Consider the following 144179-nt stretch of genomic DNA (forward strand, 5'->3'; position numbering starts at 1 on the left):
CCTAAAATGAAGAAGCCGCCAAGGGACATACCAAAGCAACAGAAAGAGGCCAAGAGGGGCGCCTGGGTGGCTCAGTTGGTTAAGCGTCTGCTTTCGACTCAGGTCATGATCTCAGGGTCCTGAGATCGAGCCCCGAGTCAGGCTCCCTGCTCAGTGCCTGCCACTCTCGCTGCTTGTGCTCGCTCTATCTCTCAAATAAATAAATAAAATCTTAAAAAAAAAAAAAAGAAAGAAAGGCCAAAGCGGTCTCTCTTGAATGAGAGGTAGGGCACAGAAATGGAAGACAGTCCAGGAAATATAAATACCAATACACAATATGTTTAAGAGACTCCTTTCTCTTATTCTTATCCTTGGTGGGCTGGCTCATTTCATACACCTAACTAGAGGTTTAAAAAAAAAAATGATGTTCCATTGTCTCAGTTTATAATGCTGTAAACCAGCCACAGACTGGTGACCCATGGGCCATAGAAACGTTCTGTTTGGCCTGCATGGTACTTTTTTAACTGGAATTACTTGCCAAAATTTCTAAATTGAAAAATTTTATAAGAAAAAACAAATTCCTGGCTTCTCTTGAAAAATTAGAAAGTCCGGCAACTCTGAACCCATATTCTCATACACCAGCATCCACTGGACCTGAATAGACACTATTGGGTTTTGGGCGAATGTGTCTTTGGTTCTCTCGTTTCCCACCTGGCCCCCTTCATTTATTCATAATATCTTCCTATATTGGATTTTGTGGTCCCTGCTTCTCAAAGGGGAATATTCCTTAATCCTCTGTCCTAATATTTCCAAAGAAGAAAGAACGTCTACCAAGATGCCCACCCTCTTGGGGAGGGTCCCAATGAGATAGTGTCAACCTCTGACCCCATCTTCTCCTTGCTCCTCCCTTGACCGTGAGAGTAACAAATTTTATTGGTGAGATTCTTGAGGATTTGCCTTCCGGGGGAAGGCTCAGTTTGCCTCAAAAGCAAGGAAAGGGGCTTCACCCACTCCCGTTCAATGACTCATAGATCTCTCAGATTCCTTTCTGTTTCCTTGCAGTCAGGATCCCCAGATCAGGCCCCCCTGGTTCTCTCTGGCCCCCTCCTATGAAGACCTTGAGCTGCTAAAGCAGAGAGAAATCATCCACAGAGCACCTGGATGAGAATATTCAGAAGCTGCTTTGCCACACAGAAGTGCTATCCGTGGATGTTGGTTCAAGACCTAATGTTGGGGAAGGTAACGGAAGACACCAATCCAAGCTGTGTTCTCTGGTCTGGTTTTACCATACTTTACCCATGCTTTTGGACTTGATTGGCTTTAGTAATAAGTATGATAGCTCATTTTTCCATCCAGCTCCATGTGCCTGTTCTCCTCTCATTACAACCAGGACAGTATCAGGAGCAGTATTCAGAATCCCTGTCCTCTGATATGCCTCAAAATAGAGACCTTAGTGAGGTTTGAGAGTTTCTCTTTTTTTAAGCTTTATTTATTTCAGAGAGAGAGAGAGCAAGCAGGGGGAGGGGCAGGGGGGGAGAGAGAGAGAGAGAGAATGCTCGAGCAGACTCCCCACTGAGTGCAAAGCCTGAAGTGGGGCTTGATCGCAGGACCCTTGGCCAAATGCCAGTTGCCCAACCGACTGAGCCACCCAGGCGCCCCTTGAGGGCTTCTTAAAGCCACAGATAAATATCACATATCTTCCTAAAACACTCGCTGTACTCAAAGATTTGGGAAGTGCATTTTCAAATTTTTGAGCTCGAAAGGTTTTGTCATAGGCATACCCAAGCATTTTTCCAGGTTGACCAATTTCGTGGAGTTTTTCATATTTGAAATTATGAAGCATAGAACTTTTATGTGCAGGGAAGCAATCAGATAATTAAGTCTTTCAATTATGAGAGTATAATCCAAAGATGCATCGAAGTGATCAGGGTCTACGGGGGAGCAGAGCTTAGGATAATATAAATGGGTTTCAGCATGACTGATGGTGATCCAAAGGTTCTGATGAATGTAAACAAGGATTTCCCTGGGTGATTCTGTGTACCTCTACACACTCAGATTTGCAATGAAGTTTTTATTATATGTACCCATTTTTCCACTATTTAATTAGACAGAAAATCCACAGCTCTCTCACAATTCAGATTCCTGCCACAGATTTGCTTAATGTTTTATTTCCTCAACTTACATCCATTTCCCACAATAGTGAGCTCCTGATAACACATATACATCACAACTTATTTTTTTGCCTGATTGATTTTAGGGTCAATCTTCATGTACCGTTTCTAAAAGCTTTTATTTATTTACTTATTTATTTGAGAGAGAGAGAGAAGGAGAATGGGAGTGGGAGGGGGCAGAGGGAGAGAGAGACAGAGAAAGAATCTGAAGCAGACTCAGCACTGAACACAGAGCCCAACTCAGGGCTTGATCCCTCAACCGTGAGATCATGACCCGAGCTGAAACCGAGAATCAGATGCTTAACTGACTGAGCCGCCCAGGCGCCCCAATCTTCACAAACCTTTTCACAGAATAGTAAATTATAAATTATATTGTCAACTTGGAATATGCCTTAAGATTTTAAAAAACCAGAAGCTTGATGACTAAGCATGAAACCAGTGAAAATAAGCACAACTATGAAGAAAATCTTAAATATAGCTCAGAATCCTTTCTTTCCAAAAGAGATTGAGAGCAAAAACAAGGATAGCCCTCCCAATCAACATTCTTGAACTGTGGTAGGTCACAATTAAGATCTTATATAATACAAATTGAGCCAAATGCTACTTAAAATGAGGGTTTAGGGGCCCTTGATAAAAAAAAATATAATAGTATAAAAACAAATGTTATAGAAAAATTCCTTACAGTTATTTTATAATCAAGAATGAGCTAAATTAACAGTTAATATAATTAACAGCCTATAAGGCAATACCTTTATCATCAGAGAAAGCAAAGACATTTAAAACAGCCACACCATTAGTGGGTTTTTCATTCATCTGTGGGTTAGAGATCTGCTTTCATCCATGAAGGGATGAAAAGGAAGAGCTAGGTTAAACGTCTGCCTTCTGCTCAGTCATGATCCCAGGGTCTCTTGCCCAGCAGGGAAACTGCCTCTTCCTCTGCCCCTACCCCCACTCAAGAGCACTCTCTCTCTCTCTACCTCAAAAAAATAAATAAAATCTTTTTTAAAACATGAGGGTTTTAGATGGAACACTGATGATGCCCAGATTTTGGTCTCTAAATACCATTTCTTGTTAAAAGGAACCTAGGCTTGGGGCGCCTGGGTGGCTCAGTCGGTTAAGCGTCTGCCTTCGGCTCAGGTCATGATCCCAAGGTCCTGGGATCGAGCCCCGCATCGGGCTCCCTGCTCCGCGGGAAGCCTGCTTCTCCCTCTCCCACTCCCCCTACTTGTGTTCCCTCTCTCACTGTGTCTCTCTCTGTCAAATAAATAAATAAAATCTTTAAAAAAAAAATAAAAATAAAAATAAAAAAATAAAAGGAACCTAGGCTTTTTGCAGAAATAGCTGACTTGAGGTCTGTGGCATAAAATGTATAAGATGAGCCTGGAATATTTTATGCCAGAAAGAAAGGAAGCTATCATAATTTAATGGATTCAAGTCAAGAGGATCCAGATGCTAGCCCAGCCCAAAGGGGCTCCTACCAATCCAAGATGCTTTATTTACACAAAAGAATATTATTGTGCCAGTTTATTTCCTCTTAGCTCTACATTCACCCTTCTGTTCTCTGTCTGTGATCTAAGTGGGACTCTGCAAACCAAACTTCACAGATTCCTTTGACAGCTGGCTTCCTTTTAGGTTCTGCTAATAGGAGATATTAGAGGAGGAAGGGATAAGAGGGCTTCTCTCTGGTTTATTTCTATCAGTATCAGGGGTTCCACAGCAGGGGTTGGTCCAATCTCTGGTTTCTGTGAATATTCCCAACATCAGCTCTGAGCTCCCAGGTCCTGGTAATCCCAGCTCTTTTATACTATTATATTTTTCTTTATCAAACATGATACCCTGGGGGGTGGAAATGTTTACATCTGGGTATACAGGGCTTTATTTTGATAATTTCACACCTTGAAGTCATCAGCGATTGTATTGTTCACCAATAAACACTTTGTCTTAAGCAGCTTGCCTTTTGGCTTTCTCATTGTTCAGCAGGATGATGAAAAAAAAAAAGCAACAACATTTTAAATAGTTGTAACACCAGCTTTTAAAGAAAACTAGGAGACACCTTGAAAGCTTATTCGATTACACATCTACTGAGGGAAGGTGTTGGGAAGAGTTTTCAAGCTCAGGACTAAATTGTTATGCTTCTTCTAAAAGATTAAAAAGGCATAAAGATAAGGTAAATTCCACAAAAAATGAATTAATTCCTTGCTCAATGTCAAGGTGGGGCTCCTGGAGTTTTTCTGTTTAGTTGTTTCTTTTCAGGCCTGAACAATTTCAGCAACAACTGCAAGGCCAAACGAAGGGTATCTTCAGCACCTGTGAGAGGTCACCCAATGAAAATGATATTTCAAAGTTAGACGAAGAGGGTTTATCATGAAGATTATGAGTCGTCTTTGACTCTTCGTTCATTTACAAGTTAAAAAAAAAATTACAGCCTCAGTAGTTTTAAAAATCATCAGCTGCTTTCTTTACAGCAAAAGTCCTAAGATGAGAATGTCCTCGGACAGTCCTGTGAGTCAGACCTCTCCACGGGCTATGCGACTTCTCCACTAGAGGATACACTTATCAAAATTGCCACCAGAGCCAGACTGCTCTGCTCCACATCTCTGGCAGCTTCCGTGGCTTGTTGTCTTTGTGGCTAAACTGACATGCTTCACCATCAGCAAATAAACCATTCTTTCTCTGTCCACACATTCTGAACTGTTCCATCAAGACAGAGAAGAGAGAGGTCTGGGTACTGAACATTTCCCCATCTCAGCTGTCTTCAAATCAGCTAACTGAATAAGACACAGTGGTCCATGAGACTCATGAAACCGATCATAAGAACCTTCAGTGTCTTCACATTGTACTTTAAACAAAATTCAGGTCTCTGGCCTTGGCCTGGGAGGCCTTGACAATCTGATCTCCACTGAGTCTCATCTCGCTCTCCATGTTCCAGTCACGCTAGACCCTGTTCCTCGGAAGGATGAGCTTTCTTCCCAACACAGATTCCTGACATATTTCCTTCCCTCTGTTTGGAAATCTCTTCCCCACTTACTTGCAGGCTGGCTCCTTCTTATCCATCAACTTCCTTAAAAAAAAATCCAGGTCCTTGGGAAATAGCCCCTGACCACCCTATCAGAAGTGTCCCATGCCATGTTCTATCACAGCATCACGTACTTCTCCAGGACTCTACTCAAAGTTGGTAATGATCCATTTAAGAAAGTGATTAATGTCCATCTTTCCTGGTAGATGGTTAGCCCCCTAAGGGTAGGAACCATGGCTATCTAGCCTCGGGGTTGGCCAACTTTTTCTGAATAGGACCAAAGAGTAAGTCTTTTAGGCATTGCAAGTCATGGAGTCTTTGTTATAACTACTCAACTCCACTGTCGTGGTGTGAAAGGAGTCACACACAATTCATAAATTAATGAGTGTGGCTACATTCTAATAAAGCTTATTTACATGATCAGTGGGACACAGTTGGCCCATTGGCCATAGTTTTCTGACCCCTAATTTAGCCCATTATTATAGCCTCAGTGCCTAACACACTTATCATGTAGCAAGTGAACCAAATATTCATTCGATGAATGGACAAATTATGAACAGATGACCCCATAGACAGTTTAGGCCAATGTTTGGATAAGCTTGGGCTTCAGAGTTGGAATTTTTCTCCATATTGGATTCCAAATCCTTCCTCTAGTCAATTTCCTTCCTTTCTCTCTAACATTTCCCAACCTGACTTTCATTACTGTTTGACAAGTCACTCTCCCTCCTTGAGCTTCACTAAATCTAATCTCAGAACTATTCTTTGGCTGTTCAGTAATGTCTATGATTCATCTTTCATTGACTTGGACCGAACATGAACATTTTACTCTGATCACTTCCACTCCTCTGTACTCAGCAGTAAGAGCTGCATAACACATTTCCAGTGAAAAGAGAGAAAATAAGAAAAGGTTGTGAATTCTGCCTATGAAAACTGGTACATCCTTTTTGGATGGCAATTGACCAGTATCTACTAAAAGTGTAAATATGCCTCCCTTTCAACCTAGCCATTCTGTAAAAGTGTAAATATGCCTCTCTTTCAACCTAGCCATTCTGTGAAAGTGTAAATATGCCTCCCTTTCAACCTAGCCATTCTTGGACTTTCCCCATAACTCCCTTGTAGCTGGATCATCATTCTAGGATCTGATGTAAAGAGAGAGGGTAGGCTTCCTCTGGGATGGGTCAACTACCCACACAGACTACCAGTGATACCCCCTTATTCTTACCCCCAGTCAACTTCACTTCCTCCAAGCCAGGCTTATATAGAACTCTTGTTAAGAATGACAGCAGTGCTTTGTGGTGGGCACCTCCTGACATGGCTCCAATGGTCCCTACCTCTGAGATCCCACCTCCTAATATTCATGCCCTCCTGCAATCCCCTCAGCTCTCTTCAAATCAGCTAATTAAATAAGGTAGAGTTGTCTTTGAGATTCATAAAACTAATCATAAGAATATTTTTATCGATAATATATATTAATACTTAATTATTTGATGATAATATATATTTAAAATATTAATATTTATTATTTGGTCCTATGCAGAAAAGGTTTACCAGCCCCTAGGCTAGACAGTCACACTTCCTACTCTCATTTGAGTGTAGACCAGATCTAGTGACTTGTTTTAGCAAACAGAATACGGCAAAGGTGATGGGATGTCACTTCCAAGGTCCAGTAACAAAAGACTGACTTCTATCTTGCCAGCACTGTCTGGCTCTTTTCATGCACTCTGTTAAGGCCAAGTGGCATGTTACAAGCTTCCCTATGGAAAGACTCATCTAGCAAGGAACTGAGGGTGGTTTCTGGCAAATAGCCAGCAAAGAACTGAGGACTTCAGTCCAAGAGCATACAAGGAACTCAATCCTGCCAACAACCACGTGAGTGCATGAGTGATTTCAGAAGTAGATCTTCTGGCAGTTGAGCCCCAAGATAACCACAGCCCCGGCTGACACCTACAGCCTTCTCAGAGACCCAGAACCAAAGGATTCTGCCAAGCACACCCAGATTCCTGACCTATAGAAATGGTTATGTCATAAATGTTTTGCTGGTTTTTAAAAATTCTTTCCCAAACTCTTTATTTGCATTCTGCTTTGACACCAATGCAATATTCCTCTGATCATCTATCCATCATTTATCCATTCGTTCATTCAAACAGGTTTATTGGACCCATAAAAATACAAAGCACAATAACCACTGTATCTCTCTCAGATGTGTACATTTGCTCTGATGTCCTTTTTTTCTCTGATCTAAGCTCTTTCCTCTTATACTTGCACATCAGGCTAGATGTTTGCTGTTTTGAACCACTATGTTTGGGGCAGTTTGTTACATAGCACTAGATAACTAATACGTCCTCTCTATTGAGATGTCTATTGAGATGTCAGCCACGCATACGTGTCTACATCTTGCTGCCATCCACATGCATTGGAAGGAAGTAGAACTGACTTTTCTTCCTACCAACATCCAAGGAATTCTCTAGTCTGTGCATGGGGAGACTCACTCTCTCTTTCATAGCTAAGACACCTTCTCTACATCTATGAATCTCCTTCTCTTTGCTGTGTGCCTCCTCCATAGCACCTCTATGTTCCCTGAGGGTAAGACATTTATTAACAGAAGCCAAGGAAGACTTGCTGGTGACTTCCATTTTGTGCCCTGCCAACATCCATCTCACGATGCAATGGAGTACAGGGCTGCTTACCTACCTTCATTGGATAGAGGCAACTTAATATGCTTAATGTCATCTAAAGGTAGTGACACTTTTTTGTCTTCGATTTCTATTGTTATTGTAACATTGGTTTTCTAGCAAGCAAATAATCCACTCATAGTCATGTTCATCACTCTGGAGGTCAGCATTTCATACAATGTTCTTTTCACAATTTACATCTTATTATGCATCAGGGGAAGAGGAGTACAATATTAGATTTGCAAGATCCTCTTCAAAAAAGTTTCTGTGCTCAAATAAGTTTGGAAGACACTGTGTCCCATATGTCCCTCTTGGAGATGCATTGTGTTGATAAGGAGATTTAAGACTCTTACAAGTCTTCTGATAAAGAAACCAGTTTGTTTAGCCTAAAATTTTTAAATTTCATTTAAACACAGCACCTTCTCTTTGCTTTATACCTATTAACCTTCTGTGAAAAGCACTTTTAGCAACAAAACCAAAAGCCAGGTTCCCAAACCTGCCATACTGTGTCACCATTCAATGCCTTTTTTTACCATGTTCCCTGAGCCTGAAATATCCTCCTACTACTTAACTCTAGGCTGCAAATTAAAAGTTTCTCCATGGCGTCAACCACACCCCCAAGAGAGTTAGGATAGCCCTCCTGAAGGCCATCTTGGGGGTTCCATGGCTGCATTTCTCATACTTTATGAAGGCATATGTTAGCATGCCTGCCTCACTTCATGGCATCAGGCTGCAAGGAGCTGAACTATGTGTTTCTCTAGATCCCAGCATCTAGCACAGTCTGGCCACAATGCTGAGAACTTTCCTCATCTCATTTGGCCCCACAGCCAGACTATGATCATCTCCACCCAAAGTGAGAAAGCTGAGGCCAGTGAAGTGGCAGAGCTCAGACTTGAAACCAGTCTAGGGATAATCAGTACACCACAGTGTATTCAGTGAGGTCTTGCGACAAAACCAAAGAACTATGACTTAAAACCAAAGGGGCAGCCCTAAGAGGAGAAATGCCATAGGCTTTGACATTAGAACAGAGAGCTATCCCTTTGGGGACTGAGTTTGGAAATAGAATATTAACTTCTGAGAGTTTATGGCTGCTTTCTAGAATTTTCCACCTCAGAGTTAATCCCAAACAGAAAAGGAACCAGCATCATCGGTTCTGAATGTGCCCCCATGTGTCTCCCAGAGCGGCCACGGTCACGGACCACAAAGCAAATCCTTCTAATGCAATGTGACTCAGGGCTGAGGGATTTGTCCGTCAGCATCAGTCCCTCATTGTCCCTCTCTGCCTCCCTTGTTAAAGCCATTTGACAGCCATATCAGCTGAGACCGTCTCTTTCTCTTTGAATTTGTCTCCTTCATGCTTCACATTCCCCCACCATGCCCCCATTGGCTGTCCATTCTGTTTGGCCCATCACCCTTGCTTTCAAATGGGTTTCTCGTGTTTGTCTTATCTGAGCTTCTCATTACTTGAATCTCTCTTACTTGCATTTAAGAGTTCATCATATTTCCCATTTGGCCACCTTCCTGGCCATTATACATCTTCCTCCAGCAAACACACAGCAGTACTCATAGCCTTCCCCACTCCTGGTCTCTCTCCCTTCATGGCTGTCTTGTTCCTCATACAGGTCATTGACTTCCTATCTTTTTAGAAAGGCACAATTTTTCTTCTTGTTTTACTTGGGATTTTTGTCCCCTCTCCCAAGAAACAGTCTCTTTGTCCATAGTGGGATCACCTGCCCCCAAGCCCAGTGGGAAATGTGCTTCCAAGAGAGAAAGGAGAAGCACCCAAGATCTCCTTCACCAAAAGCTCTCAATCCTTCTACCTGGTCAGCCTCCTATAGAGCATGCTAGGAGGCCTATGGCTGGAGGCATGAGGAATATAGAGCTAGGGCCTCACAGAAGTAAGAGAAAAGAAGGAAGGCACTTTCCCTCCCACAACTAAGAGGAAAGCTCTGTTCCTGGGAGGCCAGAATGTGCTGGGGTAGAAAGCAACGTTCTCTCCTCTCCCTGAGGTGGCACCAATCTCTTACCCTAGGGCTGATGATCTCTTCTCATGAGAGCAGCCTCAAATTATGGACTGAGTCTCTGTGCTAGGATCTCAGCATTCTGGTTGGAATGCTGGCTTCACCAACGACAGCTTCTTAATCTGGCTGAGCTCCAGGAACTTCCCATGTAAAGAAGGAATAATGATCAATTATTGGAGGAACTGAAATCATTGCTATAAAGCAGAGTGCCTGGAAAATCTAGATATAATTACATGAAAAATCAGTTGGCTTTGCCAGGAATGTGGCAAAAAAAAAAAAAGGAGAGAGAGAAAAGAAAAAAAAAAGCTGTCTGTCATCAACATAGCAGTACTGATAATTAATAGCATCTACGGAGTGTGTACTCAATGTTACTGCTCTGAGCACTTCACATGGGATAACACAACCCTACAGGGTAGATACTTTCTCTTTTTTTAAGATTTATTTATTTATTTTAGAGAGAGAGTGAGAGAGCATGCATTGGGGGAGGGCAGAGGGAGAGAATCTTCAAGCAGACTCTGCACTGAGTGCAGAGTTTGATGCAGGGCTTGATCCCATGACCCATGAGATCACCACCTGAGCCAAAACCAAGAGTCGGACACTCAACCAACTGAGCCACTCAGGTGCCCCTGTAGGTACTTTCTAGTCTCCATTTTGTAGAGGAGGAAACGAAGGCAGAGTTAAGTACAGTAACTTGCCCCAGGTTACCCAGCCCCCAGCCGGTGTGTGGCTGCATCAGGAGGCAAGAAGACTATCTGATTCAAAAGCCACCACATTCACTGACTCTGCTCTTGTGCCCTCATCCGGTGTCCAGCCAGAGGTGGCTCTAGATTTGGCAAGGTCCAGGGAATCACTGGCAAGCTGCCACTTCTGTCTTTTCACACTTGACTCAAATGTTCTGCCATTGTCAGAACATTTCTCCCTATCACAGGTGTGCTGGCAACAATTATAAGTCTATTATTAAATTCTTATTAACTCATTATGGAATTTTTTTTAAACTGCATTGCTTGAATTAACCACATCAACCATTTCTCCTTTTTTAGTCTCTGAGTTCCTTTTGATGGCTGAAATAATAAGTCATGTGATCGGGACAATAAATACTACTACTTATTGGCTAGAATTTCTCCCGGTCTGATGGATCAGTATCATTCAGCCATGCCTGGTCTTCAGCTCATGCAGTTAAGTCATGCTACTCATGTTTTAAGCTTTTAGACAGATTCTACTGGTGTTATTTGTTCTCAGTAAATATGTTTCAGTATCCAAATTTATAAGTCCTATAGATAAAGTTCTCCAGAATAGAGCTCCTCCCCCATATTAATCATGATTCTTTGGTTGCAAGTGACATAAACTCAACTAGAACTAACTAGGCCAAAAGCAGAGGAGGGAAGACTGACCATACCAAATGTTGGTGAAAATGTGGAACAACTGGAACCTCTGTTAAATGTCAGGAAAGTGGTTTAGCGTTCTCTTACAAAGTTAAACATACACTTACCAGACAAGCCAGTCTTTCCATGTCTAGGTATGTATCCACCCAAGAGAAATGAAATCATATGTCCATACAAAGCCTTGCACCCAAATATTCATAGCATGATCATTCATAATGATCAAAAACTGGAAGAAAAAATGCCTATCAGTAGTTAAATGGATAAAGAATAGAATATCTACTCAGCAAGGAAAAAAAAGAATGAACTATTTATTGATCCACACAATGTGAAAGAATCTCAAAATAACTATGCTGAGTGAAAGAAGCCAGACCAAAAAACAGAGTACATATTGTATGATTTCATTTACATAAAATTCTAGAAAAGAAGAACTAATCTATAATGACAGCAAATTGGTGGCTGCCTGGGGTTGTGGAGGTAGAGGGAAGGATTACAAAGAATCTTGAGGAAACTTTGGGGTGTGGTGGATACATTCATTATTTGATTGTGGTGATGGCTTAATGGGTGTGTGTGTGTGTGTGTGTGTGTGTGTATCCTAGGAAAGTACATATTAGATATACAGGTTATTAGGTGTATTAGATGTACCATTCTCTATAATACTGACTATTGAATTTATCAAATACTTGAACTAATCTAAGTTTAAAATTAGTAGTCATGCCATGTTCTACACCACTTTGGTAATATTTTTATTTTAAATAGATGTCACTGGGCGCCTGGGTGGCTCAGTTGGTTAGGCGACTGCCTTCGGCTCAGGTCATGATCCTGGAGTCCCGGGATCGAGTCCCACATCGGGCTCCCTGCTCGGCGGGGAGCCTGCTTCTCCCTCTGACCCTCCCCCATCTTGTGCTCTCTCTGTCTCATTCTCTCTCTCAAATAAATAAATAAAGTCTTTAAAAAAAATAAAATAAAATAAAAATAAACAGATGTCACTATATATTATACACTCATTCATCAAATAGTACCCTTTAAATATGTACAGGTTATTAGATGTTCATTAAAGCAAGGGCAAAAACACAGGTGGGAGGCATGGGTATTGAATCACAGAAACATATGCTCTAAGTCAAAGAGCAGATAAAATCAGTCTTAAAAAATCCCAAGATTCTAAAACCAACATGATACTTTATGTTCCTCAACGCTCATCTCATGCCTGGGTGTCCCTAAGTGGTGGCCTCACTCTGGCTTACAGTACATGTGGGAGATTTGCTCTGGAATAACCTCTTAGGAGCTCAGTTATCAAAAAAGAAAGAGTCTTGTCTGTCCAAGCTCCAATTTGAAAAAATCAAAAGAATAATTCTGAGTGGTCAGCTCCTGTCATGTGCTCTTCCCACAGACCAATCACTGGGGCCTGGGCAAAAGAGAGATATGACTGGCCTAGTTTGGGACATCACTCACTCTGAGGTCAGCAGTTGGCACTCCTTCCATCAAGGATCAAGCCCAAATATAACCACAAAAGGGAATCGTTATGAGCCAAGAAGATACTCCAATATTTGTCTATTCTATCCTCATTAAAAGGTCCAAAATGTACATATTTAAATTCATGCAATTTTTTATTGTTTCTTTATGCAAACTTATATGAATGAAGCAGAAACGTCTTCTCTTACAACTATGGAGTGGTCCAAATTTTTCTGTTAGCCTGGGAGGGTGTTTTTATGTTATCACTTAAGAATGATCTGGAGACGCTCTTTCCTATGTAAGGCCTAAGTCAAAGATGAAATATCAACAGCACATGAGTCTTCATTCCCTCCTTTGTAAGCCCAAGGTAGACATCAATCACTCCTTCCCATTGAACCTGGACATAGTCTCAGAGTCATCCCCAAGGAAGTCCTTCAGACATCCCTCACTAATAAAACCAGGTGCCATCTTTTTCATAAGTAGCCTCTCAGTTTGCTTTCTGGTAGAGCTGCCTTGGATTCCATTCCACTTCAGAGAACCTTCCTCCTTCCTCAAGATCCCTTCCCATTTCTTGCATACCCATGGTCATTCTTCAATCCCCTGCCTCCTCAAGGATCCCAACGTATGGTCCGTCCCAGACATCACCATTTACTGCTGTGTGACTTAGAACAAATTACACAAACTCTCTGTGCCACTGTCTCCTTATCTGTAAACTGGATATAGTCAAAGTACCTACCCCACAGAGTTGATGTGATGATTAAATAAGATATATATGTAAAGTAGTCTGTATAACATCTGACACACAGCGAATGTTCCATAAATATTAAATGCTATTCTTAAGCAGGATTGCTCCTAGCCTTCCCTTTTGCCCCAATCAGAATTAACTATCCTGGGGCGCCTGGGTGGCTCAGTTGGTTAAGCGACTGCCTTCGGCTCGGGTCATGATCCTGGAGTCCCTGGATCGAGTCCCGCATCGGGCTCCCTGCTCGGCAGGGAGCCTGCTTCTGCCTCTGACCCTCCCCCCTCTCATGTGCTCTCTCTTTCTCATTCTCTCTGTCTCAAATAAATAAATAAAATCTTTATTAAAAAAAAAAAGAATTAACTATCCTGTGTACTGTTCTCTATACTACTGACTACTGAATTTAGCAAATAGTTGAACTAATCTAAATTTAAAAATAGAATGACTATTCCATGTTCTGCACCCCTTGGTAATATTTCCATCTTAAATAGATCTTGGACATCTTCGCTTATAAAGAGTCACTAGGATGGGCATGGTGGGTATCCACAGAGGGGGTCATGTTTGTGAAAATAAAAGACTTTAGGTAGCCCAAAACCACACAGATAGTCATCTACTCCACCTACTTCCAAGACGAGTTTTATTGGCAATGATTATATTCATTTTCTATGGCTGGGTAATAAATTACCACAAATGTAGCAGCTAAAAGACACATTTATTATCTCTCAGTTTCTGCAGGTCAGTCATTCAAGCACAGCTTCAGCGGCTCTTCTGCGGCAGGTCTTACAGGTGGCAATCGCTGTGTCGGCGGGGGGCTGCCATCTCACCTTGAAGGCTCACTGGAGAAGGATTCATTTCCAAGCTCGTTTTGGTTGTTGGCAGAATTCCTTTCCTCGTGGCTGTATGACAAAGAGCCCTGGTGTCTTACTGGCCAGAAGCTGGGGGCCGCCCTCAGATCCTAGAGCCTGTCACAGTTCCCTACACCATGGCCCTCTCCTAGACATGGCTGTTTGCTTCTTCAGGAACAAGAGGAGAGTCTCTCTCTCTCTAGTCTGTTAAAATGGAGAATTAGGTAATGAAATATAATCATGTGAGTGACATGCCATCGCTTCTGCCATATTCCATTGGTTGGAAGCAAATGACAGGCCCCAAGTGGTCTCAAGGGGACAGGATTGCACCGAAGTGTAACACCAGGGGATAGAGGCCATGGGAGCCGTCTCAGACATCTGCCTCATGCGGCAAAGAATGGAAATGAAGAGGAAGGGAAGAACTCAAGCCTTCCATATTTTCTCTCTTACCCCATCCAGCTCTCCTTCCATTTTCCTCCCCTTCTCTACTCTACTCCAGTGTAATAACTCTACTAATTTTCTGTCTGCTTTGAGACTTATTTTAAAGGGCATGTGCTAGTTCTCCTTGGGATCCATAGGTTACTTTTCTATGTAAGAGGGGTGCATTCATTCCCTATGGCTGCCGTCCCCAAAAACTACCACAAATTGGGGAGCTTCAAATAACCCACACTTATCCTCTGACAGTTTGAAGTTCAGGAGCCCTAGTGCAGTTTCACTGGAATGAAATCAAAGTATGGACAAGGCCGTGCTCCCTCCAGAGGCTTTATGAAGTGAAGAATCCGTTGACTTGCTCTTTCCAGCTTCTAGAGCTGCATTCCTTGGTTCGTGGCCCCTTCTTTCACCTTCAAAGCCAGCAGCTTGGCATCTTCAAATCTCTCAGCTGAGGCTGTCGTATCACCTTCTCTGTAGTAAAATCTTCCTCCCTGCTGCCTCCTCTTGTAAAGACACTTGTGATTGCCTCGAGAGCACAAGTAGGTAATTCAGGATGCTTCCTATTTCCAGATTCTTAATCACTTCTGCAAAATCTCTTCTGCCATATAAGGTAACAGTCTCAAGTTCCAGGGATGAGGACCTGGATATCTCTGGGGGCCATTATTCATCCTCCCACAGAGGGATTTAGGAACTTTTCTCTGAACCTCTGGGGAAGGAAGACTAGCTATAATTCAGAATTGTATTGATTTGCTATAAAACAACTGTCCTGTGCAGGGGAGAAAAACCTGATATTTCATCACGCCCAATTTGAAAGCTCTGTTGGCCCAATTCCCATAGAATAGATAGATCCGTGCTTTGAGAGCTCCACAGAACACCAGAGATCGAATCAGAAAATGCCAGAGCTGAAAGAACCCTTAGAGCTCATGTAGCCCCACCCTTCCACCTTAGACATGAGGAAATGGAGGCTCTAAGCAAAAAAGCAGCAGTTCACGTATGGTCAAATGTTTGGTTTGGGGAGGATCTGGGAAAAGAAACTAATCCCAGAGTCTTTCCATGATACCAAACTGCCTCTCTATTAGAATTTTCGGGAGGTGGTTAAGGTGTCTCCACCCACGCAACTATAAATTCCACTGAACTCCACGAGGGCATAAACAAGGTTTATGTTATAGGTTTATGTTACGCTGCTAAGTTACAACCATCTTTGTCTATAAAGGTTCAGAGCACATATTGTAGACTTTGTGGGCCACACAGTCTCTTATCACACTACTGAACTCTGCTGCTATCACACAGAAGCCGTCACTGTGAGACATATTTAATATGTAAATACATGGGAATGGCAGTGGTCCAATAAATCTTTATCGACAAGAATAAGCAGTGGGCCACTTCAGTCTGTGGGCCATAGTTTTGCTGACCGCTCGGCCCAGATAACAGCCAACATTAGTAAAGGGTCACTAAGGTCTAAGAACTTGACATGTATTACCTCATTTAATCCTCACAACCACCTAATAATTGGTATTATTATTAGGTATTATTATCCCATTTTATGGATGAGGAAGCTGAGCCTCAAAGAAGCGGTAACTTGCCAAAGGACGTTGTATCACAGGTGACAAAACTAGGATGAGAGTCCAGACCCCCTCAATTCAGGTTCTCTGTTACCTCTAGGCTGGTGGTCCTCAATCCTGGCTGCAATGAGAATGACTGGTAGAGCCTGTAAAGAATATCGATGACAGTACCCTACCTCAGACGATTGAAGTCAGATTCTTGGCAGGGAAGCGGGGGGCAGTAGGGGTGCCCCAGGCATCAGTATGTTTTTTAATCACCCCTGCAATTCTAAAGTGTTGCCAGAGTTGAAGACCACTGCTCTGAGCTACAATGTTTGATACTGGGTCTAACACAGAAATGAGAAAAAGGGTGAGATGGACGATGACAGGAGAGAAGAAAGGAAGAGGAAACAAGGTCAAGACAACAGTGATGTACAAGAACATCCCCCTTTAAAAAAAAAAAAAATCAATGTACAGGGGCACCTGGGTGGCTCAGTTAATTAAGCCTCTGACTCTTGATTTCCGCTGGGGTTGTGATCTCAAGGTCACGAGATGGAGCCCCACGACAGGCTCTGTGCTCAGCACAGAGTCTGCTTGGGATTCTCTCTCTCCCTCTCTCTCTCTCTCTGCCCTTTCCCCCCTTCACACTCACTCGCTTGCTCACTCTCTCTCAAATAAAGAAAATCTTTAAAAAATAATAATAAAAATAAATAAAAAATTAAAAAATCCATGTACAAAAGCTGCAAAATTTACACAATTGATAAAATGGAGAAGAGCAATTTGCATTACAAAAGGAATTTCCATTTGTGTGTGAGGATTCACTGCAGGTCTCTTGTAACAGAGATTTCCCTTCCAATGATCAAGGGCATACGGAGACACCATAAACTGCCTTGAGAGAGTCTGCGAGGTGGGGGCAAAGGTTTTAAGCATTAAAATGTTTGGTACCGCTGCTAGTTGATGATTAGCAGAAATTAAAATCAAGAACATCTCAAATTAGATCGTGGAAATGAGAAAGAGTGTCTTAATCGCCTAGATTGGGGGCGTGTCTCTCCTCAATGTTGTTAGCTGCACCTGTCTGCTCATGACTGTTTTGGTTTTTTTTTTGAAGATTTATTTATTTTGAGAGAGAGAGCGCGTGAGCACGTGGCAGGGGAGGGGCAGAGGGAAAGAGAGAATCTCAAGCACACTCCCCCCTGAGTGTGGAGCTGAACATGGGGCTCGATCTCACAACCCTGAGATCACCACCTGAGCTGAAATCAAGAGACCCACGTTTAACCTACTGCGCCACCTAGGCACCCCTGTCTGTTCATGAGAAATCAGCACTGAGTACAGGGAGACTGGAATTAACCACTGTACACCTACCTTCAGGCCTTACATCCCCGCCCTTCACACAAAGAAGACATTTTCCCTCAAACACCCCAAGAATGGGAAGAATTGTTTCCTGGTCCATCCTGGTTCTTGGTGGGGAATGGAGTGAGGGTAGAAAATAGGAATATACTGCTGTTTCCAATCAGTGAACCTATGTAGATTTAGTAGATCTCCTGTCAAGGATGAATTAATGCATTAGGCCCTTAAAATTCTTGTCATTTTGTTGAGGCTCTTACGACTTCTGATTTCACATTTAAGCAGGACGCAGGGAGAAAGAGGCTAATCTAAAGCCAGGAAGAGCCAGAGACAAAGAAATACTCGTGTCCTTCTTAGGATTGCAAGAATTGGCAAATGAAAGCACAGGACACCCAGTATAATTTTAATTTCAGATAAACAATGAGTAATTCTTAGTATAAGTATGTTCCAAATAGTACATGAGACAGACTTATATTTTAAAAATTATTCATTGATTGTTTATCTACAATTCAAATTTAACTGGGCATCTTGAACCTTATCTGGCTTCCCATATCTTCATCCTTCTCCAGGTCACACCTAATTAATTCCTTGGTCCCAGAATAAAGGCACATTTTGAGTTTGTGTTCATTTGATTGCAGTGACTACGCCACTGTAGAGAAAATCAATTGTGGCTTCATTAGCACCATGTCATGTCAAGAAAAAAATGTCGTCTTCCCTAAAATCCCATGTGTTAAAGACAACAGTAGCCAATGTTTGAGGTGCTTCCTTTGTGGCAGCAAACAAGGGGCAGAAGCAGGGTATGAACTTCAATAGCCCCTGTGTAAATGCAGGGAAAAATTATCTCTATAGGGTGGTCATAGACAGTTCTAGAACCTTCTAACACAACTTGCTCTCTTCTGTACATCTTATGATTGCATGCCCCACACCATCAAACGCAGATAGTCCATTGGGCCAAATCCCTGTCAGCACAACCTCCTCAGGGCAGATGAGTGCAGGGAAAAGGGGCCTTCTCAGACAGACATTTCCTTCCTTGTCTTCAGGAGAGGTTAGCCTGGTGCAGTGTTGCAGCCGGGTTCCTCTCCAGGACTCTGAAAGTGGGAGGGGAGGAGGTCCCTGCGATGCGGCACAGCTCACATGCATCTCAAATGTGCTCCAGTCTCCCAGCCGCTATATGGGGCTAATGGTATGGGGGATTCAGGGGTCAGAACATGCATGGTGCTTAGACGAGTGGCCAGTACCCAGGAGGTGCTCAATAAATGTCCTTCTGTAAGCAGGTCATCAGGGCTGGGAAGCTTGGACAGCTGGGCCTGCACTTCCTCTCCCATGATGCTGCCATCTTGAAGGCCCCATGCCAAGTGGTGCCATCTCTCCAAAGATTTTAGCGGAGGGACTAGACTCCCCATTTACTCTCTGCCCAGGGTAAGAAGAAAGCCTGTCTGTAACTCTGCCCTGCTCCAGGATCCTTGCTGAGGCTTCTACGACTCACTTTAGAGACAAACAGAGGTCAATGGACCCTGGCTAAAAATCTCAACTTTGCATAGCAGAAAATCTAAAGGGGAAAAATGCACACTTTTCTCCACAGTGCATGAGTTGTACACTACCTCATCTTGCTAAAAACAAAGAGCTACTTTCTGGAAAGGGATCATTTCTCTTATTGTGAATGCAAAATATTTCTTGTGACGGATGTTTATCCTCTGGAGCAGTCCAGCATTCAAACCATCCCTCCCATTTCATTCATTCATTCATTCATTCATTCATCTTACATTTATTAAGTGGCTATCGTATGTCAGGCACTATTCCAGGAACTGTAGATTTAGCAATGAACAAAGGAGACCGAAATCCCTGCTCTCGAGGAGCTCGGACTCTAGCCCTAGATTCTAGTAGGAGCTCAGATTCTAGCAGACAATAAACACTCTATAAGTAAATTGTATGTTGGATGGTACAAAAGCTATGGAAGAAAATTAAGGGGGAGAGGGGGAGGGAGTGCTGGGAGGAAGGAGAAGAGGTGAGTAACAGAAAAGGTTGTCCTTTCAGAGACTCCCCTACAGAGGTGAAAGGGATGGTGTACTTGTTCCTGATACACTACCCAGCTGGGTAGCCGGCATGATGAAGCTCAGCTGGTAGGTGCCCCCTCCGGAACATGACTCTGACCAGAGGGTGCAAAGCCATCGATCTTCAGAGACACTCATGTAGCTGAGGCCGGTTTTGTAGTGCTGTTACAGAATGACGTAACCAGGGGCAACCACATCAGCGGGGACACCCCAGGCTGGCTGGTCCTGAGGCCAAGCCTTGTTTCCTTGCTTCCAATTTATCTTTCAAAACACAGATCCATTTCTACTTAATTTCACTAGCATCCATTCTCTTGTTTTATTTGCAACCAGAAACTCAGACCAGTGCACTTCTGCCCCAGGAAAAATAAAATCACGTAGATGCTACTCACTGGGGTTGTCGGGAGAGCTCAATGCTCACACCTCCAGATCTATGATAAAACAGTCCAGGGAAACATTATCAATCCACCTATGTTTTCTTTTTCCTCCAGGACACCTCCAGGGAGGTGACACAGATAATGAAAAAATTGTCATCAATTGTTATTTGTTGTGGGCAAGGAAGGGGTCGAAGGGAGGAAGAAAAAGTAAATCCATACAGAACTGTTTGCACACAAATGCTAGAAGCCAGGCAGATAACCAGCAGACCTGCTTGGGTATTTGAAGTTCCCTGTCCCTCAGTAATGGATTATCTTATATAGGCTGATGATGTAATGGCTTCATGGGTTTGTTTTGTTTTGTTTTGTTTTTCTCTCTCTCTCCCTGAAAAACCAAGATATTCCCTTCTGCCAAATACACAAAGAAAGCAGGACACCAAAATGGGACGTATGCAGTGGGGACGAGAGATAATTTCTTTCCCATCATGGGACCTCTCAGCAGGTAAATATTGATTACATTTTCCTGGTGCCTCAAGCCATTATTTCTGATACCACTGCCTGCTGCCAGATATGAATTTCCCCCTCCTCGTCACCATGGGAATATCAGAGAGAGCGAGGAGGAAATTTTCTCTAAAGAAACCTGGCAGAAAGGCGCCTTCTAATTATGAGCATTTAATTCACATCCCCAGCACTACGTCCTTGGGAAACGACAGCAAGTGTCCAGCCGGAGGGTAATTCTTCACCTGACGCCACCTGCGGTTCAGGAAAACAGAACACCATCCCTGACCCAGAAGGCAGGAAGGAAGCCAGAATCCGGCTGATTGTTGGAAAGCACGCCAGAATCCTGGTGCTGTTGGTTATCATATGAATTATTGATGCTGCCATGGGGATCCACAGGGTAGCAGAGGTGACGGAGGCGAGGAGATGGCAGGCAGGGGCTAGCGATTAAACCCTCAGCCCCACGCGTGGTATGGGCACTGTGGCCGGCATGCTGGTGAGTACCACCATCAAATCCTGCCTCGAGCAGAAATACATCACAGGCGAAGCTTATGCACCCTGCCCACGGAGGCCCTGCCCGGACCCCGGCTCTGTGGTTGTGAGTGGGAGCAGGAAATGGATGGTGAGAGCCTTAGCCCCAAGTTCATCACAAAAACCTCCAATGGCAGAGCCTCAGTGGCTGCTAAGCTCCAAAAGCAGCAGTAAAACTGTGCAGGAATCTGATGGAAGGAGCCAGGAGCACCCCTGCCTTAGGCTGGGTGCCCCCCCACCCCCCACCTTCGCCACCGCCAAGCAGATTCCAAGACAGGAGTTAAGTGTAAGTTCTTTATCTGGGAAGTGGTCTCAGTAAACCCTCTCGGGGGGGGGGGGGGGGGGAAGACCCTCTTAAGATTAAAACCAAAACCCTGTATGTGGTCCACAAGGCCTCATATGGTCCCTTTCTCCTTCCACCCACGTGTCCTCCCCCACTGCTCACTTCTCAAACCTCCTCTCCCCCTGAGAGGGTCGATTTTATGGGTCAACTTGAGTGGGCCACAATATGCCCAGATATTTGGTCAAATAGTATTCTGGGTGTGTCTGTGAGAGTGTTTTTTGAATGAGATTAATATATGAATTTGTAGACTGAGTCCCGCAAATCGCTCTCCCTACTGTGGGCGGGCCTCATCTAATCACTTGAAGACCTGAATAGAATAAAAAGGCTGACCTGCCCCTGAGTAAGGAGGAACTCCTCCTGCCTGGCTTACTCGGGCTAGGACATAAGTTTAGTTTCCTACCTCTGAACCTGGACTGAAACTGGCTCTCCTGGGTCTCCAGCTTATTGACTGCCATCTTGGGACTGGCAAGTCTCTATAACTGCATGAGCCAATTCCTTATAATCAGTCTCTCTAGACAGATTCATATAGATACAGGTAGACATAGATAGACTCGTGGTTCTGTTTCTCTGGAGAACCTTGAATAATATACCCCTTCTCATTCTTTGTACTCACTTGGCTTCTTTGAAGGTCTCTTACTCTCTTTCGCCAAGTGCTCTTTGCTCAGGTGGGTTCCACAGCCAGCAATGTCTACCACCATTACCACCATCCCTCACCCTTGCCTTATTAACTTATATCCATCCTAGAGTTCTTAGTGCAAACACTACAAAAAGGCCTTACTGGATGGTACAGTCCTGGGGCTCAGACTGCAATCTTTCTTGTATGCACCAGTACCATCTTCTCAGAGGACAGAGTAGTGAACATATCAGAAGCCTAAAAAGAGGGTCATCCTCTGACCCAATGATCAACCACTAAGAATCTGTCCTAAGCAAATGCTTCAGATTAACACAAAAAGATCAAGGGCATTTATTTCATAATGGTTATACAGGAAGGATGGAGAGAGGGAGGAAGGAAAAAAGGGGGAGGGAGAGAAGGAGATCTGCAAAGTCAAACAGACCAGCAAAGAAAAGAAACAAATTAAATATCCAACACTAGGTGACTGGCTAAATACGTTGTATACAGCCATCCAGTGGAATATTATTTGGCCATGAAAAATGGTGGTACATAGGTATAATTATTGACATGCAAATGGGTTCACGATACAACACTAATCTGAAAAACAAGACACAGAATAATATGTTTAGTAGGTAGGTTCCATGGGATCTCAACTATAGTGTGTGTGTGTGTGTATGCGTGTGCATGCCCGCACATATGTGTATGTGCAAAACAGAGGGGGTGGGGATGTGTCTGCACACAGCACCAGAATGTTTGGAAATACATAAAATGAGTTTCCTCCCCAACTTCCTCTTCCTTCTTTGCTTCTGTGTGTATCATCTGAGGTTTCTTTTTGTTTTTTAAGATTTATTTATTTATTTGAGGGGAGTGGTGGGGAAGGGCAGAGGGAGAGGGAGAGAGTCCCAAGCAGACTCTGTGCTAATAGAAGTGGGGCTCGATCTCACGACCCTGAGGTCACAACCTGAGCCAAAATCAAGAGTGGGACCTTAACCAACTGCGCCACCCAGGTGCCCCTCATCTGAGGTTTCTTTATCAAAGAATAAAAGGGGGCGCCTGGGTGGCTCAGCTGGTTAAGCGACTGCCCTCGGCTCAGGTCATGATCCTGGAGTCCCGGGATCGAGTCCCGCGTCGGGCTCCCTGCTCGGCGGGGAGTCTGCTTCTCCCTCTGACCCTCCTCCCTCTCATGCTCTCTGTCTCTCATTCTCTCTCTCTCAAATAAATAAATAAAATCTTTAAAAAAAAAAAAAGAATAAAAGGGCTCAATCCTCGGGTGGAAATCCCTTCGACTTTCCAAACAACTTGCCCTTTTAATACTCTGCATTTTTTCCCTTCATTGAGGAAAAGAAAATTCCATCAGTGGGACTGATCGCAGGGAAGCAGAGCTACGGAGTCAGGGAAAACTTGGTGACAAGTTGTCCCTCTTCCACTTTTCTTTCTCTCTTATCTTTTTTGCCTGGATGATGCCCCTCCCATTCTCCTTTCCTCTCCCCACACACAATTCCACAAATTCCAAGTTCCAATGAAATCAGATCAGAAGGGAAATACAGAAAGTCAAACCCCAAAGCTAAGAGGTCCTCCATCCTTTGCGCTCACTGATACCCCTTCAGGGTTACAACTGAGGTGCCTTAGCCCTGTTTTATTTGCTCCCTGGTCGAAGCTGTCCTGAGGAATTAAGAGTCTCTGGAAACAGGGCCCAGAATGCGCAAAACCAGAAGGAGATAAGCATATGTTTGTGTGAGCTGAAAAATTGTCCTATATGGAACAGAGTCAAAATAAATCAATAAAAGTAGTTTCAGACATGCAGTGCCGAGAGAAACTGTTAATTACTGGTATTACCATTGATATCTATTCATTTGAGACTTTTGTTCAGCAAAGGCAATTGCCTGGCCCTGTTATATAACCAAAATCAAGAGAATTTACAAAGGAAAAAAAAAAAAAAAAAACCTTCTCAGCTCAAACTCAGACAAAAGGATTGAAGGAAAATGAGACAAGTGATCATTTCTGGGGATTTCCAGAGACAAATCAGCTCAGAGAAGAATATAAACCTGCCCAGCTTCATCCCAATATCAGCCATCCTCACATGCTTACATTCTCCGCATATAAATTTCAAGTTTGAAAGAGCCCAGATAGACTCCTTTCTTAAGAGACGTCTCCATAATCAAAAGGTTTCCTCCGTATCAAAAGGGATTTCTGTTCTTAGATGAGTCCTTTGAAATTATATATAATAAAACCTCAGAGCTTAATGGTTAAGAGTGAAGACTCTGGGGGCGCCTAGGTGGCTCAGTCGTTAAGCGTCTGCCTTCGGCTCAGGTCATGATCCCAGGGTCCTGGGATCAAGCCCTGCATCGGGCTCCCTGCTCCGCAGGAAGCCTGCTTCTCCTCCCACTCCCCCTGCTTGTGTTCCTTCTCTCTCTCTCTGTCAAATAAATAAAATCTTTAAAAAATAAAAAAAAAGAGTGAAGACTCTGTAGTCCCAAAGACCTGGGTTCAAGATCTATTTCTGTCCCATCAGAGCTCAAGGACACTGGTCAGTTAGTGAAGGTTTCTGGGCATCTTTCCTCATATATAAAATGAACGGGATAGTAATCCCTACCTCACAGAGATATGTAAAGCAGAACCTGTGGGAGGCGCTCGCTGTCAGTACCGAAGCAGGAAGACAAACACTGTGAGTACTTCAAACAGCAGGATTTCATTGCAGGGAATTGGCTCTACAGACAGCAAAGGACCAAGATGCCAAACGAGACATTGAGGCAATCCTACCTTAATGTAATACCTTGAAAGGCCTAGATTGATGCAGAAAAAAAAAAAATACGTGATGAAAAAAATCAGTTTTTAAAATAAAGACAGGATCCGGCCCCACATATATGTAACTCAGCCTCACTGGTTTCATCCTAGCCCTGGTCTCCTGCCAGAGAGGAGTAGACAGCAAGAATCTACTACAACACCTAGGACAAGGGACAAAGGGACAACGGGGGTTACTGGAGCCCAGAGCAAAAGCTGGGCCTGTCCCACGGGATCTGAGCCACAGAGGAGACATGGCCACCGCAGAGCTGCCAGAGGAGATAAAGAGACGATGAAATACCAAGGCTTGTCCTTTCCTCCCTCCCACCATCCAGTCTCCTGCTGGCGACCCCATTGGCCAAACTCAGCATAACTTGCTCATTTGGAGCCCTGAAGGACCACCGTCTGCAGGGGGAGAGCAAGGCATGCATCCAGAGCCAGATCAGCACGGAGTGGCCCAGGTGCTTCACTCAGTTCCTCTCCCTGCACTACCACCCCCCCACCCCCTCCCCCACCGACAAGAGCTCAGAAATGTGAGGATCGGGATACTGAGCCTGGTTTCCAAAGGAAAATGGGCTTCTGTATTTGAGACAGCCACCATGATGATGACGGATGGTGGTGCCTGGCAATGGATTCTGAAGAGAAGAAGGTTCTGTCCCATCTGTGTCATCTCCCATGTCGTCCCCACAGAATGCGGGGCAGGGGTTCCAGCATGCACATCGCCATGCATAACGGGGAGTGACAAGGACAAGAACTCAGGACCACTCCCACCCCGTCAGGGTTCATGAAGTTACCAAATCAGAATTGCCCAAAACTGAGCCCCTTCTAGAACAACAGGATATCAGAGAGACATGTGCATGAAGAGAGGTTGTTCCGGCACCATGAAGACCCCACAGACGCTGTTCTCAGGAGGCAGGTGGTACAGGGCAAGAGGTGCGAAGGAAAGCAAACTGCCCACCTCCAGCAGAATTTCCCATTTGGCAATTGTCATAGGATCGGGGAACCAGCTGACATAAAAGGGCAAGGCAAGGAAAAAAGTAAAATTGGAAATGGGTGTAACTTGGGGGTGCTGGCCAGGAACATGGGGCGAGAGGTCAGAGGGGCTGAAACCCTACTTCTGCCTTAAGCTGGAACATGCAACCTTGGGCACGTTGCTGAACCGCCCCTCAGCCTCCTGTTATCGGTAGAATGAGGATGACCACAGAGCCTGGCTCAGAGGGCTATTGCGTGGGCTGAACAAAATTATGTTGGGGAAGAACTTAGAGATCCTGGCTCGAAGGAAATGCTTGATAACTGGGAGTTGACACTATCTTTATTATCATTATTATTATAGTTGAAGATGACAATGGAAGTTTCCACTGCGGGAGGTATTACCATAATTTAGTGACCTCTGGGATTTGCAGGATAGTATATTCAATGATTTTTGAATCATTGTATATTCAAAGTGGGTCAAGTTCAGCAGTATCGAGGGTTTCACAGACAGGAAGAATCTAAGGAAGGATTTCTGTTTCCCTCAGGTAGCACCACCCTGACATGGACAGATGGTACGGTGTAGATTTGGACATAGACTTGGATGTACATGCAAATACAGATGCAGGTGTAGGTGCGGATATAAATGTAGCTGTAGGTCTAGGTACATATACATACAGCTCTACCTTATGTTAAGTGCACACTTTAAAACTTTAAAGATTCACACTAAGTGCTGAACAAAACTAGATATAAAAGGCAATTTTATATAACTCTGGCACACAGTTATGACCAATTTTTCCCCTCAAATTAAGCATTCATTGAGTAAACATGACATGTGGAAGGCACAGTAGCAGGCTCCACAGGGGAGGGATATAAATAAGAGCAAGACACGATCTCGGCCACCAGCAGACCTCACATCCCATAGGGGAAACAGACATTTACAAAAATAAAAATATTACTCCCTAAGGCAGGGAATGACTAAGTTTAACTTTGAAGTCTTTCTGGAAAAAGAGCATCTGAGCTGCGTCTCGTTCAACGGGCTCACGAGGAGGGAATGATGGAGGGTGGGATGCAATGAGCATCTTGCCTTTCTTTTTGTGGGGAGAGTGGGGCTGTGTGACCCTGGAAATAATTTCCTTCCCCGTGTTTTAAGAGTTTAATCAGAGTCTTTTTTTCCTCAGCAGGAGGTGGGTTCATCCAAATTTGTCACTAAATATTTTCGAGGTTCATCCACGGTGCGGCACGCATCAGTACTTCATTCTTTTATGGGTGAATAACATTTCATCATATGGATAGATCACATTTTCCTTATCCTTTCCTCAGTTGATGGACATCTGAGTTGTTTTCCCCCCTGGGCTATTGCAAATAGTGCTGCTATGAACGTTCATGCGTAAGTTTTTGTTTGAATACCTGTTTAATTCTCTTTGGTATACACCTGGGAGTGGAACGGATGGGTCATGTAACAATTCTTTTTTTTTTTTAATGTTTTATTTATTTATTCATGAGAGTCAGAGAGAGAGAGAGAGAGGCAGAGGCAGAGGAAGAAGCAGGCTCCCCGCCCAGCAGGGCGCCCGATGCGGGACTCGATCCCAGGACCCTGGGATCATGACCTGAGCCGAAGGCAGACGCTTAACCATCTGAGCCACCCAGGCGCCCCCATGTAGCAATTCTATGTGTAACTTTTTGAAGAACTATCTAATGCATTCCTAGCAACCATCAGAGAAATAGAGTTTTTCCTTTCGGAAAGATCCAGGAACGTACTGGGCTCTCTAGTCTCACTGGCCCATTTTAGGTCACATGTCCATCCCTGCACCGATCGTCGTGGGCAAGAAATGGAATCCCATGACTGATGAAGGAGTGTCTACCTCTACAGCAAGGAAAGCTCTCGACCCAAACCACATGAACCAAAAAGGGGGAACAGGTAATTTCTTTTAAGGAAAATCAAAGTGATATTAACAGGAGGAAAAAGATACTGGAAGACAATAGCAAGACGTGTCCATCTCACCCAGGAAGCAAGGACATAACTGCTTAAATCGTAATGTGGGAAAACGTGATGAACATTTGTTCAGCACTTCATATATGTCAGGCACCTTTCTAAGGGCTTTGCAGAGAGGATTAGTGATTCGTGTCCCTATTGAACAGATAAGAAAAACTAGGCTCAGAGAGGTTAAGTAACTTGCCCAAGTTCACACTGCTAGAAAGTGGGCTGAGTTGGGATGTGAACCCAGATCTCCCCAATGCTAAAGCTCCTATGCTTTCCTCTATACCACTCTGTCGCTTTATTGAGTAGAAGGCAGCAGGCAGCAGGCATGGGAATAATCGGGATGACTACTTGGCCAGGGGCGAATATCTTAATACTCGCCAATCTAGGTACCAATGTCTGTATATTCACATGCACAGATACACTCACACGCTTCCCAGTGACCCAGATTGAATGGACAGAACCGTCTGTTTCCCAGCACACATCACATAAAACCAAAGAAAAACATATGCTCCCCTTTCCTCATTACCTGCATCCCTCACCAGCCAAGGGATCCCTAAAAATGGTCAGAACCCCAGAATTCCACTTGGGAACCCTCTCTACCACACAACGGAGTTCATGGTCTCTTCAAAGAATGGGCGAATTAAATGTCATCACCCAGGGGCGCCTGGGTGGCTCAGTTGGTTAGGCGACTGCCTTCGGCTCAGGTCATGATCCTGGAGTCCCGGGATCGAGTCCCGCATCGGGCTCCCTGCTCGGCGGGGAGTCTGCTTCTCCCTCTGACCCTCCCCCCTCTCATGTGCTCTCTCTCTCATTCTCTCTCTGTCAAATAAATAAAATAAAATCTTTATAAAAAAAATAATAAAAAATAAATGTCATCACCCAGGCTTGCCAGATCCATCAGAAGTGGGGCTTTGGTTGTTCAACTTGATTCCTTCTCTTGAAAATCAAATCATTCATTCCCTAAAGCATTTAATTTGATCCAACCCCCAAAGGTGGTTTTTCCAGAAATGGCAGGGATCTGCTGATCTTTCCATACTCTGGGTGAAATCTCAGTCCTGTTAACATGGTACCTTGTCTCCCTCCTCTGTCTGAGCTGGGAACAAGAAGAAACCTTTACAATGATAGCCTTATAATAGGATTGTATTTTTTCTGCACATTACACCTCAAGGGATCATTGTCATTTGTTTCCAACCAATGACAATCCAGCTTCCCTGGACCCCCTAGTTGCTTGGGGAGAAATGTTACTGCACAGCTCATCTCCAGTGATGCTTTATAACTGTAGCAGAAATCCAATGTTAATAGAGCTGTCTGGCTAAAGAGGTGCATGAGCCCTTGTGTATCCAGATCAGCGCCCCAATGGCCTGAAAGCCATATCTGATGTTTCTCCATTTTGATCACATTTTGCATATATACATAAAAATAGGAATCAAATTTGATCACACACAAAGATGAGACACGGTCTCCAGGAAACAAAAAAAGACCCAGCCTGTTTATTCTGTTATTCTAGGTAATTTATTGCTCCCTACCCTCTGCAATTTTCTATGTGTTCTTTACTTTTTCATGAAATACCCCTTCTTATCTCCACTTATCCAAATACATTCTTTAATTGCCTTTTGAGACCACTCCAGCTTACAATGATTTTTCATCCTCCAGTGGCATTTGACTGTACCTTCCATTTGGCAATTAATCATTAGCATCCTTGTGAAACTGCCTGCATCCTTCAACTGAACTGTTTTAACTGTTCACATTGTCAAGACCATGGCCCTAGGTTTTTGTTCTGGTTTGGTTTGGCTTTAACTTTAGAAGCTTTTGTTAATTTGTCAGGTAGTTAACATACAATATTATATTAATTTCAGGTGTACGATATAGTGATTGAACATTTATATACAGTTTAAAGTGATCACCACAGTAAATCCAGCTACCATCTGTCACCATACAGAATTGTTACCTAGTATTAACGATATTCCCTATGCTGGAAAATGTATCCCCATTATCTACCATCATAGTGATTTTAAAACTGGAAGTTGGTATCTTTTCTTTCCCCCTGGCCCTAGTTTTAACCTTACCTGAATTCGAAGACAATGGGTTAAGAGAGTGGAGAACTCTACCTTCTAACCCTGCCACCCTCTCCAATCACCACTCATCCCCGACCACCATGTTGGATGTTCTAGATCTCTGTGGAAGCTCCAAACAATTGGTCACCCCAACCACAGACATCAAGAGCTCCTGACGGTACTGAAAATGATTCCATGAATTCTGAGGAGCTGAGCCAAGCGGGAAAGGAAGGAAGGTCAATTAATGATAAAGAGAGTGAACAGAGGACATGAACCTTCTGTAAGGATAACAGGTCTACCTGACTTAGTCAAACCATAAGAACAACTGTCTGGGTAGCTCTCCATTGTTCTGAAAGTTCTGCGGCCACGGGCACCTTACCACCTATCATTGCCTTGACCCCCAAACTCCCTAACTGCAGCTGCCATTGATTCTATTCACATGGCCTGACCCCTTACTTAGCCTGACTTCAACTGAAATGTCTTCTGAACAATCTGTGTCCCAGATCGGCAGTCTTCGGAAGTAATGGTGGTTCAAAGAATGGACTCTGGAGTCAGACTCTTTGAGTTTGAAGCTCACCGTAGGAAGGAAGCTACTTAACATCATCTGTCAATTTGGAATAGCGGTACTATGTACTTCATGGGGTTGTTTTGAGAGAATTAAATGAGAAAGTCTATATAAAGAGTTTAGCAGAGATCCTGACACATAGTAAGTTCTCTGTGAATTTAGCCTTTTATTATGATGGTTAGGTCTCAGATCCTTAACTGTACATAAAGTATTGAAGGAACAGAATGGGGTCTTTTCCTTCATGATATCCTCTAGTGGTTATAGAGGAATAGGATGGGCAGAAGCTTTGGAGTCATTCAGACGGAGGCCAGACCCAGGCTCCACAACAGACAAGCTGCATGATATTAAGTTACTTACTTACCCCTTTGCAGCCTCCTTTCCCTAATTTATACAGTGGAGTAAGTAATATCTATTTTTCTGAGTTGTAAGTATTCTAGAGGATATATAGAGATAGCTGGACTAAAATAGGATACAATAAGCAGTGATCCATTTGCACCTACAGATTTGAAAGAGTTGCAAGGACATTTTATTATTTCTGCTCATCTTTCACCAATGGTCTACAAGAGCCAGGAGTGTATATTAAGGACAAACAGAAAAGGGTTGGTGCTTTATCCTACAGAGACCCATCTCTCTGAAAGGGCTCTACGACTCCTTTGTGTGGTGGTATAATTACTTAAGGTTCTTTTTTTGTTGTTTTTAATGATTTTTTTTATTTTTAAGGAATCTCTACACCCAATGTGTGACTCAAACTTAGAACCCTGAGAGCAAGATCACGTGCTCTACCCACTGGGCCAGCCAGGCACCCCACAATTATTTAAGATTCTCAAGGCCTTATGAGAGATGATGGACTCTGAATAACAAACTGAGGGTTCTAGAGGGGAGGGGGGTGGGAGGATGGGTTGGCCTGGTGGTGGGTATTGAGGAGGGCACGTTCTGCATGGAGCACTGGGTGTTATGCACAAACGATGAATCATGGAACACTTCATCTAGAACTAATGATGTAATGTATGGGGATTATCATAAGAATAAAAAAAAAAAGATTCTCAAGGCCTTGGTCATCAACTTGATTACTATTTTTTTTATTTCATATAAAGGAATTTCATATAGAGAACATTCTCAAGTTATCTCTGCATCACTAATCTGGCTGTGTAACGTAGGTAACATAGGTCAAAAGGGGACTCAAGAAAGACTACACATGATTCTACCTGGGAAAAAAAAAAAATTCCCCTGCTAATGGTGGATCAGGTGCTGTGGCTATAGCCAATGGGCAGCATATTGAGTCTAAGCACTCGACTTCAATACATGGTTTTGGAGAAAAATCTCAAGATTGTCAAAAATACACTTAGAGATTCCATTTCCAGATACAACACCTGGAGTCAGCCCCATGCAGATAAACCCTTCCCGAGGTACCTTCTCTAGCAGACCGTCTTCCGGAGGCTGGAGCAGTAACTGTCCATTGCTCTTTATGGTCCCAGCTGTGTGCTAATTAGAACCTGATGGAAAATGGTAAGAAAAATTAGGACAAAATGTCATCTCTCCTTGCTAGACTGCAGGCCAAGTGCAGAAGCTTCTGATTCAGGCCACAGTGTCATTTTCCTATATAGGGCATACCCCTCCATTTATCAACCTTGATCTAAAGAATGAACTTCAGACATGATTTCAAAGAGGGAAGGCCTCAGACAGAGTTCCTGCTGGTCATTCTGGCCCCCTGAAAAATCAATCTTTCCTCTGGTCTGTGGGAAGCATGGTACTATTGTCTGCTCAGCTCCCAGAGTCCTTGCCCCCTGCATAAGGAGGACTTGCAAACCTAAGCTTTCAAATGCCTAAGATACCAGGGAGTTAAGAGTGACCATTTTGGGAGGTTGTCCCTCAAAATATCTTGCGCTGCTTTCAGCACTCTGAGAGTAGCTGAAAAGCCCCCAAAACATTCTCAGAAGGCAATACTAGGCATATAATCCCCTACCAATATGTCACCAAATACCAACCGTTCTTTCTAAATTGCCTCATCTGGGGAGAGAAGCAGAAACTAACGGAATTGGAAGGGAGTAGAATCACAGGGTTAGGAGCTGGGTTCATGTCTCACCATCACAGCCTGGCTACTCCAGAGCCCAGCCTCCTCTCTGGTAAAGTGAGAATAATAATAATAATATCACCAATCTTACAGAGTTGGGATGGTTATTAAACTGTACAATCTATATAAGGTGCTTAGCCCAGAGCCAGTAAACAGTAAGTATTCAATAAATTGTTCATAGAAACATGTCTAAGTGTGTGATTTCATTGAATATCACAACCCTATGAAGTGGGTAAGGCAACCCTCTTCCACGAGGTCACCAAGAAAACTGAGACTCACAAAAAGGAATTCGCTTTGGACGCGACAGCTAGGAACTGGCAAAACCATGATTCAGACCCAGACAACCTTAGCTAATTTAATAAACTGTTAAAGCAGGAGACCCAAGCCTTTTGGAATCCCTGGCCTCAGTGACATAGAGCTCAGCACTCACCAAGGGAGAGAGCCGCACCAATAAGCCAAGGGAAGAGCCACTCCAACCTCCAAGCTGCAAAAAGGAAATGATTATTAAACATTTATAAAATCACACCCCGTACAATGAAATCACCTTTAGGGCACAAGGCAAAATTCAACCCATTCAACAAAAATGCATCCAGGTTCCTAAAATTGCAAATGGAAAAGTGTCTATTTTCATAAAATCAAGAGGCTAGGGGGACAGGGTTTGATGGACAGCCAGCTTCATGCCCCCTTCACGGCACAGCTCTGAAAAAGAAGGGGGCACGGGGAAGGGAACTGTCGCTGATCAGGCACTTACTAAGTGTCACACCTCGTGTCAAGTGTTTTATGGGTCTTATCATTTCATCCACCAAATAATGCTAAGACATAAGGATTATTAGTCCCATTTCGCTGGTGTGTAAACTGAGGGTCTGAGAGATTAAGTGACTTGCCCAAGGTCACACACGAGAAACACCAGCATTAACAACCACATTTGTCTCAACTCAGCCTCAGGGTAGAGACACCATTTCACATAGTGCACGATGGGACTGGTGTCCCCAGAGACATCCCAAAAGCTCCTTCCGGTATACCCTGCTGGACTTTCCCAGAGCCAGCATTCCTTAAGAAAAACTAAATTAGGGGCACCCGGGTGGCGCAGTCGGTTAAGCATCTGCCTCCTGATTTCGGCTCAGGTCGTGATCTCCACACTGAGTATGGAGTCTGCTGGGGTTTCTCTCTCCCTCTCCCTCTGCCCCTCCCTGCCTCATTCTCTCTCTCTCTCAAATAAATAAAGTTTAAAAAATGAAATTAATTAATCAATGGCCATGGTGCTGTCCCTAAGACGTGGGTGGCTGAGAAGTCCCAGAAATAGAAAGAAACCCTTTCCTAGAAACACTGCCTTCACTCCACGTCCCCTGACTCTACTTAATGACTCTGGATAAAGTAAAAGCTTCTTTTTTATCCTTATTAAGCAATATACTCTTCCCTGTAACTCCTAGTCCTCACCCTCTCTGAGCTGTGCCTGCATGTTAATTCTCTTTTCCCTGTGATCTCTATGCCCTAACAACACGCTCAACATGAGGTTTAATTATTGAAAGGGAGTGCGTTCTGTAAAAAAAAAAAAAAAAAGAAAAGAAATGTATACCTGAGAACCTGCCAAGGCAAAGGACAGGCAGATACCACCTAATAGGACAATACCCTCGGCCAGAGTGATGGCATTATGGCAAAATTGCAGTTAAACAAAAGATACCATGCCAGGGAAGATTTATCAGCACTTTTTGAAAAAACCTGATTTCCAGTGGCTTATTAAGTTAGCTCTGAAAATTCCTTCTCTGGGTTAAAACCTGGCTTGCAAAATACTGTTTGGAAATTACGAACCCTTTAAGGGCATTAATGAATCCGTCCTGGCATTTGCAAAGCTAAAAATCCTTTCCATTTTTAATTAAAGCATACTTTTCATCAAATACTGATATGACCTCTTTTTTACTAGGAATTTGCAAAAACACTTTTAGAACAAAAAGCTATTAAATTATCAATCATGTAGAGTTTCACTTCCACTCAGAATGTAGAGAGCTGGAAGGAGCGATATTCCCAACTCAATGACAAAAAAAAATGGCAGACAAACTTTGAAATCTTAACTTTCACTAAACACATCTCAACATCCCAGGAAACAGGGAGACCCAGTGGCCTGAGAGACAATGAAGGACAGGCTCCTCCCTGGATCGTCTGGGTCAGAGCTTGGCATGAGGAGACAGCAGGCCCCATCCATGCTGGTAAGAAGAATTCAGCTAAAATTTGGAACAAAGTGCCAAAGGCCAAGTGTGTGCTGACGTGAGCTTATTGAGCCCCCAAGAGTCACAGACAGGGAAGCTTACACCATTCATAGGCTCTCCTCTGCAGACCTCCAGGGGATGCTTGGAACAAAGATCAGAAGCCGGGTACAATACTAGAAAGAGCCATCCTTGGTGGTTCAGTCCTAGAGCTCGGCTGGGGTAAACAAAGAAGGCTTCATCCAGATCCTTCTCCCCAACAGCACTAAAACCTCAAGAGGATGGAGCAGGGCAGAGAACCCAGGGCACAGATGGAAACCCTCTGCAGGAGGGGAAGGGCAGGAAACAGTTGCATAACAATGCAGGGATCAGTTTACCAATAAGACACAACCCTCCTACCTGTCAATATACATAAGGAAAGAGTTTCAAAATATCTGAAGGGAAGACGGATAAAAGTGAAATAGATGAATGCACAGGACAGGGGGAGACTAACACTCTGCTCGGTGCTCCTTGCTAGGACAGGTAGGAAGAAACCAAGTAGGGATATGAGCCTCGAACAATGTTATCAACCAACCTGACCTAGCTGATATGGATAACACACCACCCCACAAGAGAATATGGATTTTTCTAGTACACACGGAACAGTCCCCAAGGTAGATCATATTCCCCTACATCTAGATCTATGCAGACTCTTCCAGGAAATAGGAAAGGAGGAAAGACTTTTCAGTTCATTCTTTAGGCAAGCATTATATCAACACCAAAGCAGGCAAAAACAAATTACCAAGAAGAAGAAGGAAGAAGGAGGAGGGAGGAGGGAGGAAGGAGGAGGGGGGAAGGAGGAAGGAGGAAGGAGGAAGGAGGAAGAAGGAAGAAGGAAGAAGGAGAAGGAAGAAGAAGGAAGAAGAAGAAGAAGAAGAAGAGGAAGAAGAAGAAGAAGAAACAAAAGGAAATCAAAAGTTTGCTGTCCAATAGAACTTCTTGCTATAGTGGAAATATCTGCACTGTCCAATGTGGCTCTCGAGCCCTTGAAATATGACTACCATAAGTGAGGAAAGCAATTTTTAATTTTATGCAATAATTTAATCTGTTTGTATTTAAATTTATATAGCACATGAGGCTAGGAATTACTGTATTGTCTAGTGCAGCTATGGACTGATGTTCCCAATGAACATGGATGCAAATATCCTCAAAAACATTAGCAAATGAGATCTAGCAATGACAAAACATCATGACTGAATCAGGTTTATCCTGAGAACACAAAGTTGGTTCAGCCTTCAAAAATCAATCTATGTGTTAGATTGATCCATGTGATCCGATCAACAGACTCAGGAAACACAGTCCAAAACTTCAGTGTCTAAGCATGATAAGATCTCTCCACTAGACAGGAATTAAAGGTAATTCCCTCAGGGGCGCCTGGATGGTGCCGTCAGTTAAGTGCCCGACTCTTGATTTCGACTCAGGTCATGATCTCAGGGTCCTGAGTTCGAGCCCCGCATCCTGCTCTACACTGGGCATGGAGCCTGCCTGCAATAGAGAGGGAGGCAAACCCTAAGAGACTTAAATATAGGGAAACACACTGAGGGTTGCTGGAGGGGAGGTGGATGGGGAGATGGGGTAACTGGGTGATGCGCATTAAGGAGGGCACTTGATGTAATGAGCCCTGGGTGTCGTATGCAACCGATGAATCACTAAATTCTAAATTCTACCCCTGAAACTAATATTATACTGCATGTGACACTATATGTGAACTAACTCGAATTTCAATAAAATCTTTGAAAGAGAGAAAAAAAAGACTCTCTCTGCTCTCCTTCTCCCCCCTTCCCACCTTGCATGCACAGGTGCACACTCTAATAAAAATTAATTAATTAATTTAATTAAATAAAGAAACTACCCTAGAGGTAACATCATGCTCAGCGGCGAAAGTCTCAAGTCTGAGCACTCTCCTCCTAGAGCCGGGAACAAGACAAGGGTATCAATCCTCGTTAACACTGTACTAGAGGTCCTGGCCACAGCAGTTATAGGAGGTAGTATTGACGAAAGGGTAGATGCATTGATCAATGAAGCAGAAAATAGAGTTCAGAGAGAGATCCACACACATACAGTCCATTGATTTTTCATGAAGGTGTAAAAGGCAGTGTGAGCCACAGAACAGGTTACATGGTTGTTTTGTGCTTATCTGCTATAAATGTTTGTTTAATAAGTATCTCCATGTATGGCAGTGGGGGGGGACAATAAAGCAATCGTGTAGATGGCACATAAATACCTGGTGAATCCACCTCTCCCTTCTCATGGACAATTTCTGGAACTGAAACCACTACTTTGATTGGTAACAGAAGAATAAAACGCGACGTGCAAGAAGGAAATACTACCTCTCTCTTATCCGCCCCACCCTTCTTCACAGTAGATAAAGTCCAAATGACCCTCTTTCTCTCCTACTCCCTCCTCAGGGTGCCAAAAACCTCTGAATCAAAACTCCAAACTCAGTCTTCTGGCTCAAGTTCTACAAGCCAGATAGAACCTTGATCTCATCTCTCCCCAAAAATGATTTCTTTCTGGACATTGCCTTTGTCTTCTGCTTAGAGATCTGTCCTTTATTTTTTATGCAAAAAGGACTTTGGTATCTTCTCTTGTTGACTGGTTTCTTTCCAGAGGCTCCAAACTCAGACTAGCATATAACACAAAAAGGGTTGCAGCTCTTAAATTGAGTTTCCCAGACGCAGGGCTCATGTGTAAGGGATCCCTTAAAGGAATGCCCAAGAAAAACCAGTAAGAGGGGAGGCAGGACAGGGTAGGAGAGTTTTGATCAAGCAAGCCTGCAAACCCAGGCAGAACCCCACCAACGGGCCTTTGGTCTGATGCCACAGGGGGACTCAGAAGTGTAAGTCACACCTGAGTTGTCCCAAGGAATGGCAGGTGAAGTGGGCCTTCCAGTCTTTGGTTATTTAAGGCTGCCCTGTGGGGACATACATTCCCAGGTACTTGCCTTTTCAGGCTCCTTACCCAAGAGCATGGGTCTCTTCAAGAGAGAGCCACAAGCATGAGCTGCTGGAAGTGGAAACAGACCACAGCCAGGGGTCACACAAAAATGGGATCCGAGTGGATCTGGGTAGAGCACCAAAGGCATTCCTCACCCCCATTTATTGAGCACCTACTTTGAACCAAGTGTCCTGCTAGGCTTTTTACCACCCTGAAAGATCTGTATTATTATCCCTAAATTTTTATTTAACACTGACATCAACTCTATGAGGTAGCTGTTACGAATTCCATTTTAAAGATTAGAACACTAAGGGGGTGCCTGGGTGGCTCAGTCTGTTAAGCGTCTGCCTTCGGCTCAGGTCGTGATCCCAGGGTCCTTGGATCGATCCCCACATCGGGCTCCCTGCTCCAAGGGAGGCCTGCTTCTCCCTCACCCACTCCCCCTGCTTGTGCTCTCTCACTGTGTCTCTCTCTGTCAGATAAATAAATAAAATCTTTAGAAAAAAGAAAAGATTAGAACACTAAGGCTCAGAGAGGCTAAGTAATTTCCTCAAGATCACACAGCTACAAAGTGGCAGCCGTGGGACTGAAAGCAGGATTTCTGTCTAGATTCTGCCAAGCTGGTTGCTGTTTTCCTCCACCTACGTGTCTCTCTTCCTCTTCTCTGGCCCTTTTCCCTGTTAGGTACTGAGGTTCTTCCTACAACCGACGCCAATGGCCATAATTCCACCAGCATTTTCCTCTGGGTTCCGGCCACTGTCACTGTCTACACTCTGGGTCCCTATCAAAACTCACCTGCCTGGGGTCCAAGCCTGGTTCTGCCAGTGTTCTGCTCTCTGCTGCTTTTCCAGTTGGTAAAGATTCTATTGATAGAATTCCAGCCAGGGATCCGTGGCTGGGAATGGGAGCATAGAACTTTCTCTTCCTTCAAATGAATGAATTCCTATCTGGTCTCAAGAACCCAAATTGGAACCTCAGTGGAGTCCGGGGATACAAGGACCCTGATCTGAGCATAAACAACAGACCAGGCAGTGGAAGACAGCACCCACTAAAAAGAGCTTTTAGGGAACATCCAGGCGCGCTCTCTGCAACCCAGGGCCTCAGGCTTTCCCGCTCTCAGACCTCTGCGGCCACAGCTGACCTGACAGCTTCTAAGCTCTCCTTTTGAGCCCCCTCACCTCCCCTCTGCATCACAAACACTAAGTAGTGAACTGAGCGGATCAAATCAATAGGCGGTTTTCATTGCCCCCAAGGGGTGAGCAGTGAGTATCTTTGCCTAGGCATGGGCCCAGGGTACCTGCCGGGTTCAAAACCTCCCGAGCTCTCCAGAGAGGAAAATCAGAAACTGGCTCTCAGCACGGCGGGCAGAGCAAGAGCGAAGAGAGAGGCCCCTCCAGAGGGGCAGGTGTCGAGGTTAAGATGCAAAGGGACTTACGCCGGAGGCTTGTTCCGGGCGCCACAGGACAAGCAAATCTCCGCTCCCCACGCACTCCCAGCTGGGTCCTTGCAAGTGGCCTCCACCGTTCGAAAGCTTGTACATTTCAAGGACGGGGCGGGGTGAGAAGCCTCGGGGTGCCCCCGCCAGCCCAAGGGTCAACCGGAGGTCACGTCCTCTCCATGACTTCCTCCGATGGAATCATCAGGAATGAAGGCGCTACCCAATAAAACTAGTTGAGATGAGGTCATTGGGGTGTGTCCTAATCCGAGGTAACTAGGGGCCTTCCGACTGGAGGGCTACCTGGAGAGCGGCTACAAAACAGCATCTGGTGAGACTGGAAAAGTTGTAAGAAAACAGTCTGAGGATATCTAAGCGAATATCAAAAGTAGCTAGCAGCCACTGAGCACCTACTGTGTGCCATGTGTTTTACATCATTTGCGTTAAGATATCCTGATCAAATGGCTATCTGGGAATTCACACTTGCCAGATGAGGAAAGCAAGGCTCAGAGAGGTTGAGTAACTTGCCCAAGGGCACACAGCCTACAGAAATTGTAGACAGAAGTTGACTTCCTTCTGTCAGGCTCCAAAGCCACACCTGATTTAATTTTTATTATAAAGTTATGGTCAGAAAGAACAGTACAGTGGTTAAGCACCCAGCCTCTGAAGTCAAACTGTCTCCAAACCCCAGACATGCCAATTACTGGCTGTGCAACCAGTTGGCCGGGGCTGCCATAACTAAGGACCACAGCCTGGGCAGATTAAACAACAGAAATTTATCCCCTCGCTCCAAAACCAAACCACACTGGCTACTTCGGCGGGGGGGGGGGGGGGGGCGCGTAAGAGAAATCTGTTCCATGGGTCTTGCCTCGTTTCTAGTGATTTCCCAGCAATCTTTGGCATTCCTTGGCTTACTGAGGCATCACCCCAATCACTGCCTTCATGTTCACGTGTTCTCCCTGGGTGCATCTCTGGGTCCAAATTTCCCCCATTTGAATAAGGACACCGGCTGTATTAGATCAGGACCCATCCTAATGACCTCATCTTAACTAACTACACCTGCAAGAACACTGCGTCCAAATAGTCACATTCAGAGGTACTGGGTGTTAGGACTTTAGTGTGTGAATTTGGGGCAGGTGGGGACACAATTCAACCCATAACAGCAATCACTGGCAATTACTTTTTCTCTCTGGGCTCTCATCTGTCCAAGTGACTATTTCGAGTTAGGAGGACTAGAACAGTTAACACATACAAAGCATCTAGAACAGGGGATCAGCAAGCTAGTAAAGGGCCACATACAGCCCACCACCTGTTTTGTGCAGCCAGCAAGCTCAGAACGATTTCTGTATTTTTAAAGAGTTGGGGGGAGGGGGGAATCAAAAGGAGAATATTTCATGACCCACGAAAAATGAAATCCCAACTTCAGTGTCCATAACGTTTTATGGGAACTCAGCCATGCCCATTCATTTACTTACTGTGGGTGGTTATTTTTACAGGACAGGAGAACTGAGTAGTTGCAGTTCCTACAGGGACCATATGGGCCACAGAGCCTAAAATATCTATGGTCTGACCCAGCGCAGAAAACATTTACCAACTACTAACCTACGAGGTTACCTAGGATATACTAAGACCTACATGAATACTGCTACGTTTTCCCCCTTCTCTTTCATCGTGATACCAGTCATCTGCCCCTGCAATTATTCTCTTTGTAGCAGGGAGAATTTTCAACTCACGTGAAGGGGGATGTCCCCATCCACAGCCCGCCCTGCATGCCTGGGGACCCCCCCATCCTCCCCGAGACTTCTCCTCAATTGGCTGAGCAGCTCTGTGGTGTTGATGAGCTGTTCTCCAAGCTGTGAGTCAAGCCCCAGCCACTAAGCTTGCTTCTCTCCTGCCTGTCTCAGCAATTCTGTTTACCCCACTGCACAAACTCCCCACAGCTCTGAGGGCTCTAAAGGTGAGTGCTTGCAGACCTTACATTATTTACATCTGAGAAACTCAAGAGCTTTTTTCCTCCCTCCCTTCCAATCACATCATGTCAAGCCCTTGGCATCTCCAACACAAAGCTCTCCCCGCCCACTTGTCAGAAGCACCTGCCTCCTTCCCACAAACCGTGGAAAATCTGCATCTTTAAAAAAGACCTGAGTGCACTTTGTCCCCCTATTTTCCACAGGCCAAAAAAAGAAGCAAAGCCTCGTTTTTAGTTGGATGGCTTGTGGGGGACACCCAGGAGGAGGGGGGCAGAGGAGGGAAGAAGTGGACGAGGCAGCTGAGCGCAGGAGTGTTTGCAGGACAGGTGAAGGGAGTATATTCCATGCTGAGTCAGCAAAACTGGCAAGCATGCAGTTCAAATGGGGAGAGAAAAACACATTTTCTCACAGCAATCGGAAAGAGTGGCGGGTTTAATGGCCAAAGAGACTACAACTGTTTTGGCTCAACATGTTCATGGCTTTGTACTGGATGGCATTTTGTGTTCTCTCTCAATTTCTTTTTTTCTTTCAAAAAATTGCAGGATTTAGGAATAAAACCAAGTTATAGGCAGATTAAAGTCTTTGACTCTTAATTAAAGGTTTTCATTCAGCCATTCACATCCAGCCTCAGAGTGGTTCATGCAGACATTCCAGTTGCCGTTGAGGAGAAATGAGATATTCTAAAAATAAGTTCTTTCGCCTGCACAGTCCCTCTGAGGTCAGACCATTGTCCCCAGGGAGGACACAGCTGTTACTGTTGTTATGTCAATCAGGCTAGACTCAGACCCAGACCCGGATAGGGACACCTCTCTTCTGGAAACTTGTGGGGGAGAAAACTCTCCTCAGAGAAGTCTCCAGTATTGTCCCCAAGGGACCCCATGTTCTAGAAGAGTCCCTGTCTCCCTGCAAGCTCTCTTTCCCCCCAGTGCTGATCACCCTGCAAAACAGTTTTCCTCATCTCACTCAGTGGCAACTCCAGCTTCAGTTGCTGAGGCCAAAAACCTTGGCGTTCCCCGCACCCCACCCCACCCCGACATCTCTCTACATCTCATACCCCACATGCAGTCTGTTGACTAATCCTCTCCAGGACCGGGTACATCATCTGCAGGGCCCAAGGCAAAATGAAAATGCAGGGCCCCTGTCCGAAGGGTATTAAGAATTTCAAGATGGAGGGCGCCTGGGTGGCTCAGTTGGTTAAGCGACTGCCTTCGGCTCAGGTCATGATCCTGGAGTCCCGGGATCGAGTCCCGCATCGGGCTCCCTGCTCGGCAGGGAGTCTGCTTCTCCCTCTGACCCTCCTCCCTCTCATGCTCTGTCTCTCATTCTCTCTCTCTCAAATAAATAAATAAATAAATCTTTAAAAAAAAAAAAGAATTTCAAGATGGAGACAGGGCATGAAACCAAGTCTGTGGTCCTTCAGAGCAAGGGAGATTGTGTGACATTGCAGGTCACATGCCCGTGAAGCCAACCCTGGTTCTACCTGCAAAAACTCATCTAAAATCTGACCGTTTGAGGGGGGCGGAACAAGATGGCAGAGGAGTAGGAGACCTGGATTTCATCTGGTCTCAGGAATTCAGCTGGATAGGGATCAAACCATTCTGAACACCTACAAACTCAACAGGAGATCAAAGAAAAGAAGAGCAACAACTCTCTGAACAGAACAGCGACCACTTTCTGGAAGGTAGGACGTGCGGAGAAGTGAATCCGAGGCGATATTCGGGAGGATAGACGGCGGGGGAGGGGCCTCCGTCGGCCGCTTCTGGCAAGTGATGGAGCCGCGGAGCACAAAATCGGAACTTTTAAAAGTCTGCTCCGCCGAGGGACGTCACTCTGGTGGCTAAGCGGGGGGTGGAACCCTCCGGGACAGTGTGGTCTCAGGACCCTCAGGGTCACAGAAAGACCAGGGGTGCCTGAGTGTGGCAGAGCTCCCGGGTATCGGAGCAGGGAAGGCGACTGCAGAGGCGGAGCCCAGGCGCGGGCTCTCAGCTCGCGGTTCCCATAAACCGTGATCCACGGCACAGTCGGGCCACTGCTCCTCCAGCAGGAACCCAACAAGCCGCAGATCCGGGGAGACTCACCTTCCTCCCCTGGGAGGAGCAGCGCGGGAGCGAACCGCAGAGATCTACTGGGTTTGGAGACTCCACCCGGGGTCGGGTGCCAGAGATAGAAACGCGCGGTCGCAGGCCGGGTGAGCACGGAGTGAGGCCGGAGACCGGGGAGACGGGAGTGACTGACTGCTTTTCTCTGGGGGCTCACTGAGGAGCGGGGCCCCAAGTTCTCGGCTCCTCCGGGGCGGAGATTGGGAGGCCGCCACTTTCACTCTCCGCCTCCAAAGCTGTACGGAAAGCTCGCAGGGAACAAAAGCCCCGGAGAGCAAACCCGAGCAGATTACTTAGTCCGGACCGGGCAAGGGTGGGGCAATTCCGCCTCCGGCAGAGACATTTGGAAACCACGGCAACAGGCCCCTCCCCCAGAAGATCAGCGAGAAAAGCCAGCCAAGACCAAGTTTACCGATCAATGAGAACGGCAGAACTCCAGCGCTAGGGGACTACTGCACATAGAATTCAAGGCTTTTTTACCATGATTCTTTAGTCTTTCAAAGTTAATTTTTTTTTAACTTTTTTTTTTAATTTTTCTTTTTCCCTTTTTCAACCAACATCTTATCAATCCCTTTTTTAAAAAACATTTTTATTTTTCATTTTTAGAGTCATATTCTATCCCTTCATAATAGTTACCCATATTTTTGGCTTATATATATAAGTTGTTCTCTCTTTAAAATTTTGAGATAGTTTCTTCTAACAGATCAAAATATACCCTAAATCTCTAGTGTATAGTTTTGTTCTACTCTCCTGCCTGATCACATTCTCTCCCTTTTTTTTCTTTCTTTTTTTTAAATCCTCTTTTCTTTTTTCAAACAACTTCTTATCAATTCCTTTTATAAAATTTTTTATAATTTTCATCTTTACAGTCATATTCCATCCCTTCATCATATCAACCCTTATTTTTGTACATATATAAGTTTTTATTTCTTTAAAATTTTGGGAGACACTATCTTCTAACAAATGAAAATACACCCAAAATCTAATGTGTGGCACTGATCTATGCACCAGCCTGATCATATTTGATCATATTCTGGGTTTTTTTTGTTTTGTTCTGTTTTTTTTTTTTATCTTTTTCTTTTTCTTTTTTTTTTTTTTTTTTTGCCTTTTCTTTTCTCTTTCCCTTTCTTTTTCCCCCAGCTTCAGGTCTTTTCTGATTTGTTTAGAGTATATTTTCTGGGGACGTGGTTACCCTGCTAGCATTTTGTTCTCTCATTAATCTATTCTCCTCTGGACAAAATGACAAGATGGAAAAAATCACCTCAACAAAAAGAACAAGAGGTAGTATGGACTGCAAGGGACCTATTCAATATGGACATTAGTATGATGTCGGATCTAGAGTTCAGAATCATCACTTTAAAGATACTAGCTGGGCTTGAAAAAAGCATGGAAGTTATTAGAGAAATGCTTTCTGGAGAAATAAAAGAACTAAAATCTAACCAAGTTGAAATCAAAAAGGCTATTAATGAGATGCAATCAAAAATGGGGGTGCTAACTGCTAGGATAAATGAGGCAGAAGAGAGAATGAGTGATATACAAGACCAAATGATGGAAAATAAAGAAGCTGAGAAAAAGAGAGATAAACAACTACTGGATCACGAGGGCAGAATTCGAGAGATAAGCGATACCATAAGACAAAACAACATTAGAATAATTGGGATCCCAGAAGAAGAAGAAAGAGAGAGAGGGGCAGAAGGTATATTGGAGCAAATTATAGCAGAGAACTTCCCTAATCTGGGGAAGGAAACAGGCATCAAAATCCAGGAGGCACAGAGAACGCCTCTCAAAATCAATAAAAATAGGTCAACACCCCAACATCTAATAGTAAAACTTACAAGTCTCAGAGACAAAGAGAAAACCCTGAAAGCAGCTCGGGAGAAGAGATATGTAACCTACAATGGTAGAAACATTAGATTGGCAACAGACCTATCCACAGAGACCTGGCAGGACAGAAAGGACTGGCATGATATATTCAGAGCACTAAACAAGAAAAATATGCAGCCAAGAATACTATATCCAGCTAGGCTGTCACTGAAAATAGAAGGACAGATAAAAAGCTTCCAGGACAAACAAAAACTAAAGGAATTTGCAAACACAAAACCAGCCCTACAAGAAATATTGAAAGGGGTCCTCTAAGCAAAGAGAGAGCCTAAAAGCAACATAGACCAGAAAGGAACACAGACAATATACAGTAACAGTCACCTTACAGGCAATACAAAGGCACTAAATTCCTATCTTTCAATAGTTACCCTGAATGTAAATGGGCTAAATGCCCCAATCAAAAGACACAGGGTATCAGATTGGATAAAAAAAACAAGACCCATCGATATTCTGTCTGGAAGAGACTCATTTTAGACCCAAAGACACCCCCAGATTGAAAGTGAGGGGGTGGAAAACCATTTACCATGCTAATGGACACCAAAAGAAAGCTGGTGTAGCAATCCTTAAATCAGACAAATTAGATTTTAAACCAAAGACTGTAATAAGACATGAGGAAGGACACTATATCATACGTAAAGGGTCTATCCAACAAGAAGATCTAACAATTGTAAGTATCTATGCCCCTAACATGGGAGCAGCCAATTATATAAGGCAATTAATAACAAAAGCAAAGAAACACATCAACAACAATACAATAATAGTGGGGGACTTTAACACCCCCCTCACTGAAACGGACAGATCATCTAAGCAAAAGATCAACAAGGAAATAAAGACTTTAAATGACACACTAGACGAAATGGACTTCACAGACATATTCAGAACATTCCATCCCAAAGCAATGGAATACACATTCTTCTCTAGTGCCCATGGAACATTCTCCAAAATCGATCACATCCTAGGTCATAAATCAGGTCTCAACTGGTACCAAAAGATTGGGATCATTCCCTGCCTATTTTCAGACCACAATGCTTTGAAACTAGAACTCAATCACAAGAGGAAAGTTGGAAAGAACTCAAATACATAGAGGCTAAAGAGCATCCTACTAAAGAATGAATGGGTCAACCAGGAAATTAAAGAAGAATTTTAAAAATTCATGGAAACCAATGAAAATGAAAACACATAATCTTTCAAAATTCAAAATCTTTGGGATGCAGCAAAAGCAGTCCTAAGAGGCAAGTATATAGCAATACAAGCCTTTCTCAAGAAACAAGAAAGGTCTCAAGTACAAAACCTAACCCTACACCTAAAGGAGCTGGAGAAAGAACAGCAAATAAAGCCTAAACCCAGCAGGAGAAGAGAAAGAATAAAGATCAGCGCAGAAATCAATGAAATAGAAACCAAAAGAACAGTAGAACAGATCAATGAAACTAGGAGCTGGTTCTTTGAAAGAATTAACAAGATTGATAAACCCCTGGCCAGACTTATCAAAAAGAGAAATGACCCAAATCAACAAAATCATGAATGAAAGAGGAGAGATCACAACCAACACCAAAGAAATACAAACAATTATAAGAACATATTATGAGCAACTCTATGCCAGCAAATTAGATAACCTGGAAGAAATGGATGCATTCCTAGAGATGTATCAACTACCAAAACTGAACCAGGAAGAAATAGAAAACCTGAACAGACCTATAACCACTAAGGAAATTGAAGCAGTCATCAAAAATCTCCCAAAAAACAAAAGCCCAGGGCCAGATGGCTTCCCAGGGGAATTCTACCAAACATTTCAAGAAGAATTAATACCTATTCTTCTGAAGCTGTTCCAAAAAATAGAAATGGAAGGAAAACTTCCAAACTCATTTTATTTGATCCCAAAACCAGACAAAGACCCCATCGAAAAGGAGAATTACAGACCAATATACTTGATGAACATGGATGCAAAAATTCTCACCAAAATACTAGCCAATAGGATCCAACAGTACATTAAAAGGATTATTTACCAAGACCAAGTGGGATTTATCCCTGGGCTGCAAGGTTGGTTCAACATCCGCAAAACAATCAACGTGATACAATACATTAATAAGAGAAAGGACAAGAATCATATGATCCTCTCAATAGATGCAGAAAAAGCATTTGACAAAGTACAGCATCCTTTCTTGATCAAAACTCTTCAGAGTAGAGGGATAGAGGGTTCATACCTCAATATCATAAAAGCCATCTATGAAAAACCCACAGTGAATATCATTCTCAATGGGGAAAAACTGAGAGCTTTCCCCCTAAGGTCAGGAATGCGGCAGGGATGTCCACTATCACCACTGCTCTTCAACATAGTACTAGAAGTCCTAGCCACAGCAATCAGACAGCAAAAAGAAATAAAAGGCAGCCAAATTGGTAAAGAAGAAGTCAAACTCTCACTCTTTGCAGATGATATGATACTTTATGTGGAAAACCCAAAAGATTCCACCCCAAAACTGCTAGAACTCATAGAGGAATTCAGTAAAGTGGCAGGATATAAAATCAATGCACAGAAATCAGTGGCATTCCTATACACCAACAATAAGACAGAAGAAAGAGAAATTAAGGAGTCGATCCCATTTACAATTGCACCCAAAACCATAAGATACCTAGGAATAAATCTAACCAAAGAGGCAAAGGATCTGTACTCAGAAAACTATAAAATACTCATGAAAGAAATTGAGGAAGACACAAAGAAATGGAAAAACGTTCCATGCTCATGGTTTGGAAGAACAAATATTGTGAAGATGTCAATGCTACCTAGAGCAGTCTACACGTGCAATGCAATCCCCATCAAAATACCATCCACTTTTTTCAAAGAAATGGAACAAATAATCCTAAAATTTGTATGGAACCAGAAAAGACCCCGAATGCCAGAGGAATGTTGAAAAAGAAAAGAAAAGCTGGCGGCATCACAATTCCGGACTTCCAGCTCTATTACAAAGCTGTCATCATCAAGACAGTATGGTACTGGCACAAAAACAGACACATAGATCAATGGAACAGAACAGAGAGCCCAGAAATGGACCCTCAACTCTATGGTCAACTCATCTTCGACAAAGCAGGAAAGAATGTCCAATGGAAAAAAGACAGTCTCTTCAACAAATGGTGTTGAGAAAATTGGACAGCCAGATGCAGAAGAATGAAACTGGACCATTTCCTTACACCACACACAAAAATAGACTCCAAATGGTTGAAAGACCTCAATGTGAGACAGGAATCCATCAAAATCCTAGAGGAGAACACAGGCAGCAACCTCTTCGACCTCAGCCGCAGCAACTTCTTCCTAGAAACATCGCCAAAAGCAAGGGAAGCAAGGGCAAAAATGAACTATTGGGACTTCATCAAGATAAAAAGCTTTTGCAGAGCAAAAGAAACAGTCAACAAAAACAAAAGACAACTGACAGAATGGGAGAAGATATTTGCAAATGACATATCAGATAAAGGGCTAGTATCCAAAATCTATAAAGAACTCATCAGGTGGGCACCTGGGTGGCTCAGATGGTTAAGCGTCTGCCTTCGGCTCAGGTCATGATCCCGGAATCCTGGGATCGAGTCCCGCATCGGGCTCCCCGCTCTGCGGGAAGTCTGCTTCTCCCTCTGCCTCTCTCTCTCTCTCTCTCTCTCATGAATAAGTAAATAAAATCTTTAAAAAAAAAAAAAACTCATCAGGGGTGCCTGGGTGGCTCAGTCATTGGGCGTCTGCCTTCACCTCAGGTCATGATCCCAGGATCCTGGGATCGAGCCCCACATCGGGCTCCCTGCTCCGCGGGAAGCCTGCTTCTCCCTCTCCCACTCCCCCTGCTTGTGTTCCCTCTCTCGCTGTCTCTCTCTCTCTCAAATAAATAAATAAAATCTTAAAAAAAAAAAAAAAAAGAACTCATCAAACTCAACACCCAAAGAACAAAGAATCCAATCAAGAAATGGGCAGAAGACATGAACAGACATTTTTCCAAAGAAGACATCCAAATGGTCAACAGACACATGAAAAAGTGCTCAACATCGCTTGGCATCAGGGAAATCCAAATCAAAACCTCAGTGAGATACCACCTCACACCAGTCAGAATGGCTAAAATTAACAAGTCAGGAAACGACAGATGTTGGTGGGGATGCAGAGAAAGGGGAACCCTCCTACATTGTTGGTGGGAATGCAAGCTGGTGCAACCACTCTGGAAAACAGTATGGAGGTTCCTCAAAAAGTTGAAAATAGAGCTACCGTATGATCCAGCAATTGCACTACTGGGCATTTACCCCAAAGATACAAATGTAGGGATCCGAAGGGGTACATGCACCCCGATGTTTATAGCAGCAATGTCCACAATAGCCAAACTGTGGATAGAGCCAAGATGTCCACTGACAGATGAATGGATAAAGAAGATGTGGTATATATATACAATGGAATATTATGCAGCTATCAAAAGGAATGAGATCTTGCCATTTGCAACATGGATGGAACTGGAGGGTGTTATGCTGAGCGAAATAAGGCAATCAGAGAAAGACACGTATCATATGACCTCACTGATATGAGGAATTCTTAATCTCAGGAAACAAACTGAGGTTGTTGGAATGGGGGGTGGGGTGGGAGGGATGGGGTGGCTGGGTGATAGACATTGGGGAGGGTATGTGCTATGGTGAATGCTGTGAATTGTGCAAGATTGTTGAATCTCAGATCTGTATGTCTGAAACAAATAATGCAATATATGTTAAGGAAAAAAAAAGAAGAAGAAGATAGCAGGAGGGGAAGAATGAAGGGGGGGAAATCGGAGGGGTAGACGAACCATGAGAGACGATGGACTCTGAAAAACAAACAGGGTTCTGGAGGGGAGGGGGGTGAGAAGATGGGTTAGCCTGGTGGTGGGTATTGAGGAGGGCACACTCTGCATGGAGCACTGGGTGTTGTGCACAAACAATGAATCATGGAACACTTCATCTAAAACTAATGATGTAATGTATGGGGATTAATATAAGAATAAAAAATTTTAAAAAATAAAATCTGACCATTTGTCACCATCTCCATGGCTAACCGACCTTGAGTCCACTGTCCCCTTGTGTCCATTTACAGCACAGTCGCCAAAGCAAGTGGGATGACATCCCTCCTCTGTCTAAAACCCCCCTCTAGCTTTTCATTTCACCCCCTGTAAAAATCTAAGTCTTTACAATGGCTGACGGGTTCTGTTCACATCCCCCAGGGCCTGTCCATGCTCACCTCTGACTGTGCGTTGCTCTTTTTCCTCCAGCCATAGAGCATTCCCGAACGTTCTCACACAAGCTAAGCCTGTTCCATCCTTGTGGCATTTTGCCTTGCCCTTCCTGCTGCCTAGAACCTCTTTCACTACTTGTGCACACTACATATGCTCTCCCTTGCATCTTGTAAGTCTTATTTATTCAACAAATACATACTGAACAACGAGGTTGTGCCAATCACTGTCCTAGACACAGATGGTTGGGCTTAGCATTTCTCTGCTCATTACTTAGGTGGAGCATCTCTTCACCAGTTTCTTTCTTTTTTTTTTTTTTTATTCTTCTGTTAATCCCCATACATTACATCATTAGTTCTAGATGAAGTGTTCCATGATTCATTGTTTGTGCATAACACCCAGTGCTCCATGCAGAGTGTGCCCTCCTCAATACCCACCACCAGGCTAACCCATCCTCCCACCCCCCTCCCCTCTAGAACCCTCAGTTTGTTTTTCAGAGTCCATCGTCTCTCATGGTTCGTCTACCCCTCCGATTTCCCCCGCTTCATTCTTCCCCTCCCGCTACCTTCTTCTTCTTCTTCTTTTTTTTTTTTCTTAACATATATTGCATTATTTGTTTCAGAGGTACAGATCTGAGATTCAACAGTCTTGCACAATTCACAGGGCTTACCAGAGCTCTTCACCAGTTTCTGATTCAAAGTCTATGCCAGGTATATTTGACTGGCAGGGTCATCTGATGGGTCACTGCCAGCGAGACTAGGAAAGTAGGTGCCCACCATTTTCCAGCTTCTATGCTTGGAAGCAGACTATCTCTCATCGTATGGAAGATTCCTCCAAACATAAAGACCTCAGATTCTGAGCAGCCAAAAAGTATGGCAAATATTGACTACACTTACAAAATGTGGTCAGTTAGAAAGCATAGCACGTCTAACTAAGCTGGAGAGGGTTTTAGACACAGAACATCTAGGAAGTTTGATGCCCCCATTTTACAGATGAGGGGATGGAGGTCCTGAAAAGTGAAAGGAATTGCCTAGGGTGACATAAGAAGTAAGTGACAAAAGCAAGACTTCTCCTCTTGGTTCTAGACTCCCCTTGATGAGGAAGGGGGTTCATAATCTCTCTAGCAGCAAGGGTCCCTTTGACAATTTGGTGAAGACTCTAGACTCTTTCTCAGGGTAATAATTTTTAAATGAAGAAAAGAGGATACATTGGAGATACAAAGGAGAGTAATCATATTGAAATGTATTATGGAAATATTAAAACAAACTGGTGATATAGCAATATGTATGCAGAACACGTTACTCTTTACTACCACATTAAGAAAAACAAAAAAACCTAGAAGTGGGTCTAACAACTAGTGTAATTTCAAAAGAAGTGATGAGCCTGAAGGATATTTGTAGATTCTGTAACAATTAAAATGAGATATGAAAATAGCTATGATTTCCAACGGTGACAAAGTCACAGGAATTGTGATTTCTCCTGTGGTTTGTTGCCTACATTTGTAATCAAAGAACTGCTGAAAATCAGATGTCAGCGAAAAACAAATGTTCGATCCAAGTTGAGTAATCCTTTACATTCTGTCTAGAGGACCACAGGGACTGGGGTTGTCATACATGGCTAAGAACTCCTGAAGGGTATGATGAATATATTCCAACCTTCCTAGCCCTTTGGTTACAGAATGGAAAAGCAGGAGGTGCTACAAAGTGACAAGTGAAATAGGTTGAAATTGATCACGAATGGGGAGTTTCCAAACAAGACCTTTCTTATAGGTATTGTGGGTATGTGGGTGTGTGTGTTCATGCACACATACGTGAGTGTGTGTTTACCCATTATAGGACAGTCCTATACTCACAGACATGGAAAGATGGCATGATAAATTGTTAAATGGGAAAAGCACGTTATAGAATAACCTAACAACATAGCAAACATTTACTGAGCACCTTAGTAAGTTAAGCACTTTACCATCTATCATCTCAATGAATCGGCTCACCAACACTTTTTTTTTTTTAAAGATTTTATTTATTTATTTGAGACAGAGAGAATGAGAGACAGAGAGCACATGAGAGGGGGGAGGGTCAGAGGGAGAAACAGACTCCCCGCCGAGCAGGGAGCCAGATGCGGGACTCGATCCAGGGACTCCAGGATCATGACCTGAGCCGAAGGCAGTCACTCAACCAACTGAGCCACCCAGGCGCCCTCACCAACACTTTAACATAGCTATTTTTATCACTTCATTTTAGAGTTGAGTGAAACAAAACCTGGAGAGAGGAAGAAACTTGCCCAGTGTCACAGAGCTGCTAAGTGACGGAGCTGGTGTTCAGATCCAGAGCCGGGGCTCCTATCTGCTCTGAGGATCCAATGTTGCAGGTATGCACATGCATAGAGAAAGCTGGGGACTTATATGTGCAAAACACCTACCTGCCTTTACCTCTGATGACAGTGACTGGGGACAGAACAGAGATGAAAGAGACTTTCTCCTTCTTTTCAAAAATCCAAAGAGGTTGAAGTCATTTAAAAATGAATGAGCAGGGCGCCTGGGTGGCTCAGTCGTTAAGCATCTGCCTTCGGCTCAGGTCATGATCCCAGGGTCCTGGGATCGAGTCCCACATCCGGCTCCCTGCTCGGCGGGAAGCCTGCTTCTCCCTCTCCCACTCCCCCTGCTTGTGTTCCTGCTCTCGCTATCTCTCTCTCTGTCAAATAAATAAATAAAATCTTTAAAAATATTAAAAAAAATTAAAAAAAAAAAAAAAAAAAAAAAGAATGAGCAGAGCTCCACATACCGACCTGGTGAATCTCACAAGAAGTGTGGAGCAAAAAAACAATATGCTCAGTATGCTAAGGTGTGAAAATATGGAAAACCAAACAATGTATCACTAGGTAGCAAAAATATAACAAAATGCATGGAGTTAATAAACACCAAGCTTGGAGGAGGAGAGATGGATCAGGAAAAGGAACACATGGGGCTTCAATCACATTGATCATGTTTCATTCCTTACGCTGTGTGGTGGGCACCGGCTGTCCCTATATTATTATAGACAGCACTATCTTTGAACTATTTCATAATAATTTTCATCAAAAGAGGAATGACTAACAAGAAATGGCTCCACGTGATCCTTCACCTTTAACTTTGACATTGTTCGAATTTTCACAACGTTGTTTTTGAAATTTGAAAAAGAAGAAGATGGGAGAGGGAGAGGGCGAGACAGTGGGTGCGTTTGGGAAGGAGGGAGGGAGTAGTTCTAGGAAAGGGGCACAAGGGGGCTTCTGGGTACCAGAATTGTTCTATTTCACTCACCTGGGTAATGGTTTCCCTGTTTGCTGGGTGGTATTTCACGAAGCTGAACATGTATGTTTAAGTTCACTTTGCTGCATATGCATTATACATCACAATACAAATGTATTAAAATCTCTATGAATAAACAAAAAGCAAGAGGGACATCTAAGTCATGGTAACAAAGAATTCCACCCTCTTGCTTTGCGGCTGGTACCCTGCCATCCCTACTCCTATGGGTCACTCAGCATGTAACCCCTCCGTAGCCTGCAGGCACCAGGAGAAACCAGAGGTGCTAGAGTTCAAGGCCTTTGAAAGCAGACTCCTGAGCACACCCCAGCCCCCAGCCCCCTCGGTGAAGCGGCTTTTGTCAAATAGCTGTCTGCCTCACAGGAGCCCAGAAAAACACTGCCATATGGCAAGGCTCTTAAGTGGGGGAGCCTACAGCACTGGGATAGCAAATGAGATTCCAAGTGCCACTTAAGATTGGATTCGTGTTTGATGTGGGGTTCTTTTTTGGGTTTTTTGGAAAACACGGGAAGGTTTGCTTCCTGTTTCCTTCAGCGACACATCGGCCAGCCTCCCCCCGGGAATGACCAGGACTCCTGAAGATGGCAGGTGGATGCTCTGCTCTCACAAGTGGAAAAAGAAAGCGATCGCTCAAGTGGAGAGGGGGAACCGAGAGATCTGTGTGAGTTTCCTGGGATGCTGTAGGCACCTGTCACAAATTTAGTGGCCTCGATGACACAAATTTATGATCTTCCAGGTCGGGAGGTCAGAAGTCCGGAATGTGTCTCAGTGGGCTAAAAACAAGGTGTCAGCAAGGTTCTCTTCTGTTCCGGGGGCTCTGGAGGAAAATCCATTTTCTTGCCTTTGCCAGCTTTGAGAGGCTTCCTGCCTTCCTTGGCTCATGTCACTCATCCATCTTCAAAGCCAGGAATGGCCGGTCAGGTATTTTTCATTATGCTGTCTCTCTTACCGAATTTCTGCCTCCCTCTTCCACACTTAAGGGTCCTTATGGTTATATCGGGTTCACTTGCATGATCCAGGATTATCCATCTCCCTGTTTTAAGGTCAGTTGATTAGCCCCCTTAATTGCCACCTGCCACATGACACAACCTCATCGCAGGTTCTGGTGACGGGGACATGGACATCTTTGGAGGCCATTATAGTGCCATCCGCCCTCACCACTGATTCATTTCTCTGTTGTCTGCCGCCCCATTGTTCTCTGGGAGGGCAAGAAGCTTTGTCCCTCTCACGGCTGCTTCCCCAGTCTCTAGAGTAGTGTGGGGCTCAAAGAACCTGATGCTGTTGAACTTGATCTTCTGCATATTCACTACAGGGTCTGAGAACAATTAAGCTCAAGAAATCCCTTTCATATAATGTCAACGTGCTTGTATTCCCATGCATGTGTACTTAGCATCACCAGAAGCCAGAAGAACAAAGAAAAACAGGAGGGGAGACAGAAAGCTCATGCAGGAAACTACAGATGACCTCCCACGATCAACTTCTGAATTCGTTTAGTGCTTCTGGTAGCATTGGCCAGGGACGGACACGGTGCCACACAGAACAAAGGGGATTTAAATGACTCTGAAGAAGTATGGAGTGCAGATATTAAATAATTAGATAAGTTTAGACCATAGGTCCCATAGGGTCTCTTTCCCAGTGTTTTCCTTTAGGTCCCTAAGATGCTAGTCATTTTATGCGGATGCAAAAGAAGCATTAAAACACAGATTCACAAAATAGGAAACTCATCTCCCATTCAATTCTCCACAGTCCTTCTGATTATGTAAAAATGACATCTCAGGTTGGTGTTGCTCTGTGTATAAGCCCTGCTGAACACCTGCTAATCTCCTTTTTCCCATAAAGAGAGCAGGCCTCTGGCAAGAACCTTGGGCAGGCTTCATCCTGATGTGACCAAATAGTGCAGGCAGCTCCGAATGACTAGTTTGGGGAGCCCTGGGGCCAGCTCCCTCTTCTTTTTCTCGTTTTACTGAGATACAGCTGACCTGTAGCCCTGTGGAAGTATGAGGTGGACATCACCGTGATTTGACTTACATAGACGGTGAAGTGATGACCACAAGAAGTGTAGTTAGCAACCATTGTCTCACATAGATACAAAAAAAAAAAAAAGAAGAAGAAATTTTTCCCTGTGTTCACTGCAACATTGTTCAGAGTAGCCGTGACATCAAAATACCCTAAGTGGGGGCGCCTGGGTGGCTCAGTCATTAAGCATCTGCCTTCAGCTCGGGTCCTGATCCCAGCGTCCTGAGATCGAGCCCCGCATTGGGCTCCTTACTCAGAGGGGGTCTGCTTCTCCCTCTCCTTCTGCCACTCTGCCTATTTGTGCTCTCTCTCTCTCTCTCTCAAATAAATAAATAAAATCTTAAAAAAAAAACCCAACAACCTAAGTGTCTGTCAACAGATGAAAGGATACAGAAGCTGTGGTATACACTCACAATGGGATACTATTCAGCCATTAAAAAGAAGTGAACCCTGACATTTGTGACAACAGGGCTGAACCTTGGGGACGTTAGCCGAGTGAAATGCGAGTGAAATGCGTCATGCAGAGAGAGGCAAATATGGCATGATGTCACTTATCCGTGGAATCTAAAAGCAAACCCAACCAAAACCAAAAATAAAAACCAACCCCCTCTCTTCAACAGTTGAGGAAAGGGAGGCCCAGAGCTAGTGTCCTGAGCCCCAACTTCTGAATCTTTATCCAGTGTCTGCCCCTTGTGTGTGAAGGGAAGACCCAACAGGAGAGAACACAGACCATCTATCACTAAATGGATGAGAGAAGAGAAAGCAAAGAGCGGGGAGGGCAGGAGGGCAGGCCTCTCCTTCTCTGGCCAGGCTGCTTGACACCAGGCCCTGGGGAGAAGACACGAAGGTGAGGGGAGCAGAAGGAAAAATGAAGCAGTCAGAATCCCCATTGTCAGGGAGGCCTGCTCCATCCTGGCCACAGCCCCTGGCAGCCGGATCACACTGGGGGTGCAGAGGGAGGTAGGAGTAGGAACAGTGCCAAGAAGCAGCTGGGGGCGGGCCAGGAACTGGGGCTCAGGACTCGTTGGGACCCACGAGGGCGCACCTGCGGAGGGGGCCCTGGTGGGACCTTGTGAGCCAGTCAGACCCCTCAAAATCTCTGTCCTGTCTACCCCACCCACCCCCACACCTCAAGGGAGTCAGCCCCAGCCCTTCCTCCAGGCAGGCCAGCCTCCTGGCAGACACACAGATGGCCCCTAACTACAGCCAAATTTACCTTTCCAGGAAAATGCTTCCACCTTCTGAAAAGGACCCAGAAAACACGACATGGCAGAGGATTTCAAACTTCTTTCAACTGGACGATTCTTCCTGTCAGTGAACCCACACAAAGTCAGCCTAAGAGATATTTGACCAGAACACAGGGAGTACACAAAAATGTATTTTTTTAAATCAATGTATATATAAACAAATAAAATATGCTCTGATTAGAGTTGGTGGGATATTGGGGTGGTTACAGGGGCAGTAGTTTCTGGAAGTCCAGCTCCTTGCCCCAACTCTGTCATTTCTTGTAAGCAACTAACCACAGATTGAAAAGCACTGGGTCAAACCACCCACACCGTCCCTTCCCTGGGTTGTTGGAAGAGGCTCGGTTCAGGTTTTCCTTGGGTCTAAAGTCTGCCCTACTTGAAGAATCTATGGCAAGAGACAAGTGGAGTCTAACATCAAAGTTCTCCTTATCCAAAAAATCTTGACTAGATATCAAAATTTTCAAAACTAAGGCTTGGATTCTCCCAGCTGTTTTGGCCAGTTGAACTTTGCTACCCATCCCTACACGGTCAGTGTATCATTGTGTCTCTGTAACAAATGAGCCCATCACATAGTGGTTTAAAACATCGATCATTTATTCCGGTCACCTTTAGTCCGTTCTATGATGGATCAGCTTGTTGGACTGGGCTCAGCTGGGACGTTCTGGCCGCCGGTGGCATAGCGGATCTCGAGTGGGGGTCTTGCGTGGGTCCGTGTTCAGTGGATGCTCAGTTGGGGCTGCTTGGGTTGACTTTTGGCTCACGTGGCTGGTGGTTGGTGCGACAATAGGGATCTCTGATTAATCGTCTCTCATCATCCATTATGCTGGCCTGGGCTTGTTCACAGGTGGTGGAGGGTTTCAAAAATATCAAGAGGAAGTTGCAAGGAGGCCTACTATGGAGACACAGAGGCCCTTGTCAGAAGTGGTGGGAAGAAGAATAGTTTATTTTGGAAGCTCTAGTTGCCTGGTGGGTGAATGATTCACCTATTATCCCTGGACTTGTATCCACAAGGCCCAGGAGATTGTGGAACTGGGTATCCAAGGGGCCCTCCCCTCCCAACACTCCCCGTAATGAAATGCATCACAGCTCTCTGTCTCATCTGCTTCCTGCCTCCCTCACGGTGCTCCCCCCACCCCTCCGGAGAAAAAGAAGCAATCCCATTCTCTCATCGAAGGCCAGGCCAGGCTCCCAAGTCCCCAGTCTCCTTTCTAGCACCCCTGCCCACAACACAACCCCCTCAGCCAACCCCACATTCTGGCTTTTCTAGCAGCTTCCCTCAGCCCCACCTTCTACATATCAGCCCAACACACACAGACTACTGGAAATGCAAAGAAAACCTGCCACAATGGGAGGGAATTCGTGATGCAGATAATCACGCAGGGTAAGTGGAGGGCAGTGATGCCCAAAGAATCCAATTCCTCAGCTATACCGCTCCTTCCCTGAACCACTGGGGCAAGTTACCCAACCTCCTTGAACTTTGGTCTCCATCTCTGACATAGCACTGCTTTACTGAACTGTATCGATGGTCTAAACACATGCAGAGTGCTTGTCATGTGCAAGGTATGGTTCTAAGACCTTTGCACATGTGCTAACCCATTTAATCATTACAACTCCATAAAGTAGCTACTATTTTTATTCTTATTTTATAAAGGAAGAAATTGAGGACCCTAGAAGTTCAGTGCCTTGGTCATGGCTACACAGCTTCTACGTGTCAAAGCCGGGATTCAAACCCAGACAGTCTGTCCCCCACATATGAGTTCTAGCCACTACATGTAATCCTTCCAGGCACTGTGTGTTTGTGTGTGGCTGAGTTTTGTTTTTTTTTTTTTTTCCCAATCAGGAAACACGTGCATCAATCCAATAGTTTCTAATTTAAAAAAAATAAGAATTTAAGTAATACATGCAAATAGGTTTTTCAAAGATTTTATTTATTTATTAGAGAGAGAGAGAGCATGAGCAAAGGAGAGGGTAGAGGGAAAGGGAGAGGGAGAAGCAGGTTCTCCACTGAGCAGGGAGCCTGATGCAGGGCTTGATCTCAGGACCCTGGGATCATGACCTGAGCCAAAGGCAGACGTTTAACTGACTGAGCCACCCAGGTGCCCACAAATAGTTTTTTTTTTTTAAATCAAATGGAATGAAAAGAGTTCAAATGAAAGGTAATTCTTTTGTTTCTGATTTCCTACCCACACCCAGTCCTTCTCCATAAAGGCAACAAAGGGTATTTGATTCCTATAAATCTTGCCAAAAATATGCTTTTTTTTTTTTTTTAATGTTTAACAGGAGAGGGAATGAGCTGATTCATATTTATTTATTTATTTATTTTTAAGATTTTATTTATTTGTTCATGAGAGACAGAGACAGAGAGAGAGAGGCAGAGGGAGAAGCAGGCTCCCAAGGAGCAGGAAGCCCGATGCGGGACTCGATCCCAGGACCCTGAGATCATGACCTGAGCCGAAGGCAGACGCTCAACCATCTGAGCCACCCAGGCGCCCAAAAATATGCTTTTTTTAAAGCAAACAAAACAGGTATAAATGTGGGTTTAGAAAGGTAGACGTGTAGGTGTACAAAGAGACATAGATACAGAGACAGACATGCAGACTGGTTTTTATCCTAATGGAAGCATACTCTATACAGAGGTCTTCTAATATATTCTAAAGATCGTTTTATTTCAGTATGCATGGATCTGTTTCAACCTTTTTATAGCTGTGCGGCTGACCCTTGAACAACACAGGTTTGAACTGAGTGGGTCCGCTAATACAGAGATTTTTTTTTCAGTAAATGTAGTACAGTCCTATAAATGTATTTTCTCTTCCTTATGATTTTCCTATTAACATTTTCTTTCCTGGGCGCCTGGGTGGCTCAGTTGGTTGAGCGACTGCCTTCGGCTCAGGTCATGATCCTGGAGTCCCAGGATCGAGTCCCGCATCGGGCTCCCTGCTCAGCAGGGAGTCTGCTTCTCCCTCTGACCTTCCTCCTTCTCATGCTCTCTGTCTCTCATTCTCTCTCTCTCAAATAAATAAATAAAATCTTAAAAAAAAAAAATTTTCTTTCCTTTACTGTAACAATGCAGTACATAATATACATACCATGCAAAATAGGTGATGACTGTTTATGCTATTGGTAAGGCTTCTGGTCCACAGTAGGCTGTGAGTAGTTAAGTTTTGGGGGAGTCCAAAGTTATTTGTGGATTTTTTTTAATTAATTTATTTATTTTGAGTGAGAGAGAGAGAGAGCCAGAGAAGGGGCAGAGGAAGAGGGAGAATCTCAAGCAGACTTTAAGAAGAGAGGGTGGAGCCCGACACAGGACTCAATCCCAGGACCCTGAGATTAAGACCGGAGCCAAAATGAGGGGTCGGCCACTCAATCGATTGAGCAACCCAGGTGCCCTATTTGCAGATTTTTGACTACACGAGGGTTTAGGCGTCCCTAAGCCCGAGGGGTTGTTCAAGAGTCAACTGTATTATGATGATGTGTATTATTATTCCATTATTTGAACGAATCATAATTTTTCACCACCTTTCTGATAGGCACACAGGTTATATGTAATATTTTCCCATTATGGTGTCATATCATTATACCTGCATATGGGTCTTTGTGCAAAGATATTTTTACAGTTCAAATTTAGAGTGTAGGATGGTTTGTTATTGTCCCACACATTAATATATTCAACAGGAATTTAGTTGAGCAAAAACACCCTCCTACGAGACAGTTCTTCTATGTCTCACTTCCTGGCAGTGGTCTTGGTCCAAATGGCACAGCATGTTGGTGGTACATTCCAGAAGTTTGGTGAGTGCAGATGCTACCCAAGGAAACATCTCTCTCAGTGGTGGATGAAAACAAAGTAACCTCCCCCATTCTTCTCCCCACTACCGCCAAAGGAGCCAGAGTTGATTGCCACAGTCCCAACATGTCTATTGCTATTTATGACAAACAAAACAATTTTCCTTGTACCTGCTGGGAGCTTGGAGATTCTAATTTTTTGAGGTCATATACCTGTTAGAAAACCTTATAAGAGCTAAAGACTGTCATTGCCCCCCAGCCTCTCCAAAATAGTGAACAAAAAGAACTGATTTGGGTTCTCAGGTTCACACACATTACCCCTCAGATATACAGATAAAATGCAGATTATTTTTTCACTGATCTGGTCTTTCTCATGACTTTCCCACCTACTCAGTAGCAGGAAAACAGACACAGAGACACCTACACACAAATAAATTTGGTCAAGCTGCATGCAACAATTTATACATTCCTTTAGGTAATGGTGCAACCTATTAGATTACTCATCTCCCTCCCAGAAGACCCCTCTGAGTCTCTGCTGGGGCAGTCTGCCTCCTGATTCACTTGGAAGTTATTTCAATCCTGGCCATGACGGTAGGCCATATAGCACTGGTCTTGCATCATGGGTAGCCCTGTCAGATGTGGGCCACCAGAAATTTCCAACGGAAGTATGATCTCACTTACATATGGAGTCCAAAAAAATAAAAATTGAAAAAAAGGACTCATTCTCTCACTTTCTTCAAGTCCTTCCCTGGCGGCCTTTTCTTTATTGAGGTAAACTTCACATAACATAAAATTACCTATTTTCTATGTACAGCTCGTTTCACTGAGTGCATTCACAATGTTGTATAGCCATCACAATTCCATGTAGCTGCGAAACATTTTCATCACCCCAAAAAGAGTATCCATAATCATTAAGCAGTCAGTCCTCATTCCCAGCTGAGGACCCTTTTTAAACCCCAAAACAAGTAAGGAAACCACAGGATCCCTACTCCTTCCCTGCTTTTTCTCCACATGACTTACCATCATCCTGCTCGCTATAGCGTTCACTTATTTATCTTGTTTATTATCTGCTACTGCCCCCTCATTCCCTCTAAAATGTAAATACCATGAGAGATGAAAAAAAATCATTTAACAATTTTATTCATTGCTGTATCCCCAGTGCCTAAAATCGTACCAAGCACATACACATGAGATATGCTCAAAATATATGTGTTGGATTAACAACGTGTAGGGAATTCATGCGGGTGCCTAAGGATCACAGCTTCTCTTTCCATTTACTTATAAAACTGTTTCCAAATCCGATGGGAAATTTGATGGGAAACTTACATAAGTTCTGAGACCATGCTTTTTTTTTTTAAATTAAAAAATAAAGACCAGAGAATCCACCTCAGGGAGCATGGCAGAAGGTTTTTCTCCTTAATTAAGAAACCAAACCAGTTTCAATCCATAGGCAAGTTTATAAACAACATAAAATTCTATTGACTCTCGTTCCCAGAAGACTTCTCTACTCCCCTCAACACTGAGTTTGCTGCTTCAGTCGTGCCACTCTGTTTTGGCTTCCCTTGTACACCTGTGATCCTACAGTACTCCCCCACCCATCACCTGGGGGAGTCCTGTAGATGTGAGAGCTGAGGCCCGGAGATAAGAAGCAGCATGGCCCCAAACCAAACAACCAGCAGCTACAAAAACCAGGACTTGATTCCCCACAAGAGAATGAGCACCTTGAGAGCAAGCAAGCAACACAGCTGGCTCATCATCCCCCATCCATGACTCAGATGATGGCCTAGCACGTAGAAGGTGCTCAACAAATGCTCGCTAACTGAATAAATGCCTCTGCAGTCTATTTCTAGATCGTTAACTACATCAGTTGAGGCTCAGGGTCTTGGATCCTCCCTGGGATGAAGCCGGCAGAATGATTTAATGGATTTGTTACCTCACCTGCTGGAAGCGAGCAGAGCTCAGACCTATCTGTGCTTATACATGTCTGGGACTGTTTCTGGGGGAGAACAAGGCGCTGGTTTTCAAGAGAAGTCCAGCAGAGGCTGAAGGTCTTTCCAAAATTAAACAGCAGCCCAAACAGCACTCACTGATTGTGAAGATCACCATTCGTCCCCAAGTCCCTCACTGGAACTTGGGTGTCCCCAGACTGACCTGGTCTAGAGTGTTGTGTTGTTAGGCTGGCAATTATTAAGAGAGGAAAGTGTGGAAAGATAAGAAGTTAATGGGGACTTGAGCCAGGAGGTCATTTCAGATTTGCACCTGCTGTTTCCTCTGTCCTCAGCTCCCAAACATTTCCCTGGCCTGTCCTTCTCATCATCCTCAGCTCAAGTGGCATCCCTTGTAAATCTCTTTCCAGATTGCCCTGTTAATGTTGCCCTCCTCTGCCTGCCTCCTATCACTCTCATATTATCCTGCTTAATTTTCTTCATAATGCTCATTTTTGTCTAAAATTATCTATTCCTTTTCTTGCTTGTTGACCTGTTTATTGTTACTGTCTTTCTAACTGGGATATAAGTTCTCAACTGCTTCCCCAGTGCCCAGAACACCAGCAAGCACATTAAAGACACACCATCAATATTTACGGAAGGAATAGTTGACCAGATGTCTTCTAGAGCTGGGAGAGCTGGCTGGCAAATGCTTCTGGTTAGTGAAAGGTCTTTGTGCCAGCCCAGGATCTTGTAGAATGACCCTCCTCTGTGCTGAGCATATTCACAGTAACTCCATAATGGAAGTTCTATCATCACCCTCATTTCTCAGGTGAGGGAACTAGGAATCAGAAAATAACATGCCCAAGAGAGCTCAGCTTATAAAGGCAGACCTGGGACTCAAACGCAAGTCTGTCTGAGGCCAAAGAGGATGCTCATAAGTACACTGCTGCTCCCACATCCCTGCTGAGCAAAGGAACACCAGGAGCAAGAAGAACAATAGCTAACAATTATATATGCTTACCTTGTACCAGGCACAGTTTCAAGTGCTTTAAAAGGGGCAGATGCAACAGGGGGAAATGTGGTCATTGTCAACAAAAAGAGCCCATCCCAGTTCACAATATATAGATACTCTACCTCCTAGCAGCGTTGTTGGGTGGAATAAATCAGGGCTTGAACAGAGAGGACACAGCACATGATGGGCACTTCACCCCTCCCCCCTTTCTTCCCCTCTGTTCATTCCCCCCCAGTGTGGAAGGGAGGCTCCCAGATTGAGTATCCAGCTGCTCAAAGGGGACACAGTACAGTATATTTGGTAAATGACCATCATAGGCCTTTGAGGAGAACAGAGGAGGTGTTCAGGGTAGGGGGTGGAATTCTGTGTAGTCATCGTCAAGAATAGCAAGAGCCCAGATGGACGCATATCAAATGTGCCTCGTGCACATGATTCGGCCACCTCTCTTCCCATCATGCCAAATACCCATAGTTTAAGAGTTTTGAAACATAAAGGTTTGCTACTGGTCGCCCATTCCCAAATTTGAGAAGAGGTGGTCATCACTTGCCTGGCAGTCCTAGAGGTCTTCTGAGCATTAGATGCTTCTCAGCATCCTTTGGAATTGTTTTAGATGACCGTGTGCTTGCTGGCTTCTGAAAATGAGCAACACAGGGGGGCCTGGCTGCCTCAGTCGCTAGAGCATACAACTCTTGATCTTGGGGTTGTAAGTATGAGGGCTGATTCTGTGTGTGCAGAGACAGGGCAGGGGTGCAAAGAGATGGAGTGAGCAGGGCAATGGCTGTGTATAGTAACAGAGGCTATGCAATCGTGTCAGACAAGGGCAGGTCAAATACCCCCAAAGATGATACGTGCAGGGACATCTTGTATGTGTGTGTGTGTGTGTGTACTGGGGGAGGGCAACTGGAAGATTATTGCTCTCCATGTTGTGAAATAAACAAGTCCTGATGGCTCTCTCTCACCCTAATTTATTAACTCCTATGCCTCAACTATTCATCACAGTCCTTCTTGGCCCATTTTAAAGTAACACATTCTCAGAATGTTCTGGCCTTTGCAAATGCATTCCAGGCACTTCCAAGCATCCAGAACCAGAGAAGAAATGCCCCGTTTGGGTTCCATGAGTTACCCCACACACAAGCAACACAGCACTCAATGCCAAAAAACTCTACTGAGCTTCTTAATTAAATCTTCCTTTGGGATCCAGAAAGCACTTCAGGATTTTTCAGGTCCTGGGCAGAAATCTGCTTTTGGATGTCACAGGATAGAGGTGATTGGGCTGACTTCAGGGTGATCTTCTGATCCCCTGGAACAGAAGACTTGCCCTTTTTGGTACATCCCAAAGGAAGCTGGTTTCATCTGTCACCTTCCATAAAACAGAGCAAATGCATATCATAATATGTTAAAATTTTAGTTGTTGACCCTGTATTTTAGAAAGACATTCATCAGAAATGACTAAAAATAATCACAGATCTGTACCTCTGAAGCAAATAATACATTATATGCTAAAAAAAAGAAGAAAAAGAAGAAGATAGCAGGAGGGAAATCGGAGGGGGAGATGAACCATGAGAGACTATGGACTCTGAAAAACAAACTGAGGGTTCTAGAGGGGAGGGGGGTGGGAGGATGGGTTAGCCTGGTGATGAGTATTGAAGAGGGCACGTTCTGCAGGGAGCACTGGGTGTTATATGCAAACAATGAATCATGGAACACTACATCAAAACCTAATAATGTAATGTATGGTGATTAACATAACATAATAAAAAAAAAGAAATTACTAAAAAGAAATAAAGACACCAAATTATTAACTGAGGTTATTTTTCGGTCATGATTTTTTTTTTAAGATTTTTTATTTATTTATTTGAGAGAGAGAGAATGAGAGACAGAGAGCACGAGGAGGAAGAGGGTCAGAGGGAGAAGCAGACTCCCCGCTGAGCAGGGAGCCCGATGTGGGACTCCATCCCAGGACTCCAGGATCATGACCTGAGCTGAAGGCAGTCGCTTAACCAACTGAGCCACCCAGGTGCCCTTGGTCATGATTTTTATTTTCTTTATGTACTATTCAGTATTTTCCAAAATGTCTACAAGAAGCAGGTATTGACTGTTAAAAGCTTTTTGTAAAGATTGGTTTTGTGTCTCCAATTCCATTTATTGGACCTACTTTAGATTTACTTTCTCAACAAATATTTATGAAGCACCTACCCTGTGCCGTCTCTGTGCCATCTCTGGACCAGCAAACACTATGGTCCTCAAAACACAGCTTCCTTTTATAAATAAAGTTTTATTGAAACACAGCCACGCCTCTTTGTTTACCTATTGCCTATGGCTGTTTTCTCGCTATAAGAGCAGAGTTAAATAGTTGCAAGGAAGACCACAAGGCCCACAAAGTCTAAAATATTTGCTATCTGGCCCTTTCCAGAGAAAGTTTGCTGACTCCTGTGCTATATAAGAGACTTGAAGTTAGGTAATCAAAATCAACAGTGAACAAAAACAAAAAAGATACATCCCCAGGGTCATGGAATTTATCAGGTTTTTTGCCCCTACTTCAGGGGTGTCCATATTCCTAAAAACAGTCGCCCTAAGGTTACAGGAAATGTAACCAGAATTGTGGTATTCACAATTCTATTCTCTATGGCTAGAGAAGATTCTTGATGGTTCAGGGATGGAGAGACCCCTGGTTTTGTCTTCTCTGTTAACAGGGAAGCACAATATTAATCTGTGTTTCCCCCTCCGTAACACAGTGCCTGGCTTATACACTCTAGCTATTATTATCAGCATCACCCAAGGACCCCCAATGTATTTGCCATCCCCTGTCTTGGACCCAAACTTCATCCAATGTTTAAGGGGCCAGTATGTATGACAAGCCAGCAGAACTCTCAGGTCTGAAGATTTTAACACACTTCTCTTTACTAAAAACCCTTCTTTGAGGGCCATGAAGCTGGGAGTTGCAGAAACATGATATGTGGAAGGCACACAATTCCTTCCTAAACTCAAGCACCACCTGAGTCTGGGAAGTAGAGGTGAATAATAAAGAGATAAGTTTCCAAACCCTGTTCAGTAAACAAGGTCCCAACCCAGACAACAACCACCCTTTGCCTTCTGCTGGACTACATCTCCTTGGAAACATAATAGGCTTAAGAAGAGCTCAAGAGATTCTTAGAAGATCTGCTGTTCCCTCCACAACAGGAATGGGCTTAAGTATTCTATTAAAGAAGCACGCACTGGGTTGGCCTCAGCATTAACCTGCTAGGCATGCAGAAGCCCGTCAGGAACAGGTGGGGAGAGAAGCAGGGCTCTGAGCCACCTCTGCAAAGGGAACTCTGCAGGTAAACACTCTAATTAGGAGCTTGGAGTCTGTTCAGCATTCAGTAGGATCCTTCCAAGTCTGTCTCCTTTATTCAATTAAGGAAATGATAGGAACCTTCCATTTTCCTTATGATTTAAAATAATGATAAATGATCAGGTAGAGTTTGGGAATCTTTTTTTAAGGCACATTTCTGAAAGAAACTTCTGCTGAATTTAATCATGCCCGCTTCTGGGAAACAGTCATCAAACAGACTACTGGCAATTCAAATCTTCTCCCCCACACAAACACACCCTTTGTCAGCAACAATAGCAATATCCAGTATTCAGAACTGGGAGGGAGGCTCTGCATTGCAAAGATAAACAAAACAACAATAATTATTATCATAAAGCTAGCTGAGCTCAAAAAGAAAGAGCAGAAATGATTCAGGTAAATGTTCAAATTGGAAGGTGTAACAAAAGAAAAGAAGAGGGGCACGTGGGAGGCTCAGTCGGTTAAGCATCTGCCTTCAGCTCAGATCAAGATCTCAGGGTCCTGGGATCCAGCCCCGCGTGGGGCTCCCTGCTCAGCAGGGAATCGGTTTTTCCTGTTTCCTCTGCCCCTCCCCCCTTCACTCATGCTCTCTATTTCTCTCTCTCAAATAAATAAATAATAAAATCTTTTTCAAAAAAGAAGAAGAAAAGCACACGGCCAGTGACATGGGCGGATATATTCAGTGAGCTGCCCCTCCTGTATGGGACTCACTGTGCTCTGAGGACCATTGGCTTTTACCATCTTCTGAATCTAGTGTGTCTAGCTAGGATGCCTGAGTTTTTTTTCATGTGAAGTGTTCTGTATTACTCAGGGCCTAACTACCCAAGGGTTTTGCTTTCCCATTTCTGGGATTTGGGATAGGGAAAAGGAGCTGAAATCTTATGAGCCTTGGGGGCTGGAGTGGAATAAGGTTCACCTAAGACTAAAGAGCATAGTTTGTGGGTTCTCAAGTACGAGTTTAAATCTGCCTCACCAGATGAATGACCTTGTGAGATTAAATGAAATAATGCCTGTTAAAACACTTATTATGGTGCCTGGGAAACAGGAAGTGCACGAAACTGTTAGTTGCCATCATCATCGTCATCATTAACCAGCTGGATCTCTGAATTAATGTGCTTAAATCCTCTTGATAACATTACATTTAAGTGGATGACCAGCCTTTGTTTGGAAACCTCCAACGATATGAAGCTCACTACCTCCATTCTGTGTCTGTCTCCAGCCCTTAGAAAGTTCTTTCATGTATTCAGCTGAAATTTCTCCCACTGTGTCTTCTGTTCCTTGGTCTTATAGTTCTATCCTTTGGGAGTCTTAAAAGACAGGGATAATCCCTCTTGGACTTTGTAATAGTTGAAGGTTTGGTTTTATTGTGAGTAAAAAAAAACCAACTCTGGCAAGCTTTGGCATTAAAGGAAAATAACTGGAAAGATCCTGGGGTATCTGATTAAATCAAGAAGGAGGAGGAGGAAGGAGGAAGAGGAAAGGCAGGAGTAAGAGTTGGGGAAATGGAAGGAAAATGAGGAGAATCAGCCTCAGAGAATGCAGGAACCAAGCAGGTTCAGGATCAGTTTTCTCAGAAGGAGTCCGGGGACATTCATCTCTAGCACCACCGTAAACAAGCCTTATCCACAGATCCAAGAATGTGATTGGCTCCACCTGAGTCAGGTGTCTGCCCTTGAGCCAATCACCTCTGGCCAGTGGACAGAGTCACCTATTGCTGATCCTGCTGGGAGCTCACCTGTGGATGGGGGAGTAGAAAAGCAACACACAGAACTGAGGCACCTGGGTGGCTCAGTTGGTTAAGCCTCCCACTCTTGGTTTCTGCTCAGGTCATGCTCTCAAGGTCATGAGATTGCGCCCCACATCAGGCTCTGTGCTCAGCATGGAGATTTTTCTCTTCCCCTTCCCCCCTGCCCTCCCCTTGCTCACACACACTCTCTCTCTCTCTCTCAAATAAATAAATAAATAAATAAATAAATAAATAAATAAATAACATCACACATATCAGCATTTGTATGAAATGAGCAGCCTCCCAGCCACCATATCATGAGGAAGCCCAAGCCATGTAGACACTCGGAGAAGCTGTTTTCTAGGATAAATATTCTTCAGTTCTTTCAGCCACAGTGATTAAATTAATTGTTAATTTAAAATAATTGTTTGATCCTTTATTTAGTTTCCTCACTAGAATGTTAAGCCTCATGAAGACAGAGAACCATGTCTGGCTCAGTCATTGACATATCCCACCACTTAGCCAGGGGCTTGGCCCACACGGGTACTCAAATAATTGCTAAATTAACTGATTGATAAATGCAATAATCATTATTTTTGAGATCCTTGTGGTTACTCTTTTCCAAATGTGACTCTATCCCTCTCAGTCAATCCCACTGATGGTAAAAATAAACTCCAGTGTCAAAAGGCTTTTTGCATGAAATGGGAAGGAAGGTAAAATAACTCACAAGTCTGATTTTAAATCACCTGACGATTTTGTTTATCCGTCTGTTCCTGTTATTCATTCCTGCGTATCACACTCTAAAACATAGTGGCTTAAAACAACAATAGCCATTGACTAGATCATGAATCTACAAATTGGACAAGGCATGATAGGAGGGCTCATCTCTGTTCCACATGCCATCATCTGGAGTCGTTGCGCTGGGGGCTGAAGAATCCACTTCCAAGATGGCTGGCAAGTTGATGCTCACTGGCAGCTAGAAGCTCAGCTGAGAATGTGGGCCAGGACCTCATTTCCTCTCCATGGGTATCTCTCCATAACCATGCTTGGGCATGCTCACAACATGGCAGCTGGGTTCCAAGGGTGAGCGTTCCAAGAGAACAGGACAGGGAAGTACGTGAAATTTTTATGATGGAACCTCAGAACTCACACGCATCACTTCTGCAACATGCTCTGATCTTGGTCAAGGCAGTCACAAAGGTCCACCCATTTCAAGTGGAAGGGGCACAGACGTCCCCAAGCTACGAGGAGTGTGAAGGTCAGACTGAAAGAGCAAGTGGGAGGGGAGCTATTGCTGTGGCATCTTTGGAAAATACAATCTGTCCCACCATCTCTTCCATTTTGGTGCAAGCAATCAAATTGGATTTCAGCATTGCAAGTTTAAACTTCCACTCAATCATCAATTTTTGAGTCATTTGTGCTAGGCATAGGCTGAAGTCCTGGAAGTACAAAGATAAATGAGAAAACTCCCTTCCACTGGGGAGTCCGCAGATGGGCAGAGAAGATGAATAATGAAAATCCAATGTGATGAGTAATGTATACTCAGGATGTATACAGACAGGGAAAAAAATGATCGATTTTGCCTGGAATGGAAGCTGGTTTACCTAAACGCATTTCCTTAGCGGCTGTGGGTGCTGTTGGGCTGCTCAGTTACCGTTTTCAGAGTTAATATGTCTTCCCCTAGATGAGCATCTAGCCAGAACCCAGCCAGATCACCCGAGCTGTACCATGTGGGGACAATACTAACCACACCCAAAAAAAAACAGGCCTTCTTGGTTCACAACGGTGGTAGCAACTGGGACTGATCTCTTGGACTTAACAGGTCCTCCTGCGAGCTTTAAAATTCTCACAGGAGAGAGAACTCCAGAGAAGAACTAATAATAATGACAACAAATTTTAAAATACTTTATTTTCGGAACTTTTTTAGATTTACAGAAAATTTAGGAAGACGACACAAAGAATTCCCATATGCTCTGAACCTAGTGCCCCCTATTACCAGCATGTTCGATTAGTTTGGCAATCTATTACAGGGAATGAATCAATACTGATACATTATTATTAACTAAGGCCCATGGTTTATTCAGATTTCCTTAATTTTTACCTAGTGTCCTTTTTTTTTGTCCTAGGAGACCATAGCACAGGTAGTCAATGTCTCCTTAGATTCCTCTTGGCTCTGACAGTTTCTCAGACATTCCTTGTTTTTGGCGACCGCAACAGTTCTGAGATGTACCGATCACGTAACTTGTAGGATTCCTGTCTCTCGGGACTTGTCTGGTGTTTTTCTCATGATTAGACTGGGGTTTGGGATTTGGGGGAGGAAGACCACAGAGATAAACACCATTTCTATCCCATCACATAGAGGGCAAGTGTTATCAGCATGATTTATCACTGTTGACTTTAACCTTGATCGCCTGGCTGAGCTAGTCTTCGTCAGATTTCTCCACTGCAGTAACTGCCCTCCCCCTTGGAAAGAAGTCACTGTGTGCAACCCAGACTTAAGGAGTGGGCAGCTGTGCTCCTGCCTCCCTGAGAATAGAGTGTCTATGTAAACTATTTAGAATTCTTCTGTACGGGGTATCTGTCTTTATTCCCCATTTATTTACTGTTCACTCACTAATTTATGGTAGTGTGGACTCACGGATATTTATTTTATACTTGGGATTATAATCCAATACTAATTTATTTTGTTGCTCAAAGTGCTCCGGCTTTGCTATTGGAAACGCTTTCCTTTGCCCCCCATCCTTGGACTGTCATAATGACTTTTTTGCACATAAGTGCAAGCACTAGAATAGAAAGGGTGTTTTATTATGTGTACTTCTAACTTCATCATTCAAATAAGCCAATGGTGTAAGTGCTCTCATTTACACAGAAGGAGTCTGAGGTGGAAGGGGTTCAGTAAATTATCCAAGGTCACGGAGCTTGTAAATGGTGGAGCTGGGATATGCGTCCACACTGGCTAGCTTCAGATGCCCCGCTTTTAACAAGTTGAATGTCAAAAGGAATACAACCTCGCACTGTCCCCCAACTTGTTGAAAGACCAACATTGGTTACACATATTGGTATAGTAAAGAAACCCAAAGGCAGCTGAAGGAGCTTCCAGTGGCCACGAGCAGGGACAGCCACTTCTCTGTATCTCTTGGCCTTGGTTCCATTCCCCAACATCCCCTATATACAGTCAAGAGGAAAAGCTGGCTGACGAAACCGCCCTCATGGGAGCATTACAGACTTAATGTACTGCCCCCTCACAGGAAGTTGTAGAAAGACGTGATGGACACGTAGGAATGGATACTGAAGCTGACATTTTCAAAGGCTGAAGGGGTGGTATTTTAGGGCTTGAGTGGGTCTTCTTGGAGTTCCTTAAATTAGATTTCATGAACCCACTCCACCCACTCAGGAGCAAGCCCTCAGCACAACACACTCGCTTCCAAACCTTGGAGCTAAACTCCTTCCATCTTCCCCTCCAACCCTGTAAGATGCCAAAACAGCTTCAAGGGACTCTGCTGAGAATCGCTCATCATGTTTACACTGGGTTGGTAAAAGCCCAGAGCAGAAGAAAAAACACAGACCCAGGTCCCCTTCCAAAAGCCCCATAAGTAACCAGAGATCCAGTGTCCCTCTGCCGTGTGCACCGGCCGTAGGAAACTCTGGTTGGCTGGTTTCTTCTTCCCTGTCCAGTGCAGCCTGCAATTATAATGCAGAACGTTCACTCCCACCCTCCCCCAGGTTCAGCACCAGGGGTCCTGCCTCCCCCAAATCATGCTCCATTCTTCCTAAGCTGCCAGCCTGCTTTCTGTTGGTTGAAGACAGTGGCATCTTGCACAATAAAAGTCCATTTTAGCAATTTCTCTGCTGCCTCCAAGAAAGGGGGGAAAGTCTCAGTATGAGGGCGGCCTTTCTTTATCAATTTCTGCTTTGGAAGATGGGAATGCCATCCTTTAGATTTCTTAAGGAAATAGAGCAGAGCCAAAGTAGTCGGCGGCACTCAGCTGGGGTTTAAGACCTTGTTCATAATGCCTAAAGAACTTCAAAAAGTTTCAAGGACAATACCTAGTGTAATACGCTCATCGACATCTAAAGAGCCCGAGAAAACTAGGCCATGGGTATAATGAGAGGCAAAAATACTGATAAATGGAAGGGGGGACGAACCAGAGTGTCCCTGCGAGGTTTTGCTTCCTACTTTAAGAATAAAATTGGATAGGAGAAGTGGCTTTCAGAAGACGTCAGAACTGCCTTGCAATTCTGGCAGGAGCTAACTTTGTTTTCTAAATTTAAAGACATCGCAGCTTCTATAATTTGTCTCCAATGAAGCTACACCATTTTTTTTTTTTTTTTTGAGCCCTGGTTTTGTTGCTAACTTTCTATATGGACACAGTTCCCCTCTTGGAGAATATTCAATTTACTCATTTGTAAAAAACGGGGGGCACTGCACATCCTTATGCGGAGATATTGACCTGGAAGCTTCCTTCATTAGGCACTTTGACAAGATACGCTAAAGTGGCCAGGGCCCTCCGAGACAAAGCAGAGGTTGGTCCTGTCCTCCAGGAGCTTAGTTACGTAGCAGAGAAAGTGAAATTCACATGGACACACGACGAAAAATAGTCTGGAATACACACATACACACACAGTCCCAGAGCTACTGACAACTCACCAAGTTCTCATCTTTTTCTGACTAATATACTTCCCGGAAAATAGCAGTTAATTCACTCGAGAGGCGAAAGGTTGTGTCCATGCAAGGACACTTTCCTCTGTATGATGTCAGGGCCATTGGTCAAGGTTAAAGAGTATCTCGACCTTCTTCTGTGCTCTTCTCAACAAACTTCTCCCTGTGGGCCGTTGTCCACGAGCATGTCCGTAACACGGCAGCCCATGGAAGGAGAAGAGAGAGAAATCAAAGTGAGTTATTTTCTGCTGGAAGCAGCTATGTTCAAAGAGCTCATTGATTCATTTATTCATTCACTCCCTCAACAAATATTTACTCAACAGTACTCTAGTGGTCAAGTACTTAACTCGTACTGGGAATACAACCAGCGAGCAAGATATCCACAGCCTGGGGAGAAGATGGGAAATTTTAAAAGGCAGTTACAATACAGGATTACAAGCTCTGGGATGGGGTAAGAATGAAGGCACCATGGAAGCACAGATGGTAGGCACCTTCTCTCCTGTGAAGCAATAAGGGAAGACTTCCTGGAGGAGGTGACATGGAGGCTGAGGCCATCCGAACCAGCAGGAGCTGACTGGGTGAGGAAGAATGATGAGCAGGTTTAGGAAAGGGAACAGCGGTGCAAAGGCGTGGAGGCGGGAGAGAGCATATTGCATTCCTGACAGAGGCTGCAGTGGAGAAGGGCAGGGTTGAAACAAGCCCACAGTTCCGGGAGTCCACGGAAAACCACAGAGACCTTTTAAGGAAAGAAGCAGCAGGGTCAGATTTGCATATTAGGAAGAGCTCTGTGACCATGGTTGATAAAGTAGAGAAATAAAATTCGGGATTGCTCTAGAGATCTCAGTACTCAGTGAAGACAGCCTCCACCAGTAGAAAGCACCCTCCCACATACTGCCATCTTTACTACTTAGAACAAGTGGGTGAAGAGCTGTAGCATCTACTCCCATTTTGCAGATGAAGGAACAGAAGTGCTAAAACACTTCCTCCCCTTGGGCTCTCTTGATGTTTTGGACCAGATACGTCTTTGTGTGGGGGCTGTCCTGCACATCGTAGGATGTTCAGCAGGACCCCGGTCTTCACGCATGAACAGAACCCTCCTGCCAAACGTGACCACCAAAAATGTCTCCAGATGCTGCCACATGACCCCTGGGAGGGCACGACCACCCCTGCTTGAGATCCACTATTCGAGAAGTTCAAACCCCCCTGTTCACACCAGCTGGGATGTCAGTCTTCAGAGTCTGCCCTCTTTGGACTCCATCGAGCACGCTCCCCCACTTCCCCACCAGCCTCATCCCTTGGCCAGTACATCGCTTGCATCTATTCGCCTCTAAGCCTTTATTGGGAATCTTAAGAACAGATGTCGCTTTCTCCCGTCATTTTAGTTTTCTCGTACATTAAAGCAAAGGCTTTTTTTTTCCTCCCTTGGGAGCTAAAAATTGTTACCGCACTAGAAGCTAAAGACTTTTTTCTCATCACATGTGCATTTCTATACACGTCCTTTCCAACCAATAAAGCACTGGCACCCAGCATGAGGATGATTCACATGACATCAGAGCCCATTTCTGCCCAATTCCAAGGTGTCTGCCCCTGTCTTGGGCACCACCATCCATTTGGCGATTTGAAGTTGCCTCTTACACATTTTTAAAACAACCCCGAATTATTTTTCTCGTGGATCTGCCTCAAGAAGTTTGCCTTGTGATTAAATCTGCAGATGTAAAAAAAAAAAAAAATTGGATTTTCACAGAATGGTACATGCATCGAGAGCATGGTCGAGCCAATTTCCTCTGTTCCATCTTTATATGGAAGTGTAGTGGCTGGGGAGATTGTCTTCCCCACACTCAAATTACCCTGCCAGACACAGAGAATTTTTTAGAAGAGTCCTGAGCACGTAATTTTATTACCTTAGCACCGATTTTAATATAATTCATGTAATTTCTTCTGCAGGAGAAAAGTTATTTTTCCTAAATGCCTGGTAAAATGAGAACGGATGGATTTTTGACTCCCACCAACTCTCCTCTGTAGAATTTCCTGCTAAAAGAAGAAATGCCAAGAGGTGCTCATCTCCAGTGGCCTCACCTGGGAGCAGAGAGCGCTCATTGGGTTTTTCAAGCTTGTTGATTTCTAATGACTGTATCTCAAAAGAGACCAAATACATCTTAAGAACCGCCACCTTATCAACATCGAGCCAAGGTCAGATTTGGTCAGGATTCTCCATCTCTGCACCTACGGCCACGGGGGTTAGATCATTCCGTGTTATGGGGCTGCCCTTGTGTTTTCAGGTGTTTCGCAGCATCCCTGGTCTCTACCGATTTGAGGCCAGGTGCACAGCACCCCAGTTGCAACAGCTAAAACTGTCTCCATTCATTGTCACATGTGCGTATCACTGAATTTTGCTTCTTTGTTCCAGGACCTCTCCCATCTATTCCTGGGACCCACCTACTTGGAAGAGAGGAGGAAGCTGCATTCAGTGGTCAAAATTAATCCACGGGCAATCCAGAGGGGCTGATGGGGGGCCCGAGAACATCGAAAAGGTAGATCTACCAAGTGTCCAACACAACAACATCCTGTCATTTCCTTCCAGTACCTAAGGGTCAGAGGCTGCTAGAGCTGGACATTACTTTCCTTTCTGCTATTTAACAAATGTTTATATAGTCTACATGTGCCAGGCATGTTCTAAGTGCTTCAAAGGAGCGACTCATTTGGTCCTTATTATAATTCTAAGAGGTCAGAACTATTATCACCCCATTTCACAGATTAGAAAACTGCGATACAGAGACATTAAGTGTGAGTTAGAGAGTAGCAGACCAGAATCCAGACTAAGGCATTTGATTCCCTCTCTGGGCTCTTAATCAGTAGGCTATGGTGTGCGTGCTATGTACTAGGAAAAGGGAATTGAATTTGGACTCAGATCACCCTGGGCTCAACTCCTGGCTTGGTCACTAACTAGCTGGTGAACCTGGTCAAGTTCCCTGATGTCTCTAAACTTAATAACCTCCCATCCCCAATACTATCACATTGGGGGTTAGGGCTGCAACATATGAATTGGTGGGGGAGCAGACATAATTCAGTTCATAGCAAACTCATTACCCAAAGAGTTGCCAGCATGATCATTTTAAAACCTAAGTCAGAGTATGCCACTCCTCTGATTATAACCCTTTCCTGGGGACTCATCACACTTAGAAAGGAATCGGGATCCCAACCATGAACTTGCTGCAGGATCTAGCCCTTGCCTGTCTCTGCAACCTTGTCATACACTACTTTCCCCATTATTTAATATGCTCTGGCCACACTGCCATTTCTTCGGTCCCCAGCACACACCAGCTCTGTCCCTGCCTCAGACGCTTTGCATATACCCTTCCCTTTGTCTGGAACACTCTTCCCAAACTTGTTCAAATGGCTGGCTCCTTCTTGCCCTTGAGAACTCAGTTCTCAAGTCAACTATTCCTTTAGACCACCCAAAAGTCACCCCTGCTCACAGTCCCTGTTTGCATTCTATCTGCTTTGTTTTCTTAAAAACACATATCAGTGGGGCACCTGGGTGGTTGCGCTGGTTAGGTGTCTGCCTTCAGCTCAGGTCGTGATCCCAGGGTCCTGGGATGGAGTCCTGCATTGGGTTCCCTGCTCAGCAGGGAATCTGCTTGTCCCTCTCCCTCTGCTCCTTCACCCCCACTCTTGCTCTCTCTTTCTCTCAAATAAATAAAATCTTAAAAAAAAAAATACACACATATCAGCTTCTGAAAAAACACCTGCCCGGGGCGCCTGGGTGGCTCAGTTGGTTAAGCGACTGCCTTCGGCTCAGGTCATGATCCCGGGGTCCTGGGATCGAGCCCCACATCGGGCTCCCGGCTCCGCGGGAAGCTTGCTTCTCCCTCTCCCTCTCCCCCTGCTTGTGTTCCTGCTCTCGCTGTCTCTGTCTCTGTCAAATAAATAAATAAAATCTTTAAAAAAAAAAAAAAAAAGAAAGAAAGAAAAAACACCTGCCCTTCCAAATACAGCAGAAGCTCTCTGAGAGCAGAGACAATGCTGGTCACGTGCACCATCATACTCCCAGCACCTGCCACCAAGCCCAGCACCTCCCAGGAGCTCATTCAATAATCCGTGAAGGGGGCAAGGAAGGCAAGGCAGCCCGTCAGCTCAGGCACACACCTCTCCCTCCACCAGCTCTTTAACCCTCCCTCCAAGGTAAGTGGCTCATGAAAATTAGAGAGAATTATGTCCCGCAGTTACCAGTTGAGCAGCTCAAGAATGAAGTGGAATTAGACTTGGAAATTAAAACCCAGGCAAACCCACCTCCCGAGGCCCTGTCACAACCACAGAGAGCTGATGGCTGGTTGCCTCCTCCCACCACCAGATCCCGGGAGGAAAGAGAAAACCAAGCCCCCACCCTGCTTTGTGTCTCCTGATGGAGGTGGGGAAGGGATGTTGATTCTCTCCTTGCTCCAAAAAAATCTCTTCAATCTTTCAGTCTCAGGGGTTACTTTCCTAAACAACAAGAAGAAATACACAAAAGAGGAGAAACCCAAGTCATGTCCATCTTAACGGGCTCAGGCACACGCAGTGACAAACCCCTGTGATCCGGTGCCCACAGTGATTCTGCTAAATCCCACCCCCAACAGAGAAAGAAATGAATTTTCCTCACCTTCATCCAGCTGCAATGCTCATCCTAGCCTCCTCGAGCCAGCTGTGCAAATAAGACCACAGAGTTCCCTCTGTTCACATTATATATGTCAGTGGTCCCTACCTGCCAGCTCCCGGGCCCACGAAGAGCCCGCAGACGTGTCTTGTTGGACCCACAGTATTATTTTTACTTGAGTTAGTTGCCAGCATTTGAAAGTAAGGAGATTTTATATAAAAATCTATATTTCCAACTTCTCTAGAAAATCAAGCTAACGTCAGCCTCATGTCCCCGAAATGCAAAACTCTGCCTGGCACTAAGAAATGACTACCCACTGTGGCATTCTAGAACTTTCCATTTCATCACAGTATGCATTCAGCCTACTTCACTCATTGATACTACCTGTCTGGACCTCATAAGCATTGAGTGTGCAACCCCTATTATACACACACACACACTCAGCAGTAAAATCAATAGACTCAACTTTTTTTACTGGTCAATAGCATTGCACGGCTTGAATGGAGGACATCTTGGAACACTGGTTTCTTGAATCAAATGGGAAGATCCAGAATTCTAAACGCCTCCTTTGCCATACTCTGCACCCTCCTTACAGGGGATAAAGAAGAGGAGCTACAAATCCTAATCAGTCTCACCTTGAAGAAGCAGCATTTGCTGTGATGAATAGGTAAACATTGTTCCCACAGGGACACACGTCAGGGCGGGAATCTGATTTTAAAGACGTTCAATGTGGGGCGCCTGGGTGGCTCAGTCGTTAAGCGTCTGCCTTCGGCTCAGGTCGTGATCCCAGGGTCCTGGGATCGAGCCCCGCATCGGGCTCCCTGCTAGGCGGGAAGCCTGCTTCTCCCCCTCCCACTCCCCCTGCTTGTGTTCCTGCTCTCGCTGTCTCTCTCTCTGTCAAATAAATAAATAAAATCTCAAAAAAAAAAAAAAAAAAAGACGCTCAATGTGGCAGAGATTGCTAACTGTTCACCAAAATCCATTTCTTCTTCCTGGGCATGCCTATTTCTCCCATCCTTTCTTGTGATTGGGTGTAGCTGTATGATGGATTCTCACAAATAGATGCAGCTAGATACTGTGAGGAAGGGGCCCTCGGGGGTAATGCAAAGGCACAGGATGAAAGGAAGTCGGGTCCCTGAATCACCATGCAGAGGTGAGCCATCTGACAACCAGAAACATCCAGCTTGGACTGGTAAATGAGAAACAATCATCTTGTGCTGGAGCCACTAGGCATTCTGACTACTCTCTGTTGCCTCAGCTTTGTCTCTCCTAATATACCCTATCAGCTTCTAAGAAAAACATAAATAAAAATAAAAACTCCATTCACACACAGCCACTTGAGTAACCGCCATTATTAAGAGTCAAATATGTGCCAGGTGCTTTATGTCTTATTCCTATTGTGCCAGTGAAGAAATGGAGACTCAGGAGCTAAGCAATTTGCCCAAAGATACATCACAACCAGGTGGCTCAGACTGGAATTAGAACTCAGGTCTGATTCTGAAGTCTAAGTCTTTCCATATGGATACTAATTTCCAAGCACCTATGATGGACCAGTCTTTCTACATGTTGCTTTATCCACTTTTCATTTAATCCAGCCCATAAACTATCGAGATAGGCGGGTTACTATCTCCATTTTACAGAGGAAATTGGGGCTCAGGGAGGAAAAGCTCTTTTCCTGAGGTCCCATTGGGAGGTATGAAATTCAGACTCGTAACTTTCTGTCTCTTCCCACTATTTCCTACAGGATGGAAGGAAGGTTTGGCAAGACTGAAGAATGTTGGCACGTTTTGCCACTTTTGATAAATGAATTACAGTGTTATTCACTCACACAAAAAAAGAAACTGTACAAAATTTGCTTTGTAAAAACTTACATTATCATTACATTGCTTGAAATATTTTCATCTCTATACTTATAGCCTTGAAAGACCAAGAATACCCAATCTAAATCATAGTGTCATATTGTAGATACTATATTCTAGTGTCATATTATATACACTACATTTTAACGTCATATTATAGACACTCAATAAATGCTGAATGAAATAACATGAATAATGAACTCCTTGGAGCTCGCCCACACATGATATTTCCATGACCTTGCTCTTTCTGGTTCTGTTGCCAGGGACCCCCCCAAACACACACACACCTTTGTTACCTGACCAATTTCTGCACATCTCTCAATACTCAGCCCAAGAATCTCTTCCTCCAGGAAGCCTTCCATGAACACCCAGGAAAAGCCAAGTGCCTTTTCTCTGTGTTCCCACAGTTTGTTCTGTCTACTTTTGTCCTTCTTTCTACCATATTATATTGAAATTGCATGTTCTCCTGTGTCTCCCCCACTAATCTGTAAATTCTTTCAGAACAAGAACTAAATATTTTTCATATTTTTACACAGAAAACAGTGACACATAGGTAAGTGCTTAATAGATACAATTTTCCTAATCTAAACAGAGGCAGCGTGGGCTGGAAACATAAAGAATTTCCAATGAGGTTTAGGCAAAACTTAAATTCTCATTCCAGAGGAAACTGAGACCGTCTGACAGTAATTCCTTGTATTGGAGACTGCCCATCCCTTCTTTTCCTCTGTTGGTACCCTTTAGAATGCAGAATGATAAACCACGTGGACTAAAATGGATCAAACACATGGCAGGTGTTCAATAAATATTTGTTGAGTGAATGAACAAATGTGTGATTATTCCCCTTCATGAAGGGGACCATTACCATGCGTAGGATGATGAAATGCACCACCAACCAAAAATCCTTTTCTATCTATGAACCATGTCACCAAATGTCTTTTAGCACTTGTACATGTAAGCCAAATAAATTCTGAGGGTCCAGGGGGCTCAGGTCCCACCTGGAGTCATATAAAGCAAAGCACAATCTGGCAGCCAAAGCAAATGAAAAAGGAACTGCACTCTGTACTTCGGTCTCTCTGAGAACATTATGGGGGAGCCAAGTCATAAACCTCAGCCAGATTTCTTGCAACACCCATTTCCTCCCCTCAAATTTCTCTCACCTCAAAACATCTCCAGATCCTGTCTCATGCCAACCTGCTAAAGAACTCTCCCCAACCTCCGTACTACAAAACTCTTCTTCTCTCCTCTTCCCACTCTCTGTCTAGCCTTTATCTGTTACCCTTCTGACTTCCTTTCCCCTCCTCTTCCTTTCTGCTTCAAGGAAGAATCCTGTCCTGCCACCTAGAGTCCTGTCTTTCTCTTTCCTGTTCCTCCATTGTTTTCATCCTGAGGAGCCTGGAGGTGACTGGACAGGCAAGGACTCAATTCTCTTCAACGTGATGATGGAGAAGGTGACAAAAGCTGGAAACGCACGTTAAAAAAAAAAAAAATCACGTCCCCATGACACACACACTCTTCCCTCTATCTGGAATGCCTGATTTTATTTTGCCCACTCAGTGTTTTATCACCTCAAATGTCCCTTTTCCAGGACTATCGTCTTTACTCCTCTCCGTGTCAGCCACCAGCTGTCAGCCTGGCTTCCAAGCGCCATGATTGTTCCTCCATTAAAGCATTCTTCATAACGTCGTGGTAGTGTTTGCACCTGTCTCAATCTTGATCTTGGGAGCCTTTTAAGGAACAGGGCCACCTCCTCTGCACCTCTGTGTACTCAGAGCCTTGGACAAAGTAAGCACTCAGTGAACACTTGTTGAATAAATTAATGGGAAATGCCTCATAACCCGGCTTCAGAGCTTTACCTCTTGAACTGAGGTTGCAAATGTAGTTAAAATGTGAATACTCCTATAAGCAGTATCTTAAAGCTTCATTCACTTTTACCCTAGCATCAGGAGAAGGAGCGGCCAGGACACTGAACATCTCAAAAAAAAAAAAAAAGTTGAATAAATTAGAGGAAGATGAAGACCCTGTAGCCAAATTTTCTTTCCTCGAAATTTTTGCGTAGAGCCCACAATTTTGGGCTTCTTCACTGGTGATGCTTAAGAATTCTGGAGTTCCCGAACTTTATTAGGTAAAGAAAGACATGTACAAATCACCAACACAGAAGTGTCTGAATCCTCCCATGCATACCGTGATCTGGTCCAAGCGGTAAATACAATCCTGGAATCAGATAGATATGGGTCCAAATCTCTGCAGCTTTAAGCAAGTCTCCTGGTCTTGGTTTTCTCGTCTATAAAATGGGGTAATAATTTACTTACCTGAAATGGCTGTTGGCAGAATAAATTAGGCAATCTATGGAACACGCTTAGCACCATGTCTGGCACCTAGTAGGACTCAGTAAATGTCTCCATTATTATTTTTAAATATGAATTTGACTCCGCCGAGAGCCCCAGCATCTCTGTCTCAGGCAGACAGATATAGCATTCTTTGAACAGATGTCTAAGCAACAGCCGATGCTGACACACGTGAGAAGTGAAGGGACAGTAAACACAAGAGGGAATAGTTCCAGAGGGGAAGTCAAAGAGAGATCTACAGACACACAGAGATCGGCATTACCTGATTCTCCCTAATACGACATCCCCTGCCATTACCAGCTGCTGAGATAAGCCACCTGCTAGGAAATCGTCAGGAGAGAAATGCCACATCACAGTTCCAGAATCTGAGCACCAAATACTACAGACTCAAAGGAAGAACATATGGTATGACGGGGGGGGGGGGGGGGGATAAAACAGTGTTGAATGTCTCCAAGAAGCAGGACTAATCAGATGAAAGAGAAATAGCCACCACCATGAAGCAGTTTGTGAAAGAGCAATCTCCCCTAAATGAAGAAACACTAAATAAATGGCTCCCAGGGTTCCAGGAGCCCTGAAAAGCCTCACGCAGGCATTTTCCTTCTCTTGGGAACTGTGAGTATAGCAGACTAACTTTTCAATGGCAGCCATCTCCTGATCTGTTGACCTTGCTGCATTTAAATATTAACAAAACCTACATTTAAAAACACAGCCTAAGCCATCTTCCCCAAGAGATCTTTTATCTCCGGGTCTCGGGAGTTTCCTTCGGTGCGCAAGTAGCCACCAGATAAAACCAGCAGAGACAAGGGAGCTTGACAAAGCATTAGCTGGCTTGCGCTGATATGACCTTGGGGAGTTTCCTCTTGCTGACAGTCCAAGTCTATCCGCTTGAGGCCTTCTTTGTTCTTCGGGTCATCCCCAATCCCGCTAGTGATGAGTTCTCTGAGAGGTGATATTTGAGCCCAGGTATGAAATGAAGTGAGGGAGTCAGTCAGGAAGTGCCAGGAGAAAGCATTCCAAGTGAATGACACAGCAAGTTGCAAATGCCCTGAGAACGGAACATACATCTACCTGTCTCCTTATCGGAGGCGTGACCTAGCATGACAATTTTGAGGTTCATGATGATAAGTAAAAGAAGCCAGACACAAAGGGCCATGTACTGAATGATTCCATTTATATGAAACATCCAGAATCGGCAAACCCATGGAGATGAAAAGCAGACTAATGGTCACCAGGGCCCGGGGTAAGGGGAGATAGGCGTGAGGGTGCAAGGTTTCCTTGTGGGGTGATGGAAATACCTTGGAACTAGACAGAGGTGGTGGTTGCACAACATCGCGAATGTTCTAAATGCCATGGCATTGCAAACTTTAAACCGGTTAACGTTGATTTTACGTTGTATGAATTTTACCTCAGTATTTTTAATAAAAAGAAGCCACCTCTTTATTTTGTCACACCGTGCTCTCTTAATTAGACTCCCCACCCTTCAAAGGAGTCTTTTTTTTTTTTTTTAACTAGGCTCCATGCCCAGCGTGGAGCCCAATGCGGGGCTTGAACTCACGACCCATAAGATCAAGACCTGAGCTGAGATCAAGTTGGACACTCAACCGACTGAGCCACCCAGGTGCCCCAGGAGTCTATCTTTTCCTAGCCTTGATGCTATTTATTTGTTTGTTTCCTCCTTCCATTACCATCTTCCATCCATGTTCAAATGTGAGTAACTTTCATAAGCACAAACTCACCAGAAGCCCAAGCCAAACAATTGAGTTGCCACGCTTTCCACAAGAGAACAGCAGGTCCCCCTAGGGAGGGTGGGGATGGATGTCTTGAGCATGGCAACAGCCCTAACAGCCCTAATTAAAGACAACAAATCCGCCATTTCATCCATGCCCTGCCTCTGTTTCTCCCTTCTGCCTCCTGAGGAAAAGCTCATTATTCATAGACTCAGACCACCTGGTGCCCACCTTTCTGTTTCTTCCAATACTTCTCCACCCTCTTATCTGGACCCTTTAATTGGAACAGTCTCTTTCCTGCTTCCTGCTCTTCCCCATCTAAGATCCTTCACTCTTGGGTCAGAAGAATTTTTAACAGGACATTTTATCATGTTAGGGCCCTGCTCTGAAACATCCAAAGGCTCCCCATTTCTAATTCAGTGAAGTGTAAATACAGATGGGAGATGCCATCGCAAGATGACGCCAACCCCATCTTTCTGGCTCCAGCCTTATTCCTAATGGACTAAGCGCAGTCACTAAGCATTCTTTCAAGTTTCCTCCTTCTGCAGGAAATAAGTGTCCATTCTCCTCTTTCCCGACTGTAAAATCTGGCTCATCCTTCCAGACCCACACCTGTTCCCAAGTAGGAGACACCTTTGCTGACTCTCACGCTCAGAGTTAATCTCCCTCTTATATCTTCGAGAGCATTGGTTGGGCTGACGTGTTCATGGTAAGAACATCTCATGCAGACTAGGAACGCCTTGAAAGTGGCGACTTCCCCTCAACTAGCTCTGTGTCCCCAGTCTCTAACAAGGACTGGCCCACCCACATGCACCAAGACATAGTTTGTTGAAGTCAAGTGATTTGAAAAGTCTCAAGGACACCAAGAGGTCTTTTAGCAGTGTGTCCTGAACTTCCTGAGTCTTCTCGCTTCCATAAAAATGAGATCCATGGCAGAGACCTTGGAAATTAATTATTAGGACATTTCTATGCTCAGACACGGGCATCCAGGTACTTCCGTAACACTCCCACAAAATGGCACCATCAGACCATGTTCTCCTTTCCCCCTTAACTCATTAATATTTGACTTCTCTGGCCCATAGATGTCCTGAATATTTAATTACAGAATCTTATTACATGCTCAGGGATTTTAAAAGAAACAGACACAATTTTCATAAAAGTTTTATGAATCTGACTCAATAGGTGAATATATTTCAATCCAATAAGTATTAATAGTAATTAAAATTTATGGCACACTTACTTGGTGCCAAGAATTATCTCATTTAATCCTGACTACAGTCTTAATGAGGTTCAGAGAAGTTAAGTATTTGCCAAAGGTCACACAGAGTCTGACTTAACTGACAACCTCTGCCAATTTCCAAAGTTGTCTGTCTTAACATTTTTTTATTAATAGCTACTACTTCTGGAGCCCTCACTACATTCAAGATGGTATGCCTGTTCTCAGAAATACCAGGAAATCAATGCTGCCCTCCTTCCCCAACAACTGATCTTGCTCCTTGGATCCAATAACACAAAGTCTGTATTCTACCCCAATTCCCAGAACTGCCCAATGGGATTAGGGCCAAGGGACCCACCTGGATAATACGCCTTTAACTGGCTTCTCTTCCCTTGCATGATGCTCTCACTCTTCAATGGTGCATAAAAGGCCAGATAGTAAATATTTTCAGCTTTGTGAGCCAGGCTGTCTTTATCACAGCTAACAACTCCACCGTTGTAGCAAAATACCATAGAGACAATGTGTAAAAGAATGAGCCTGGTTGTGTTTCTATAAAACTTTATTTGTAGACACTGAAATTTGAATTTCACGGAACTTTGCTGGGTTGTGAAATATTATTTTTCTTTTGATTTTTTCAACCATTTAAAAATGCAAAATTCATTCTCAGCTAGTAGGCAGTAGTTTGCCAACCCCTGCTTTCTAATATTCTCTTCTAATATCACCGTTAACCATATGAGACAAGAACTGTCATTGTTCCCATCCTGCAGATGAGGAAAACTGAAGTTTAAGAAGATTAAGTGGTGGGGCACCTGGGTGGTTCAGTCGGTTAAGCGTCTGCCTTTGGCTCAGGTTATGATGATCGCAAGGTCCTGAGATCGAGCCCCACATCGGGCTTCCTGCTCAACAGGGAGCCTGCTTCTCCCTCTCTCTCTGCCTGCCACTCCCCCTGCTTGTGCTCATTCTCTCTGTCAAATAAATAAATAAAATCTTAAAAAAAAAAAAAAAGATTAAGTGGCTTTAAGATAACATGATTTGGGGGGCCCCTGGGTAATGCTGTCAGTTAAGCATCTGACTCTTGATTTCAGCTCAGGTCATGATCTCAGGGTTGTGAGGTTGAGCCCCAAGTCGGGCTCTGCATTCAGCATGGAATCTGCTTGTCCCTTTCCCTGCTCCTCCCCACCCCGCCCCCCACTTCGCTCTTTCTTTAAAATAAATAAATTTTTATTTTATTTAAATATTTATTTAAATTTATTTTTTTAAAAAAGATTTTTTAAAGGTAACAAACACAATTTGGGTAAATTCCAACCAATAAGTATGGCCCATGGGTCCTGGAATGGTCCTCTGGGATGCCTGTTCAAAAGGTCTCAACACCCAGTTACTTTGGAGAATAAAGGGATGGCTTCCCTGACGGTTCTTGAATTGGTACCTTCCTCTCTGCACCCCTCCGCACCGACAGAGCAGTGTGGTGACTCAGTGGCAGCCACTGCACCCAGAGGCCAGCCGAGAACGGCTTGCTAGAACACTCCTGAGAAACGGCTGCTCATCCTTACTTTGCTAAGAAACCATGCAGTGTCCCAGCAGGACAGGAGAGCTTGAGAAGTTGCAAGCGTTGGCCAAGCGACTCCTTGGAGACAGAAGAGCTGGAGCAAGCCGCCATTCACCTGCCGTTCCGTTGGCATGAGACCAACCTGCATCTCTCTGTAGTGTTTGTGTACATATATAGATACACCTGCAAGTGTGGTTGAGAACACATACATCACACACCTGGGGCTAAAGAGAGCTTGGCTTAGACAACCTCAAAGCTTGAAGCATGCATGCCAAGTCTTCAGCTTCATCAATATAACACAACGGAAGTTCTGCCTCACCCCATCTTGTCTGCCCGATGCCCCTGTGGGCACCAATATGAGGCAGGACTTACATGGTCCTTAGCATGCGCCAGGCATTGGTCTAAGACTTTACATACAATAGTTAAATTCTTGCAGCAATTCTTGCTGTTGGCAACCCCATTTTGCAGATGAGGAATCTGAGTGGTCAAGTAATTTGCCCAAGGTCACACAGCCAGTGAGTGGCAGAGCTGGGCTTTGAACCCAGGTAGACTGACTCTAGAATCCATGCTCTAAGCCAGGGCTTGGTAGACATTTTCTGTCAAGGGCCAGATAGTGAATGTTGTAGGTTTTGCAGGATACAGATGGTCTCCATCACAAATGATTTATTATTATTATTATTTTAGAACCCTTTAAAAATATAAAAAAAAATTCTTATCAAGGATCATTCAAGAACAGCCTTCTCTAAACTATTATCCTATGGTGTAGCAGTGTGAAAAAAGGGCCCCAATTCTGGCCACTGAGAAATAATGGAACTCTGCTGCAAGGATTTCTAGACCTGGGTAAGCTTTAACTTTCTTGGTAAAAAGTAAAACACAGCAGACATGACCCTTCCTTCTATTAGCCAAGTTTGGATAAAGAAAGGATGACTGGAGAATCAGCAGCCACTCTGTGACCATGAGGGAAAGATCAAGAGAAGTACAGAGATACCAGCCACAACAATGTTGAAACCATGGAACCATTTCCAGCCTTTGCCTAGATTTGAAATTCTCATTACAGGAGAAAAACAGTCTGGATGGGTATCGTGAAACTCAAAAGAATGCAGTTCCACGGAGTGAATATGGAGGGGCACAGGCCTAAAGATGTTTCTCTATGAAAGGGTAGTACCCATAAGTGTGGGACGTGCTGCATTCTCAGTTGCCATCCTGGAACATACAACGTACTAAGAGCTCCTAAATTTTACATGTTAGGGAAGAGACTGCCTCTCCTTGCGCAAAGGTCCAAGTACAGAGTCCAGGAGAAGGGACTTATTAGTTGAGCTATCATGTGGCTAAGGAAGAGGCAATTCTTAGCAAGGGATGCTGGGTATCCCAGACTGTAGTGTGTCCCGATATAAGTTCCCTAAGGTGGAGAAATCACTGTGGGAAAGATTATAAGGCTTTAAAGGCCCTGAAAAGTCCTGCAGTAAAGATACCTCTACAATTCTGCTTAATGCAATGTTTCTCAAACTCATAGGATCATGACCTTCTTTTCCTTTTGTAAAAAAATTTTTTTCTTAAAAATTGGCTTAACATCCCATAATATCAAACTATGGATTTTGCGTTTTTCAAAATTCACTTTGAGAAACTAACCTACAAAAAACCCAGCTTCTTCTTCTTTTTTGCTTTTTTCAGAGAGAGAGAGAGAGGGTGAGCATGAGTGGTGGGGAGGGGCAGAGGAGGAGGGAGAGAGAGAATCTCAAGCAGGCCCCACGCCTAGCACCGAGCCAACATGGGGCTCGATCTCACGACCCTGAGGTCACAACCTGAGCTGAAATCAAGAGTCAGACCTTAACCAACTGCGCCACCCAGGCATGTAACTGATATGTATATTTAATGTCACTTTTTCCCCAAAAAAGAGATGTTATTAAATCAACAGTTTATTGACAATAGTTTGTCTTGCAATTAACAGCACCCAGGAATTAAGAATTATGGTAACACACGATCTCAGCAATCCCACCTCTGGGTATATATATCCAAAGAAAATGAAATCACTATCTCTAAGACATATCTGCACCCCCACGTTTATTGCAGCATTATTTACAATAGACAAGACATGGAAACAAACCAAGTGTCCACCGATGGATGAACAGATGAAGAAAATACCTATATTTTGAGAAGAGGGGAATAGAGTATTATCCATCCATGAAAAATCAAGGAAATCCTGCCATTTACAACAACATGGATGAAACTTGAGGGCATCATGATAAGTAAGTCAGACAGAGAAAGGCAAATACTGTATGATCTCACTTGTATGTGGAATCTAAGAGAAAGTAAACTCATAGAAACAAAGAGTAGATTTGGGGGTTGCCGGCAGCTGGGGGTGGAAGAAAATGGGGAGATGTTGGTCAAAAGGTACAAATTTTCAGTTATAAGATGAATAAGTTCTGCCAACTATAGTTGAACAGTACTGTAATATATAACCTTCTCCCACCAAAAGAATAAAGGAGAAATAAGTTAAAACTAAGGAAGACCTTCCCTGGCTTCCAGGGGTTACATTTCTGAGTTTTCTTGGTCGAAAGCTCTCAGGCCATCTCTCCTAAAGAATCCAGCCCAGCCTCTGACACTCTTGTCAACGCCATGGCTTTCTCCCCACATACCCAACGATTCCACCTATATTCCCTGCAACAGGAAGGAATATACAGAGCCATCATTAATTCACAGTTACATTCTCAGGAGATAGTAGTTACCTATTGCTAAACATTAATGCTGCAAACTGCCCCAAAACTCAGTGTTTTGAAACAACAGTTATTTTAGCTCACAAATCCACTTGGCTTCAGGGTTCTTCCGGTCTCAGCTAGATGTCAGCTGGGATGACTGGGAGCTTGAGTTCTGCTCCATGCTTCTATCTCTCCTTCTCCCCCTGGGGTCAGTGGGCTAGCCTGGGAATACCCTTCTCACTGCAGTGACCGACCCATCATGAAGCATTTCCCTGCCTCTATCTGTGTGACATCTGCTAACATCTCATTGACCAAATCAAGTCACATGGCTGTCCAGAGTCAGAGTGGGAGGGATCTGCAAAGTCACATGACACAGTTCTCCCGAGAGGTAAAGAATCGGTACCATTTTTTACACCCAAGGAAAGTGGCCTGAAGATGGTGATAAGGAGAGTCTTGGGTCTAATTAGTTGGTATTGGGCTGTAGAAAGAGCAGATTTTAGCTGCCCAGTGTAGTTACGTTTTCTTTACTTTTCCTTAAGTGGTTTTTGTTTAGAGGGAAGACAGAAATAGAAGCCTCCTGTGGATTTGGAATGTCAAGTAAGAAAACTCCGGACACCCAAGAACTTGAAGGAAGGATGGAAGACTTTCCTATCAAATAAGGAAAATCACAACGTCTGCTCCACCTCACAAGAGAGGAGCTCCCTCCCAGGGAGTGTCTCCTGCCTAAGGAACTGGCAATAAGGGTTTGCTCCGCACCTGAGAAATCCTCAAGGTGACCCCATGCAGGGACGTCAGGCTTCGGTGGGAGAGAGAGGGAGCTTCCACTGAGGCATGCTGCAGGAGAGGAAACCATTCACTTTCGCAAGTGGTTAAAACACCGAGAGCCGAACCTAAAATTAGGAAATTAAAACTAAAGAAGGGAATTCAGGCAGAATCCTTTCCATCAAAAGCAGCAAGCATATGGGCCCCGCTGTCAAGTGCAGACCATCAAACTGAAAAGTGTAAATGAATCAGGGAGATTAGACAGACAAATTGGAAAAGGAGGAAAGTGTCATTTGAAAGCCCAAATCGGGGATCTGATTTGTCACCCGCAGGAAAGCTGTCCTCCACTTCCATCCAGCCCTTTGAGACAAACCCCCTGCCTTAGAACTTTTGGGGTTGCCCCTGGAAAACTTTCTACAAAGAAAAAATAAATAAATAAAAGTCCCCCAGGATGTTACTCAATAGAAAGCTCTTTTTGAAAGTGTCTATAACAGCCTGTTGTGTGTTTTAACGAGCTGAAATGTGTGCTTCCATTGGCTGGGATTTGAAAGAGAACCTCTTTCTGCCTGCTCCCTCTGGCTTCCACCAGGTCCTGTTTGATTCTGCATATTCATAAAATGCTCAGCAGGACACATCACAGTTCAAACTCGCTTTCAGCTTTGACGACTTCAATAAGCCTGTTCGTCACCACTCAGCAGTTAATTCCCTGAGCTCCTAAGACACTCCTACTGGGCATTTTGAGCAGTGAGTTGGCAAAGCGAGGTGCAGATTTCAAAAGCTGGTAACAACCTTCACGGGGATTTGGAGGAATGAGGTCGGCCCGATGGGCTCTGCCCACTTCTGATTAGCAGGGGGATGATAAGCCTTCCCCCATCCCAGGTTGCAAATACTTTATATTTTCCTTTCCTTCTCCTTTGGGAATTTCTAGAAAGCACAAAGGTGTTGTAAAATCCACAGAAGAAAAGAGGAATAAGGAAAACTGCCTGCCAGTAATTTATCAAGATGAAGCTTCCTTTGTAGCTCTTGACACCATGTACTTCCCTCCGTCTGTGTTGTCCCCGTCTTAGTTCAAGACCACCTTGACTTTTCATTTGGTTTGGAGCAATGGCCTCCTCACTGATCTCCCTGCCCCCACTATGGCCCTGTGTCCTTTCCATCCTATGACCAGAACAATATTTCTAGGGCACAACACGTATTGGGCATCTACCGTGTATCAGGTGAGGTGCTAGGCCCTGGAGAAAGAATGGTGGGCAAAGCCAAGCCCCCAGCCTCACCAAGCACAGTCTAGTGAGGAGATTGATTTTGTCACCTAACCAACAAATAAGTATGAAGCTGCCAGTGGAGGGTAGGGGGTTGGATGGAGGTTGAGGACGTGGCCACGTAGGAACATATAACAGAAGGAGGTGGGAGATCAGGAAAGGCTTCCCTGAGGAGGTGATTGTTGAGAGCCAACTGGAAGACCTTCAGGAGTTATTGAGATGCAGGTGCCTGGGTGGCTCAGTCAGTTAAGCATCTGCCTTCAGCTCGGGTCATGATCCCAGGGTCTTAGGATGGAGTCCTGTGTCAGGCTCCCTGCCCAGCAGGGAGTCTGCATCTCCCTCTACCTTTCCCCCCTGCTCGTGATCTCTCTCTCTCTCTCTCTCTCAAATAAATAAATAAAATCTTTTTAAAAAGGGAGTTAATGAGATACAGGATGGGTTTGAGAGAGAAGAAAAAGAACATTCTAGCAAAGGGGACAAGTTTGAACCAAAGTCCTGTGGCAGGAAGAAGCATGGAAAACTATGAGGATCTAAACCTGCCCATCTCCTGCTCCACTTGATCTTAAGAAAGAGACAAGGATCCCTATGCTGACCTCAAAACCTTGCATGACCTAGCAGCTGACTGCCCCATCTCCTTCCATTTCTATTCCACCTCTCACACTTCTACCTTCCAGCTGATGTCAAACCCATCCCCCACACCTTCCGTGGGACTCCTTATGAGGGGGGGAAAGGAACCTCATTTGTAGAGCATCTAGTCAAACATCATGTTAGATATTTACACACGCACACACACACACACACACACCCGTAATCACATCTCCTACAAGGTAGATGCTGGTGTCCCACTGCACAAGAAAGGAGTTGAAGCTTGGCGTGGATAAGCAATGAGACAAAGATCACACGCAGTAAGGAGGCGGGACTGGGATTCACACCCCAGGACTCTGACACCAGAACCCTAACTAACGTGTGATACTCTTTCCCTCCAACATGGCGGAAGTCAGGGAGAAGTTGGGCAAGGTCTTGGGTAGGGCATCAGGGAGGCCTCATACAGTTCTTCTCTCGTGCCAAGTCCATTTGATTGGTAGTAGCCATGTTGAAAAGGACTCTGGGGCCACACCCAGGCTTCCAAGACAGCCTGTTGGGGTTGATTAGCAATGTCTGCCATGAGTGCAGGACAGGGAGGGGTCAGCATGCATGCTCAGTATTTTTCATCCCTGGGCCAGCTGGATGTATATTCTGGAGTTCTCCCTCCAGTCCAAATTTGGGAAGTATGGACCAGAGTTCCTTCTTCTAAGACTTCCCTAGGTCTTCTCTGGCCACTCCAGGGCTGTTATCCCAGAGATCCCAAGTCAAGTACAGATAAAGTCAGAGATGCTGCTTAAACCCAGGTGACCCGAGTCTCTCCCCGACCACCCCCCCGCCCCCCGCATTTCTTCCCAGGACCCCCACAGCCCCACCTTGTAAGAGAATCAAACCCATCCTCCCCATGATGCTAGTTAGCTTCATTTTCATGTCCACACCCACAAAACTCAAACACAGAAAAGTGAGAACTTGATGATCTCAGACTCCATGACCAGCCTTCAACCACCTGGAAGCTTCCCATTTTCAGAGACCCCCACAGCTTTCCCAAAGCCCCTACAGAAATTTCCTTTGCACTTTGGAAACCCTGGCGTTGTATCTCCTGTCAGTTTATTACAATAACCGCTACGGGGCTGGCAGGATCCGGAGCTGCGCCCAAAGGTGCCAGTAGAGTGTCAGCAATTTTGACCGCACCATCCGCGTCAGAAAGAGCAGTTCCAAGTGGCTGTTCCTTTTCACCACCCAGTGCTCCCCAAGCTTGGCGCTTTCTTGAGGAAACATAAATATGCATGCCCCTTTCATCCCCTGTCCCGCCTCCGCTCTGATGCTCATCTTGCAAAGAACACTTCTGGTGCCTGGAAGTGCATTCAGCTGGGTCTGCCTTTTTTTTTTTTTTTTTAAGGCAGCTTTTCAAACCCTCTCTCCGGGTCTAGTTATCTTTTATAGGTAGTCTAATACTTTACCTCGTTTCTCTGTATTTTTCAGGCGTAGTAGCCATGTCCTCTTCTGTGCTAACCTAGCCGCATTACAGAACACAGGAGGACGGGGACCGCGCGGGCCCCCGGGGTGCTTTCCGCGGTGGAGACAGAAGGAAATGGTTGGGTCCTGACCGGGAGCTTTCACTGCCCACTGCCCTCAGAGTCAGAGCTGGTCTGGCTCATTTGCATTTTCTGGTCTCGGTTCTTCCATTTTAAGAATGACTCTACATGGGCGCCTGGGTGGCTCAGTTGGTTAAGCGGCTGCCTTCGGCTCAGGTCATGATCCTGGAGTCCCGGGATCGAGTCCCGCATCGGGCTCCCTGCTCGGCAGGGAGTCTGCTTCTCCCTCTGATCCTCTTCCCTCTCATGCTCTCTCTCATTCTCTCTCTCAAATAAATAAATAAAATCTTTAAAAAAAAATTTTTTTTTTAATTTAAAAAAAAAAATCTCTGCCCTAACCCCTCCCTTCCCTTCTGATGAAACAGCTGACTGTGTCTCAGAATGGTATGTGGATTAGCGAGGACAGACAGACAGACACTAGAAAGGCAACTGCCATGGATTTTGCAAAGGAAACGGAAGTTCTTGGTCCATTGCAGCTGAAGGATGAGGTCTCAGGAAACGCTCGTGTTTTTCTTTTTTTTTTTTTTTCTCCTCCCTGCACAATGTCTAAAAAGTTTTAACTAGCTGTTAGTATTTTTTAAAGGGGTTCTTTCAAATGAAAATATAATTTTATGGCTTCTCTTGAAAAAAATTAGAAGGTACACCTGACAAAGTAGCCATCCGATGGTTGGGGCAGACAGGGCTCGGCAGCCGCCCCCCCCCCCCCCGCCCCACTGATGAGCCTCACCTGCCGGACCCTGGGAGAGATTTGAGGTTATCACCCTGCACCCTAGGTCCTCAGTGTGACTCTGCAGGAAGGAGACACCCAACATTCAGACGCATGCAAATGGGTTTGAGCAGAGCACCTCCTGTTTCTGGCCTGGCTATCTGGCCAAATGTCCCCCTGGTGGGGATGGGGGGTGGGGGGGTGTGCCCCCACTCATTCACGCAGTCTGCTTCTCCCTCTGCCTCTGCCCTTCACCCAGCTCATGCTCTCTCTCTCTCAAATAAAATAAATAAAATCTTTTTTAAAAAGTCAATTTCCTTTGTGTTTCATCAAAATGGGTTTTTAAAATGCCTTTCTTGGGTCACCTGGGTGGCTCTGTTGGTTAAGAGTCTGGTTCTTGGTTTTGGCTCAGGTCATGGTCTTGGGGTCGTGAGATCGAGCCCCGCATTGGGTGGGCTCCGTGCTCAGCAGGAAGTGTGCTTGAGATTCTCTCTCTCCCCCTCTGCCCTTCCTCGAAGCGCACACTGTCTCTCTCTCTCTAAAATAAATATTAAAAAATATATAAAATAAAATGCCTTTCTTGCCAAGTTATAGCAGCTATGGAGAAGGAAACTGAGTATTACTAGGAAAAAAAAATGACAAAAATGCAGTGGTTTCAGACACCCTAGTTGGATACTTTCAAGAACTAGAAGTTCAAGGATGTGTTGTTATTAACTCAGAAAACAGTACTAAGCCCTACACAGAGTTATCATCAAGGACTACACAAGACGCTTTGGCAACAGCTGCCTGACCCATGTCTCTACAGAAGTTATCCTGGTGCCCTACACAGAGAAGGTGCTCAAAAATAAAAGTCAAATGGAAATGAGCGCTTGGGTCCATATTAGTAGGAGTTAATATTGAGCTATGAAAAAATAATTAAAACCTGTCCCTGCGTTCTTATCCATTATTGCTTATCTAATTGCCGTGATAATCTACAAGAGGAGTCTGGTCTTAAAAAGCTCTTATCTCGTGAAGGGATTTGTAATAGAAAAGTGAATGATGGGAACCAGGAGACAAAAGGGGAGACAGTCAAATTTAGTCAAAGCCAAAGTAGCTCTTGAGACGTTTAACGAATCCCGATGACCGGTTCAAGAACGCAGAGTGGTTAGAAATGATGGGAGGCAGGGGGCCAGGGAAGGTCTCTGGTAATCATTTCTGTGAGAGATGATAAAGGGTGAACTAAGAAGCCAGTGACAGGGAGAAGAGCCGTCAGGTGGGGGATGCCGACAGGAAAGTTCCATCGAGTAGACTCAACAGGAGGTGACAATGGGACATGGGACATTAGATGTCACTCACTGCCTGGTAAATATGGACCACTCCTCATCCCAGGAAATTCCTCTCCGGACTCATCCTCCCGAGGCCCTGGTCACCACCATCCATCTCCTCAGGCTTCTCCTTCCCTAGAACCACTGCTCATCTCCCTTCTGCTCTGAACCTCTTGCCCTCTTTTTCTATGGGCTCCTGGAAACGCAAGATCCTGGTGCCCTGCTCTTGACGATAGGGTATCAAGAACTCCAGCCCCTCTCATTTCCCCATTATTCACCCTGGCTTTGCTAGGGGGTGGAGGTAATGCCCCACATTGGAACCAAAATGTCCATCAAGGCATTTTGCTAAACAATAGAACCTTGCGATCCCTGAGATGAATGACGCCATTTCTCTAGAAAGCAGAAAATGTGCAACCAGCTTTTGCTTAAGATGACAATAAAGTTCCTTACTGCTCTGCTTTATTGATGTCAAAGCATTTTGTGAGATCTCTCCCTTGGCGTTCTCTCCTGCCACGGTTAGGCACCGTGCTCGCCTAGGTTGCGGCAGAACGGCAGAACACCAAGGTAGAGAGATTTGCTAGGGTAGCTCCCTTCTTGGTCCCCTGAGGAAGCTGGCGCTCAGCAAGGTATGGATATGACTTGCTCCGAGTGGCTCGGCCACAAGGGCCAGACCCTGACTTGTGACGGCCAGCCCGGGTGTCCCCAGGATTTCTCTGGTGATTTGCACACCGGAGTGTATATCAGAAATGCCTGGGGCAGGCCCATCTCCAGAGATGCTGATTCAGTGTATGTATTGCTTCTGGGGCATCCACTGCAGATAACAGAAATGCCAACTCAATAAAAGAGTTTATTATCTCAAATAAGAGAAGTCTGCAGAGAAGTCAGGCCTCAGGGCAGGCTGATTCAGCCGCTCCAAGGTGTCATCAAGAACCCAGGTTCTGTCCATCTCTCCTCTCTGCTCCTTCGGGGTCGTCTCCCTCTCTGCTCCTCAGAGTCAACAGCAGGCAGAGAGATGCTATTTCTTCTCCGGCTTTTTCTTAGGAAAGAGGAAACTTCCCTGGAGATCTCAACAGGCTTCCCTTTACTTCTCACTGGACCAAATTAGGTCCAAGGCCCCTTCGTGAAGCAATCACAGGCAGCAAAAGAGCAATTCCTTGAGAGCAGTCAAATTATACCAGGTTAGTTTTCCTAGCATTTTAAGATGGCATGGGGGAGGGGCATCCCCTGAACCCCACAATCTGGATTCTGTTAGGAAAGAGAAGAGGGTGGGAGCAGAGCTGAGATGGATGCTAGATAAACAGCCAGAAGGGTCCACTTCCAATGTCCTAGGGTCAACCCAAAGATGTGCCTTCTGGAAGCTTCCAGATGATTCTAAAGTACGTGGCTCATGAACCACATTCAGAGAATCATGGCCCACACCATGCTGCATATATAAGCATTCATTCACATTCACCCCTTTCACCCCAAGCTAGAGGTAGAAATTCCAGGAACCTCCACAGGCCGATGAGGGAATATTTGAAGTCCCAAAACTTTTAGGTTATATAGCTCGTGTCAAACCACCTCTCAGGGGCATTTCCGTTTCTCGGGATGACCTTTTCTCCCAGTTTCCTTCTCATACTCCCAGCTCTACGGACAGCTATAAATCTGTTTCCCACTCCTCATGTAAAACCACAAGTAATCACAAAAAAAGGGGGGGGGGGTATTCACAAAGCTTTGCTGGCATTCCCAAGTTCTGCCTCCCACCTTGTAAATTCCCTCAGTTACTATCTTGACCACATGAAAATGAAGATGCTTAATGACATGATTTTAGGCACGGAAGCAACTACTGGTGCACTGTTTTCCGAATTATAGAAAAAGCCCTCTTGGTCCCCGGGGGCCAGAGGGAAGAAATGTTCTTCAGGACAATGTCAGAGTTCAGTTAGTTGTATCAGACCCCCAAGCACCTCCCCAGTCTGGGTCACAGAACCCACTGTCATCACAGTTAACACTGTGTTTTGAACTTACCTATTTATTTGTCTAGATTTGGGGCTCAGTGAGGGCAAGTACCATAACTTCCGGCCCTCCTGGCCTTTATAACAACTTTGCCCCTCTTCCCAGGATGCTCTCCCCTGAACCCCCTCCTCATGGTTCATTCTTCTGGCCATTTCCAAAACACATTAGTGTACTTATTTGGAGTTGACTTCCTCCAAGAAGCCCTCCGAGACCTCCAAATGCTAGTGAGACTTTTTGGTTCTTCCAATATATCTTGTACTTGTACATAACACTTACCTAAACATATTGTCATTTCCTGGCTCCCTGTGTCCCTCCCGGACATTGAAACTCATTCGGTCCAAACCTCAGTTACAAAACCCATGATTTCTCTGAGTTCCCAGTTTCTTCCTGCTTCTCTCTGGCCCTGGGTCCCCACCTATGCCTGGTGCCTCTGTTTTAGCCCCTGAGACTATTGCATTAAGTCACAGACAGTCCCAGAAACAGGGACTTGCAGCATGTGTCCTCGTGATCCTTATAATCAGAAAATTCTGGACAGCAGGGACTCAGGCCTAGCTCCTGGGTTTCATTTCCATGCTGAGAACTCTCCCAGGGGACGCAGAAGTCTCAGGAAATGCCACATTATTTTCTCATCTCAACCCCAGAAAAGACTATTATTATTATTATTATTATTACAGTACTTAAAGAGAGCAAGATGTTTAAATGAGCAATAAATTATACATGGGGATCAAGATATAACTGCGGGGATTTTCATAGGCGACGTTCTCTACAATAAACATCGAAACCAACCTAAATGTCCACCAATAGGGAACTGGTTAAATACTGTACATTTTAACCACACAGTGGAATTTTAAGCAGCCATTAAAACTGATGAGATATTTCTAAATTTGTTGACCCAGAAAAAGGACCATGGCATAATGTGGAGTTAAAAAGCAGGTTTACAGAATAAGGGAACAAGCAGGATGTGATCTCATTTGCATAGAAGTATGTGGGTATGTGTGTGTGAGAGAGAGAGAGAGAGACAAAGAGAAGGGGAGAGAGAGGGAATGTGTATTTAGAAATATCCAGAAGAATATTTATCAAAATGTTAACAGTGGCTATCTCTGGGTAGTGGGAGTTTGGAAGGTTTTTCTCTTTCCTCTTTCATATATATACCAGTACTGAGCAAATCTTATTTTTATTACAAGCATATGTTTTTACAATGGGGGGGAGCTCTTTCCTGGTTTTTGCAACTTTCAAGGAAAGCCTTGAACAGGAAGAGGAGCCACAGTGAGACTACCCCCCTCGTTGACTCGTGATGGGAAAAGAGAAAAGGGTCATGAACTGACTGATTATAAATGAGCTTGGCTTCTTTTTTTAAACGTTTTGTGCCTGCAGCCTAGAGACACTCTCTCTGCTCAAAAGAATTCGAAACTGCAGACCCCCCTCCTGGGCCCCAGTGGGGGCATTTGCCCCAATTACCCACTCCCTGGATGCCTGTTTGCCCACACAGAGCAGAAATTTTCCATAACATCTAGAAATTTCCGGAAGGATCCGTGGTGAGCCGAGCCATCTTTCCATGAAGCCTCCGCCAAAAGGAACGGTCCTCTCCCCTGAGATCAATACTGCACCTGCCAGGCTCCTTTGAAAGTCTTCAGAAGTGGGAACACCTGGGTGGCTCAGTCATTAAGCGTCTGACTTCAGCTCGGGTCATGATCTCCAGGTCCTGGGATCGAGCCCCGCAGCGGGTTCCCTGCTCAGCGGGGAGTCTGCTTCTCCTTCTTCCTCGGCCTTTCCCCACCGCTCCTGCTCTCTCTCTCGCTCGCTCTCTCTTTCGCTCTGTATCTCTCTGTCTCAAATGAATAAATTAATAAAAAAAAATCAAGACAGTCTTCCGACGTGATCCCTTATTCTGCCCCCCCGTATGGAAATCCTGGTTTAGAACCAGCCGTCTCATCTAATCTGGGGCCTTCTGGAAGAACACAGCTCCAAGCCCACCCACCACCACCATCCGTAACCATCCAAGCTCAACAGGAAGGTGATGGAGACTAGGGAAAGAAATAAAAAAGTCCTTTAGAGATATTTGGGGGCTAGAGCCAGAGGCAGTGAAATGCTCACTCTACTTACATGGAGTTCTGCAAACAGTTCCCAAGGGTTTGTCCTGAAAACGCTGCTAATTAAGCATGGCCAGGGAAAGGTGCAGGTGCTGTAAGGCACGGTAAATAGGGTCCGAAGAGGTGAACCCTGTTCTGCAGGAAAGAACTGACAGCATGGACACTTAGAAGCCAGAAAGGGGAGCCATCAGAGTCTGACTTCAGTAAAACCTTTGCTCTTTCAAGTTTCGAGGACAGGTGGGAGGGTACTAGCAATCCTTGATACCTGCTTTCCCACACCCCTCCCTTCAGACAATCTGCAAAACCTCTGGGCCCCATCTTGACAATAGATTCCAAACCCATTATAGTAGGCAAGGCTCAACAGAGAAACAGAACCAGTGGAATGAATAGACAGTGGGTTGGTGAAGCTATTTAAACTCTGTGTTTAGGGGCACCTGGGTGGCTCAGTCGGATAAGCATCTGCCTTCAGCTCAGGTCATGATCCCAGGGTCCTGGGATCGAGCCCCTGCATAGGGCTCCCTGCTCTGAGGGAAGCCTCCTTCTCCCTCTCCCACTCCCCCTGCTTGTGTTCCCTCTCTCGCTGTCTCTCTCTCTCTCTGTCAAATAAATAAATAAAATCTTAAAAAATAATAAGAAAATAAGAAAAAATAAAAAATAAACTGTGTGTCATAGGCTGGCCAGTCAGATGCAGCCAGGGGAGTGAACAGGAGGAGAATGCTTGTAGAATAACATTTATTATAAGCACAGATTCTAAAGAGGGAGTCACCACATACCACGCAGGGGCCACAGGGGAAAACAGCAGATCACAGCAATGGAAAAGCTTAGGTCAAGGTTTACTGAGGTTTCCATAAGAAAGGCAAGGCAAGACACTGTCAACAGTTCAGGATTGGCTAGTTGGAATCATTCCAGCAGGCTTTGGGCAACAGGGTGGCCTCTAGCTGCCAGGTCCCTGCTCTGGAATTATTAAAGCAGAGGAACAGTCTCCTGGGGAGTGAAGGCCGGATAGAGGAGGTCTGGCTCCGCATTGGTTAGCTTGCGTATCAAAGGTGTGCTTTCCCTGCTGGGCCCTTTGCCAGGTTTAGCCCAGAAGGGGCAGTCTGTCCCCAGCCAGAATGATTTTTTTTTTAAGGTGTCAAAACATAATAACATACAGAAAATTTAAAAATATATGTACAATAGAGATAGAAATAGAGATCTGTATCTAGCTATCTATACATGTGCGTGTAGCTATGTGTATATTTATGTGTCACTTGTCAACTGTCACTAGTGTTGAGGTTGAGAAACCCTGGTCTGTGCCATTTAGAATCACGTGATATCACAAAGACAGAAGCTGATCCAGACCTCAAATACTCACAGGGAGGAAAAAAGAACAAACTACTCTAGCACAAGTCTGAGGATTCACTTTTCCCAATGGCCTGAATTCTCTGATGGACCCATCCCTGACCCTATCATCCTGGCTAGTAGTATGTGACTTGCTAATTTGGCATACATGAGCAGAGCCCACCCACCACCCACCGTGGCAAGAGTCAAACCCATCTAAATCACCTGGCTGAAAATGGTAGAGGGTGAATTCGGCCAAGGAAAGCCAAAGTACTTTTTGTTACGATGGCAAATGATGCTGGAGAGACAGCCAGCAAATGTCCCTGGGACATTTGTGGCAAGGGAGAAACTATCCAGCCATGGACTACATTTCCCACCATGCCTTGGGTCGAGGTTGGACACTCCAAGGATCATAACTGGTTTGCACCAATGCAATGGAAGCCAAAGTGAAGTGGAAGATCTGGAGGCCACAAGATAGAAGGAGGCTGCTTCTTCATTTCACCACGTGGAAGGCTACCTGCCCCCCCCACCCCGCCCTGAGCACACCCACACTAGACTGCTATATAAGTTAAAAAATTTTTAATAAGCCACCAATATTTACGGTTTTTGTTGTGTTTAAGCAGCTAGTACGTACCACCCTAACTAACACATGCCCTGAAAGTGTATATTATTCTTTGGGGTTTCAGGGCCCAATTCCCCAATGTGTGTGTGTGTGTGTAGGCTTCCCCACACTGACTAGCTGGAGTCCAAGAATTCAACCCCATTCAACTCAATTCTGACGCTATCTGCTCAGAGATCACAGGTAAGGGACTCAGTCCCATAAGACTGCTCTCAACTTCAGAGGCCAATCACTACCCCAGGTTGTTACCTGTGCTTCTCATTGACCCACAACAGCCTGGAGTTTCCAAAGACCCCCTTCCAACTCAGGATGCCAATTACAAGTCCAGGGTGTTACTGTATTTCTTACCAACTGCCTACAAAACAGAGGGTCCCAGGACCCCCTCCTCAGGTTTAATTAATTTGCTGGTGTGGCTCACAGAAGTCAGAGAAACATTTTACTTACCAAATCAGGAACCGCCAAGACAGGAGAGAAACGTAGAACAAGGTATGTGGGAAAGGGCATGCCTCTCCCAGAATCTGCATGTGATCACCAACCTAGAAGATCTCCAAAGCCTGTTCTTTTTATGGAGGCTTCCTTAGATGGGTATGGTTGATTAAATCATGGGCCCATGGGCCATTGGCGATTGATTCAGCCTTCAGCCCCGATGGGACTGAAAATTCCAATCCCCTAAATCACAGGTTGGCTCCTTTGGCAATCACCCCCATCTTTAGGTGCTTTCCAAAGAACCTCATTAACATGACAAAAGACACCTTTATCACTCTCAACACTTAGGAAATTCCAAAGGGTTTGGGGAGCTATTAGCTAGGAACTATGGTGAAGAATAAATATATATAAGAAATATATATTTGATCATTCAGGTGACCAAAATATACTTCCTATAAGTCACAGTATCACAATTACTTTTTACATAAATAATAATAGTAATAATAATAATACTTTAAAAATCTAGTCATGTTTGGGAGAAAAAAAGTCATGAGCTTATTCTCCCAAATTTGTGTATGCATGATAGGAAACTATAAAACAAGTCCCAGTTAGCAGGCTAGCAGGAATAAAGTCATGAAGCTTTCAATAGAGCCTAGTATTAAATCCACCACGTACAAAAATCTGGGGGGGCGAGGTGGGGGGGGAGGTTTCAAATACTGCAGTGTGAAGATTCTCAGATCAAAGGACCTGACCGGTATCTAGGAGATTAAAGGCCATCTGATCCACAGATAAAGCATTCACCTCCTAGGTGAGAGATTTATAAAAACAATGATGTCTCCTTTTTTTTTTTTTTTTTTTTTTTTTTTTGTAGGGCTATGTCTCCATTTTTTTGGTACGGCTACATCATGTATTCCTTCTTTTTTTCACATATTCAATACCGATTTAGTGAACCCCCCTGTGTGCTGTGTTAGGTTGGGTGTCAGAGATGCAACGGTGTTTGAGTTTGGCCCTTTCTCTCAAAGAACTGATAGGTTTGGGATTTGCATGGGGCAGTAAACAGGCAATTACAAAAAAAGAGAGAGCGAGATGTGTTATGATTGAATGATTCAAAAACACACCGGCAGGACACCGAACCCAGTCTTGCGGAGTACAGTAGAGACTGTTAAATCTCTGCAAATATTCCATTTTGCCCCGCCTACATTTCCCAGCCTCCTCTGCCGTTAGGAGAGGGTCACGTGTCTAGTTCTGACCAATGGGCTGTGAGCGGGAATAACACACGTCCCTTCTGGGGTGAGGCCCGCAGGAGGATGTTTGCCTGCCTTCGCTGCCCCAGGGCTTGGAGACCAGTGTTCCAGTTGTACCCGCCGCGAGGCCAAAGATCGAATATCAGGTAGGCAGAGCCGTACCTGCAAGAGGGCCCGAGCAGGGGGAACGGCGTCTGCAAGCTTTGGAGGTGGTTGCTTAGAAGTCGAATTTGAATTAAAAGGATCCTTTTTTTCATTTTATTTTTACGAGTAATTTACCTTGGAGTTTTAGAAACTTCCCCATACCCATTACTTCACGTTCAATGGCAGAATTTCCGCCTTTTAATTTGAAGCGTCTCCGTTTATTGTTCTCCATGTTCGTTCAGCAGCTAATGCCCAGGAAATGAACCCGAGAGGGTCCAGCCAAGCTGCTGTTGAAACAAACGTTCTAACGCAACACTCTGCAAAAGAGGCGCAGCCTCGGAGCTCCGTCGGAAGTCTTCACTTTGGTGTGTTGGCACTGCTAAATTCCCAGTTCTGCAGAATAAGCCTTTTGCTTTACTTTCAATCTTGCTGGAAATGGTCTGCTTTAAACCGCTAAGCAATACAGGAGGCTTCAACCCATCCACGGCATTTCCCCCTCCCGCCCGCACCCCCACCCCCAGCTCACCTCCCGTAAGGTATCACGGCAAAGCCCTCTCCAAAATCCCACCAGCATTCACCCAAAGGGCTTCCTGCAAAAAGTCCATGGATTCTTGGCCCACGAATCATCAGTTTAAGGAGCCAGAGGGTGGGGCTTTAAGCTGGGGCCAGTATCCGTGGAATTTCCGATTTATTTTTATGTTTATTTTTTTACTCAGAGACCCTTTCCCTAAGAAGCAGTTCCAAGCAGTGCTAAGTGGAAGGAGAGGGAAGGTCAATGTACAGCAGGTACACAGGCAGAAATTCAAGTCCCGGTTCTCAAGAAAAAATATTTTCAACCCCAGTTGCCGGAGCAAAGGGATCCTTCTCATCATGGGCTACACCAATAAAAAAGAAAAGTGAAGCAGGGGCTCTGGGCTGCCATTTGGAGCTCAAATAATACGCAAGATGAAGCAGCAGAGAAGCTGGGATATTCTGCAGTTCTAAAAGAATCTGTAGGTGAAAAGAACAATTTAGTAGAGTGATATAAGGAAGAGGGCACAAGCATTATGGTGAGATGGACCTGAGTTCACACAGCGGGTCCCCTCTGACCTCAGTCTCCTCTTCCGTAAAATGGGGTAGCATCACCTATCATGCATTTTTGTTTTGTTTTGTTTTAAAGATTTTATTTATTTATTTGTCAGAGGGAGAGAGAGAGAGAGTGCGAGCACACAAGCAGGGGGAGCAGAAGGCAGAGGGAGAAGCAGGGTCCCTGCTGAGCAGGGAGGGGGACTCGAGCCCTGATGGACATTTTTTTAAACTTGTAGCTAACGCATCAACATACACTTTAATGGGTTTTAAATAATTTTATGAATGACACCATTGTGTGCGTATGGTTCTGCAACTTGCTTTTCTCACTCAATATGTTTTCAAGACTGCTCCATGTGATAACAGAGATCTGGTTCATTACCTTTGACGACTGTGTGTGATTTTAACCATTGTTTGTGTGAAGTATATTTAGCCACCCCTACCATGACGAGCATTTTTCCTTTCCCATATATTTTGCTATTATAAATAGTATTTCAATGAGCACCCTTATATGTTTATTTTAAGGAAATATATCCAGAAGTGGAATTGTTGGATTGTAGAGTATGCATAAACAATAGCTTTCAAAAAACGTGTTAAGGCTAAATTCATATAACATAAAGTTAACCACTTACAGGTAAACAGTTCAGTTTCATTTATTATAATCATAATGTTGTGCAGTCACTACCTCTTCCTAGTTCCAAACATTTCCATCACTCAAGATGGAAACCCCGTACTCATTAGCAGACACTCCCCATTACCCCCTCCCCTCAGCCCCTGACAACCACCATTCTACTTTCTGTCTCTATGGATTTGCCTGTTCTGGATATTTCATCTAAAAATTAAATTATACAATTTATCACTTTGTGTATCTGGCATCTTTCACTGGGCATGTTTTCAAGGTTTGTCCATATTACAGCTTCTATCACGACTTTATTTTTTTAGGTCTAAATAATATTCCGTTATATGTAAATACCACATTTTATTTTTCCATTCATCCATTAGTGGAGATTTGGGCTGTATCCACCTTTCAGCTATTGTGGACAGTGTTGAGGATTACCTTGTGGGCAGATAGCAAGCTCTCTTGCCACTGGACGCAGCTCTCCTCCAGAGAAGCTGAGCGATGCAGGCTTGTGAGGTTCAGGCGAGCAGGATGCACAGAAACTGTCCACTGTCTCAGTAAGTGGACTCAGACTGGCCACAGGGATGCGGCAGAGGGCATTCATCACATATGCTACAGGGGAATAATTTCATCAGCAATGTAAATATCTAGGGCAAATATGATAAAATATTAGTATTTGTTCATTCCACCCAATAGGCATATGGCTGATAGTTATACATTCGGCTGTTGTTTCATTTTTTTCTATATTTGTCAACTTCTATCTTTTTCTACATCTTTCTTTAAATTGTACCAATTGTTCACAATGTTGTGCAACCTTCATCACTATTTCTAAAACTTTTTTTATCTCCTAAAGAAAAACCACACCCATTCAGCAATAACCCCTCCTTCCCCCTTTCCTTTGGTAACCTCATCTACCTTCTGCCTCTATGAATTTGCCTATTCTACATATTTCATACAAGGGGAGGTCATACGATATTTGTCCTTTTGTGTTGGCTTATCTCACTTAGCCCAGAGTTTTCATCCATGCTATAGCATGTCTCAGAACTCCATTCCTTTTTATGGCCAAATAATATTCCTTTATATGTATACACCACATTTTGTTTATCCATTCATCTGTTGATGGACAGTAGGGTGGCTTCCCCATTTTGGCTACTGTGAATAATGCTGCAGTAAACATTGGCATACAGCTATCTGTTTGAGTGCCTGTTTTCAGTTCTTTGGAATATATACCTATGAGTGGAAATTGCTAGATCATAAGGTAACGCTATGCTTAATCGTTTGAGGAACCATCATACTGTTTTCCACAGCGGCTGCACCATTTTACATTTCCACCAGCAATACACACGGGTTCCAAATTCTCTGCATCCTTGCCAACAATGGTTGTCCCTTTTCTTCATTATAGCCATCCTAATAGGTGTGAAGTTGTATTTCCTTGTTGTTTGGATTGACATTTCCCTATTGACGATGTTGAACATCTTTTATGGGCCATTTCTATATCTTCATTAGAGAAATGTGTAGTCAAGCTTTCTATACATTTAAAACTTTTCCAAAATAAAAATGTAAGGTTTGGCCACATGCCATGGAGCCCGTGGCTTGAATAAAACTGCCACCTTTTTCAGGAAAGTTCCTTTCCTGATATTTCTGACAATCAAAGTTTCACTCAGCTTCATTTCTCAGCAAATTTCAGGCCCAAGTGTATTATTCGTTCCCTTGGTCAGCAGGTTTCCTGAGAGCACTTCTGTGAAGTTTCTTTCCAACCTCTGAAGTGACAGGCAAATCCAACGTTGGGCAAAGGTCCAGGAAGTCACACTCCAGGAGGCAGGAGCTAAGGTAAAATCAAGTTGTCATCAGTTGTCAGCGTGTCCTTCATTCTGGACTAAAAAGGCTTTGGGGATTTGGGCTTTTTCCTTTGGTTTTGCATTGAAAAATCATCTTTTCTCACGTCCTAATCACAGGACAAGGAGTAGAGAGCAGAAAGATTCAAAAAAAGGAGAGAGTATTCCCTCCCCAAGTGGGCAAAAGCATCAATTTTAGTTTATATCCAATCTCAAGTCCTATGAAAGATATCAAAGTTTATAGTAGAACTGTTCTCCCCACTAGAGTTTGTAGCTAACCAGTTTTTCCCTCTGTCAACATGTCCATTGTCTCACATTCTGTGGGAATAATGAGCTTCATTCAATAGCCTCCAGTGTTTCCCTTCCCTAGTTGTAAATTCTTTCTATTCTTTTCCCCCAAGCGCTTGGCTTTCTTCCAAGCACTTTCTACGTCGTATTCAGTAGGAGGAAACTCCATGGGCTTGGATCCAGAGCCTGGCAAGTGGACCAGCAGGTGGGACTGCCCAGGGTTAGAGCCTCGCCTTTGGTCACTTAATATTATTTTGTTGTTTTTGACCCTGCTATTGCTGTTGACCTCTCTGAATGTCGTCTCCTTTTAATGTGTTAACAAAAGTAATCATATTCCTAAAAATAGCCAAAATACTGACTTTATCTGGCTTAAACAATAAAGGTGTTTTCATATATCTCATTTAACAGGAAGTCCAGAGGTGGAGTAGGCTTCAGGGCTGATTGATTCAGCCACTGAATGATGTCATTAAGGACCTAGATCCTTTCCATATCACTGCTCCACCAGCCAAGCATCAATGTCATCCTAAAGCCAGTTTCCCTCTAATTGTAAGAGATCTATCGGCCACAGGCTTCACCGTACATTTCCTACAGAAGGCAGCAAGCTTTCGCACCATTTGGGTGATAGTGGGGTGTTCTTCCTTACGCCGATGGCACTAATGTGGGTGACATACTCACTCCTGGATCAATAACAGTATACAGAGGGGTCCTGAGCACTAATTGCATGAAGCCCTGTTCTGGAACCAAACACTGGCAAGAGGGTTGGCTATATCATAAATGGCTTAGACTGTACAGGACCCGCCCATGGAGCTGGGAAAGAAAGGATCTGCTGAGTGGGGGATGAGGAATAACTGAAAAAAAAAATCAGAATTTTAGTAAGAAGGAGAAAGAGAACAGTGAACACTGAGAAAAACATGGTGGTAACCACTGCGTTACACATCACTTTTTTTAAGAAAACGTAAATATATATAACTTCTCGACATTTCTATTTAAGTTAAATAGAAGAGCACGTAAATATAAAAATAGTCTGATACATATTAGAAGTACACGTAAGTTATATAAATATAAACCTGGTATACAGCTGTTGCTCAATAGCTGGTAGTTTTTATGATCATTTAATAATTATCAGCATATCTTAAAGATTTTTTTTGAAGATTTTATTTATTTATTTGTCAGAAAGAGCACGAGCACAAGCAGGGGGAATGGCAGGCAGAGGGAGAAGCAGGCTCCCCTCTGAGCAGGGAGCCCGATGCGGGGCTCGATCCCAGGACCCTGAGTTCATGACCTGAGGTGAAGGCAGATGCTTAACCTACTGAGCCACCCAGGCGTTCCATTATCAGCATATCTGAAATTCCTGTCAGAACTAAGCTTCTTGGGCGCCTGGGTGGCTCAGTTGGTTAAGCGACTGCCTTCGGCTCAGGTCATGATCCTGGAGTCCCTGGATCGAGTCCCGCATTGGGCTCCCTGCTCGGCGGGGAGTCTGCTTCTCCCTCTGACCCTCCCCCCTCTCATGTGCTCTCTCTCATTCTCTCTCTCTCAAATAAATAAATAAAATCTTTAAAAAAAAAGAACTAAGCTTCTTAAGGACAGAAACTACTAACCCGATCTTTAATTTTCGTAATAAAAGGTCAAGATTCCACCTGCTTATCTGGTGGGAAATCATACAATAAATACCCTTTCAGGTAATAATAGATCTACCCTCCATCCATTCGATGAAGTATTCATGCTTTCAGCCTCCTAAGAAAGCACGGAGAGCGAAGTAGGAGAAACACAGCGAAACCAGAGGTCCTCTGGGCATCCCCGGCACCTGAGGAGCTCGGCTCTCTGAAGCGGTGACCGATCGACAGGAGTGTGGCTCAAGGGGAAAACCAGCCACTGGTACCAACTCTTCTCTACAACTCAGGTACGATCCAAGAATCGCTGCTGGCCCTGGGAGTGGGAAGGTGTTGGCTTGGGCGGACACAGGATGTGGCCCTCAGTCATCAAGACGGTGAAGACTTGTCTTCTCACCTGCAAGGGCAACCAGACCCTCAATTAAACAAGGTTTCAGATAAGAATCCATCAGCAGGAGAGAGATTCAATCAAGGGATGGGAAGCATGAGAGAAACCAAACCCCAGCTTGGGCAAGCACCTCTCTGCTTCTGCAGTCCCCCCGCCCCCCTCCCCACCACCTATCTTGGCTGCACTAGAAACAGCAGAACAGCCTCCTGCAGAACTAAGACCAGAGCACAGGCTCGGTATGAGCCACAGTCCCAAAGAAATCCACATTGCAGTGTGGTAATACGAAGTGCCTCAATCCATGCAACGAATAGCTGAAGTGAGCTGGGATGGGCAAGCTCTCCGGTTCCTTCCCCACCCTGCTTCTCATCTCCTCTTGGTCCTGAACATCAGTCCTCTGTCACGGATTCAGGCAAAAATCCTTGGCAAACTCAATAATATTTACGCATTTGGAATAAAATGTCCGCATTTTGTTAGCATAGCGATGTAAAGCAAATACAGATGAGCTCAGTAGCTTTCTGCTCCTGTGGTCCTCCAAAGAGCCCTCTCTCCAGCCAGCCCAGTTCCTAGTGCAGGCATTGGAGTGCCATCTTATGGTTAGGAATAAAAAGGACACTGCTTTCGGAGCTAGAAGCATCCTGGGGAGGGTTCCAAAGCCACTGCCTATGCACATGTTCCTGCCATCCCAGAGGAGAAGAAAAGCAAGCATTTTGGTCCGTATTTTCTCTCTAAAGTTGAACCAAATCTCAAAAAATCCCACCCCAGCTTCCTCACCCAGAGTCCCAGAAATTCACCTTTCTTGCTTTCAGTTGCAGGAAAGGTTGGATATCTTAGAAAATCTTCTTCTTATGTACTCAGCAACGTTGTGTTTGGGGAACATAATCAGTGATTTGACCAAAAAACTAAGGGATTTTCTTTTTTCCAAACTGAGCTTTATCGGTCAAGCTTTACGGGTGCCTAGACTTCCCCTGCCCCGACAGATGGGGCCTCCCTGGGTAATGGCGGGAGCACGTGAATGTGGAATCAGGTCTGGTGGGCAGAATCACAGGGAATTTTCCTGGCTTTATGGGCTTGCCACATCACGGCATTATGTACCTCCAGGTCGTAGGAGCCAGCTTCTGCAAAATCTTGTGGAGCCCTTTAGTCCTTTGCAACATGGCCCCAAATCTGTCCCAGGCTCAAGCTTTTCCATCACCGTATCAAGCAGTATAACAGCAGAGGCTGTCATCTGGAGCGCTGGCAAGACTACACACCTGCCTCACTGGGTCGCTGAAGGTTTAGGTAAGTTGACAGAGGTGATCAGCTCAAAGCGGCACCTGGCACATAGTAAGAACTATTATGGGTTGGCTAGTGTCACTTTTATTGATATTATCATTATACAAAATTTGGTGCTTGTCTTCAGAGATCCCAAAGTTTGTCGTATCTGGATATATAAAAATCAGCACCACCAGCCTCGATATTTGAAATTTCAACAATTGCTAATAATAAGAATCAGCATTTATTAACGCCAGGCATCTTTTTTCTGATAGAATTGTCCTCAACCGGGAACGGTTATGCCCCCCAGTGGGCACTGGTAGTGTCTGGAGACACGTTTGGTTATGAAAGTTAGGGGGAGGAGTGTTACCAGCATCCAATAGGTTGAGACCAGGATGCTGCTAAACATTCCACAATGCTCAGGGCTGTACCCTCCTCCCCCAAACAAAGAATATCCAACCCAAAAGGTCAATAGTGTCAAGGTGGAGAAGCCCTGCTTTTATCCTTTTATACATGTTACCTCTTTTAATGTTCTCAACACTCCTATAAGGTAGGCATTATTATGACCCCATTCTACAGATGAAGGAACTGAGGTATAACAAAGTTCTACAACTCATTCAAGGCCACGCCATGGGCAAGTGGAAATAGGATTAGAACTGAGGCCTTTCTGGCTCCAGAGCCTAGGTTTTCAATCTCCCCATGGGGCCCTTCCAGCATCTTGGTGCTGGAGACACACTCAGAATCCCCCTAAGTAACATCAGTTAGTAAATTCCCAATTATATGTATCCAACACAGAAAATAAAAGGAAGGGAGAATTCCAACTCTAATTCTACCCCAACAGCTGCAAAAGACCTTAAAGTATTCTGAAACAGTAAGAAATACAGCTGCCCCTCTGCAGCCCTGACCGTGTCACCAGGCTCCAAAGACTCTGGACTAGGGTTTGCCAAACTACAGCCCCCAGGCCAAACCCAGCCCCCTGCTTTGTTTTGTAAATGAAGTTTTATTGGAACACAGCCGTCTTGTTCATTTCTGTATTATCTATGACGGCTTTCATGCTCTAATAGCAGCGTCGAGTATTTGCAGCAGAGACTGTCTGCCCTGTAAAGGCTAAGTATTTACCGTTCGGCCCTGTATAGAAAGTATTTCCAGCCTCTGTTCTTGAAGAACACAGACAACTGGCTAAATAGTTTGAGACGCCCATTGCCAACATTTGCCCTTTGTTTACACCCTGCATGAGAAGGTTTACCCCAGGTCTAAGTGAGCATCCCTCTGCCCCTCAGAACCTCCTCAACACAAACAAATTCAGGATAGAGATCAGAAAACCTTGTTCAGCCTAAATTATCTGTGTTCTGCCCTTTCTGCCCACAGATAACACATCAGTAAAACCTGGTCTGGGGACTATGAGAGGGCCCCGAACCATTCTGACTTCCTTCTACGTGCCTCACCTTCCGTATCCCAAACAGGTGATGTCGTAGTCACCAAAGCCACCAGGAATAAACATTTATTTATGTTCCTTAAGAACCATTGTCATTTTCAATATTTCAGTCTTGCAACCCCACAGCACTTAGCACTATGCCTAGTGGACTTTTAATGCTCTACGAAAGTTTCTGGAAATCGGGTTGGGCACTCCCAGACATACTTATACGGGAGAGGGGTTCTCAGTTGCCAAAAGGACTGAAGACCCAAGACCTAAGGAATGGCAGGCGCTATTCCTTCATGCCACATAGTCAGGCTCTCATAACTAACCCCGACCCTCTTTATTCAAGAAAGAAGTCCATGGAGAAATGCTAACACATTTGGCATTGGACATTTTCTTTCACTGCACCCAAAACTTCACCAGAGACTTTGGAGTCCAAGGCCACGCTCCCCACCACCACCTTCTCTTACCACCACAACATAGATACAGCCCGCCCACCTGGACTCTAGATGGAAATTTATAAGATGGTAGGCAGTAAGGTCCCATCTCAAGAGAAAACTAGAAACTATACTTCAAATCCTTTTTTAAATGTCCACACTATTTGACTCAGTAATATTCCTCTTGTGATTATTCTTTAAAGAAAGAAGTTTGGGGAGCCTGGGTGGCTCAGTTGGTTAAGCATCTGCCTTCAGCTCAGGTCATGATCTGACGGTCCTGGGATGGAGTCCCGCATCAAGCTCCCTGCTCAGCGGGGAGTCTGCTTCTCCCTCTCCTTCTGCTGTCCCCTGCTTGTGCTCTCTCTCTCAAATAAATAAATAAAATCTTTAAAACAAACAAATAAACAAACAAACAAGCTTGGTCCAAGGGTTCATGTTCAAAGATAATTCACTGCAGCATTATTTATTAAAGTGGAAAATTAGAAAAAATTAAAATTTCCCATAATAGGGATTGGAATAATAAATTATGATACGTCTATGCCATAGAATATTAGGCAGCTATTCTTTAAAGTGCTTTTAAAGAATATTTGAAAACATAGGAAACTTTATACCATATTAGGTAAAGAAGCAAGAAAAAAGTTGTATGTAAAAAGATGTTTAGGGGAAAATAGTATTCACATCTGTAACTTACTTTGAAAAGTACCTCAAAAATAAGGTGGATGAATTGATAGAAATATGGATGGATGAACAGAAGGAGGGAGGGAGGGAGAGAGGGAGGGATATATGGTTGGATGATGGATGGATGGATGGTTGGATGGATGGATGGATATATTGATGGATATGTGGATGGATAGAGAGATAGATAGGTAGAGGGATGGAAGGAGGGAGGAATTGATGGAAGAAAGGAAGAAGGGAGAGAGGAAGGAAAGCGTAAGTGGTAAAGATAATTAAGTAAAATGTTAATGGCAGAATCTAATGGTTGGTACATGTGTGTTCACTATACAATTCTTTCCATTTTTGTATGTTTAAAATAGTTTTACAATAAAATGTTGAAAAACTATATGCAAAGTATAATAACTTTGTAATATATATTTATAATCATATGAATATGACTGTATTTATATAGATAGAGATTTGTATAGGTAGGTGCTCATTTAAATAATAGTGAAATAAACCCAAGTAATAATAGTAGTTATTTCAGGTGGTAGCATTATTGGTGATTTAGACTCTCTTTTTAGCACTCTTTTCTTCTTTATTTCCCAAATTTTGAATAGCAAGCCTATATTACTTTGATAATCGGGGGGGAGGGGGAAGATATTTAAGAAAAAAAGATTACTAGAGAAGAATGTTCAATGCCCCCTATTCTCTTGTTTGCGATTGAAAAGCTGGGAACATCTCTGAAATAATAAATTGTAAAGAACAGAAGATCCCACTGAGGCTCCCGCCTGGGCTATAACCCTCGCAGGCAGTTAGAGGGAAAGAAAACTGGAACACTTTTCTGGAGCAGAGCCAGGATGAGTCTGCAGCTAGGACTTGGGCAGCGTGCTAAGGTGCTCATGGCGAGGGGAATAGTTTTCCCGCAGGGGACACTCTGGGAGAGGGTCCGGGAGTGGAATGGGGTGGCAGTTATGACAGTCCCTAGAGCCTATTTCGACCATAAACCCTGCATCAAAGGCTATGAGTCAAAATATAAATCCTGTTACCACTCTCTGTTCCTTCCAGACACAGAAAAGCATTTCTGAGAGCATCTCTCATCCTGGACCGGGAAGAAGGACAGATGGTCCTGTGTGGGAGAGGCCCAGTCCCCACGATCCCAGAGCCCCAGCCCATCTCTGTTCTTGGAGCAGAATCTTCCACCCAAGCATGCCAATTTTGAGCCACAACCCAGTTTCTAACCAAACTCCATTTATAAGCCCAAAGTAGGTGCAAGTCACTTTTTTTTTTTTAAGTTCAAAACTATGCTTAGAGTTTACACAGTCACTGATAACTACTAATACCATCAAGAAGATCGGGAATTTTTTACCCTGAAGCCATGCAGATCTTCTGTGAAAAAAATGATTGGTGAGTGTGATATTTGCCATTTCTTTTTAGGTGTTGACTTTCCCTGTTCAAAGTTTCTAGTTATAAATGGACTCTGTGAGTTATTTTAGACTTATGCCACTCACTCATGTAAATCACATTTCACGCCAACTCCTCATATTCCAAATTACTTTATTGATAAATGATGTATTAACTGAGAGGCATCTCTGACCGGCAGAGAGAAGAAATGATAACCCTACAATTCTCAGTTGTAAAATTCGTGACCAAAAAAATTTTATTCATTCATTGACTTGCAGCAAATACTTATTGCCCCTCCCCCAGATGCTGAGCATTATAATATATAATATAACATAACATAACATAATATAATGATGGGAATAGAGTAGTTGGGGGGCAGGGGGTGGGAAGCAGGCAAGAAAACCTGCCTCAGTGTTTATATCCTACTAGGGAGAGAAAGGCAAATACAAAATGAATCGGTAAGTATATGAGCAAGAGAAGGAAGATGTAAGAGGTTGAGAGTGGTTGTCCAAAAGATATGCTTCCCTGGAATCTGGGAATGTGACCTTATTTGGAAAAAAGTCTTTGCAGAGGTAGTTGAGGATATCAAGATGAGATCATCCTGGATTAGGATGGGCCCTAAACCCAACAAGCGTCCTTAGAAGAGAAGAAAAGAGGGGAAGACATTGAGAAGAAGGAGGCAGAGACTGGAGTCACGTGTCTACAAGTCAAGGAACGTCATGATTTGCCAACAGCCACCAGAATTAAGAGGGCGGCGTGGAATGAATTTTCCCAGAGAGCCTCCAGAAGGAACCAACCTGCCAACGACCCTTGATTTCAGACTTCTGACTTCCAGAATTGTGAGAGAATACGTTCCTGTTGTTTAAAGCCACCAGGCTTGTGGTCGGGTAATAGAGAAGGGATGAAAACTATGGGAAATACTTTTTTAATTATTTATAAAGGGGGATATGGGATGCTGGCTGAGGAGAGGTGATTTTTAAATGGGGGGGAGGTGTGACTGAGAAGGTGACATTTGAGCAAAGACTTGAAGGAGGTGAGAGGGGCGAGCCATTTGGATGATGGGCCAAGAACTTTGCAGGGAGAGTCGACAAGAGGCCATGGGCTGCAGAAGAGAAAGAGAGAAAAGATCCTGGAGAAGAAATGGTGGCAGGACTTTACAAGTCTTTGAGAGTCTTTTGGGTTTGTTCTGAAAGAAATGAACCATTAAAGGGTTCTGAGCAAGCGAGGCCCAACTCTGACTTTCACTTAAAAGGACGAGACGCAGGTGCTGTGGTGAGACCAGACTGCGAGGAACCAGGTTAGGGGTGGGGACCCCAGAGGACCAGATAGTCGTGATCATGCCACCAGGGGAGAGGTGACGGGGCCCGGGACCCAGGCAGGGAGGGCTGAGAAGTGCCCAGGTTCTGAAGTAATTTAAAGGCGGAGCAAACAGGATTTCCTAATTGAAATTTTGTCTTTCTTTGGTATTTTAGGGAAGGACAAAGAGGAGAACGGGCCTTCGAATATTCAACAAACTCCATTTTGTTGAATTCTTTCTATAGCCTCTCTTCAGAATGGGGATGGAGAAGTCCAATAAAAGAGGCCCACCCCAACCTCGGCTGCTGAGCACTGCGCATGCTCCCCAGGGTTCAGCTCCATGGCTGTGCCTCTGTGTCCCCCCGATTCTGCCAAAACACAGAAAAGGAAAAAATATATATCTTAATACGTATACATTAGGAATATACATATTCCTAAATGTACTTTAGGAATATACATGCACACATACATATATATAATTATATATATATAATTATATAATTATATATATAAAATTTTATATATAAAATATATAAAATACAACCTACATGGAAAGATCTCCAAGATATATTATTAACCGACTAAAAGCAAATATATACAGTATGCCATCACTTGGGGATGTAGGAGGGGACATTATACTATATATTTATATTATGGTTATATATGCAGACATTATTCCCAGAAGGATAAATAAGAAACCCCAGGGAGGGGAACTGGGTGGATGAGAGACAGGGATGGGAAGGAGATTTCCTTCCCAGAGTGTGTCCTGTAGAATCCTTTACCATGCATGTATTATCCATACAGAATAGTAAATTTTTATAGAATCATAACCTCACAGATATTTCAGGAATTTATTATAGGGGCCATGCATTTCAGCTGTGATTGAATGTGTTCAAGACAGTGTTAGTAGATAAACACTGTTGGGTGGTGGTAGTTGGAGGAACCACATAGATCTTTTTTACACGACTTGTATTTTAAACATTTTATTATGAATGATTTTAAACATAAACAGACATAGGCAGAATAGTATGAATCAAGGGTCGGCAAACTCTTTCTGTTAAGGGACAGATAGGATATATTTCAGGCTTTGCAAGCCAGATGGCCTCTGCTGTAACAAACTCAGCTCAACCAAAATCAGCCAGGGGAAATATCTAAACAAACGGGCATAGCTATTTTCCAATAAAACTTAATTTACAGAAGCAGGCTGTGGGCTAGATTTGGCCCTTGGCCTATAGTTTGCTGACCTCTGATAAAAATAAGGACCCATCACCAGCCCCAACTACCATCAACCCACAGCCAATTCTGTCCCATCAACTGCCCCCCAAATTACTTGGAAGAAAATCCCAGACATCATATCATTTCATCTTCAATGTTTCCAAACACACTTCTAAAAGATAAGGACTCATCTTTTAACATCGTGCCTAAAAGGTCAACAATAATGTCCCAATATTCTCAAAATTCAGTCACCATTCAAATTTCGGCATGTCTAAGAAATATAACACATCCTAACAGATGTTTTCTTGATCCGATATAATTAAGGTCCACACAACACTTTTAGGTCTCTTTTATACTTTCTTACATTGATTCTAGTTGTATCTCTTTTAGCCCTAAGTTGGATTTTCCTGAAAAAAATGCATCTAACATGTCATGCATGATACTCCAAAGTATTTTTTTTAATATTTTTATTTATTTATTTGAGAGAGAGAATGAGAGGGGAGAGGGTCAGAGGGAGAAGCAGACTCCCTGCCAAGCAGGGAGCCGGATGTGGGACTCGATCCCGGGACTCCAGGATCATGACCTGAGCCAAAGGCAGTTGCTTAACCAACTGAGCCACCCAGGCGTCCCAATACTCCAAAGTATTTTTATTACAATCTGAGGAACTGCCACCAAGGTAATGCCAAAATTATCTTGATCTGAACTGCCAGTCACCTATCCGTGATCGGTTCAACAAATCAAGTATCATTGCGCAAAGTTATCAACCACTTCCTTCCAAGGTTTTGGGTGTTTGAAAAGGAAAAAATTCATCTGCTCTGCCAGTTGTCTCCCTCCTAGGAATTCGTCCTAATAAAGTATTCAGGGATACAGTCAGATACCCGATGAAGGGCTTCATGGCTGCATTATTTATAAGAGTACAATATGGAAAGACAACCGAAACGTTCAACAATAAGGAAAGGACAGCATTCATTACAGTGCTGGCTCATTAACTGGCTCATGAAATACAATACTGGTGGAATATTACATGATGATCAAAAATCATGGTTTTTAATATTCCAGCCCTAAGTCAATGTTCTTGACAAAATATTAAATGACAAGAAACAAACTCCAGAACCACATACACGTATGGCCATGTGACTATCTCAAATGTTATATATATTTGATATATATCTATAGATAGATAGATAGATATTTTGACTATATCAAAATGTTGCATTGTTACTTCCAAAAATGGGTTATGTGGCTTTAACTTAAATATTTACTCTTTGGGGAGCTTCCCCAATTTTCTTTAATGTGCATGCTTTATTTTTAAAGCAGAACAACAACGATATTATTAGTTTTATAAAGATTTCCAGGTCTGTGGTTGTCTTTTCTAGCTTTTTACCCCTTGCTTCCTGCCTCTGTCTTGTAAATTTAGCAGGCAGTAGATCATCCCAGTAATTTTGCTCAGGACCCAAAGGCCACCATCCCCGGCCCTGGAGGGCAACAGCACCATCGTGCCTTCACAAACCCAAAACAAATGGGAATTAAGGGCAATGACTCAACATCTCACCCCATCTGCAGCAATGGGCCGACACAGGTCACCTGTTTCCTCCCATCTGCTCTCCCTTCCTAGGAGCATAACACTCTGTAGGTGAAAACCACAGCACATGCTTGCAGGTGATCGTGTGGGGAGACAGTGTAGAAGTCCAGTAGTGGGTGGAGGGGCGACATAAATGACTGCCAGTTAGGAAGCCTGTTGTGGAAAATGGTGAACAGCAAGGAAGGGGCCTCTCCATGCTGGTAGCTTCATGACTTCTGCATTGACCCCCATATCTGTCCCCATCTCCTCCCTCATAGGGTGGTGGGCCTGCTCACGTTTCCTCAAGCAAGGCAGGTGCACTATGGACTCTGAGTTTTGCACTGGCTGTTCCTTCTGTGCGGATTGCTCTTCCCTCCTTGCCTTCTCCAGAAATCACCTCGCTCGGGAGTCATCCCACCCAAGATGTCAACTTCCCCGGAACACAGAGGCACTCCTCATATCTCATTTCCTGCCTTCCTGTTTTCTCTCTACTGTTCAGTATTTAACAGGTAACATATTTTAGTTATTTGTTTGTTTGATATCCACCATCCCCCACCCCATTTAGAAAGCAAGATGCTTGAGGACAAGGGTTTTTGCCGTTGCTTCATACCCCATGCCCGGAACAGCCCCAGGAACTCTGGAAGGTGGAGTGATGGGTGAATGAGCGACTTTACTTTCTCTCATTATACATCTGTGCTTCTTAAATCTCCTATGATGAACAAACATGACTCTCATAGCAAAGTGCCTGTTGAGCTGTTCTCAAGATGTCGCAGTGAGACAACCATAGGCGGTTACTTCGGCCAGGTAGGCACAGGAAACTCCTTAGAGAAGATCATCTTGGTGGGCAGGTTTCGGGTTCACAGGCACCCACCACCCTGCAGGGAGGAGTCATGAGATCCCTGTGGCCTGGCAAGTGCTGCCCCTTCTAATACCCTCAACCCGGAAGCTTGGGGGAGCATGGTCAAGGGGACCATGAGTGTTTGGGGAAGAGAAGGATGAAGAGTGACCCCCTCCTGTGATGATGATGATGATGATGTTGATGATGATGAAGAATCTTTGCAGATCTTCCAGAATGCACTGAGACTGAGTTTTCTGAAACAGACACCAAGGCTGCAAAGGAGATGCTCACCATAAGGTCCTCTGAACCATGACTGAGCCTCAACACCACACCTTGGAGGGAGATGGGGGAAGACTGGTGTGAGTCCAGCACCGGAAATGATCCCTGAGCTGAGGAAAGACTGCAGGGCAATGGGGTGGAAGCCCACGCTGCAGGCTGAGCAGGACCCCCAGCAGTGAGCAAACGATGCACTGACCCAGGTGGGCTAGTTCCCAAATCACTAATTCTCTCCTTACCTGTATTTGGAAACCAAAGTTTGAACCGAGTAGCCTCCCCCTGGGGTTCATGTGTAATCTGGGGAGGGGTTGCAGGTCTTAAGAGGGAAGACATTGGACCTGCTGTCCATATGAGTATAAGGTGTGGTTAATTTTAAAAAATAAATTTTAATTAAAATTAAATGAAAATGTAATTAAGTATATTTAATAAACTTTAATTACATAAAAATGCTAATTAAAAATTAAAAGAGGGGATGTACTTTACTCTTATTGGGGGAAGTAACTCATTCTGTCCATACTTTTTAAATAAACTAATTACCTAGGAGGTAAATACATAATATATAAGTATTATATGCACTAGATAAATAAATGAGTAGGTGAGTGGACAAACAAGTAAATAAATAGGTTGTTTCAAAAGAGAGAGAAACAGGCCCTCGAGTCTCTGCAAGATACGCACACAGGCTCTTGATTAATGCGCGTTCAGCTTTCTGGAATGTTATGCTCGAGTTCACATCATGAAGAAGAGGTTTGCATCCATCCTGTAGTGAGGAGACAGACCTCTCTTTCAGAGCCACTGCATCTGTCAGCATCCTTAACCATCCTCCTTTGGGGGAGGTTTATTATCCTCTTAGTTATTCTATTAGTCATTCTGCTATTAGGAGGCCAAGAACCATTTCATTTTATGTTGCCTCATCATATCTTCCAGTTGGAAAACATGATTACAAACAAAAGCCTAAGAGCCAGGGACCCGCCACCCAGTGGTTCTCTCCCCTGCGGTGCTAATGGGAGGCCGCCATTTCTGAATGTGGCTGTGTTGAATGCCTTAAAGATAACTTTGGATAACATTTTCTGCAAAGATTTTAACTGCAGTCCCAAAGCTGTTAAATGAAAGCACTGAGCATATGTTTACAGCCTATTTAACAAAGCCAGCATGGGGCTAGGTATAAATGATTATGCAGAAACAGAGTTGAAATGGGGCACTTTGGGAGAAAATGGTGCAAGGGGAAAGGGTGTATTAGTCATGATTCTCCAGAGAAATAGAACCAAGAGAAGATAGATAGATAGATAGATGATAGATAGATAGATTAGATAGATAGAGATATCTTAGAAAGAATTGTCTTATGTGGTTAGGGAGGCTGACAAGTCCCAAGATCTACAGTTGGCACTCTAGAGATCTAGGAGAGCTGAAGGTATATGATCCAGTCCAAAAGCCGGGAGGCTTAGGACACAAGAAGAGCCAATGTTTCAATTTAACTGTGAAAGCAGGAAACAATGGATGTCCCAGCTAGCTCAAAGGCAGTCAGGCAAGAGGAGTTCCCTCTTACTCAGGGATGGGTCAGTCTTTTTCTTCTATTCGGGCCTTCAACTGATTGGATGAGGCCTACCCACATTAGGGAGGGCAACATGCTTTACTCAGTCTACTGATTTAAATGTTCATCTCATCCAAAAACACCCTCAGAGACACTCCCAGAATGATGTTTGACCAGATATCTGGGAAGTCTATGGCCCGGTCAAGTTGACACATAAAATTAACCATCACAAGGCCTTTAGTGGAGTTACACAGGGAATGGGGTGACATCCATTAACTGGATTCATGGGGAAAATTATGTTCAGTTTAGTACACAATTGGGAAATTGCTCTTCCCATCAATTGGATGAATGTTAATTAGCCATAAGTGCAAGGCACATAAAAATCTGGTCAACATCATTAGTCATCATCCATTAGAATGGCTAAAGTTAAAAGGACTGACCATACTAAGAGCTGGTGAGGATGCCAAGGAACTGAGGCTCATGGATATGCAAAATGGAGTAGCCACTCTGGAAAACCGCTTGGCAATTCCTGTAAACATTCACTTACTTTATGATTCAGCCATTCTACTCCTATTTCCACAAAAGTAAATGAAACCATATGTCCACAAAAAGTCTTGTAAAAGAATGTTAATTGCAGCTTTGTTCACAAGAGTTAAAAACTGGAAACAACCCAAATGTTCATCAATACAAGAATAGATAAATACACTACAGAATATTCTTACAATAGAACACTGCTGAGCAATAAAAAGGAAGGAGCTTCTAATCCACGCAACAACAAAGATAAATCTGACAGACGTAAGTAAGACTGAGCAAAAGAAGTTCAAGAATATACTAAACTAATCTATAAAGATAGAAGGCAGAATGACAGCTACCTTTGAAGTGGAGGGAGATTAACCAGAAGTGGGTATCAGGGATCTTTCTGGGGTGATGACAATGCTCTATACCTTGACAGGGGTTGGACGATATAGCCATAAACATTTGCTGAACTCATTAAACTGTATGCTTAAAATCTGTGCATTTTACTCTCTATAATTATGAGAGTAATTAAACATTTTACCAGTAAAAATTTGCAAAGTTCCAAGTCCCAAGATTGGTATGAGACTAAGAGCTGTAGAAGTGAGCAAAACAAAAACCTGCACATTTTCTTGGGTAAAGACAGCAGGCACTTTGCCGAATGAATTGGAGGGAAGCCGGGTCTCTGGGAATACAGCTGAAAAACCCTTGTCATTAAAATCAGAACTTTGCTGAATCAGAGACTGAGAATAAAGGTCCAGAAACAAAGAATCTCCTAGCACTATCCTGGTACAGGCCAGGAAGTCCAAGAACAGTAACGGAAGTACAAATAGGATTAGTAGAATGTGTGGGACACAAGGAGAGCAAGCTCCAAGCCAACAAGAGTGAATCATATTCTTTTAGCCATGTCAGACTAATTGTCTTGGTAATCCCTCTGTACTTCCTGTCATGATTATTGTAAATATTTGACTTGAGCTAATTCTACAGCAAAATATCGAGTTCTCATTCCATTGGTCAATTCGTTCTTTCTCAGCTAATTTTAACGTTGTCCTCATTAAGTCTTAAGTGGAACAGAAATAATAGCTCATAATCATGGCGGACTTACTAGGTGCCAGGCACTGTGCTAAGTACTCAACATGTATTAATACGTTTAATCTTGTTCTACCCATGAAGCAGATATCGACTATAGAATTCCTGTCTTACCAATGAAGAAACTGAGGTTCAATGGGGTAAAAACTTGCTTAAAGTTACTGAGCTCAGAAGGGAGAGGCAAAAGTCAAACCCAAGCCCTTGGACCTCAGAGACCGTTAATAGTTAGGCTCTAATGCCTCCTTCCAGGAATTTTTCAAAATGCATTGATGCTACCCAACCACTGTAGAATCACGGAGACTCTGGAACCCTTTACACTACACATGAATGTCTGAGAAACCCACAGAAAGAAGTTGTGACCAGCCCAGGGCCACGAAAGCTGTCCATACTACCCAAAGGCCCATCCGTGCGTTCATTAGTTCACGATATTTAAGAGCCTACCATGGGCTAGGCATTGCTTGCCACTGGAAGAAAGAGAACTGAGAGCCAAAAGCTATTCTACTCCACTTGGTAACACCCCGCTCCAGAATGCATTCATCGACGACAAAGCAGAAAACTGCAACCTGATGGCCAGTACCCCTTTAAGAAGTCTAGAAACTCAAACGTAGGGTCAGTGTAGCACCCACTAAAAATCAGCAAAGCAGCAGCCACAGGCAATCTGGTATGAGGCTGAATAACTTATACCTGCTCAAGAGGCTGTCTCTGCTTCCTGAGCAGTTTTATCAAGGCCCTATGATTATTTTGTAATGTAGAAATTGATCATTAATCAATGTTGCCTAAGCAACACACTTAGAATAATAAATCAAGACAGGCTCTTCAACAACAGAGTTCTGGGAAATTGCTGGCATATTAGCATTGACTGATTGCTGAGACACTGCTTTCCAGGGCGAAAGGGGCGTGCAGGATGGATGACAACAGGATGCACAAACAGATACTACAGAATGAGCAGAATTGGTGAGACAGCACAAGGAATGTAAAATGAATGCCCTAAGAATGACAGCATCACATACTGAAGCAGAAAAAGCAGGCTTGAGTTCTGGCTGTGCCCACGCTAGCTGCGTGTACCTCATTGCCCTTTGCAGGCTGAGTTCCCTCATCCTTACAGATGATCTCATCTTTACAGGGGGGTAAAGTAATTCTTGCAATGCGGAACCCCTGAAGTTAATTGTGAAGCGGATGTGAAATTATCATGTAAACAGCTAAAGCACAAAAAATGAGGTGTTCCGGGTTGGAGGTGCTCTTCTCTACTCAAAATTTTGACCCGAATAAAAACTATGAGCAGGGCACCTGGGTGGCTCAGTCTGTTAAGTGTCCGACTCTTGATTTTGGCTCAGGTCATAATCTCAGGGTCGTGGAATCGAGCCCCAAGTTGCTCTCTGTGCTGAGCATGGAGCCTGCTTAAGATTCTCTCTCTCCCTCTCCCTTTGCCCCTCCTCCCCCTACTCAAGAAGGCATATCCTCTCTCTCTCTCTAAAAAGAAAAAAATCCAACAACTATGAGTTAAGATGTATCAGAAGACCAGGTCCATTCATGGTAGTTGGACCTGATCCCTTTGCTTACTTCCAGTGCTTCTGTCTCTTCTTGCCTTTGCTTAAGCAGAGCAGCTGGAAAATAGAAGAGACAACAAGAGCAAGGGTAGAGGGAAAACACCCTTCCTCTGCAGGTAGAGACCATACACAAGGAGGCATGTCTTCACCATTCTCAGTAACCAGATAAGCTACTCCTCGACCCACAGTTTTTGTGAGGTTTCTCTTTCCGGCTTGTAGACAACTGCCTTCTCGCTGTGGCCTCCCATGGTGGGGAGAGAGAGACAGCTCTGATGTCTCTTTTTCTTCTCATAAGGACACCAGCCCTATGGACACGTATGATTTCATTTAACTTTCATTCCTCTTTACAGGCCCTGTATCTGAATATAATCACATGGGAGGGGAGGGGAGGACCTCAACCTATGAACTTGGAGGGGACACAATTCAGTCTACAGCAATAAGATATAAGACCTCAGAGCCCAAGGAACCCCCACCCCCTCCTCAGAATACATCACAGCTGGTGTCTGATTCTGCTAATTCAAGCCACAATCATTTTATTGTTCATCATCATAAATGATGTGCCAGAAGTTGTAACATTCATCCATTCAGAATGCAAAGGCTTAGGAAAGACCAAGATCTCTGGGGCTAGAGTGAAGGAAGAAGGGATGTAATAGAAGAGGGTAGAGAGGAGGTGGAGGCTGGCTGTGTAGGCCTAGCTGAGCATGGGAAGAACTTCAGTTTGGGGATTGAAAATCCTAGGCCACAGTCCGTGGACATTTGCATTTAAAAAAGAGGAGAAGCAAAGCTATGTTTATTGTATGATTATTGTCTTTGTCAGTTCAGGCTGCTGTAACCAAAATCCCATAAACTGAGTAGCTTAAGCAACAAACATTTATTTTTTCAGAGTTCTGGAGACTGGGAAGCCCACTACGGAGGCTCAGGCAGATTTGGTGTTTGGTAAGGCCCCACCTCCTGGTTCATATACATCCATCTTCTTGCTGTGTCCTTACATGATGGGAAAGGGCAAGAAAGCTCTCTGGGGTCTCTTTTATAAGGACATTAACCCCATTTATGAGGACACCACTCTCTTGACCTAATCACAAAGCCCCCATCTCCAAATACCATCACTCTGAGGATTAGAATTCCAACAGACAGGCTTTTGATGGGAGAGCGGGGTATAAATATTCTGTCTATAGCACCTATTATATGTCAGGGACTTTATACTAGGTACTCACCCTACATTGATCTTTACATTTAAATATGCATAATATTTGCTGAGTGACAAACATAATCAGCAATTCTAGAAATCAAGACCTATTTTATATTCCAAATCAACAGTAAGGCACGAGAGGAAGAGGTGTGTATTTAAACCTCTCTGACCTTTCCTTGGTTCAAGATGGAATAAATGCATGATTTCACATGGGGAATATGGAGGTCATATAAACAGCCTATTAAACTCAATCATACACATAATAACCTGTTTTGTATTCCACCTCGTAGGTTAAATATCCAAATTTTAATTTCCAAATGGTCTTATGCAATCATCGCAATTACCATCCTATTCAACTGTAGAGGTAATTTAAACTGTGGGTTGCATCTCCATCACACAACCTATTTGTAATATGCAATTCTAGCTTAGATTCCAAGGATAAATATTACCCACCAAACAAATACAAGTTGAAGGTAATTCACAAATAATAGTTTGCAAAGGAAATAAACTACGTCTAGACGATATGATTAATAGAATTAGCTGAAGAAATACAAGAGTGAATAAAAGAATTCAGTAAGATGGCTGGATACAAGATAAATATACAGAAATCAATAGCTCTCCAACAAATCAATAATGTAAAAAGATCCCAAAATTTTATATATAGGCCTTTACAAAAACAGGTCTGGCTTTTATATAAGAGTAATACAAAACTGCTGCTTAGACACAAAAAATGACTTGCATGAATATGAACAAAAAATACTAGCTTTATTTGTAAATGTGATGTGCCAAACACTGAGGAACGTATCTTACAGATATCATTTACCTAAAATGATTCTTGCAGACCTTATAACATAGATGTTGTTTTTCTGTAATATACAGATGTGGAAACTAAACCTCAGAGGAGTAATTTTCCCATGATGAGAAAGTCAGCATGAGATCTTCAAAAGGTAAAATCTGATTGTGCAACTGCCCTGTTAAAAACCCTTCTCTGACTTTTGTTCTTAAAATGAAAACAAATCCTTGCAAAGCTTTGCTTGAAGGCCTTTGCTGTCTCTCCAGGCTTATTTCAAGCTACTTTTCCCTCCAACTCTGTGAAATGGAGGTTAACCCAGACTACTCTGACCCATCTAAGATAGGCAGACCCATATTGTTGAAGTGGAACATTTTCCCGAATTAGTTTTTAGAAGAAATACATTTCAAAGCTTTGCTGGCAAGGGGCAAAAAAATAACCCAAGGTGAAAATAGATTCGTCAAAAACAAAAAGGAAGAAAAGTTATGTGTGTTTTCACAAAGCGGAAAAAAACAAAACAGGGAAGAAATATGGACCATCCTCTCCTTCACTTGTGAATATCCATGTAAAAATCTAAATAGAATACCGACAAACAGAATCCAAAAGCAGTCATGTTCCATGATCAAGTGGGGATTCTCTCAGGAATGCAAGGATTCCTCTAAGTACACTCCCTATTAATATAATTCACCATGTTAGTAGAGTGAAAGAGATTATCATCTGTATAGGTAATAAAAGGCATTGATGGGGCACCTGGGAGGCTCAGTCGGCTAAGTGTCTGACTCTTAATTTTGACTCAGGTTGTGATCTCAGGATCATGTGATTGAACCCCATGCCAGGCTCTGTGCTGGGCATGGAGCCTGCTTAAGATTCTCTCTCTCCCTGTCCCTCTGCCCCTCCCTCTGTTCGTGCTTGCTTTCTCTCTCTCTCTCAAATAAATAAATAATTAAAAATAAAATAAAATAGCAATCTACACATTGTCAATAGATCTTAATTTCACAAACAGGTTAATATGGCAAAGTCAGAGAAAATAAGTGCAAAATCTGGATTTGAAAACCAGCAGGGGAGAATGTAAGTTACCTGAGAATGTGCAGACATTTTGAGATGGGCTTTGGATTCTGAGGCGAAAACGAATGGGGGTTCAAGCTGATGCACTCTGAATCCTGAGGGGGCCAAGAGAACACAGCTGATACTTGGGTAGGATACATAATAAAAGCATTGAAACAAGTATGATAGCAAGACATGTGCCAAGGGCCCAGGAACAGTATTAGCAAAGGTGCAGTGTTGTTGGGAGAAGATTCACAGATAGACAGCAAGGCAAAGGTATTCTGGCTGAGCCAAAAACATGGAGGCCTGAAAGATAGAGTGTTCTATGAAGTGTCAAGAGAAATGTCAGGGGCTAGACCTTGCTGGTGCCAACCAAAAATGGACAGCTACAACCTTCCAGACTCAGAAGTGGCCCAGAAGGACAGTGGTGAAGAATTCTCCAGTGGTCAGAACTTGGGCAGTACATCGGGGCCCAGAGAGAATTAGAAGCCTGGAGCTACACCAATACACAAGCAGTTGCCAATCATTTGGCTGGGTGGGGACGTTCTTAGAAAGGAAGGCTAGTGACAGGGAGACCTGTAGGAAGTATATATGGAGGGACAACTTGGAGTAGACTCAGAGTGATCCTGTGAGACATAAATCCATGGTAGAGAGGGTTCTCAGTAATCTGATGGGCAAGATGGCGCACTCTCTGGCTGTCATTCAGCCCTTCCCCACGCCCCCCACCCCGGCCCCCAATCCCTGTGCTTGCTCAATGGGTCCATGTGCAAACTGACCAGGGTGGCAGGGATGGAGGCCATGCATGGGTTCAACAACATGGACTTCTCCGCACCAATGTTAACCAGGTGCTTAATCGACCAACAGTGAAGACCAGCACGGAAGCTCAGCAGTTCACCATTCCCTTCAGGGAAGAGCCAGCCATCTCATGGCAAGACGAGTACTAGATCCCCTCCATTGCAGATGGGGCAGAGATTCAGCCTCACTGCAACAAACACATGCTCTGCACATGGGTATTGTCCCTCTCCACAGTGTTTCTGCAGGTACCACCATGCATGGGTTCATAGCATACCCTATCCCAGGTCATGACATTTCCCCTGATATCGATTGCTCCAGATCAAGAAATATGCTTCACCACAAAATAGATGCATCCATGGCCTCATGCCCATGGAATTCACTGGTATGCCAGGCACCCCTCATCTAGGTACAGCTGGCCTCGTAGGATGGAGAAATGGCCTACAGAAGGCTTAGTTACAAAGCCACTGAGGAGGCAACAGCCAGCAAGGATGGGGTTCTGTCTGTGGAAGGCAATATATGCTTGGATTCAGCAACCAACTCGTGGTGCTGTTTCTTCACCTGGGGCCAGGAATCAAGGGGTGAAGGTGGGAGTATCTCTTCTCACTCTCACATCCACTTGCAGGATTTTTGCTCCCCGTCCTAGCAAATCTGAGCTCTGCAGCTCTGGAGATCTGAGTTCCAAGGGGACAGCGCTTCCACCAGGATACACAACAGTAGTTAAATGAGTTAGAAAATGAGAGTACTATCTGGACATTTTGGATTTCTTATGCCACTGAACTAACAAGCAAAGAAGGAAGCATCTCTACTGGCAGAGACTGGTCCCAATCATGAAGGGAACATGGGGTTGTTGCCATACCATAGCAGCAGGAGGACTTGTCTGGACCAGAAGATTCTCTGGGGTTTCTCTCAGCATTTCCGTAACAGCATCATTAAAAATAGGGGTTGAGAATTCCAACCCTTGGGAAATCAAAGTTTGAATTATACCACCTGGTAAAGAATGGAACCAGCTGAGCTCTTGGCTGAGGACAAAGGAAATAGGAGATGGGGAGGAGCAGAATGAATGCACACTAACAACATCACAGTTACAGAAGCAGGAACTATAGAACTATGCAGAACTTCTTCCTTGCTTGGGGAGGGGTGTGTGTGTGCATGTGTGCACACTCGCATGTAGGCTCTCTTCTCTTCTTCCATAATATCTTCTACAAATCGTGGTAGGGCAGTTAATTCACAAGTTAGTCATGAAGTAATAGATTATTCTGATGAGACTATGACTGGTTTTGGAGAGTAATGAACATCACCCCGAAATGGACATAATGACCGTTGTGACTTTGAGTCTGCTCATTTTGGGGAGCGTGTGTTGTTAGGTGGAAGCATCGAGCTGTGTTGTTGGTGGAAGTTCAAATACATGTAGAAGGTATGGATGAATCCCAAGTAGCCAAAGAATGGGTTGTGCTAGCTTTTCAGCTATTGTATTTCAACTCCGAGCCCGTGTTTCCATACTCTGCTTTGCGATGCTGGGGCCAGGACCTTGCAAGCACATTTCTTCTTCGTTGCTCCTCCTGCTTGGCCTCTGCCACTATGGGGACCAACAGGCTGCAGGAGCAGGAGGGGACATGCTCCTTCCTGTTGCTGCTTCCAATTCCATCAGCCTCATCACCCCAGCAATGCTTTTTTGCATCGGCAATGGCGGTTTATCCCAAAATAAATTCCAGCTGGTTATGGTTTGCAGGGTTTTCAACAGTTATAGAAGCAGCCTCCTTGCATCCCCTCAGTGACACCAACACCAGCTCCAAGTCATTCCTTCTTTGGAGGTCTGAAGCTTCAATTCTGCAGGGCCTCTTCTCCAAACTTCTAAGTTTTAGTAATTCTAAGCTTTTCCCTTTGTTCTTTCAGCCCTCGGGGTAGATGCTTCTGGCAGGTTCTTCCTCCAGGATATCTTACTCTTCTCTTTTTTCCTTTTCAGGGCCTCATTTTGCATCACTCCTTTATATAAAATTACAGGTGGGTAAACTTTTCATAAACAGCTTGATAGTAAATGTTTTGGATTTGTGGGTCCTACAGTCTCTGTTGTAACTACTCCCCTCTGCTATCTTTTGGCCTAAAAGCAGCCATAGTCTGAACACTTAAATGTATGGATGTTGCTGTGTCCCAGTAAAACTTTATTTGCAAAAGCAGGGAATGGACTGGATTTGACCCACCCATCTTAAATTATTCTGTGCAAGTAACTAGTGTGTTTCTCTTTCTCCTGCCTGGACCCAGATTGACATAGTGGGCATGAGTCTTATCATATTCTAGTGAAACGTTCTGAGAAGGGTTCTGATCCTATGTCAGAACAATCAGAGCCAATGACATAGTTGAGAGAGTTCTTACTGCTGCCTAAGAAATGATATTCTTACCCTCAGGACTCAAAGCTAAAAAATAAGTTTTCATGGAGCTACTGACAGTCATTCTAGCCGCAAGAGGGGAGAGTCTATCTGAGAATGGAGCCAATACAGGGAAAAGTTCATTGGGGAATATAGAGCCTTGTTCGGATGAGATCATTAAACACCTAGATCCAGCCATGCCTGAAGCCTATGGCTTAAGTTTAAGAGTCATAAATTACCTTTTGTCTTAAGCATTTTGACTTCAGTTTCTGTAACTTGCAGCTCAAGGAATTTTGATGAATACAGAAGCACAAATAGACAGGAAAACACAACGGGGCTAAAATCTCTTAGATTACCATGATTAATTCATTCATTTAACAAATACACATGAAGTGCCTAAGTTTGTCAAGCATTCTGTAGAGGTAAAATATATAGCCCCAGTCTTTAGCAATTAGTGGATCGTTTTAGAAAAATACTGCTCAAGCCTTCCAACATGGAGCATTTTTACAACAAAGGCAATTAATCAAGTCCTGGTGCTTGACTTAAAAAAGAAAAAGAAAAAGAAAGAAAGCATTTGAAGGAAAGATTGCACCCTAGCCCAATAATTACTGCAAATCTCAGTCTGAATTCATGTGTTTAAGAAATCGAGCTTTCTTTATTTTCTATAACTCTGCTTAATTTCTATTTCAAGCCTCATTCCTTTCACCTGAAGGTCTTAGGTTCTTCCCTACTCCTACCTCCAAGGTTATGGTAAGGTTCTACTGGTTTTTCATTGTGCCAGTTCATCAAGGAGGACAGAGGTCTATGTTCATTGATCCACAAAGAGCACACATGAAGCTTACCTTGTTTCAGTCTATTAGCCCCTTCAGGTCTGTGGCAGGCACTGCTAATTGCTTTCCAAATATCCATCTTCCTTTCTTCCTTAGTAAGAGAACTCCATTATAAATGCTAAGCTCCCCAGTCTCCCTTTCAGCTAGATACAGCCATGTGACTAAGTTCTAGCTAGTGAGGTATAAGTAGATGTATCATAAGTGACTTCTGGACAGATCTTTCGAAAGGAGTTGCTTTGCCTGGGGGAAGCCTTCTTTCAACCTTCCTCCTGCCAAAAATGCAGATGTGTTGGCTGGTGCCCTCGCAACCACCTTGGAATATGGGGGCAACCTTGAGAAAGGAAACCATAAAGTGAGGGTAGAGGAACAAAAAGATAGAAATCCCTGATCACTTTGTGTCACCGGCATGACAGCTCTGGACTGCTTGCCTCTAGTCTTCTCTGTGTTTGTTTAAACCACTTTGTGGACTGCTTAAGCCACAATATTAGGAGACAGTGGTCTCTGTTGCTCACAGGCATAAGCAATTCATGCTTCAAAATCTACTAGTTCTCTCTGCTGTTCTGCCAGTTCAGAAGCCCAGGAATGTATACGAGGCCCCCTTCCTATGTCTGGGGAAAAGCCCTCTGTGGTCAAACCCTGTTCTTATTAATGGGTTCAGGATTTTGAAGTGGGAGAGAGGAAAAGGAAATGAGAGTGCCACAAACACAGCCCCAGCCACACAGAGAGCCAACTCACTGCTTAACTGGGGGCGGAGGGAGAGGAACCAGGAGACAAAAAGAAAACAGCACACATCTCAAAAGCATGATCCGACAACACACAGTTTCTGAGTAGGTTTTGCAAACCATTCCTCAACCTTCCTCTGAAAGCATTAATATTTCCTGCTTTTTTTTTTTTACCCTAGCAACAGTTTCTGCGCGATAACACTTCTACAAAAAGTTGTAAGTTTCCATCTAATAAACACTGCCAATTGAGAAATTCATAATACATGAAAGCAACCCTGAAGGCCATGAAATCAGATGGATTTGGAGTAATACCATAAGCCTTGTTGCGAAGAAAAATAGTCGTCAAGCTGATCTTTGAAGTAAAGAAAATAATGAAAGCGAGTGAACACGGTCTGGGAAAATTAGAACGGATTATCCTCCCCCGGATGGGATGATTAAATATGCTAACACACACAGAATTCGGCTCTTGGCTCCCCGGGCCCCTGTGCACCATGAATCTGTACTTTGTTTTAGGAAACCTGTGTTTGTTGGGGAATGTTTTAAATGATCAAGGAGCAGAGATGTGCAGGGTGACAAACAAAGCAACTTAAGCTCCATATTTTATTGTGAATCCGGCCTGACTTACAAGTCACACTGAGCTTCGAATCAAAGCAGGAAACAGGAAGAGAGAGTTTGCAAATAGCATAAATCATTAATAGGGGAGAGCTTCAAGGGATGAATTCTTCAGGAGTGTCAAAAACCTTGCAGCCCTTTCACAGATTGCACGCAGAGGTTGCGTGTTTTTCTGTTTCTCTTCCTCGAGACCCTTGCTAAGAAATATTTAAGGGAGTGCGAGGGTCAAAGTCATCTCAGGTGAGGACCAGGAGTTACCCCTTCACAAAGGCTCCAGAAAACAACCGGTAAGGCAAGTGGTTTGTTTTGAAGTAACTTACGACGGCATGGTAATTTCTTCCCGCCTGGCTTCCGTGAATGCCAGGTCCCCGGAAGCTGTGATACTCACATAAAGGTTTACTTTGCCGTTTGCTATTTAAGTTCAATCAGTGAGTGTACCTGTTTAGCAAGACTCTTGTGCATTCGCTTTGGTGCCTTAATTCTGAAATCAGTAGTTAACCAACTGCAGGTTTTGCTTTGAGCTCATTTCAGTTTTGTAGCAGCTCAATTAAAAAAAAAAACAAAAGGTAGGAAAGAAAGAATAAAGTTTGAATCAGTAATATGGAAGCCTTCTCAAGAAGAAACTATATATGTTAATAAGATATTAATATCTCCAAGGGAACAGACGGAGTTCACACTGGTTCATCCGCCAGCCTCCTCTTGTTTCAATAACTGCTTCAGCCCAAGGTCTAGAGTAGGAATTCGTCATTGGCATTTTTCAGGTGAGGATCCCAAGACCAAGACACTCATGTGAAGCCACAGAACCACCTCAGATGGGATGGACTGGGGTGCAACTCAGTCTCCACCAGGTTGCAAACACTGCACCCTTTTTACTCACCGAGGGTAATAGTTACCTCTGATTGTGCTCCTTGTGCCTGGGTCAGTGATGCTCAAAACGGGGGAGAGAGGAAGGGTGCGAGAGAGGGAGGGAGGGAAAGTCACTAGAGAGTCTAATTTCATTTCTACACTTCAGAAAGAGAAATGAAGATTTGACATCTGATTAATTCGGTCTAGGTAAACAGCTCCAAAGGGCCTTGGCTGAATACTATGGTTCTCAAAACGTGGTCCCCGGATGTAAGGCACCATCGTCACCGGAGAACTTGCTAGAAATGCCGACTCTGGCGTCACCCCGGAGCTACTGAATCTGAAACTCTGGAGGTCACGTGAGTCCTAACAAGCCTACCTGGTAATTCGAATGCACAAGTCTGAGAACCAGACTTGGAGTGGCTTTGGGAGAAGTCTGGCCCTGCCTCCGTAAGCTGTCTGAACTTGGACAAGTCCTTTAACCCCTCTGAGGCTTAATTTCTTGAGGTGTTAGAATAAAGAGAATGAGTACTCCTCAAGAGAAACGAGGGACTGAGAGACTGTCACAGGCCAGAAGAGCTTGGGGAACATCATGGCAGCATGCAGTGTTGAATGGGATCCCATGAATGGGATCCTGGATCAGGGGGAGGACAGCCAGAGGTTGAATGTATGTGTTCCCCTCAAATTCATACATGGCACCTAACCCCTAACATGATGGTATCAGGAGTGGGGGGCCTTTGGGAGGTGAGGAGATCACAAAGGGGAAGCCCCCATGAATGGGATTAGCGTCCTGATAAAAGAGATCCCAGAGACCTGCCTCATCCCTTCCAACCAGTAAGAACACAGAGACACCATCTGTGAACCAGGAGGCAGGCTCTCACCAGACCAAATCTGCCAGCCCCTCGATCTTGCCTTCCAGCCTCCTGAACTGTGAGAAATAAATCTTCATGGTTTAAGCCTCCCAATCATGGTATTTTTATTATAGCAGCCCAAATGGACCAAGACAAGGCCACTGGTGCGACTCGTTGGATAGAGTCTGGATTTGGTGAACAGTACCCTAACAAGGTCACTTGCTTCATTTTGACCCATGCACCCCAGTAAGATAAGAGATTGACAAGGGGGTAAACTGGGGGATCCTAGAATCAGTGTGCTCTCTTTGCAACTTTTCTCCAAATCTTGAAACTATTCTAAAATTAGCAAGAAAATAGAATGCCACCTAACTTTCAGACATCTTGTGATGCATGAAGGTAATACCTAAGTGAAGGGCTCCACGGGGAAGAGCTGGGATTGAACCGGCTTCACCCTGGGCTGCAGAAAGCCTCTCTCTCCCCACTGGTGCTTTTCAAGGAACATCACTATGGGGAACAGAGTAGGCGCGGTAGCTTTTCCTCTCATCCTGACGTCCCTCCTCCCCCTCCTGCCAACTCCCCTCCCAGGAAGAGAGACGCACAAGCCTTCTCCCGCACCACTCTGGTGACTTTTTAGTAGCACGGACCAAGATTTATTGTCAACAGCCCAGTCCGTAACAGCTGTTTGCATTCTTTATCCTCCATTGCCTCTTGAATGTCAAGTCTCTTAGCTGAAAGAGCATCCTTCATTTGGCACTGCTTGTTTTATGAATTATTTGTGCATGGCGGCGTTACCAGCTCAGCTGCCCATCCTCAGCTTCCAGGCCTCCTGCCCCGGACACAGATACAAAAGAAATGGCAGATTAATTCCAGCTAGCACGGCGTGCAAGCCGATTAATTTCGCGCACATTTGACTGTCCATAACCGCTATCCGGGTGGAGGCTCTGCGTTTCCCTCTGGCCTCGCTTTGTAAATATGCAGCAGTCGGACTGGAATTTGTCTCGTTGCACATCCCCTTCGGAGCTGCGCTGGGGGAGGTACACCCCAGCGGCGCCCTAAAGCCGCCTTTTCTCCCTTTTACAAGTGTGTTTCATAGAGCTGACCCTTGTTCCTCATTTGTAATCTTTCCTAGGTGGGCTAGCTAAATAAATTCAACACCCACAAGGTGCACATTTGTCACCGAAAGGTGACGGCTAAAGCACGGCACCATCACAGTGAGAAAGCAGGGGTTGGGTGGGGGGAGAGCAGACCCGAGGGCATTTGCTTCCCCATCAGAATAAGAACAATGAGGCACCTTGAAGAACCCTAGTTGGAGCTTGTTGCGTGAAGTCCACAATACTACCTGATTTTTTTTTTCTTCTGCAGTTTGGTTTGGTTTGGTTTTTCATACATAGATCTGTTCTGACTGTGCTACCATGAGTAAAAATGTATACCCAACGCAAACACTGATTTATCACTGGGCCACATAAAATATGATCTCCAGTATATCTCTTTCCAGACGTCTTTCCCTCCCCCATCTTGTCCCCGCCCCTGGGCTCTCTTTAAAGGGAAGGAAAATATGCCAAAGCACAGCCAAGGATTTCAGCGTGGAATGGCCCAGCGTCTGGATAGTGATGTGTCTATCTACCCAGCAGGAAGTTTCCAGCAAAGATCAGCAGAGAGCGACCATTCTGAACTAAGGATTTAGACTCAGGGGTTGGAGCTATTGGCCTTCCCATTGACAATGAAAAAGCAAGGGATTTACAAAGCCAAGTGTTCTTGTCCTCTGAGACCTTCCTGATTCCATAATCCATAATCATGGCCACGCGTCCTGAGCCATTGGTCCAAGTGCTCCTTGGGTAGCAACTCCTCATAACTCCAAAAGGTAGAGACTCCTGTTATTGCCATTCTACAGATGAGGAAGTGGAAGCCCAGAGAGGTTGAGGACGTCTCCCGGAAACACACAGCTAGGGATGGTGGATGCAGGATTCAAACTCAAGCAGTCTACACATGTCTTTCCTCAGGAAGCCTGCCTGTCCTGAGCTTTCAATCCAAGAGTCTCAAGCTGTGGGAGAAGCTGAGGTGAGGGCAGGGAAGGTAAATTCCCCAGCACGCTGGAAAGAAAACGAATCAATTTCTACACAAAGCAAGCATCAGACAAGGAAGCAAAACGCTGGCTCAAAAAGAATCTTTTCTTTAAAAAAAAAAAAAAAACACAAAAAAAACTACTTTTTTTTTTTTTTGATTAGTAGAACAAGAGGGAAATTAAAGCTGTACAAAGAGCCCAGGTTGGCTACAGTGATTACAGCCAACAGATTTTTTTTTTCTTTCTTTTCTTTAGTATTAAACAAATTAATAGATAAAGCCAACTATGGCAAATTGCACAAAATGTCATGAGAGGAGCAATATTCTGCGTCTTCCCAAGCCTTTGTGCTGTTCTTTCTGCCAGGAATACCTTTCTTTCCCTCTCATTTAATCAGCTCGCTCTCACCCCAAAGACCCCACTTAGACACGGCCTGCTGTATGGTTTGCCCCAACCCTCCTCTCTGTGCTTCCTAAAGACTCCGATTTCATCCCCTCTGTTGTACACATCATGCAAACACAAACTGCAAACTCAAAACCCAAATGGCAAACCCAAACTCCAATTGCAAACTCAAAACTCGCTCAGACAGGGACCGAGCACGAGTGAACAAAGTAGCTGAGGCCTAGGACAGTAGGGGGCGATGGGGAGCGGGGAACTGGACACAAAGTGCCCTCCTAAAGGGAGGAGCCATCACTCAGCTCCCAGTAAGCCTCGCCATAAGTGCGTACTACCCCTAGTTATTGACAAATACGCGGAGTTGTGTTCAAGAGAAGCCAGTTGTGATGGTTAATTTTGTGTGTCAACTTGATTGGGCTAAAGGATGCCCAGAGAGTAGGTAAAACATTATTTCTGGGTGTGTCCGTGAGGGTGTTTCTGAAAGAGATTAGCATTTGAATCATCGGACTGAATAAAGATCACCCTCGACAGTGTGGTGGGCATCATCCGACCCAGTGGGGCCCCAAATAGAACAAAATGGTAGAGGGAGGGTGGATTTGCTCTCTCTGCTGGAGCTGGGACATCCAGATCTCCTGCCCTCGGGCATTGGCACGCCCCGCTCTGGGGCCGTCCAGACTCAGACTGGGATTTAGTACCGTTGGCTCACCTGGTTCTTGGGCCTTTGGGTTTGGACTAGAACTACACCACCAGCCACCCTGTACCTCCGGCTTGCAGACAGCCGACTATGGGACCCCTCAGCCTCCATAATCCCATGAGCCAGTCCCTCCTATAAACCTCTCTCTATACATTTGCATATATATCCTATTGGTCCTGTTTCTCTGGAGATCCCTGACAAAGACACCAGTAATCCAGAGTTTTGTGGGGGAAAAAACCCTCAGTTTTTAAATATTGGCACTTAACTTTTTTAATGTTTTAAATACTATGCAGGCCACCAATAATCTCTACCTACTGGTTACTTGCTTCTGTGCTTGCCTCAAAAACTAAGTATTAAGCCTTTTACGGGTTCAACAGGAGTTGAAAAGACAGACATGTTGAAATCATGATGTTGCCCCTCGCCAGGCTGAGTGACCTTCAGTACATGACTTAACCTCTCTGTGCCTCAGTGTTCTCCTCCTTCATAAATTTGGAGGAATAATAAGACTATGTCCTAGAGTTGTTGTGAGAAGTCCGCTAGCTAATATGAGTCAAGTACTTAGAATATTGCTTTGCACAGGGTATGTGCTTATTAAGCTTTATTTATGACCATCATCATATCTTTATATTCTCAGTACCTAGCACAAAACTTGACACATAACTGTTGTGTATTTGATGTTTATGAGGCAAAATAATATTCCTATCATGAGCTAAAAATAAAATGTTGAAATAATCAGGCAGATAGGAAATTTCAAGTCTGATACATGTCTTCCAATCTCCTCAAGATCTCCCAGGTTGATTGGGTCTGTGGTCAGATGTCTTTCCGGATAATCAAATAAGAACACATTTGTTAAACGAAGTTATCTCTAGAACTTGGACCTGTTACAGCTCTCTTTTAATAAACCTGTAGGTGATGATGATAGAGAACTAACTAGCAAGGTGCCTTGCTAAACTACTCACCTTCCCAGACTCCTTTGCAGCTAGAGGTGGCTACGTGGTACCATTCCAACCAGTGAGAGCTGGATGAACATCCCTGGGTAAAGGTGCCCCTTCCCAAGGCAAAGATTCTCAAGGAGAAAGTGGGTTTTGCCCTTCACCCTTTATCCCCCCTTCTTTCTCCTTGGAATGTAGAAATCATACCCGGAAGTGCAGCAGGCCTTTTAGGACCCTGAGGACAAAACCCACACACAAGAGTTTGCAGAGCAAGAAAATAGAAGGAGTCTGGTTTGGGATGACTTCCTTGAGCAGCTGTACAATCGTGCTTGTTCTGAATTTGCTCCATTGTGATTAATACCACTGGGAACAATCTGAGCATAGTACAAATGTCACTTTTGCTGGTATGTAATTTCATCCATGAGAAACACCAGATAAATGCAGAAGACTGCACCCGGTTGAACTGAACCATGCACCTGTCCCATTCCCATTTCCACAAACAAACTTCAGCCCTTTTTCAAGACAAAGTGCCATATTTATTATACTACTACTGTATTTCTTAACCATTTAACATGTATAAAAAACATGCTCCTGGGGTGCCTGGGTGGCTCAGTCAGTAAAGCATCTGCCTTCGGCTCAGGTCATGATCTCAGGGTCCTGGGATCGAGTCCTGGGTCGGGCTTCCTGCTCAGCGGGGAATCTACTGCTCCCTTTGCCTCTGCTCCTCCCCCCACTCATGTTTTTTCTCTCTCTCTCTCAAATAAATAATCTTTGTTAAAAAATATGTTACTGTTTTCATTGAGTTTTTATCTTGTAGATGTATCCCTAATGATGGTTTTGAACATTGTGTCCCAACCCCATCTTTCCCATAAACCTGTGGTCTCTACAGTTCCATTTTGCAGAACACAGTGATTTTTAGTGCCAATGTCCTAGGGGAGTAGAACTGACTGTACTATCTCTGGACTGCTTACCTCTGGGCTCTTGTCACATTAAAAAAAAAAAAACAAAGTTATCATGTTTAAACCACGATTTGTTACACACAACCAGTACACTTTTCATAAAATCTAGAATTAGCACTTCTGAGGTTTGTCAAGCGTGCCAAAGGATATTATTCCAGGTTTGTTTGGAATCCCAGACTGCTCAGGCCAAAATGTCCAGGTGTCTTTGGATAAAGCTTCCTCTATCTTCCCTACCACTAACCCTGACCACATGCAGAATGTGGGACACAACTGTGCTATGTTGAGGAGGGGAACCACTTGGGGAGAGAGAACTCTGGAAGCTCTCCTCACTTGGAACTTAAAAAATTCTTTGTGAAAGCCTCTCTCTGTAAGTAAGGCTTGGGCAGGGCGTTTTGTGAACCCCGTGTTGGGAGAGGTTTAGAATTCTTCCCCAAGTGGTGAAGGGTGCTCCCCAGATGATCCGGGGTGCATGAGGCATTTCTTACTCCTGCCACCACTCTGTCCCCCACCGCCGCAGATGCTGGTGACCTAAGAGTTGTACCAAGGAGACTTCTAAAATGGGGTTTTCATCAGGGGTTCCATTTTTCAGTAACACAGTGAAAACCTGCCTGTGACAGGAGGTTCACAGGATGGTCCCTGACCTCACTGCCCTCAATCCCATGTCCTCAGAGCTGGGTTAAAGTCTTAAGCATTCCTGGTGGGTGGCATCTGCCTAATCTCCTCAGGTCAGAGATGCCTCCCCGGCACCAAAAGCCATCAGGAAATATATCTTTATAGCTCTTGTTCCTGTTTCTCATCAGTTGGGGAATAAGACAAGGAGACATTTGGGGTTTTGTAAGAATGAACATGGCGGAGTTTTAGAAGTTCGAGACAAGTCCTCATGAACGACACATGCTGAATCTTTGAGTGAACTTTCCAGCCCAGCTTTGAGCTCCACGTGTGGCCAACAGTGTCCAGGTTGTATAAATAGGCCAGTCGCTTTATCCCTCATCTCTGTGGTCTTTGTCTTAATTTACAGCGCAGGGGCTACGGTGGAGGACTGGGGCCTGGGAGCAGACAGAATCATGACCGAAGTGTGAAAACAAAGCTGTTCACGTCCTGCCCCCGGATGCTGCCCCACCAGCTTCTCCCTGCTCATGGGCCGTCCCTCGCCTCCCGCCCCCCAACGCACCAGCGAAACAAGGCAGAAGTGAAATGATGGGCACGATTAGCCCCCCTGTGCTGCTCCATTTGAAGCGGGTTATTCCTCAAGAGGCAGAGCGTGTCCCTGATGGTCAGGAAAGCCTGCCCAGGCCTGCCAGCCTCAGTGGTTTGAGAGACACAGACACACATGCAAAAGGGAAGCATGCTGAGAGCTGACGAAGCCGTTGGCCCTCAAGCGTCCTCTAGCCATCAACTCTGATTCAAGTCTCTCTGAGGGACGAGAGAGGACAGCCTGCAGCCTCCTTCCCGAAGAGGCTCCAGGCGAGCCCACTCTCACAAGTGGGTGGTCGAGGAGTCGGTGATTTTCCCGTTGAGGTGAGGGCGGAGAAGGGAAACCATTCTCCCCGCCTTCCTATGAAGTCTCTGGTTGGATACCCAGCATCTCCCTGGGAACTGAGTGACAGGAGCCTGAACTTGGGGGACGCAATGGCCCCACGAGCTGTCCGGAGCTTGCAAGCAACCCCGCTGCTGGTGGGATTTGTTCTGGGAGCTAGGGATGGGGAAAGGGGGCTGTGCCCACACAAACCAAACTCATCTGTGAACAGTTTCACGTAAGAGCCGTTCCTGAATAAAGCCTGACTATTGATTTCATTTAAAAAAATGATAAAACATCTGTTCAGAGAGGATGATAACAAAAAGATTTAAGAGACCCAATTTCGGCTCAATAATGACAGAAAATCAGTGGCCGGTGTTTCAAATGGATACATCAAAAAGTAGAAGATAATCATATGCATATTGTTTAGAAATGCGGCGATAAGGAGGACACTTGTACAAGCATTCTAGAACCTCTGCTGCACAATCTTTTAAATCTGTTTGTGAAGCTGCACGTACAGGGCAGATCTCTTGTTAACATGGCACTAGGACCCTTCTCAAGTGGCTCATCAAAGACCCACCCACAGCGTCCTCTCCACTCTTTCTGGAATATGCCTGTTTTACATCCACGATTTTCCTTAGACCTGGAAATTGCTTCCCCCATTTCTCCGTCAAGAGAATCCTATTCAAATCCTCCTTCCCCAGGCAAGTTCATCACTTCTCCTTCTAGTTCCCATAAGATGGCACTCATTCCTCAGTTTAGTAGTCCACGACTCTCCTGGACTATCATCACATCCCAGTAGCCACAGGATGAGCCACAGCTCTCGGAAAGGCAGGTGAAGCAAGCCCAGCCAATCAGAGCCAATGAGAGGCAGTGCCGACACACTCCTGGGAAACGTGGGGAAATAACCTCTTGCCAGTGAAGTTGCTGAAAGAGAAGAAAATGGGCTTACCACTCCTGGCAGTCCTCCTGTCCTCAACGGAAGAAACCTGAGTGAGTGAGACCAATGCAGATGAAAGCCAAGTAGAGAGATAAAGAGGGATGTGTTCTATTATTTTTACTTACTTTTATCATTTTTTATTTTTATTATTGTGGCAAAATACACACAACGTAAAATAAAATTCACCGTTGTGACCATTTAAGGTGTACGACACACTCTTACAAATGGGTGGTGATACCTCTTTGAGACCCTGTTTTCATTTCCTTTGGATATATATCCGCAAGTGGGATTGTTGGATCATATGGTAGTTCTAACTTTTTTTTTTTTAAGATTTTATTTATTTATTTGAAAGAGAGAGAATGAGAGACAGAGAGCACGAGAGGGAAGCGGGTCAGAGGGAGGAGCAGACCCCCCGCTGAGCAGGGAGCCCGATGCGGGACTCGATCCCGGGACTCCAGGACCATGACCTGAGCTGAAGGCAGTCGCTTAACCAACTGAGCCACCCAGGCGCCCGGTAGTTCTAACTTTTTGAGGAACCTCCACACTGTTTCCAATACTGGCCACACCAATTTACATTCCACCAGTAGTACACAGGGTTCCTTTCTCCACATCCTCACCAACACCTGTTCTATGTTTTTATTATTATTATTATTATTATTATTATTATTATTATTATTATTACCATCCTAGCAGGTGTGAAGTTGTATTTAATTGTGGTCTTGATTTGCATTTCCCTATTGACTAAAGATATCAAGGATGTTTTCATGTGCTTTTTTGCCATTTGGATATCTTCTCTAGAGAAATATCCTATTCAGGTTTTTTGCCTATTTTTTTAATGGGGTTCTTTGGAGAGACACATTTTGATGATGTCATCTGAGCCCTAGATCCAGCTGTGTGACTTTGGAGTCTTGCCCTTTTCAGTTATAGGAGTCAATAAATGCCCTTCTCTGTTTGAGTCATGTTCCATGTGTCTCTGTCACTCACAACCAAAAGCTCCTGACAAATAGGTTGAGTCCAGGGCACAAGCCTGGATTCAGATCTACCACTTACATGACCAAATAGCAACTCATAAAATAAATTGCTCTTACAGTTGTGTTTATTTCTCCCAGAACTTTTTTTTTAATCAATGACCAAATTTTAAAAGTTAGGGAGTGCTTTTTAGGGCAATGAAAATGATCTGTATGATACAATAATGATAGTTTTATGTCATTATGTTTTTATCCAAACTCATGAAATATATAGCAAGAGTGAACCCTAAGGTAAACTGTGGACACTGGGTGATGATGATGTGTCCATGTAGGTTCATCCTAACTAAAAAATGTACCACTCTGGTAAGTGATGTTGGTAATGAGGGAGGCTATGCATGTGTGGGGGCAGGGGAAATCTCTGTGCCCTCCTCTCAATTTTGTTGTAAACTTAAAACTGCCCTAATTAGAGTTGCAGTGAAAATCCAATCAGCCAGTGTGGACCAGGAATGGTTTCCTAAAGGTATATCAAGCATGCTCTGTTTATTAGAGTCCTACCTTTCCCATTTCATTCATGGACCTTTCCTGCATGGTCCTTGCAGGATCTTGAATTTGCAATTACTGACTTAAAAGATGTGTGGATTTAGCCAAGTCCCTTACCCTCCTTAATTTTCTCAATGGTTAAAGTGAGAGTGATAATAATATATACACTGCAGGTTAATATGTAGTTTAGTTACCAGATAATAATAGTTATTATTGCTATTTTAAAATTATTATCATTATTGATGATAGTCATTGTGGCAAATTCTTAGGGTGCCCTCCATCATCCCCACCTCCTCATGCTCATGTCCTGTGTGTTTTCGTCCCTTTAAGTATAAGCATAACCTGTGACTTGCTCCTAACCGATAGAATATAGCAAAGTTAACAAGCTACACATGATTACATTACATAAGATTTTAGCACCTGTCTTGCTAGATTCTCTCCCTCCTTTGTTGGCTTTAAGGAAGCTAACATATCTTGGGAAGCTCCATGTTGAAAGGAACAACAGGTGGCCCCTAGGAACTGAAAACAAGAAACTAAAACCCTTAGTCCCATAGAAGAGAACTGGGTTCTTCCAGCAATCATTCATGCTTGGAAACAGATCCTTCCCCGGTCCAGCCTCAGATGAAATCAGAGCCCCACCTGATACTTTGAGCACAGTGTCACCGAAGACCCTGTCATGCAGCGTCCAGACTCCTGAACACAGAGAAACTGTGAGATAATAAATGTGAGTTGTTTTAAGCTCCTAAGCTCATGGAAATATGGCTATGCAACAAAAGTTAACTAATACATTAACTATTAATGTCCTACTTATTAATACATAAGTATTAAGTAATAAGCCATTAAGTATTAATGTACATTAAGTAGCAGGAAGATTATGGAAGAGATGGTCTGGAGAAAAAGCAAGAGAAAAGTGACTTGTAGTTGGTTCCTAATCATTCCAGAACAGTGACCAATCATGCAGACAAAACCACAAAAAGTTTCATTTCCCCATTTTCCAGGGATGGTTTGCCTCCTTTCTGCTTCTCCCAAACAAACACTG

The sequence above is a fragment of the Mirounga leonina genome, unplaced genomic scaffold, assembly GCF_011800145.1.
Source record: "Mirounga leonina isolate KUSES-001 unplaced genomic scaffold, KU_Mleo_1.0 Mir_175, whole genome shotgun sequence".
Lineage (NCBI taxonomy): Eukaryota > Metazoa > Chordata > Mammalia > Carnivora > Phocidae > Mirounga > Mirounga leonina.